Source organism: Canis lupus, chromosome 15 (assembly GCF_003254725.2).
Source record: "Canis lupus dingo isolate Sandy chromosome 15, ASM325472v2, whole genome shotgun sequence".
NCBI classification, from domain to species: Eukaryota; Metazoa; Chordata; class Mammalia; order Carnivora; family Canidae; genus Canis; species Canis lupus.
In genome coordinates this window covers 13,598,120-13,720,015 of record NC_064257.1, presented here as the reverse complement: position 1 = coordinate 13,720,015, position 121,896 = coordinate 13,598,120, and the positions used below count along the sequence as shown (strand labels likewise).

The following is a 121,896-nucleotide window of genomic DNA, read 5'->3' as shown; positions in this document are numbered from 1 at the left end:
TCCATCAGTTCTAACCACAGGACTGAGCTTTCTATCTGGGTGGTGGGGTGGGGGCTGTAGCCTCCACAGACTCTGCACCCCTACTCTAGGCAGATTCCTTTCTCCTTCAGCTGCCCTCAGTATGCTGGACCCCAGCTCATGCTCTGCTCTGTGTCCTTCCTTTGTGACTGTTCCCGAGCTTCTCTGGGTGGCCACCATTTCCTTTTCATTTCTTCTACTCAGGCTAGCCTCCCCTCTGCCTGAAACATGGCTTCTGCCTTGAGAAGGACCTAGCATCCATTTGGTCCCCCCTTCACCCCACCCACTCTTTTGCACCTTCTCCACCTGGCGTGGCCAATTCTGTACTGTAGGACCCGTGTCCTCCTGCCTTCTCGGCCCGTGGGTCCATCTCTTAGCCCCTGCCCTGCATTCTCAAGCTTCTTCTCTTCCAGCATCCTCCCTCCCCCATTAAAAAAAATGCTCTAGTGTCTCCACCTTAAAAGAAAAACACCCTTCGGTTCTCCTTGCCTCTTCCCAGCCATGCTCAGTTGAGCCTTGCCCCTCACTGTCCACATTCTTCCCTCCCCACTCACTCCTCCATCTGCAGTGTTCTGACTCTGGCCCTAGTGTTTTTCCCCTGACATGGCTCTGGCCCAGGTCACCAGGGCACAACCCTACCCTGTTCCCACTTGACCACAGGATCTTTCTCTGAGCCCAGCCCTTTTTCTAAACCTGTTGGGTTTCTCCTCAGCAGGCCTGAGGGTCAGGCAATGTTTGTTGACCACAGACAAGGGAGCCAGCCATTCCCAGGGCAGGGCTGGAGACCACACAAGGAGACAAAGGTACTCAGCAAGCTTGCAGAGTTTTTGGAAGCTGTCTTAGCCCTAAGCACTGCCTAACTACCTGAGCTGCCACAGGGCAGGCCCCACAGGAGGGTGGGGCTGCATGCAACCTGAACCTGATAACTTGATCACTTGCCCTGACCTGCACCTGCCACAGCCTGTGTGTTGTCCCTGCCAGAGAATGGGCCACTAACAGGACTGCTTCGCTAAAGTGGAGTCCTGTTCTACCGGCTGGAGAGGAAGGAGCTTCTGAGGGCACTGACTCGGCCCTTCTTCCTCTCCCTCACCAACTGTGATCCCAACTCTGTTGGCTCACTTCCAGCTTTGGGATGCTTACCATCTCAAAGCTCAAAGGTGCCTGGTTGTATAATGGGCCTAGAAAGGTAAGAGTTCAGTAACAGTGAGCTCCTGTTCTCTTTTCCTATCTCTAGGCTGCATTGCATGTCCAAGAGTTTTTCCCTATTGGATCTGATACCAAGCCTCATATATATTTTTTAAGATTTTATTTTTAAGCAATCTCTACTCAGTGTGGGGTTCGAACTCACAACCCTGAGATCAAGAGTCGCATGCTCCAATGACTGAGCCAGCCAGGTGCCTCCAAGCCTCTTATATTTTTGATGAGCTCCTATGTTTGGCTCAGCACTGTCCTGTAGCTCAGGAGAAACCCAAGGAAAGGTCCACTAAATTGACTGGAGCATCTTCTTTGCACTTGCAAATTAAACCTTAGCCTCAATGTGCACAGAACACTCAGTTGGAATAGGTGTTAAGTGTCTGGGGGAGGAGTAGAGAATACTTAGAGCACCAGTTTTCTGCATTTACATAACAAGTGCTTTGCTTTTACTTCCATTGTATTTCTGAAGGACACCTGGATTCCTGGGGGTCAGGGGGCCAAAGGCAGGAAAGTGCTCTCAGTAAGCATCTGCAGACTTCCCTAGGCTCCCTCTCTAAGCCAGGTGCAACACTGCCCCATCCTCAGCCCTCCCCCATGGGGGTTCTAGCATCTTATTTCCATTTTATTTTGTGCTATTTTCTATTTCTATAAAAAATGGCCTTCCCTGCCTTTTTAGTATTTCTTTATCTCTGCTTTCTTTTGGACTGATTGAACATTTTCTTTCCTTTCATTTTCTACCATGCTTAGAATTTGTCAAAATATATTCCTAAGTGGTAATCTAGAAATTTTAACATATACCCTTTACACCTCAGTTTAAAGTTAAAGTAAAATTAATACTTTATCTCCTCCTGAATAATCAAAGGACCTTTTAACACTTTACTCTTACCCTCCCCTCCACTAATGTTATTACTATCAGTTTATTTGGCAATATCTTTTTTTTTAAAACATTCTGTGAGACACTATTGTTGTTTTATACAGTCCATATTTATCTACTTTTACCCATGTAAGTGTAAACTTCCTCTACTCACTACTGCAACTCAGACTTTTTGTCTGGGATCAACTTTCCTTAGTTTTGAAGTATATTTTCTTGTTTATCTGAAAATATCTTTATTTCCTCTTCATTCTTGAAAGATAATTTCTCTAGGTATTCAAATCTAGGTTGATGGTTATTTTCTCCTATACTTTGTGGAACAGCAGAGATAGAAGGTGGTTACCAATGAAGGAAGGAAATTAGACTAAAGACTTTCTTTTTTTTTAATTTTAAAAGATTTTATTTATTCATGAGAGAGAGAGAGGCAGAGACACAGGCAGAGGGAGATACAGGATCCCCTCAGATAGCCCCATGTGGAACTCAATCCCAGGACCCTGGGATCAGGCTCTGAGTCGAAGGCAGATGCTTAACCACTGAGCCACCTGGCGCCCCTAAAGACTTTCTTTTCTTAAAAAATATATTTTATTTATTTATTCATCACACACACACACACACACACACACACACACACACACAGAGGCAGAGACAGGCAGAGAGAGAAGCAGGTTCCTTGCAGGGAGCCCAGTGTGGGACTCGATCCCAGGACCCCCGGGATCACACTGTGGGTGGAAGGCAGGTACTCAACCACTGAGCCACCCAGGCGTCCCAAGACTTTCTTTTCAACAGCAACAATAAAGCACAGAAGATGGAGAATACTATTTTCAGACTCACTGTGATGTGTTGAGATGTGGATTTCCTCTTCATTTATCCCACTTAGAATTTATTAAAATTCTTGTTCCTAAGGATTGTCTTTCATTAGTTCTGAAAATTCCCACTTATTACTTACTCAAGTGGTTTTTCCTCCGTGCTCTTTCTTCTAATTCTAGAATTCTCCCAGCTGCCTCCAGACTCACCCATGACTTGGGGGCTAACTCTCTTTTCTTTTTCAGGTGTCAGGGTCTTTCAGTTGTGATGTTGTAGAGGAAGGTGGGACTTTGTCCAACCCTCTCATTGAACACATGGACCGATTGAGTACCTAAGAGGAAACTTACTTGCTCAGGATTACACAATAATTCCATGGCAGAGATTGACCTGGAATTCAGCTTCCTAGCCCAAAAGGGTGCCCAGTGCACTCCAAATCAATGATTCTAGGCACCTGATCCTATATTCTCAACCAAAGGCCTTCAGGCCACTCCAGAGGCAGAATCCTGGCTTCTCTTATGGGTAGTGCCCCAATGGAACATGGCAGGCTGCCAGGCCTCCTGATCCTGCCCTGCCCACATTCCATAGCTTTTGAACTGCCTCCCTGGGCTTGTACCTACCTGGGCCTAAACACCAGCCAAGGCAGCTGGGATTACTTGGAAGCACATCTATCTCAGTGGGACAAGCCATTCTGAAGACAAAGCCTAGAGGTTGTCCCACCCATTCTCCTTTCATTGGTTATATCCATCCAAAAACTGTAAGAACATAAAGCTTGGATTTACTGAGCACTCAGTGTGGGAGCTGGGTGTATTATACACTTTATCTCATTTAGAAATAATCTAATGAGATAGATACTATTGTAACCTCTGTTCTACAGATTAGCAACCAGAGAGCTAGAGAGGCTAAGGAACTCTCTTAGGGCTGGATATGTGCCTCAGGCCACTCAGAAACCCTAGATGACAGAACTCCTGGCCAGCTTGTGTGTCTGATGAGGAGGTAGAGGGGCCAGGCATGGCTTAGATGGTGAGTGGCCTGAATGCCAGGGTAAGGGTTTGGCCTTTCCCTGGCTGCCCTAGCCAGGCCCTTGAGGGCAGAAACTATTGGAAGTTTATGTTTGGGAAATACCAAGTGGGGCAGAGTTGAACAGGGCACGAAGGGAGGGATGTAAGAATCCACATACTGGAGACCATTGCCTATGGGGAAACACACCCTTCCACCTGGGTTCCTCCAGAGGTGAACAGAAACCCTGTTTGCCTGAGCTTACACTGCCAACTGGCCTAGCCATCCCCCAGGGGGAGCCAATCAGAGAAAGTGCTGAGTCATCATCCCTAGCGGGAGAGTGTTAAAAAAAGGGGCAACAGGCTCAAAATGGAGTCATTTGTGCTGAGCCAACATCACCAAACTGAGATTTAATGCCTAACTTAAATCAGTTTCAATCTCTCCCAGGAATGGAATCTTAGACAAGTCAATTTGGAATCAACTGGCCAGCACTGATGAGGTAATCTGCCTGAGATATCCCTACTGTCCCCTAAGGAAAGTGACCTTGCCATAAACAACCCACTCTTTGTCCCTATCTTCCTTGTCCTGTCCCCTCCTACTTATACAAGTCTTCCATTTTGTATAGATACTTGGGGATTCTTGCCATCTGCTAGATGGTTAGCAGCCCCATTTGAATCAGTTTTTGCTCAAATAAACTCTTAGAATTTTTCATATGTCTCAAAGTTTATCTTTTAGCAAGAGGGAAGAGAAAAAGAGGGAAGAAGTGAAGGGGAGGGGGAGAGACAAGCAAATAGGTCCTTTTAGAATGTCAGAGTTTCCTCTGCTATGCCAAACACACACCTTTCCCCTGTGGGTTCTAAAGCAATTGAGAAATACCCATACCTTTTTCTCTTGGAACTTAGGAAATGGGGTATTTTTTCCCCTTTTTCCCCCCAACCTTTTTTCTATTCCATCCCTATTACACAATCAAAGACATCTTAGGAGTTCTACTTCTATTTCTAGTACTGATGTCACTAGTTTTATTTTCACCAGACCTACTAGGAGACCCAGATAATTATACTCCTGCAAATCCCCTCAACACTCCCCCACACATTAAGCCTGAGTGATACTTCCTATTCGCCTATGCCATCCTACGATCCATCCCCAATAAACTAGGAGGAGTTCTCGCCCTAGTATTCTCCATCCTAATTCTAGCAATTATCCCCTTACTTCACACATCCAAACAACGTGGAATAATATTCCGACCCCTCAGTCAATGTTTATTCTGATTGCTAACAGCCGATCTACTCACATTAACATGAATCGGAGGGCAACCAGTAGAGCACCCCTTCATCATTATTGGCCAAATCACCTCCATTCTATACTTTACTATCCTCTTAGTCCTACTACCAACTATCAGTATCATCGAAAACAATCTCCTAAAATGAAGAGTCTTTGTAGTATATTTATTACCTTGGTCTTGTAAGCCAAAAATGGAGACTAATTACCCTCCCTAAGACTCAAGGAAGAAGCACCAGCTCCACCATCAGCACCCAAAGCTGAAATTCTTCTTAAACTATTCCCTGATAACAAACCCTCCTCTATTCATATATTGCAACAACTCTACTGTGCTATGTCAGTATGTCCAAAATTTCCTTTATACCCCTCCCCTATGTACATCATACATTACTGTTTTGCCCCATGCATATAAGCATGTACATATTATTATACCTTTACATAAAGACATGTATTGTCTACCACACCTAGCACATATTTCCTATCAGGATATGTTCGACTGCACGTCACTTAGTCCAGTAAGGGCTTAATCACCATGCCTTGAGAAACCATCAATCCTTGCATGAAATATCCCTCTTCTTGCTCGGGCCCATATTCATGTGGGGGTTTCTATACTGAAACTATATCTGGCATCTGGTTCTTACTTCAGGGCCATACTTTCATTCACTCCAATCTTACTAATTCTCTCAAATGGGACATCTCGATGGACTAATGACTAATCAGCCCATGATCACACGTAACTGTGGTGTTATGCATTTGGTATCTTTTATTTTTCGGGGGGGGGGGGGAGCTTGCTATCACTCAACTATGACCGCAACGGCACTAACTCTAATATATATCTGCACTCAGGGAATATGCCCGTCGCGGCCCTGACGCAGTCAGATAACTTGTAGCTGAACTTATTCATTATCATTTATCAACTCTGTGCACAATTCAAGGTGCTATTCAGTCAATGGTTTCAGGAAATACATATTTTATACGCGTATACACGTACACACGTACACGTACACATGTACGCACACACACCCGAGACATTAAATTAATCCAAACCCCCTTACTCCCCATAAACTCATGTCATTTACTATATACTTATCTATGTCCCGCCAAACCCCAAAAACAGGACTAAGTCTACTCAACATCCATAAGCCTCATCTAAATTTTATACATCACAACCCCAGTTAATTCAACAAAACGACTTTATATGCCTATCTCACAGTCTATCTATAGATAGGTTTTCCTTAACTTTACCCCTTCTGTTTATTACACAACCCATACCCACACACTCACTAATATAGCATACAATGCCATAAACATTTGTTAATGTAGCTTAATTAGTAAAGCAAGGCACTGAAAATGCCAAGATGAGTCATAAGACTCCATAAACACAAAGGTTTGGTCCTAGCCTTCCTATTAGTCCTTAGTAAGCTTACACATGCAAGCCTCCGCGCCCCAGTGAGAATGCCCTTAAAATCACTAACGATCTAAAGGAGCTGGTATCAAGCACACTCTTAGGTAGCTCATAACACCTTGCTAAGCCACAGCCTCACGGGATACAGCAGTGATAAAAATTAAGCCATGGACGAAAGTTCGACTAAGGTATCCTAAAAAGGGCTGGTAAATTTCGTGCCAGCCACCGCAGTCATACGATTGACCCAAACTAATAAGCCCACGGCGTAAAGTGTGTTTAAGATAATACAATACTAAAGTTAAAACTTAACTAAGCCGTAAAAAGCTACAGTTACCATAAAATATGCTACGAAAGTGACTTTAAAATTTTCTGTTTACACAATAGCTAAGATCCAAACTGGGATTAAATACCCCACTATGCTTAGCCGTAAACATAAATCATTCTACAACAAAATAATTCGCCAGAGAACTATTAGCAACAGCTTAAAACTCAAAGGACTTGGTGGTGCTTTATATCCCTCTAGAGGAGCCTGTTCTATAATCGATAAACCCCGGTAAACCTCACCATCTCTTGCTAATACAGTGTATATACCGCCATCTTCAGCAAACCCTTAAAAGGAAGAATAGTAAGCACAATCATTTCGCATAAAAAAGTTAGGTCAAGGTGTAACTTATGAGATTGAAAGAAATGGGCTACATTTTCTATTCCAAGGATATCTCACGAAAGTTTTTATGAAACTAAAAACAGAATGAGGATTTAGTAGTTAATTAAGAATAGAGAGCTTAATTGAATAGGGCCATGAAGCACGCACACACCGCCCATCCCCCTCCTCAAGTAAAAACTAAACCCATAATCATATTAGCCATACTAAAACACAAGAGGAGACAAGTTGTAACAAGGTAAGCATAATGGAAGGTGTGCTTGGATTAACCAAAGTGTAGCTTAATTAAAGCATCTGGCTTACACCCAGAAGATTTCATACTCCATGACCACTTTGAACAAAAGCTAGCCCAACTAACCCTAAACCAAAGTACCATAACTTTACAAAATAAAACATTCAGTTAAACCATAAAAGTATAGGAGATAGAAATTATAATTGGAGCTATAGAGATAGTACCGTAAGGGAATGATGAAAGACATTTTAACAGTATTAAACAGCAAAGATTACCCCTTCTACCTTTTGCATAATGAACTAGCCAGAAACAACTTAACAAAGAGAACTTAAGCTAAGCTCCCCGAAACCAGACGAGCTACCCATAAACAATCTAAAAGGATCAACTCATCTATGTAGCAAAATAGTGAGAAGATTTGTGGGTAGAGGTGAAAAGCCTAACGAGCCTGGTGATAGCTGGTTACCCACAAACAGAATTTTAGTTCAACTTTAAATTTACCTAAAAAAAATAAAATTTTAATGTAAATTTAAAATATAGTCTAAGAAGGTACAGCTTCTTAGAATCAGGATACAACCTTTATTAGAGAGTATATACTAATATCACCATAGTTGGCTTAAAAGCAGCCACCAATTGAGAAAGCGTTCCAGCTCAACAAACAATATAACTTAATCCCAACCATACTACATCAACTCCTAATTATACCCCCTGGGTCATTCTATTTAAGTATAGAAGCAATAATGCTAGTATGAGTAACAAGAACCATTTTCTCCCCGCATAAGCTTATATCAGGAACGGATAGACCACTGATAGTTAACAATCTGATAATATCAACCCAAAAATGAAATACTTATCCACCCCATTGTTAACCCAACACAGGTATGCATTCAAGGAAAGATTAAAAGGAGTAAAAGGAACTCGGCAAACACAAACCCCGCCTGTTTACCAAAAACATCACCTCCAGCATTTCTAGTATTGGAGGCACTGCCTGCCCGGTGACACTTGTTTAACGGCCGCGGTATCCTGACCGTGCAAAGGTAGCATAATCATTTGTTCTCTAAATAGGGACTTGTATGAATGGCCACACGAGGGTTTAACTGTCTCTTACTCCCAATCAGTGAAATTGACCTTCCCGTGAAGAGGCGGGAATACCACAATAAGACGAGAAGACCCTATGGAGCTTTAATTAACTAACCCAAACTTATGGATACTAGATACCTACAAGGCATAACATAACACCATTATTATGAGTTAGCAATTTAGGTTGGGGTGACCTCGGAATATAAAAAAACTCCCGAGTGATTAAAATTTAGACCCACAAGTCAAAATACAACATCACTTATTGATCCAATAATTTTTGATCAACGGAACAAGTTACCCTAGGGATAACAGCGCAATCCTATTCAAGAGTCCATATCGACAATAGGGTTTACGACCTCGATGTTGGATCAGGACATCCTAATGGTGCAGCAGCTATTAAGGGTTCGTTTGTTCAACGATTAAAGTCCTACGTGATCTGAGTTCAGACCGGAGTAATCCAGGTCGGTTTCTATCTATTATACAACCTCCCCCAGTACGAAAGGACAAGGGATGTAAGGCCTACCTCACAGAGGCGCCTTAAAACTAATAGATGAAGTCAACTCAATCTAACCAGTTTATCTCCTCATAAGCCCGAGAAAAGGGGCTTTGTTAGGGTGGCAGAGCCCGGTAACTGCGTAAAACTTAAACCTTTACTATCAGAGGTTCAATTCCTCTCCCTAACAAAATGTTCTTTATCAACATTATCTCTCTTATTATCCCAATCCTTCTTGCCGTAGCTTTCCTCACCCTCGTTGAACGAAAAGTCTTAGGCTATATACAACTTCGAAAAGGACCTAATATTGTAGGCCCCTACGGCCTCCTTCAACCAATCGCAGACGCAGTAAAACTCTTCACAAAAGAACCTCTACGACCACTTACATCCTCTATATCAATATTCATTCTAGCCCCCATTCTAGCTCTATCACTAGCCCTAACTATGTGAATTCCCCTCCCAATACCCTACCCACTCATTAATATAAACTTGGGAGTCCTATTCATACTAGCAATATCAAGCCTCGCCGTGTACTCCATCCTCTGATCAGGATGAGCCTCAAACTCCAAATACGCCCTAATCGGAGCCCTTCGAGCAGTAGCTCAAACAATCTCATATGAAGTAACGCTAGCAATTATTCTCCTATCAGTCCTCCTAATAAACGGGTCATTTACACTATCCACGTTAATTATTACCCAAGAACATATATGATTAATCTTTCCGGCCTGACCCCTAGCCATGATATGATTCATCTCTACCCTAGCAGAAACTAATCGAGCCCCCTTCGACTTAACTGAAGGAGAATCCGAACTAGTCTCTGGATTTAACGTAGAGTATGCAGCAGGTCCTTTTGCCCTATTCTTTCTAGCAGAGTACGCAAATATTATTATAATAAACATCCTCACAACAATTCTGTTCTTCGGCGCATTCCACAACCCATTCATACCAGAACTCTACTCTATTAACTTCACTATAAAAACCCTCTTATTAACCATCTGCTTCCTATGAATTCGAGCATCATACCCTCGATTCCGCTACGATCAGTTAATACACTTATTATGAAAAAATTTTCTACCCTTAACTTTAGCCCTATGCATATGACATGTTGCCTTACCCATTATCACCGCAAGTATCCCACCCCAAACATAAGAAATATGTCTGATAAAAGAGTTACTTTGATAGAGTAAATAATAGAGGTTTAAATCCTCTTATTTCTAGAATAATAGGCTTCGAACCTAATCTTAAGAATTCAAAGATCTTCGTGCTACCAAACTTACACTATATTCTACAGTAAGGTCAGCTAAATTAAGCTATCGGGCCCATACCCCGAAAATGTTGGTTTATACCCTTCCCGTACTAATAAAACCCCCTATTCTCATTATCATCATAGCAACTATCATGACAGGAACCATAATCGTCATACTAAGCTCGCACTGATTACTGATCTGAATTGGATTCGAAATAAACATGCTAGCCATCATCCCTATTCTCATAAAAAAGTACAATCCACGAGCCATAGAGGCCTCTACAAAATATTTTCTTACACAAGCTACAGCCTCAATATTACTAATAATAGGAGTCACTATCAACCTCCTTTACTCCGGCCAATGGGTAATCTCAAAAATCTCAAACCCCATCGCATCCATCATGATAACCACTGCCCTAACAATAAAACTAGGCCTATCTCCATTCCACTTCTGAGTTCCCGAAGTAACACAGGGAATTACGCTCATATCAGGAATAATTCTACTAACATGACAAAAAATCGCACCTATATCCATCCTATATCAAATCTCTCCATCAATTAACACTAACCTTCTTATACTAATAGCCCTTACATCCGTTCTAGTAGGAGGCTGAGGCGGACTAAATCAAACTCAACTACGAAAAATCATAGCATACTCCTCCATTGCCCACATAGGCTGAATAGCCGCTATCATTACTTATAACCCTACAATAATAGTTCTAAACTTAACTTTATATATTCTAATAACACTATCTACCTTCATACTATTTATATTAAACTCATCCACCACGACCCTATCTTTATCCCACATATGAAACAAATTTCCCCTAATCACTTCCATAATCTTAATCTTAATACTATCCCTAGGAGGACTACCCCCATTATCTGGCTTCATCCCCAAATGAATAATTATTCAAGAATTAACGAAAAATAACATAATTATTATTCCAACACTAATGGCTATCACCGCTCTACTTAACTTATATTTCTACCTGCGACTCACATATAGCACCGCACTTACCATATTTCCATCCACAAACAACATAAAAATAAAATGACAGTTCGAATACACAAAAAAGGCAACCCTATTACCCCCCTTAATTATTACCTCAACTATACTACTCCCACTAACACCTATATTATCAGTCTTGGACTAGGAGTTTAGGTTAGACCAGACCAAGAGCCTTCAAAGCTCTAAGCAAGTGCTACACACTTAACCCCTGATCAAATCACCTCTAAGGGCTGCAAGAATCTATCTTACATCAATTGAATGCAAATCAAACACTTTAATTAAGCTAAGCCCTCCCTAGATTGGTGAGCTTCTATCTCACGAAATTTTAGTTAACAGCTAAATACCCTAGTAACTGGCTTCAATCTACCTTCTCCCGCCGCGTAGAAAAAAAAGGCGGGAGAAGCCCCGGCGGCGTCTAGGCTGCTTCTTTGAATTTGCAATTCAATATGAAAATTCACCACGGAGCTTGGCAAAAAGAGGACTTAAACCCCTATCTTTAGATTTACAGTCTAATGCTTTTATCAGCCATTTTACCTATGTTCATTAACCGATGATTGTTCTCCACTAATCACAAGGATATTGGTACTTTATACTTACTATTTGGAGCATGAGCCGGTATAGTAGGCACTGCCTTGAGCCTCCTCATCCGAGCCGAACTAGGTCAGCCCGGTACTTTACTAGGTGACGATCAAATTTATAATGTCATCGTAACCGCCCATGCTTTCGTAATAATCTTCTTCATAGTCATGCCCATCATAATTGGGGGCTTTGGAAACTGACTAGTGCCGTTAATAATTGGTGCTCCGGACATGGCATTCCCCCGAATAAATAACATGAGCTTCTGACTCCTTCCTCCATCCTTTCTTCTACTATTAGCATCTTCTATGGTAGAAGCAGGTGCAGGAACAGGATGAACTGTATACCCCCCACTAGGCGGCAACCTAGCCCACACAGGAGCATCAGTAGATCTAACAATATCTTCTTCGTTACATCTAGCCGAGTTTCCTCTATTCTAGGGGCAATCAATTTTATTACTACTCTTATTAATATAAAACCCCCAGCTATGTCTCAGTATCAAACCCCTTTATTTGTATGATCTGTGCTAATCACAGCAGTCCTATTGCTCTTGTCATTACCTGTACTAGCTGCCGGAATTACAATACTTCTAACGGACCGAAACCTGAATACAACATTTTTCGATCCTGCTGGAGGGGGAGACCCCATTCTATACCAGCACTTATTTTGATTTTTTGGGCACCCTGGAGTCTATATTTTAATTTTGCCTGGGTTTGGAATAATTTCTCATATTTTGTTACATATTATTTGGGGGAAAAAGAGCCCTTCGGCTACATAGGAATGGTTTGAGTTTTTTTTTTTTTTTAATTTATGATAGGCACACAGTGAGAGAGAGAGAGAGGCAGAGACACAGGCAGAGGGAGAAGCAGGCTCCATGCACCGGGAGCCTGACGTGGGATTCGATCCTGGGTCTCCAGGATCGCACCCTGGGCCAAAGGCAGGCGCCAAACCACTGCGCCACCCAGGGATCCCCATAGGAATGGTTTGAGCAATGATATCTATTGGGTTCCTAGGCTTTATTGTATGGGCTCACCATATATTTACTGTAGGGATGGATGTAGACACAAGAGCATATTTTACATCCGCTACTATAATTATTGCTATCCCAACAGGAGTTAAAGTATTTAGCTGATTAGCAACACTTCATGGAGGAAATATCAAATGATCTCCCACTATACTATGGGCTCTAGGGTTTATCTTCCTGTTCACAGTAGGTGGATTAACAGGCATTGTCTTAGCTAACTCATCCCTAGACATTGTTCTTCATGATATATATTATGTTGTAGCCCACTTCCACTATGTACTCTCAGTGGGAGCAGTATTTGCTATTATAGGCGGATTTGCTCACTGATTCCCCTTATTTTCAGGGTATACTCTCAACGACACTTGAGCAAAAATTCACTTTACAATTATATTTGTAGGAGTCAATATAACCTTTTTTCCCTGTGTATCTACAAGGGGGTTTCTAAGCTTTACGATTCCTCAGGACCAGATTGTTAGAGCTGTCCTTGGACTCAGGGTCTACTGTACTAATAAGTACAATAAAATGGGATTAGCACATACATGTAACATCCACATGTAAACCCCACCCTCACTTCTGACCACTGTTGCTCCAGCACCCTCCACCCACACAGAGTTGTATCACCACAAGTCACATAGCCATATGTCTTAGCTTGGGTTTCCCCAAAGTGCAGAGCTTGTTGGGAAAGGCTCATTTGCAGGTAGTTGATCCCAGAACATAGGAGGGGCCTGCCTGGGACAAGTGAACAAGGGAGGAGGCAACGCTGCTCCAAGGTGTGCTATTGAACTGGTTACTACTGGAGGCAACCAGCTCAGTCCAGCTAAGGAGACCCTCCGGGGAACTGTGTAGAATGCACCTCACAATCATTTGCCCAGGGCATGGGAGAGGAGAGGATCCACTAGTTCCTGTTCTTCATTGGTCAAAACTTGCCTCAAGGGTGTCAACTCTCAGGCCCTACCAGGTATAGTACCTGTAGCAGCAGAGAAGTCCAAGGGCAGAAAACAAGAGACGTGAAGTAACGTGACGTGCTACAGGCTACACCTGCATGCAGTTGGCTATTGCAGGAATGGTTGGAATAAAAATGTGGGTAGAGAGGATGTAAGATAGGACAAAAATGCTGCCAGAGCAGATGTACCGTAGTCTGTATGCTGGAGAGCATAGAGCATTTTGATGTTCTCAGGATCCTCACCACAACCCTGTTGACCCCTAGACATCATCTGATCCACTGATGTGGGACAGACTGAGCCACTGGGAGCTGAGAGCAGCAGGGTTTCATCTGAGGTCACCTAGTGGGCCACAAGACTAGAAACCAAAATCTGCATTTCCTGGGTCTCCTCACCCAATGTCTTAATTTTCCTGGGCTTATATAGCAGTGATCTTCTCAGGGAATGGGTCACCTGGCAGGCAGGGGAATGCTGGTGTTCTGGACCCAAGCTCCTGGGAATGCAGGGAGAAGTCTGTTTTTGGCAGAACAATGTTAGAATGTGAACTCCTTGTCTGTTTTGTTTACCATTTTATTTCAAGTATCCAACACAACACTGGCTTATGGTAGATACTCAATACATATGTGTTGATAAATGAATGAATGAATTTGAGGACTGATGGGAGAAACATGGTGCCACTCCTGGCTCCTCTCCCCTTTTCTGCAGAATAAGGTAATCTCCACTTTGATGTGTATCTTCATGAGCACTGATGTGTCTTTGTTCACTTACTATCACTTAGGTCTGCTGGGTTTTGTCTGCTCTGTTCCCTTATCTCCCTTTCTTCTTCCATCTGCCAAAACTGTACCCATCCTTCCCAGGGACCCATTTCTTACTAACTTCCATCAGAAGTTACACAGCTCACCATTTTACTTGGCACCTAAGTATCACACCATTCTAGGTAGAAGGGTTAGGATCCGGTGTCCCTAGAAGGTCAGGGATTCTGAGACACATTCTCTCCCATCATGCTATGTCCTTGGTTAGCCATCCTTGTGGCAAAACTCCCCTTGTGGTAATCAGAACACCTTGGAAGGAGAGCCCTATCCTCTTTAGAGTCTCAGCTCAGGACAGAGGCTGCAGAGAAACCAACTTCTGCTTGGCCCAGCTGCTTCATATTCCTTCCTGACCCTCCTGCCTTCCCCATTTATACTCTCCATACCCCCCTCCCCTAAATCCCATGTTTTCAGGAACAATGTACTGTTAATAAACAAAATTCAACTGAGCCAATTTGAAGATCTAATTTGTTTTATTAAATGATTCGTGAATCAGTCAGTGTCCCATCCAGCAAGCAGAGGGGAGCTCAACTGAGCTGCAGGAAAGGAAAGGTTTCTAAGGCAGAGAGAAGGCATAAAAAAATTGTGAGCAAGGAATGCATTGTTTAGGCAAGGTAGCCTTCCTAAGGGGGAAACGGTCTCTGAGGGGGTTGTCTCTAGGAAATCCCAGTTTGACTGATTGAAGGTTACATTTCTGAAGGGGTTGAAAATTACAGTTAGGTTAGGTATTAAATCTTAGTTTACTGACATGGGGCCCTAACTTAAGTGGCTCTATTATAGTCCTGTGGTTTTCTTTTTAACTCAGCCAGTGCTCAGCTCAATACTCAGCCAATGCAGAGTGGGATTGCTCATGGGCAAATATAGCCTAGGTGGAAGGAGCTGGGCAGATCACAAAAGTCAGGGAGTCCCAGATGCCAGGGAAGACAGCCATCTTCCTTGCTTCTCCCCACTAGCTTTGGGCATTGCAGTAGCAATGAAAACCATCTTGACCTGTGTACTGAACCTACACTGGGCACAGAGAATTGCCATGCTCTCAGGGTCCTCACTCCAACTCTGTGTAGATGGCCATGTAACCAGGAGAGACAGATGTGGACAAGCATAGAGGATGGCAATGTGTCGAGAGCATTGGATTTTTCTAAAGCTCCTCAGGTGATTCCAATGTGCAGCCAAGACGGAGAATGACACAACTCTTTTCCCGAATGTAATTTCATCTCGCCTCTCCCTACCAAGAGTTTCATACTCACCACTCCCTCAACTGGCCTGACATCCCTGGGAAATTGAGGTGGGGGTCAGGTTGAGGACGGTGGTAAGTTTTGGTCTCCCTACCAAACAGTAGCAGCTGGGATCCATCCACAAGTGGTCTCAATGGCATCATCCAGAGGGGCAGCAGTAGGGCATTTCCCACATATTTTGCATTGGCCAGGCAACCTTTTCTACCTTCTCCCCACATCCCCTGTGATAGCAGCCAATTACTTCAGCATCCATTATACAGACAGTATTTATTAAATGTCCTTTGTGCTGGTCCTGGGGAAGCAGAGAGGAGCCTGACACAGAGTCTCCCCTGAATGTTTATGAAGTGGGTGGGGGCAGGGCAGTGAGGTGCGTGCACATTGCCAATGTTCTCTCAACCCAGGGTAGTCTGTTCTTTCATTCACATGCCCTATCATGGGCTCACCTGAGTGTTTTGTGTCTTGTCTGTTCTGGCTCAGCCAAGCAAAGTGAGGGGAGAGACCAGCTCAGTCTGCAGGCTTGCAGCAGAATGGAAAGATCTTAGAAGTCAAGCACTCAGCTGCTGCTGGGGAGAAAGTAAAGAAATGGAGAAGAGCTGCAGGTTAGGTTGGCAGTTTTAGAAGACTGGCTGTAGCTGGTGTTTCTGAGGTGGAGGGAGGGTATTGGGGTAGGGAGGGCTACTGGGAAGCATGCGGATACAGGCAGAGTCTCATTGTCTCCAGTTCCTCAATATGTATGCTCCTGGATTGGGGGTTCTCACCAAGTTGTTCTTTACAGCTAGAGTTTTCTTCTAGGCCCTTGGGGGAGAACTAAGACCAGTGGGTGGAAGCTCCAAGGAGGCACGTTTTGGCTTCCGGGAATCATAATGCCTCCATCATAGCTGTAGCTGGTAGGGCCAGGAGTTGGTACTGCCCAGTCTCTGATTCAGGCCACATGGTGACCTGTTGGCTCTAGAAGTGTGGATACCTGCTAGATTTCAGCCAGGGAGTAGAGAACAACGTATGTGATAAAAAGGCCGAGAGTGGGGGATCCCTGGGTGACTCAGCGGTTTAGCACCTGCCCTTGGCCCGGGGCCTGATCCTGGAGTCCCGGAATCGAGTCCCGCATCAGGCTCCCAGCACAGAGCCTGCTTCTTCCTCTGCCTGTGTCTCTGCCTCTCTCTCTCTCTATCATGAATAAATAAATAAAATCTTAAAAAAAAAAAAAAAAGGCCAAGAGTGCTGCACCATGTTTGTGGCAGGACAAGGTATGTAGGACCTCTCTCCATCCTGCTAGTCTTCCCTCTGACTTCCTGTTTTTGATAGCCAACCCAGACTCTGGACCCTTCTACCCCAGGCCAGCTCGGAGCCACCGCACATGCACAGAGGGGGAGATCTTCCTGGGGCACACCTCTGACCATACTTTTTCCTGCTGAAGCCTCCTTCAATAGCTATCTCCGCTAGGCTCCAGCAATGCTATTTCTTCCCCTTCGTTCAGCCTCAGGAATGTTTTTTTCCAGCCACTGTTGCTAGTCTCTGGCTGTCACTTCATACCTTGTTTAATTCCCTGCCTTTCCCTCTGCATGCAAGTCTCTTCATCTGAGACATTTAGCACAGGGGGAGAGACAGCAGACTCTCCAGGCAAGTCTGGGGCCTGGGACAAGCTTGTTCTTCTTCTTCTTAAAGATTTTATTTATTCATTCGTGAGAGACAGAGAGAGGCAGAGACATAGGCGGAGGGAGAAGCAGGCTCCTCCCAGGGAGCCCGATGCAGGACCTGATCCCAGAATCCCGGAATCCCAGGATCATGCCCAGAGCCAAAGACAGATGCTCAACCGCTGAGCCACCCAGGCATCCCCAAGCTTGTTCTTCAACAGAACTCAGGCCTGGGGAATTGAGAGCTGCCATTCCTTACCATGAGATCTTGGACAATTCCCTGCCCCTCTCTGGTCCCAAGTGATTTGCTTCATTCACCTAGGAGTGATTAGATTTGACGCTGTCTCCTCATTGCCCTGAAAGGAACATTCTGTGTTCCTAAGTATCAAGTTTGTACTAAGATCTGGGGGATGGAGTTGACCTTTTTCTGATCTAGGATCTCTCTTCTGGGGCTAGAACCTCCTCCCTGAAGATGCTTCCCAAATAAAGACTTAAAGCACTATGAGCCTGGCCCAAATGCAAGCCCTCCCAGAGGTCTATACTGAAGAGGACAGGGGAAGCTTTCTTGTAAGAAAGCATAAGCAAGCTGAGGCTCAGTTTCATTATGTGGAAAATGGGTTAAAAAGTGAGTAGCTATGACCTCCCTGTTTGGGTTAAACAAGATAGTGGATAGGAAATTCCTAAGACATATCAAGTGCTTGTGTGGAAAGGCAGATATTATTACGCTAATGATTATACGCAGAATTGCCTTTTGTTTTCTCCATCAAAGAACCAAGGAGGCAGACCCATTGCCTGGTTTCTTTGAAGCCCACTATTGGGTTTCTCTTCAGCCGAGTTCTGGGAGGAGTCAGCTAGGCTGTCTCTCTGTTGTCTTGTGACTTTGGGGATGCTGTCTCTACACTTTGGAGCTCAGCCCAGCCTGAGTTGCTGCTGGGTACAGGGTGTGGTTGGAGGTAGGGGCTGGCAGGGTTCCAGGGTCTGCAGTATAAGGGAACCCAGGATGGGAGGAAGCAGGCCAGAGCCTTGGTGGCTGCAACTCCAACCATGGTTTCTACCTTGCTCTCCTTGAGTGTCTCCCATCTGGTCTTGTGGGCTACTGGATTGATCTTGGTCTTAGGCTTCCTCAAGCTCATCCGTCTGCTGTTGCGGAGACAGATGCTGGCCAGGGCTATGGACAGTTTCCCAGGGCCCCCCACCCACTGGCTCTTCGGACATGCCCAGGAGGTATGTGGGGAGAAGGGGTTGAAGAAAGAAAACAGCTTCCTTTCCTGCAGAGAATCTAGCCTAATTCCCCAGGGGCCGTGGAGGGGGTCCCTATGCTTAGGTAGGGGGATGGTGGCCTCAGAACCAGTTTCCATTCAGCTTTCCCAGCAGGTCTCCCCTTCACTCCTGCCTTCTGACCTGGCCCTGAGAGTGGGAGCACATCAAAGTTGGAGCCCAAGTAGACCAACTCGAGACTCCTTCGACTCCTTCTCCGGATCCTTCTCGGGCTCAGAATTCATACAAAGCTTCAGTGATAGTATGGGAGAAAACCCCCAGACAGTCCAGTAGAACATGACTATCTTGTTTAGAGCTTAGGCACCATCCTCTTCGTTCTGTGTGGTGTAAAGTTTTCCATTTTAAGAAAATAAAAGTCAAAGCAGAGATGAGTGCTGTTACCTGAGAGCCCTCCTGGAACATCTAAGTGGTTGGTACCCCCAAAGGCGAGGTTCTCTCTGCCATGACTCTGGGCTGGCTCAAAACCATGGCATCTTCCTGGATTCAGATCCTGGCTTATCCTCTCATTATCTCAGGGTGCTGGGATCACCTTAGCACCTGTTGTCAGGAGCACCTCTAGCTCCCTGCCTCTATGAGATCTAGACAAGAGTTTCCTGAACACAGACCAAGGGGCATCTGCATTGGAATCAACTGGGAGAAGCAGATTCCTTGGCCCCCAGTCCCAGGAGATTCTAATTAACATATTGGAACTAGTGATCTGAATGTATTTGTTTTAGTGAAACATTTTTTTCCTCCAGGTTTATCCATGTTATTTGCATTGGCAGAATTTCTTTTATTAAATAAAAAAAAACTAAACATAGCTACCATCTGTCACCATACAAAGTTATTACAATATTACTGAGTATATTCCCTGTGCTGTAACTTTGCATCCCCATGACGGATTTATTTTGTAACTGGAAGTTTGTACCTCTTAATACCCCTTGCCTCTTTTGCCCATCTCTCCACTCCATTTCCCCTCTGGAAACAATTAGTTTGTTCTCTAGGAGTCAGTTTCTCTTTTTTTGTTGTTGTTGTTTGTTTTATTTTTTAGATTTATATGATGAGGTCATGGTGAAATCATGGTATTTTTCTCTCCCATTTCATTTAGTATAGTATCCTCTAGGTCCATCCATGTTGTCACAAGTGGCAGTATTTCATTCTTTTTTAAGGCTCAGTAAGATTCCACTGTATATATACCACATCTTCTTTATCCATTCATCTATTGATGGACGCTTGGGTTACCTCTATATCTTAGTTATTGTAAATAATGCTGCAATAAACAATGGGGTCATATCTTTTTTTTTTAAAGATTTTATTTATTTATTCATGAGAGACACACAGAGAGAGGCAGAGACACAGGCAGAGGGAGAAGCAGGCTCCATTCAGGGACCCCGATGTGGGACTAGATCCCGGGTCTCCAGAATCACACCCTGGACTGAAGGCAGCACTAAACCACTGAGCCACCCAGGCTGCCCTCATATATCTTTTTGAACTAGTGTCTTCATTTTCCCTGGATAAATATTCAGAAGTGGTATTACTAAATTGTACGGTACTCCTATTTTTCATTTTTTGAGAAAACTCTATACTGTTTTCCATAGTGTCTGTACTAACATACATTCCCACCAACAGTGCATGAGGATTTCCTTTTCTGTATATCCTCACCACGACAAATTATTTCCTCTCTTTTAGTAATAACCATCCTGACAGGTGTGAGATGATTTCTTATTGTGATTTTGATTTGTATTTCCCTGATGATGAGTGATGTTGAGCATATTTTTATGTGCCTGTTGGCTTTCTGTATGTCTTTGGGAAAATGTCTGTTCAGGTCCTCTGCCCATTTGAAAATTGGATTGTTTTCTGTTTGTTTTGTTTTTGTTACTGTAGTTGTTGAGTTGTAGGGGTTCTTTATATAATTAGGATAGGAATCTGCATTTAAAAACCTCTCCAAAAGAAGCTTCGGTGGCTCAGCAGTTGAGGTTGAGCATCTGCCTTCGGCTCAGGGCACCGTGATCCTGGGGTCCCGGGATTGAGTCCTGCATCGGGCTCCCTGCATGGAGCCTGCTTCTCTCTCTGCTTGTGTCTCTGCCTCTCTCTCTCTGTGTATCTCATGAATAAATAAAATCTTAAAAAAAATAAAAACCTCTTCAAGCATTTTGCTGTGCATCTAGTTTTGGAAACCCAGGTATAAACGCCAGAGACTAAGGCATTCCCAAATACTTTTCTCCTTTCACTGTCTAGGGGACTCTCTCTCCTCCATGACTGATGCTGAGAATGAGCTTGACCTCCAGGAGAGGACTGCTCAGGCTTAATCTTGCTCTTACAAATAATCTCCTTCTCAGGATGGCTTAATAACCTAGCTGCATCCTGGAGAAACCCAGGAAAGGAAAAGATGAGTTAGGGAGCTGAATCAGACTCGGGTGGTGCTCTCAAGAAGCCTACTGTCTAGAGGGAAAAACAGACACCAAGGCCTTTCTTGCTCCAGGTTGAGTGAGATGCCTAACCAAGATTTTACAACAGCCACATGTTCTGTATCTCAGTATTTACCTCGTTGGATTGTCATCTTCTGTTTACTTGTTCATCCTGCCCACTAGACCATGACCTCTGGAAGATGGAGATCCATTCTGATTCATCCCTGTACCCTCAGGGTTTAGCACCAAGCCTGGCACAGAGTGGGCATCACTGAATGAACAAACAGAGAGCATTGGGGAGTGGGGAGGGGCTTTGATAGAGGAGGCAGTGATGAAGAAGACAAGTGGAAAGATCAGGTGGGGTTCAGGAGAGGTTTGCTAAGCACGGAAAGGGGTGTGGGAAGGTTGAGGTCTGACCCTATGGGGATGTGAGGGGCATTTAGGGAGACCTTTGATTCCTTACCTTTTACATCCCTCCATTACTACTTGCCTCCACCAAAGCTAGGCTTGCCCTCAGCCCACGAGCTTTCCTAGGACAGGGACCTTGCTCCCCTACCCCATCTCAGAGCTGCCTTCTCTCCTCCCCCAAATACTCCCCCGGCTCCTCACCTTGAGAGTGTATAGAGGGCCTGGAACAGACTGGCTCTGGCTTCTTGGCTCTAACACAAGAATCTGGAGAGACTCATTACCAGGAAGAATAGGCAAAGGTAAGACGGGAGTTTGCTCTTCGGCCTACAAAGGTTTCCTGGGGAACCATGGCAGGCCTGACACCTTTGCCTTCCTCCAGGCTTTGTTACTTCTGCTGGGTCAGATCCACATCCGAGACTGAGAAATGTAGAGATAGGAGTAGGGGTTGTTTTTCAGAACAAAGATGAGGTTCAGAAAAGGCAAGATACTCACTTATGTCCATATATAGTAGTTCAGGAATTGAGTCAAGGCTGGGTGTAAGACTTGTGGCTTTTCATGCAGGACATGATCTGTCTGTACAAAGTAACTGCAAGTTTGATTCCTAGCCTAGTGATGGTGGGAGTAGGAAAAGAAGGTGGGTGGGTCAGAACTGTCCATCAGGATTAACTTCTTTCTTTTCTCTGGTTGCAGTTTACAGGCCCTGGAAGCAACAGCCTTCTCAATTCTCAGATTGTGTCCCTTTGAGGTGGGGTCATATTCTTCCAGGGTCCCCCTTCTCCTACTCTGGGGCCCAGAGAGGACTTTGCACATAGTAGGTGTCCAGCCATGTTGTTGGTGTGAGGTTGGGAGAGGCCCAAGAATCTGGACCGTTGTCAGGAGAGGAGGAGAGAATGCCAGCTCTGAGCTCAGGAAAGGTGATCCCCTGAGACTGCATAGGCCTCTTCCCTGACCCTGCTTACTACTGAGATAGTTCCCTTGATCTTGTGCTGTAGAGTCTGAGGGTCGGGGGCTCTGGCTCATTTATATTCAGTAGACATTGATGGATCTTCACTATGTTTCTGCTCTGCGCTTCCCTTTCCTTGTCAACAATATGGAGATAAACATTTTTACCTTGTTGGGTTAGAAGAGAATCGAAAAAGATAATGTATAGATAGGTACTCTGCAAATTCCTGGAGAGATATCAAGTGTTAAATCCTTGTAGAGGGATTCTTGCTGCAAAACACTGTGAGGTATTTGCTTCCTTCATCCTCTTCCTTCCTCTAAAACTAACCCAGTCTTTGGGAGCCATTATCGGTTTGTCTTTTCTCAAACAACTAGATGATTAAGAACTCTGGGTCTGGACCTCTGCTGAGGACAGAGGATGAAGTAATAAGACTAAAGCTGGCCCTAGAGTGATCTAGTTTGTATGAGAGATGGATAACACAACATGGTGTTCCAGATCCATGGGTGCAGGCAAGGTATGCTAGGGTGAGCCCGGAAAGATCTGAATGTGGCAGTCCATGGAGGGAAGGAAGGATGGAAGGGTGAAGAACACTACCTGTGCAGAGGTACAGAGGCTGGAAAGAGCATCGAGTGTATAGGAACTTAATATGTTCAACAAATATTTGTTTCTCAAGGTCTATTATGTGCCTGTGCTCATTTTTCTATACTTCTGGAGTGGTGAGAGGGAGAACATGATGGAGAGGACGAAGCTGGAAGAAGGTGGGGCAGATCACATAGGACCTTGTAGGCCATGTTGAAAGGCTTTATTCTGAGTGCAACAGGGAACCTTGAAAGGATTCAAGCCAGGGGAGTGATGAGCTCAGAACTGTGTGGTAGAAAGATCACCTTGGTTGGGATGGTGGATAGATTGACAGAGGCCAAATAGGAGGCAAGCAGAGGCCAAATAGGAGTAGGACAGGGCCGAGGAGGCCATCCAAGCAGATGTTAGTAGAGTGAATAGTGAAATGGGGAGGAACAGAAGGTAAGGCAGGCTGTCCTGGTATCATGGGTATGGGAGAGGGGTAAGCCCTTTACCATAGCCAGATGTAAGGGTGTCAATGAGGTCCCCCACATGCACTAGGAATGGGGAGGGGGTAGGAGAGCCCTGGGAGCTTTGTTAAACTGTGGTATCAAAATAGATGGATCAGAACTGAATGTGGGAAAGTCACCAAAAGAGAGAAAAGGACTTGTCGAGCCACAAGACTGGATGGTAACGAGGAGGAATGAATTTCTAGGTCTAAGTGTAAACATGTGGCGATATGAGACCCAAGAAGGCTCAGAGCTGGCAGCACTTGTGTGTCTAGGCACAGGACCGTTGGATTCTGGATTTGAAGGGTTTCCCAGGAACTGCTACATCTGGCTCTCTTAGTTCTGGTTAGTTGATTTTAGGGTTTGATGGATTTGCAGAGGAGAGAGACAGCCTCTGTAGGACATCCCCTCTGGTGCTGCTATAAATAATGAAGAAAGCCCCATTCCATGTTTCTGGCTGGTGTCAGAGTGGATGGCAATTCCATTCTTAGGTATGTGAGGAGGGGTAGAATTGGAAGGAAGACGTACTGTGTTCATGTTTGAAAATGCTGGGTCTGAGGAGCCTGGAGGGTGTCATTCAGAGATGTCCAGAGGATGGCTGTGTCGTGTTTCCGGAGCTCAGGAGAAAGATAAACTGGGACGTGCTGTCAATTTTGGAAATAGTCTCAGGTAGATGGCAAAGGAAGCCATGGGAGTAGGTGAGAGCCTCCAGGGAGAAGGTGCAACCTAAGAAGAAGCCCAAGTCTGAAACTGGGGGAGCCTCAGTCTTTGATTTACAAATAATGGGTATAGAGCTGCTGTATCAAGAGAGGTGGGAAGACATCTAGGACAGAATTCAAGAAAGAGAGGGGGTGGGACACCTGAGTGGCTCAGCGCTTGAGCATCCGCCTTCAGCTCAGGGCATGATCCCCGGGTCCCGGAATCGAGTCCCACGTCGGGCTCCCTGCATGGAGCCTGCTTCTCCCTCTGCCTGTGTCTCTGCCTCTCTCTCTGTGTCTCTCATGAATAAATAAATAAAATTTAAAAATAAATAAATTAATTAATTAAAAAAAAAAGAAAGAGAGGGCACTCGACTGTGTCACAGCAGCTGCAAAGCCTCTGGGCTCACCCCCCCTCCCCAGGAGGGCATTGGTCACAATAGCAAGACCAATTTTGGAGAGTTAGGGGCTGAGGAGGGAGGAAGTGAAACAGTGAGACAATTCTTTTGAGAAGTTATGAAAGGAGAAGGAAATGGGGAGGAGGAGACAAAACCAAGGGAAGTTTTTTGTTGTTGTTGTTTAGTAAGTAAGGGAGACTTGAGCATGTTTTAAATGCAGATGGGAAGGAGCCAATAATGAGGATGGGTCTATGATGTGGGAGAGAAAGGGGCTGATTGATGGGTGAAGTGCCTGAGGGGAGGGGTTGGAATCCAAAGGGACTGGCCTTGGACAGACCCTGGGCACTTCCTCTACTGGAACAGGAAGGAAAGTGGGGAGGCTAGGTCCAGGGCAGGTAGTTCTTCAAGTCTGGCAGTTGACTTTTAGGGACCTCTTATCTGATGGCTTCTGTTTTGTCCGTGAAGTAGAGCAAGGTTAATTTGCTGGGAGCAAGGAGTAGAGGGGTAGAGGGGACAGTTGGGGAAAGAACAGCTTTTGAGAAGCAGACAATGGTCAATGCTATGGGACTTTCTAGAAGGTATTTCTGCTGATCTCTGCTCAAATGTTCCCTAAAAGAGGCCTTCCCCAACCCTCTCAACTCCCTGTCTACAGTAGCAGCCCTGCCCCTTACCTTTCTTTATTTTTCTTCCTAGAGTTATTACTACCTGAAATTGTATTGCTGATGTATTTTGTTATCTGTTTATTTCCTTTCCCCCACCTGGAATGTGAGCTTGGGGAGGGCAGGGCTTTGTCTGGCTCATTACTCTTCCCCCAGGAGCCAGCATCATGTCTGGCACTGAGAGTGGGTACTCCATGCCCACTTGCTGAATGCATGAATGAATCCCTGGGGGATCCAACTCAGGGCAGCAAAACCACTCATATGAGGTGAGGACTAATGTCTGCATCCCCATGGACTTGGGCACTTCTTGGGCCCATGCCCTCCTGCCTTCTTAGGTGTCTGGATGCTTCCCTGTGCTTCCCCCACCCTCAATCTAGTCATTCTTGGGGCTGGAGCTCATCCTCGGTGCTGAAGTCAGAAAGGTGTTGGGGGTATAGCATAGGCTTTGGGATGGAAAGACCTGGACTTGAGAGTTGTGTGACTTTGGGCACGGCCCACCATCACTTCTTAGCCAACATGTGGTGTCTAGGAGAGACATGGTGACCCATGTCAGTCTCACTCAAAGTTCCTCTGCTCCTTCTCTTGATCCAGGGGTCTCTTCTGAGTTATGTTCACACCTGTTCACATGTACATTTGTAGTAGTACACTTGTATCTGAAAGGGAGGATGGAGAATGAAGTTGCCTATTTGTCGCCAGGGTTGGGGGGAGATGACTTGTCTACCCATGGGAGCAGTACACATTAGATCCCCTCCCTCTAGGCTCCCAATGGCTCTCTACTTAACTCCATAGAGTTTGTGTAAACTGAGTCCATTTTTTTATGGTTATTTCAGACATGCTGCCTCATCTCAATTGTTGTTGGTCCTTCTTGGTAGTTGCTCCTAACTGTTTAGCTTTGAATACACAACTTTACTGTCTTTGACACTGGTTGGGGCTGATGCACACGCTGAGTGCAGCCCCGTCTTGTGGGGATGGGCAGTGTCCTCAAGGTGGGGTGAGGGAGGACTGAGACTAGAGCACCCACAGGCACCTAAGGATGTCCATCGGGGAGGAGAGCAGATCTGGGCAATCCCAGTACTTCCCTGGTCTGTGGGAGCCTGGGTGGCCCCAAAAAGCAGATGGACAGTAACAGAGAAGACCACATGCAGTAACCAGGTTTCCAAGGGAATGGAAATGGAGGGGGTAACCCAGCTCAGCTTCCCACGTGACCTGAGACAAGGTTAGGTGAATCCTTTTTCCATGAGTGGAAGAATCTTAGAGCATGTGCAGAGTGAATTCTTTAGCATGGTTTGGGGGCATTTGGGAGTAGGTTGTGGCAGGAGATGCAGGGAGGAGGCAGATGTTGGGGAAAGGTAGACTTGAAGGGGAGGGAAGTACAAGTCAAGGGCTTACCTTGTGCAGGATCCAGTGCTAAGCTCTTCCCACAATATATCAGTGAAGGGCTTTAAATGCCCTGTGACCCCAACTAATAACACAGGGCCTGCATGATTTAATTAATGTCAAAATAATCCTATAAAGTAAGTTATCATCCCCATTTTATAGATGAGGAGAGTAAGATGCAGAGAGCCTAAAGATCTTGCCCAAGTTCACTCATCTAAAAAATAGGGGAAATCAATATTCAAATGTAGACCTTCCAAGGTCCAAAGATTGCAGGCTGTGTTCCTTGGCTTCCTGGGTTCACATCCCAGCTCCCTGATCAGCCATTACTCCTCCTCCTCACAAATTCCAGAGCTCAGACTTTATTCTGAGGCCCATGGGCAGGGGACGGACGAGTTTTAAGCAGATCTCTGAAAGACTCCCTTTGATTAGGGTACATCCCTATAATGGAACACCATGCAATGAAAAGAGTTAAACATTTTGAAGGACAGTTAAATACACTAGTTTGAAAAGAAGGACAAGACACAGTAAATGAAAAAAGCGGGTTTCTGAAAAGTGCTTATTGTATACTCCATTTACAGAAAACACCTCTGGGTGAGTAAATGTGGCTAGAAAACCCCCCAAAGAGCACACACCATCCTCTGGATGGCCTCTCCAGCCTCAGGCCACCGTCCCACCAAGTAGCAGCTCCTGGAAGACACCCCACTTTGTCCTGTGCCAGAGCATTTGTGCTTGCTGTTTGCTCTTCCTGGAAGGCTCTCCTTGCTCTTTGCACTGCCAGCTCCTTGTCATCCTCCAGCTTTCACCTCAAATGTCCTCTCCCACCAGAAGCCAGCCTCCATCTCCCTAAGCAGCTTCCCCTGAAGTCTCTCTCTTGACGCCATGCTTGCTCCCTGCCTAGCACTTCCCGCTCTGTGTGTTCACGTTCCTTCATTGTTTAGTTGCATCGGTCTGCCCCATAGAATAAAGGGTAGGAGCAGGTCTGTCCCATGCCCTGAGATGTCTAGACAGTGCCCCGCACATAGCAGGTCCTCAAAAAATGAGCCCAATAACATAACAGTGTCGGAATTGAGCAGATTTCTGCATTGCACGGCAAGCTGGTGTTCTCTCTCTCTCTCATGAAAACAGTTAACAACAGAGAAAGAAATCTCTCGTGAGAGTAGGATAGATGGAGGGGTTGATGACAGGAACCAGATAGAAGCAGGTTGGTCAGTTTGGGGTTGTTGACCTCACCCAGGTACAGGAAGAGGGTGGCTTGGGCTTAGAGTGGTGGCTCCTGGGCTGGAGAAGGGACTGAGCCCAGAGAAATTAAGACTGTGACTAGCTGGGAGAGGGGTGCAGGGTGAGGCAAGGATGTTCCCAGTGTCTGTCTGGGCAGCCTCTCCTCTTCCTTCCCCAAAGACTTAGGGCCTGGCTGCTGACAGTGGGTTCCTGAGTATCCCAGCCTTCTGTCACTATTTCAGATCCAGCAGACGGGGAGCCTGGACAAGGTGGTGACCTGGGCCCACCAGTACGATTATGCCCACCCACTCTGGCTTGGACCGTTCCTTGGCTTCCTGAACATCTATGAGCCGGACTATGCCAAAGCTGTGTACAGCCGAGGGGGTGAGGACTCCCGGGAGAGGAGGTGGCTTCCTGAGAGCAAAGGGCTCAGGGCTCCAAGTGGGGAGGAGTCCTGGGCTCTGCATCTTAAGTCTGGGCAGCTAAGGTCCCGTTGATCAGTAAGCCTCCTCTGGGTACCTGCTAGTTTCTGCATGACCCGTCTTCTCTTTCTCCTGCAGATCCGAAGGCTGCAGATGTGTATGACTTCTTTCTGCAGTGGATTGGTGAGTGGGCGCCTGCCTTCCCCGCCCTTGATGCTGGGTTACCAGGATCCTTCCCAGTCCCATCCCTCTCTGCCCATGCCCACTGAGTCTGTTTTCTCACATGGGACCGCCTGGCCCCCAAATGCCCCTCCTAAGATTAGCTGCTCAGTGGGGAGACAGGGAAAGAGACAAGAGAACGTCCAGCTGGCTGGGGAAAGTGGGGCTCAGGTACCTTCTCCTTCTGGGCACGTCCTCTTCCTTGGGAAGGCTGAGCAAGGGCTCTGGAAAATATGTGAGTATGAGGAACAGCTTCCTGGAGGAGGTGGCACTGGAGTATGATCCCAGGAGATTTTGTGGGTGGTGTTGGCCAGACAAAAGCCTGAGGAGAGGAGCGGCTGCAAGGCTGGGTGGCTGGAAGGTGGAGCTGGGCTGGGACATGCGGCTGGGCAAGAAGGACTGGGGTGGCACCCCCGGGCTGCCACGGATGGGGCAGGATTGTGTGGACTGATCAGCTTTCCCTCTGTCATCTCTTCCCCAGGGAAAGGCCTCCTGGTCCTCCAGGGGCCCAAGTGGTATCAGCACCGCAAGCTGCTTACACCTGGCTTCCACTATGATGTGCTGAAATCCTACGTGGCTGTGTTCACCAACTCCACGCACGCTATGCTGGTGAGCTCCCAGTACCAGGCTCCTGGAGGCTGTGGCTGCTGGGCCAGCCTCTCTCCAGCTCCAGTTTTCCCTGGGGGAGGGCGATGAGGAGATTCACCAAGTCCCTGAGACCTCATTCTGCCGGCAGTAGCAGTGCCAAGCTGCGTTGTTCCTGACACCTACTGCATACTGGGTGTTGACCAGGTGCTGAGGCTCCGAGTGGCTGGGCAGCCATGGCCCTCATGTCCACTGGGAGAGCCAGGGCCCCTTCTTCAATAGAGGTCAAAGGCCTCTATGAGGCCCAGGTAAGTCTCCTCTTGTAGCAGACTAGATGGATGCCTATATTTGATAATGCTAGAAAGGTCTTTCACATCTGGAAAGTGCCTCCTCCTCATTCTCTGCCTACCACAATTGCCTAAAATAATATCATTAGCAACTCATCTCTGAAAGGGATGCCCAAGGTCAGGGGTCAGGCTCTGAGTCTCAGGGCTGGATATTCCCTAGAAGTTACCCAGGCTAGTCTTTCCCCTTGCAGAAAACTCCTCCCCAGCATCATGGCAGGCCTGATTATACACAGGCTGTGCTGGGGAGATCCCCACCTCTCAGCTTTCCTCTTCCCTTATGTGAGCTGCCTGGCTCAGTGTCTGGTTGTGCTGCTCAGGCCTGCCTCGTGGTGCCACCCTAGCCTGAAGTCCTTACCTCTGCATTCCAGTGGGCTGGAGGCCAGGCAAGGGACTTGGTGCATGGGGGAGAGGACAGGTGTGTGTGGGTCCTTGAGGGAAGAGGCTGGGTGCCCAGCTGACCTCCTGACATTACCCTCCATCTCTGGGCTCCAGGACAAGTGGGAGGAAAAGGCTCGTGAAGATAAGAGCTTTGACATCTTCTGTGACGTGGGCTACATGGCACTGGACTCCCTCATGAAGTGCACCTTTGGCAAAGGAGACAGCAGTCTGGGCCACAGGTCAGGGGCTACTCGGGGGCTGACCACAGTCTCTACCCAGGCCAGCTCAGATGGGAGTCAGCAGGACCCCTGGGGCCCTGGTCTGAGAGGACATGGGGTCCTGCCCTAGGGAGTCCCAGCTTGGGCGGGGGTAGGAAGGCCTTCCCCATGGTGGGGAGACAGATTCTGCCTTTAGCAGGGAAGCTAAAGCGGCAGAGAGAGGAGGGCAGGGAGCCCTGTGGTTGGGCCCAGATGCTGGAGTGCAACGCCCCAGGTTCCACTGGGGGTCAGGGTCTGAAAGCTCCTCCCTGCTCTTCTCCTGTGTAGGGACAGTAGCTACTACTCGGCTGTCCGCGATCTCACTCTGCTGATGCAGCAGCGCATCGAGTCCTTCCAGTACCATAACGACTTCATCTACTGGCTCACCCCACACGGCCGCCGCTTCCTGCGGGCCTGCCAGGCAGCCCACGACCACACAGGTGGGCCTTTCCCACAGAGCCCACCCCACAGGAAGGGTCCAGTCTAGCTCCTTCAGGCCCCTCTGGGTCCCCTGCCATTACAGGATCTCTGTCCCCCTACGGGTAGAGGATGGGTCCCCCTGGCAATGACTCTCTGTGCTCCTGGCCCAGACCAGGTCATCAGGGAACGAAAGGCAGCCCTGCAGGATGAGAAAGAGCAGGAGAAGATCCAGAACCGGAGGCACCTGGACTTCTTGGACATTCTCCTGGGGGCTCGGGTGAGTGAGTGCACAGTTGGCCACCCCCACCGAGAACTTCTCTCAGAGCGGTCTTGAGGCCATTTTTCTGGGACAGGGTTTGCTGGACAGTGGCTGAGGCTGTTAAGCATTTTCCTCCTTTTCCTCCAGCAAATATGGCCTGCTCCTTGTCTTATGAACACATCAGCAAAGGCTCAGAGATGGCAAGGTGCAGGATGTGGCGGCTGTGGCATTGGGGAGAGACATAGTAGCAGGGAGATGGGTCACATGCTAGAGCCCTAAAGACCAATTCTAGACTTCTTTCTTTTTTGTCTGAGAGAGAGAGAGAAGGGTGGAGGGGTGGGGCAGGGAGGGGCAGAGGGAGAGAGAGAATCCTAAGCAGGCTCCAAGCCTAGCATGGAACCAGATGCATGGCTAGATATCACCACCCTGAGATCATGACCTGAGCCGAAATCAAGAGTTGGATGCTTAACTGACTGAACCACCTAAGTGCCCACCAATTCTAGACTTCTAAGACCGAAGAATCTTAGAATCTTGGATGCCATTCATTCATTCATTCATTCATCATTTATTCATTCATCCCTTTATTCATCTACTCTCCAAACTCACTAACCCCTACTCTGGGTTAGTTCCCATGTAGAAGAGGAGAAAGACCTGGCCTTGTCCCCCAGACATTTACAGTCTAGTGCAGGAGATAGGAGGTAGATGTTGACAAAGATCTCTCCTCTGCCAGGTGGCATTCTGAGCAGAATTGACAGTTAGGGCTGGGTAAGGTCACAGATCACTTGGGCAGAGGGATCAGGGAAGGTTTCCTGGAGTAGGAGGCATCCAAGCTCCTGTGCCTGGGAGGATTAGGAATCTGGGAGAAGGTCTCAACCCTCAGTCTGAAAAGGAGCTTTCCTCCCTTCCCTCAGACCTTCACTTGAGAACTGTTATGAGGTCCTGTTGGTACCTATCTCAAATGTCTTGGGCTGTCCCATTATGCCTTCCCTAACCCAGGATGAAAATGGGATCAAGTTGTCAGACGCAGACCTCCGGGCTGAGGTAGACACATTCATGTTTGAAGGCCATGACACCACCACCAGTGGCATTTCCTGGTTTCTCTACTGCATGGCTCTCTACCCCCAGCACCAGCATCGTTGTCGGGAGGAGGTCTGCGAAATCCTTGGGGACCGGGATTCCTTCCAGTGGTGAGTGAGGCTGTGGGTGATCCCAGGCTGTCCTGTGTCTCTGTCCCAGGGATGTGCTGGGCTTATGCTACCCGGGGTCATCTTCAGATGATGCATGGCCATCCTGGAAACCAGGGGAGGATGGTGGCAGTTTCCTGCTCTCACCAGCTGTGGCTTCTGTGGGGGAGCTCTGAGGATACATGCCTGAGCTCATTCTCTCATAGTGGACCCTTTTAAACAGGACTGTTGACAATTCACAGATAGGAATCTGGGAGACCTTCTCCCAGATTCCTATCTGTCCTCCCAGGCACAGCTTGGATGCCTCCTACACCAGGAAACCTTCCCTGATCCCTCTGCCCAAGTGACCGGTGACTTTTTTGTGCACTTACTCCTGTGGGCAGAACCTGACTGCCCTTCTGGATTGCTAGATGGAACAATGGGGCACTGGGAGAAAGAAAGAGAGAGAGAAAGAGAAAGAGAAGGAGAGAGAAACAGAGGAGGGAGTTGGGGATGAATACAGCTGGGATAGCTGGGGAGCTGACCTGCCACCCATCCTCCTCCCTGCCACCCATCCTCCTTCTGCACACCTGCCTTTGGATCGCCATATGCTTGGCCTCCTGTCACATATGTCATCTGTGCTACCTCCCACGTGGAGTTAGGTACACAACACAGCACAGAAAATGCTCAGTCCATGGGAGAGACTTTAGATTCACCTGAGGGAGACTAACCTATAGTTTCAGGATCTGAGATTTGGTGTCTCCACCATCCACTTTTATTGGCAGGTGTTGGAAACCTCCCAGGGTGTCCAGCCACGTGCCAGTGCTTCTGGGGGTACCAGGTGGGGAGAGGAGGAGAAGGAGCCAAGTTGCTGCCCTTTGGATATTTTTATTATTATTTTTTTAAGATTTATTTATTTTTATTTATTTATTTATGATAGACAGAGAGAGAGAGAAAGGCAGAGACACAGGAGGAGGGAGAAGCAGGCTCCATGCCGGGGAGCCTGACGTGGGACCCGATCCCGGGACTCCAGGATCACGCCCTGGGCCAAAGGCAGGCGCTAAACCGCTGAGCCACCCGGGAATCCCTGGATTTTTTTTAGAAAAACAAACTCACATAACCCAAAATCTAGACAAAACCACCAAATGGAGTAAGGCTGAGAGGCCTCACGTTGAGAGCAGAAGAATCAGAAGGGGTGGCGCTTGAGTTGGCTTTCCTAGGAGAGGTGAAACTCAGATAAGCAAAGGAAGAGACAAATAGGCCTTCCCGGTTGGTAACAACACGAACGCCACCTAGAGGCAGAGAGTAAAAATACTTATTCTCACTTCATCTAGAACTTGAAGCAACTTCAAGAACACTTATTCAATACTATAAAAAAGGCACAAAGGGAAAATGAGTAACGGTATGTAATACTTTGTGAATTCTAGTTGAAAAATCTCTTCTCCTAGTTTGTAAAATGCCATTTCATCTCCCCTAAGGTATCTTTGGATGAATATAAGTTCCCTGTTTTAATAAAGTCAAGTATATCTTAAAAAGAAAATTGAGGACTGAGTGGAAAAGCCCTAGGGCTTGGGGCTCTGTAATAAAGTGCTGTGCAATAGTCATGATTGAACCACATTTGGGACTGAGCTTCCTAGTGGCAAAGGGGAAACATAAGTTTTGTTTTTTACCTGAGCTTGTTACTGCATTCAACCAATATATATCAGCCCCTGTTTTTTTCCATCTTGTTCCACATGGGAAACCAGGTGGAACCTAAAGAATTGTCCCTTGTGGGGCTTCTGTGGGGGCCTTAAGAGACTCAGGAGTGGCATTTTCTTGATTGCTGGGTTCACATACAGCTCTAGGGTCCTGTGTCTTCCCTTCCTAGCAGTGAGGATGGAGAGGTGGAGAAAAAAGGAGCCAGAGAAAAAGAAGAACAGGAGGGAAAAAGGAAAATTGGAGCCAGATCCCTTGGGTCAGAGTGGCTACCCCATATCCAATCTGGTCTGTGCACTTGGAACACCTATGTCCGTCTCACCATTGGATGTGCCATGGTGGTTAAGGGGGAAAGATGGAGTTGGACCCTGTCTTCCTGTGGAATTCCCTTGCTTCCCATGCCCAGAAAGGTCTGGTTGTATTGCTGGCAGGGATGATCTGGTGAAGATGACCTACTTGACCATGTGCATCAAGGAAAGCTTCCGCCTCTACCCACCCGTGCCCCAGGTATACCGCCAGCTCAGCAAGCCTGTCAACTTTGTGGATGGCCGATCCCTACCTGCAGGTGAGTTGGAGTGGATCTGAGGGTGGAACTGGAGTCCTTGTGGATGCTTCTCTGACACTCTCTGTGCCTTTGGTGAATCTTTGCACAAGTGGGGAAGAGCTCAGGCTTTGTGGTTGGCCTGGGTCCAAATCCCGGTTCTACAATGTATGGTAGAGTGTAAATCCCTCTACCTCAAGCCTCTATTTCCTCTTGTATAAAATGGGAGCAATAAGAGTATTTACCTGACAGTGTTGTTGTCAGGATGAAAGAGACAATATTTGCCAGGGCTGTCTTATACCACCATGTAGGTTGTGCCCTGAGCAACTTCAGAAGGCACCATTCACATAGACTATGGTGATGTACAGTGCCCAAGCTATACAACTGTATGTGGTAGCTTTGTAAGGAGTGTTAAACTCTATCTGGCGCACAACATGCACCCAATGAATGGTTGATGTTGCTACTGATAGAATGATGTCATGAATAGTAACTTTCCTCCAATTATTTGAAAACAGAAAGTGTAATAGGCCTTGTTTTTCATACCTCCAGTCCTTCTTTTTCTCTCCCCATTCTATAAATGTCTGTGTTAGGTGCTGTGTCCAGTGCTGGGGCTAGAGGGCGTAGATATGATGATGATCGACAGCACTTTGATGTCTTGATGGTGGTCATGAATCCTCCATAACTGGCAGGGGTCAGGCAGGAGCTGGTGCCCAGTTAGAAGGACACTAGGAGATCCTGACACTGTGAAGACGTGGTGTGGCTATCCCAGGACCACCTAACTACCAGGCCTCTGCTCTGTCCACAGGCAGCCTGATCTCTCTGCACATCTATGCCCTCCATAGGAACAGTGCAGTGTGGCCTGACCCTGAGGTACCACACACCTGGACCTGGAGGTCAGATGGGGTGGGAGGTTATGGTGGTCACCCTCCCCAGGACCTGGTAGGTATTTAAGCAAGTCTTGTCCCCTCAGGTCTTTGACCCTCTGCGTTTTTCCTCTGAGAATGTGGCCAGACGCCACCCCTTTGCCTTCATGCCCTTCTCTGCTGGGCCCAGGTAAGGGGAGGACCAACATCCCCAGGCCCCCAGGACTGGGGAGGGAAGAATGGAGGATGTTGTGGGGAAAGCATCATTTTGGGAACTCTGTGATAAGGGAGCCGTCTCTGGGTTTTTGATGATCCTAAGGTAGGGTAAGTTCCAGGGACCCTCTTCTTGCCATTAGCATATTCATGTCCCTGGCAGTTGGTGGGCTGGCTGAGTCATTCCAAGAAAGGTCCCCCAACCGGAATTCCCAATGTGAATCTACTCAGTTGGGGACTCTCACTGTGCTCCCAAGATCTGTTTCCTAAGCCCAAGTCAATCAACCAATCAGCCAATTATTCATCCACAAATAGTTATTGTTTTTTTTTTGGCCACTAAGAGCCCTGAATTTGCTCACTCTGGACACCCCATAACCTGATGCCACCTTGTGCTGCTTACAACAGGAACTGCATTGGGCAGCAGTTTGCCATGAATGAGATGAAGGTGGTCACAGCTCTCTGCTTGCTCCGCTTTGAGTTCGCCCTGGACCCCCTGCAGCTTCCCGTCAAGATGCCCCAGCTGATCCTGCGCTCCAAGAATGGCATCCACCTCCACCTGAAGTCGCTACGTCTGGGCTCTGGGAAGTAGCTCTGCTGAGAGCAGGGTCCCAGGCAGCCTAGACTGTAGCTCTCCCTGGACCCTACCCTCCTCAGGCTGGACTGTAGAATAGCTGTGGCTCTCTGTCTTGGGAGGCTTGTAGTTTAGAAGGGAAGCAAGCACCCACATAAACAATCTCCCGGAGGGCAGTGCCATGCAGGCATATGTGTCCAGAAATGCTTAGTATATATGTATTCTAGAGCTTATTCATTCATTCAGCAAACATATGGTGAACACCTACTTGTTTCTGGAATCTTCCTTTATCTCCTATAATTGGCAATATTTCTAGAATATAGCAGAAACTTATATGCCAGTTGTGGTGACACAATGAATACAATGGAAGCTGTGTCTTGGGCTTCATGATTATGATCAGTCTCTCATGTACTCCCTATGAAAGAGGGATGGCTTTTGGGCTTTCCCCTTCACTGAGATATATGTCTCTGCTTGACTGTGTTTGTGCATGTGTGTAATATAACAGACATAAGGACAAATTGGGTAAACAAAATGGTACAGGGGCACCTGGGTGGCTCCCTTGGCTAAGCCTTTGGCTCAGGTCCTGATCCCAGGGCCCTGGGATGGAGCCCTGTATCAGGCTCCCTGCTCAGTGGGGAGCCTGCTTCTCCCTCTCCCTCTGCTGCTCCCCCTGCTTGTTCTCTCTCTCTGTCAAATAAATAAAACATTTAAATAAACAAACAAAAATATACAGGACAATGAATTTCTAAAGTAAATTTCCAGGTAACCACCAGTGAAATCAAGGAATTTGGAATATGTTTTTTCAGGTGAATCTTCTACCCCTCCTGAGACAGGTCTCTGTAGCTCTCCTACTGCCGTCAGCATCCATGCCACAGACACTCAGTGATCTGAGTGCTCAGGCTTTTGTTGAGGAAGGTGGCAGAGTGGCATTCAAGGGGGGTTTCCTGGAAGAGATAGTGCTTGAATCAAACCTTGAGGTCTAAAGGTGCCGAGAATGACTTTAGGGGAGGGCTTTGGGCTGGGGCCACATGACAGATTAGAGATTCTTCACTGTAGTCCCTGCAGCATGGCTGATGACTGGGGTCACATGTACCTCTAGAGTTCAAGATCTAAGGCCACTAGTGGGTTCTAATCCAGGAATTAGACAACAGTGGAAGGGAGGACACTGGAGACTAAGGGGAAGGATCAGAGAGAGGAATTCTAGCTCTGGGACTTGGGGATATCTCTGTTGCCCTGGGGATGTACCATCTGGAGACACATCCTTCCTGCTACTCATGCTTTCCCTCTTAGAAGAAGGCCACAGCCTTGGAAGGTTGGCTATGGGCCACCTGCTCACTCCTGCAAAGCCCCGTCAGGACCCAGACCTTCTTGCCCACCTGAGGCTGGGTTACAGAGACCTCAGCCAGGGTGTCACCCATGCCACCAACTTCCCTCTCTGTCCTGCCCCTGGACAGATCTTTCTCCATGCCAGCAGAGGAATGTGGCAGTAGTTATCACCTGCGAGCAGAACCCAGAGGTCATAACCAACTGTGGCCAATGGGTGGTACTCAAGTCTAAGACTTACCTACTTTCGTTACCTCTGGATTATCAGGAGGCTTATGAGGCAGGATTTACCCTACTTCAATGTCAGAGGAAGGAAACTGCCAAGATGCTCATCAGAAAACAGCTTGGGAAAAAAAAAAAAAAGAAAACAGCTTGAACTAAAGCCTTCTGACTTTGGCCTCTTTTGACCAAGACTTCACAGGCATATTAACTGTCTCTCTGAAAGCTCGTGTTGGTTGGAAGTGGAGCTGAGAACACCAGAACCTGACAGAAGAGGCAGGCTCCACGTGGGAGGGGAGGACCAAGGCTACAGACTAGTGGGCACCAAAGATGAATTCCACTTAATCCTTCCAGCCCTCCAAACACACCCCATTGCCTCCTAGGACCCCAGGCATTTTTGTGCACCTGTATGGGTAGAGTGTAGAGGGTGTGAGGGGGTACACACAGGTGTGGCTATGCAAATATGTGTCTTAGGGGTTGTGCATATGAATGTGAACTCACCCCAGGATTTTTTCCTTTGCCTCAAGCTAGCAGGGTCACTTCTTGGTCAGATTCTTTACCTTCAACATAATCCTGTGGTTAGAGCACGTGTCCATGGCTGGCCACCCAGAATTCCAAGTTCCTATTGTCTTGAACTCTCTGAGTCTGGCTAACCTCTGCCCTTCTGTACCACCAGATGCCAGGGAATCTGTCCAACTTCATGCCTACCACTTTCCCAGCTTACTTTTTTGCCCCAATCCCTAGTCAAACAGTAAGCATCCACCCTGCCCTTTCTTAAAGCAGGGCTGAACTAGCCCAGTGACCCAGGAAGCCATGGGACTGAAAGGGAGGTCCTGGATGCAAGCACCAGCTGGGGGAGAAGCCCCTTCAGGGAGGCAGAATGTGGCATTACACCACAGGCAAAAGGCTGCAGGTAGGGAGGTCTGTCTATGATATCCAGGGTCTGGGCTAGGTAGGAATGGCAGCGAGTAGGACAGAAGGAAGATCTGTATTTAGAACCCACAGAATAGTGGCTGGATTGAGAGGGGCTGATGGAGGAGGGCAACGAAGGCCTGGGAACAGGGCCCAGGGCCAGGAGGACTAGCACCCAGGCAGTCACATAATGGGGCAGGGTTGAAGAAGCCCCTTCCTACTCAAGGTGGCTGGCCAGAGATTCAAAGGACTGCCAAGGGGCTTTCCTGTGGAGAGGTGCCACCAGTAGTTTGCTGATTGGAGTCTGACATTCTTTTCCACTGGCCAATCCATTTGCCTGCATGGGCTCCTCCTAGTGTGTCCTGGAAAGCCCACTCCATGGCCTGAGGCAATGGGACACATCTGGCCTTCCTGGGGTCCCGGCATCACAGAGCAGATACTACCTCCCTTCTTTGTCTCCTTTGTCTTTGCTTCCTTTCTCTCTCTTCTCTTCCATTTATCTACCTCAAAGGGAAAACACACACTCCATATAACATTAAAACTTTATTTGTGGGAGGAGGAAAGAAGAGGGTATGTGAATATCAAATGGGTACACAGGTAACACACAGGAGAAAGCTAGAAGCAAGGACCAATAGGAGTCACAAAAGGACTAAGCAGGCTGAATTTTGGCTCCCCAAGGAGCCAACCTTCCAGGTCTGTGGGCTTCTAATAGGGAAAGCATGAATAGCAGGAGGGATATGTCTCGAAGCTGAAGTATGTCTGTTCTCTCTAAGCGTACCTGTCTAATCACAAAACTCCTTATGGAAGACAAGGGGATCTGAAGACAGAAGCAAAAAGACATTGAAAGATGCTGTTGCATTTGAAAAGAGGAGGCTCCAGGAGCTAAAGATTGGAAAGAATGCAGCTTGATGCTGGACAAGGCAGAAAGGGATTCTCCCTTAGGGCCTAGAGTTAGTGGGACCAGGCCAATATCTTGGCTGTGGTCCAACAAAATCCATTTTAGACTTTGAGCTCCAGAATGTAAGAGAACAAGTTTGTGTTGTTCTAAGTCACTGAGACTGGAGTAAGTTGGCATAGCAGACAGAGGAAAATAATATAGGGACACCAAATAGGTGCAAAAGGGGAAAGACATGCAGAGGACAGGCAGGTTGGGGGAACAGACAGCATCAAGTGGGCAGTCAGAGGGACAGCTGGGTGGGAGATTGTAATAAGCAAATAAGAAGGAATCTTGGAAAAGGGTGAGACAGAAGCACAGACAGTTTGATGCACAGGAGCAGGAGAGCAGGAGAGCAGGAAGGCTGGCAGGTGGGCAGACAGGAAGCAGGAAGTGAGCAGAAACCAGCAGACAGGAGAGACTGACAGGAAGACAGAATGGCAGGCAGGAGGCCCTCGGGGTTCATCCTTGTCCCCACAAGGGTTAGAGGAGCTTCCTGAGATGCAGGTGGATCCCATTCTTGGACATCAACACAATTCTTGGAGTGGGGACAGGGATCCTGAAGGGATCTGGTGCCAGCTCAAAGCGGAGCAGGGTCAGGGCCACCGCCACCTTCATCTCGTTCATGGCAAAGTGCTTCCCGATGCAGTTCCTGGGTCAGGGAGGGAAAAGGAAATGAGGAGTGGCCTCGAAGTCCCTGCCAGGAACAGTCCCTTCAGGGCCAGCCTGCATGGGCCCAGCCCTGATTGCCTTCCCTGGACACATGCACATCTCTACCCCAAGCCTTGCTTTGTTAACACTCTCCCCTTGACCTCTGACAAAAGCCTACACTCCTCCGGAATCAGCTCCTCCTCTTACCTCTGCTCTCAGCAGGCCTGAAACCCTGTTACAGGAGGGTCAAAACTTTGAGCCTCAGAGCCAAGTCAAGTGATCACTATAACAGTTAATCATTAGGTTCTTTGCTCTCTGCACCAGCCATTTCTGGTTTCACAATGTGGAGGCCAGGCCAGGGCACCAGAGGGGGTGGGCTGGGCCACATTTCAGGTTCTAACCATATCCAGGAGGTACACAGGGCCCCAGATCCTCATAGAAATGACAAGATGGAGTTGGGTAAGGAAGTCAGGATGCCAACAGGGAAGCTCCCTGCAGGGGCAGAGCCTTAGGGATGCTCAAGCTGCTGTGCTATCTGCCTTCCAGTTTGGATCCAGACGCCTACCTCTTCCTCAGTCCCTCATTCAACCAGCTGCTGTTGCCTTCCAATTCTACAGCAGAAGTGTCCCTGCCTATCATTCCTCAGCTGCCGCCTCACCTGGACTTTTCTGTCTCCTACCTCTGGTCCCTCTCCTGATGCCCCACCCTCCTACACTCAGAGCCTCCCATGTCCTCCATCACAGGGAAACATCTCCATATGGCTCAGCTGGCATCAAAGCCCTCTCTGGGTTGTTGGCACACTCACCTGTCACCTATCTACCTCTGTCTCCCAGCTCAGCAACTGCTGAGGAGATCCCAGAGAATGCCCTCCCTCCACCTCTGCCTGCCAAATGCCCAAGGCTAAGGGCAATGCCAGTCTGCCCTCAGCCTCACACCCACCCCCTATTGGCTGTGCCACTTCATTCCTGTATCCTGAATCACAAACTATTTTACTCAAGGACACGTCACTTTCCAGTATAGGACAGTGCCAGAAACATGGAACTTCCTACTGTGGGGTCAATTAGTAAATGAGTGAGGGCAAGAAAGAATGAATGGATAATATCTCTTTTGAGTAGAGGCATTTATTTCTTGACTGAGAACTCCTGGAGGCCAGGGCAGTTTCCCATCTCATAGCATAGGCTTGGCACAGAGTCGGGCTTAATAAGCAATCTTATAATGATGTTTATTGAACAACAACAACAAGAAGCCCGGAAAGGAATAAACAAAAGCCGCCACTAGTTCTGAGCTAGGAATTGAGCTGTCTACTTTTCTCCTGTCTCTACTGGCAGGCACATGACTTGCACTGATGTCTAGCAGGAAGGAGTCAATCCCAGGGAGAATCCAAATCCTGGAGCCAGTGTCTGGAAGAAGAGTTTGCCTAAAGCCTATTCTGTAAGAGTGGATTCACTATTTGAAGAACTCACAGATTGATGTATTCAGAAAAAAAGTTGTTTCTAGTAACTACATACAAGGTTCATTGCAGTTACCATTTATAGGACACTCAGCAGCACGGGAGGATTTCACAGTAGCCGCTCTGGTGAATAGTCATTCAATTGAAACACATCAAGTGTGCTTTATATTTTATACATCAGGGAGACTTCTCAAGTTTTTCGTGTATAGAATAGTGGGTTTTTCTCTCAAAAGCAGTTGATTGTCCTCAATTTTATGCTTCTTGCCAACGTACAGTATGTAGACTCTGGGACTATGATAGGTAAATCCCATTTATGTAAAGAATTTTGCCAACTGGAAAATTTGTCATGGTTATGAGAATACTAATGAGCAGTAAACATTTTGTTGTATCAGATTGCAAAAATAGAGAAGAAAGGCATTGGTGTGGGACTTTGCTCAAACCATTCTTATACACGACTGGAGTGCTTACAAGATTCCATAGGAAATCCAAACACAAGCAAACATCACTGATATCATGAATGACAGATCAGTGAATAAGGTACAAAAGGCAATGAACTGGACTGACAATATGGGAAGAAAGAAAACATCTTTTGGCATTACTGGTATTAAGAAGAGCAAACATCTAAAATACTGAAATTCTGAGAAGTCATCCTCCTAAATTGAGGAAAATACTAGAATACACTGAACTTTGGAGCACCATGACACTGACTTATGGTTGACCATTGGGGAGAGCAATGGGTCAAAGTTTCCATGGCAGGTTGTGATTGCCACCTTCCTTTTGAACACAGAGACACACACCTCTTTCTCAGCACATAATCACACAAGGCTAGTAACTGCAGACACCACAGATGGACACAGGACAATGCAAACATCAGATATGCATCCAGTGACACTCACCCACCCAAGGAAAATTGCCTCACCTTGATCCTCCTGAGAAGGGCAGGAAAGCATGGCTGTGTCGAGAGACACCTGGTGCAAACCGGGAAGGGTCAAACACCTGCAGAAAAGCCCCAGGGTCAGGGTAGGTGTGGTCTATCTCCTCCTTCCTCCCAACCTCAGGACACACCCAGAAATGAAACAGGAGGAGGGATTGGTTTGTAGAGATCCTCCCATTCCCTTCCCAAGGCCATCGTACCTCTGGGTTTGGCCACACATTTGGGTTGTGGTGAAGGGCATAAAAGGAGAGCAAGACTAAGAATCCTGTGGAGCAGAAGAGAAAAGAATGGTCATCCCTGCCTGCGGGGCCAGGTGCTTGCCCACACCACTTGGCAGCTGCTATGAGAGTTGCTTCTCATCACTCTGAGGGGAATGATAGTGTAGCAGGAGAGGTGGGGCAGACATGGCACAGCACATGTGCCCAGATTAGTAGATACCCAGACCAGGGTGAGAAGCAGAAAGAACTGGAGGCATACGTTAGAGAGCAGCTCAAGGGACAACTCACATTTACCAGGTATCACCCATGAGCTCTTGGGGAATATGCATTGACTAATCCATCTCACAACAACCCTCCAAGGAAGGCCCAATAAATGTCCATTGTTCACGTGAGCACCTAAGCCTCAGAGAGGCTGAGCAACTTGCCTATGACCACCCAGCTGGGATGTGGCAGGGCTGGGATTCAGAGCAGAGGTGAGCTAAAAGGTAGACTAGACCATGGCAGGGACTTCAGATGTGGTCACCAGCTGCTCTCTCCATCAACCTGGGGGCTCTCCAGAGACTGCACCATCTGAGCCATGACAGAAAATTCTCTAATCTCTCTCATTAGCCTAGACACTATAAGGAAAGACCACATCTCCCCTTGCCCATTCTGATTGTCTCTGAGCACTCATATCTCAGGGAATTAGAATATTAGAGCAAACTGAAAGCTACACTGAGAGGCCCTCATGTCTTTATTTATTGAGCTTTAGCTGGATTTAAGCTCTGTGCAAAGCGCATTATATACCTCACCCAAACAACAAAGTAAATATTGATTTACTTGAGGGGGAAAAGAGTCTTATTTTTTAAAAAGATTTTATTTATTTATTCATGAGAGACATGAGAGAGAGAGAGAGAGAGAGAGTTAGGCAGAAAGAGAAGCAAGTTCCATGCAGGTAGCCTAACGTGGGACTCGATCCCTGGATTCCAGGATCATGACCTGGGCTGAAGGTGGCGCTAAACTGCTGAGCCACCCGGGTTGCCCAGAAATGAGTCTTAAAGACATTCAAAAACCACCCCAGGACATGTGGATTTCAGATCTCCCATGCGTCCCCCAGGAGTGCTTGTGGAGTGAGAGTGGTGAAGGCCATACCTTTGGGCAAAGAGCGTCCATCAGAGAAGGTGATGGGCTTGCTGAGCTCTCTGCCAACATTTGGAACTGGTGGATAGAGTCGCAATGCCTCCTTGATGCACATGGTGGTGTAGGGCATCTGGTCCAGGTGCTCCCTAAAACAAAGCTCTCTTGAAAGGCGGGCAAGGCCCTGCCAACCAGGTTATCCTCTAGTTGAGGGGGGCAGGACCCTCACAAAGCCCTCCCATCTCATGAGACTCACCAGGTGATGGAGGCACCATCCCCCAGAAGGCTCTGGATCTCCTCCCGGCACCTCTGCTGATGCTCGGGATGTGTGGCCAGAGCATAGAGGATCCAGGAGATGCCACTGGCTGTGGTGTCATGCCCCTCAAACATGAATGTGTCCACTTCTGCACGGAGGTCCTTGTCAGACAAGCCCCTCCCATTCTCCACCTAGGAAGGAAGACCCAGAGAGAGGGCAGAGTTTGAGTTTGCACCCTTGCTCCCCACCTGTGGGCAAATGCTCAGACCTCCCCTGCCACGCTCACTTTGGCAAAGAGGAGGATGTCCAGGAAGTCCAAGTGCCTCTTGTTCCTGATCTTCTCCAGCTCTCCCTTGTCCTGTAGCTGAGCCTTCCTCAGCTTGATCACTCGGTCTGCCCAAACAGTGTTCCCAGGCGGAGTTGAGAGCTCTGAGTGCCCAGGCATATAGCCAGCCACATAGCCCACCTGCCCCCTGTGCCCCAGTCAGGGTGCCAGGGGGGTCAAAAGGAGTGTAGCAATGCCAGTGTGCATGCCAGGGTGAGAGCCCTAGCACCAGGTATTTGCATGTCAGTGCTCCCCTCAACAGCACAGCCCAAGGAGGCTCTGCTTGTATGTGGCTGGCAGGGGAGCTCATTCAACCTTCACCCATGTTGTGATGCATGTAGCTTCCTGCATTTTACCTGGCACCCTAACAGGTGCACCAGGTGGGGATCCAGAGTGGGTTTGTCCCAGGTTCTGGAGGGGCACTGAGGGGAAAGCCTCTGCCTGAGGCATCAGGGCCCATGCCTTTGGGATGTGCCTGATGAAGGAGGAGAGAAGATCAGAGGGCAGAGTCCAACCTGTGTGTTGATGGGCAAGCTGGCAGGCCTTGTGGTTCCTGCGGCCTTCAGAGGTCAGCCCGTAGAAGATGTCTTTCTGGTAGAAAACGTTCCTCATCCGGGAAAACACCAGGTAGTTCAGATCTCGAATGGCCTGAATGTAGGCCTGGGAGTTCCTGAAGGGGGATGAGGCAGAAGAGTCGAGGTGGAGGGAGGCATCTGAACTGGAGTGGAGTGGGGCTGTGGGTGGAGGTTTCCTCAGTCATTGGTGCAGGTGATCCTAGGCATCTGATATTTCTGTCTTATGCCCCAGAGACCCTCAGCCATTTATGAGGGACTTGGGCAGCCAGGCTTCTCCCTGAGGCAGGGGTCAGAGTCTGTGCCTAATGCAGGTTTGGTAGGGCTGAAATTGACTGTGTCAGACTGGAGCTCTCTGCAGAATGTGGCTCTTTGGGTTGGTAAACATCCCAGCTACTGGAACTGCCTCCAGATGAGTCCACATCAGTTGGTAGGAAATAGGACGCTGCCGCTATGCATTTCACTAACCTGTCTGCCTGGTGGTTGCCCTGGTAGCTGAAGGCACACTTCATAATGGTGTCCAAGGTCATCAAGGAGACATGGTCAAAGATCTCCAGATGTGAGTTCTGACTGAGGAGTTCCTCCCACTTGTCCTGTGTAGAGGGGACACATTGATCCTTCTCTACTCCTCTGGAAGGCCCATGCTGACAAGGCTAGGCTCTCTCTCTGCTGCTCCACATATTCTGATGACATGTCCTCACTTTCTAAAGCAGTTGTGTTTCATCGATTTAGAACCATAGAGCTGAATATTTGTTTTTTTTAAATAATAAATTTATTTTTTATTGGTGTTCAACTTGCCAACATATAGAATAACACCCAGCGTTCATCCCGTCAAGTACCCCCCTCAGTGCCCGTCACTCAGTCACCCCCACCCCCCGCCCTCCTCCCCTTCCACCACCCCTAGTTTGTTTCCCAGAGTTAGGAGTCTTTATGTTCTGTCTCCCTCTCTGATATTTCCCACCCATTTCCTTTCCCTTCCCTTCTATTCCCTTTCACTATTATTTATATTCCCCAAATGAATGAGAACATATAATGTTTGTTCATAGAGCTGAATATTTGTGATATGTCGAGTATTTTCTCAGAAACTGTTGTTATTTTATTAAGAATGATCTCTTGAGGCTGACTTAGGGATACGTTATGGCTATAACCACCTTTTAGTAGACTGGAAACGTCATTACTCAGGAGATAAAGGGGGAATCTTTTCTGCCCTGGGACTGACCTACACAGAGCAATAGATGAAGTCCCAGTTTAGGGAACAAGTGTCAAGGCAAGATAAAGGTCAAGGGGCCAATTTTAGGAGGTCCTGAGAAAGGAGTATTTGGGACGTCAATCCTCTTGTTCAGCAAATGTCAGCTGAGTACAGTGAGTGAGCAATAGGGTCAAGCTCAGAGATGATGTACTGGCAGGACTCAGCTCTGGGGTTTGAGACCTGGTTTGCATTTCTCTCCATGGAGTGGCTAAGATCCATGCAGACTTCTTCAGTCCCACCCCAGAGCCCACCTGAGTGACATCTGGGACGTCCCCAATGTCCCCACTGCCACTGAAGCTGCTACTACCCAGGCCAGCCAGGGGCAGCTTGTCCTATTCTCCAAGGGTATTGACTACTCTTCCCGTCCAAGCCAAAGACATGCAAGTGGGAGGAGAATGGACCCTGTCTCCACCATGTTTCTCTCTCCTGTGGGCAGGGAGCAAAGAGTGGATGAAAGTGGGTGCCAGGGTGCTTTCCTGTCCCATCCGCCCTCCGGGGGCTCTGTCTCATTGCAGGGTGTAATGAGTGATTCCAGGGGCCACGCTAATGCATTTATGAAGGATACAGCTGTCTGAGAATGGACTTTGTGAACTGTGCTGTGGGTGTGAGTGTGCAGGTGAGGTAGGGTTCGACTTACCAGCATCACTTGGACAGAGTCAGCCATGAGTCTCACGTAGGGTTTCAGGATGTCATAGTGGAAGGCCGGGGTCAGCATCCGCCGGTGCTGGAACCATGTCTCTCCATTCAGCAGGAGCAAACCATACCCTGGACCACAGTGTGTTTGGGGGGTGGGTGGGAAGGGACCTTCCCCGAGTTATCCAGGGACAATATGGGGGAACCCAGAGTGTCAGAAGAAGGGCATCCTTGGCAAAGCAGGAAAGGCCAGTGCATGTTAAGAAGGGGACTTCCCAAAGCCTGAGGCCAGGAAGTGGTTATGACAGCTGTGACATGGAGGTTGAAACAGAGCAGGGATGGGTCGTACAAGGACGTTAGTGAAAAATCAGGCTGAGTTCGAGGTGAGGGCTGAGAAGCAGTGTGGGAGAGCCTGAGGTACAGAGGGCTCCACTACCTTTCGGTGGGGGTGAGGGTTTTATAAGAAGGAGAGAAGGGGGCTCAATTCAGAGTTGAGTGGAGTCACTGTGGTGCTGGTCTCTTCCTGTTAGTCTGGGCCAAATGGACAGTTGCTGGCAAACCTAAGCAGACGGTGGACCATAGTCCTAGTTAAACATACTTACCTATCCAGGGAGCCATGAGTTTGTAAGAGCCATCAGATTTTGGGTCTGAAAGTAAGAAGGACATGACAGCAAACTGGTGGTGACCAAGGAATTCAGCTGGTCCCAAAGGCAGCTGCGGTCTAGATCTTTGGCCCCCATCCCTTGCTGAAGCTTGTCAGCTGGCATTTTGTGTCAAGCCACTTCCCACTTGCCTCTGAACCGGTACTCTTTTTCTTTCCTGATAGTGAATGTTGGTTCAAGAAGGCAGACTCAGTGTCCCACAGCAGAGCCCCACTGGACCAGGTAGGTGGATTGGACAGAAACAAAGGCGTTCTTTTAGTGTCAAAGAAAAGACAGAATTTCTGAGTTCTTTTCTGTAAGTTGTTGAGTCTCAGGCATCCCATTACCCAGCACAGGCAATAGTTAGAAGTGCCAAATCCAAGCTCTCTTGTATGAGAAACTGTCTTTCAGTTCTGCAATCATCTCAGTTTGGTTAAGAAAGGAAGGAAAGAAGGCTGGCAGGCAGGAAGGAAGGAAGAAGAAAATTACAGAAAAGAAAGGAACAGAATACAACAGGAAAGATTAGAAAAGAGAAAAGAAGCCAGGGAAAAAAGAAAGGAAAGGAAAGGAAAAGAAAAAAGCAGCCCAACACAGCTCTTTCAGCATTCAGTTAAAGAATTATCTGGCTTTCATCTGGCATGTGGGATGGGGTGTGGGGGGGAATGGTTAATAGAGGGTCAGGTATTGAGGGCTGAGCCTCTCATGTTTTCTGCAATTTCACAGACCCCTGGGCATGTGTCCAAGAGGGAAGAGCTGCTTCAACAGGTATGAGGGTGTCCTCTCACCAGATCGCCCCAGGATCAGTTTCATGTAGTCAGGGTCATAGATCACGATCTCTGCCTCTGTGCCCCATATCCAGCGAGAAAATGCACATGGGAAGTCCTGTATCCATTTCAGTAGCAGCTGCAGCTCATCTCCTTTTTGCAACTGTCACCAAAAGAAAGATAAATCAATAGAACCTTCTGGTTCCAGGACTAGTGCCAGGGGAAAGGGCAGGATGTGCATAGGGGTAGAGTTCTTGATCTACCAGAAGAACTAAGTATTCAGAACTGTTTCTTATGACATTGCCTCTATACAGACTTTCTGGGCTGTCCAAGGTTTGTCCAGAGGTCAGATTCTGTCCCATTGTTGAGTAGAATTAGCAGCCTTCACAATCAACTGCCTTCAGAAACTTATCAGGGATTGACTCCATGGTGTACAAAACTTCAGGAAGTCATTAGTGCAACATTTGCATAAAAAATTTATGACAACTTTTATCACTTGGTAAGAAGTTTTGCCATATAATTTTACTTATTTGGAGCATAAAATGGATTACATTTTAAAATTTAAATTTATATATTTTATTTTTCTAACTGACAGATTTAAGAGGCCCTGACAGTAGAGGATACTAATGCTCTGATGGAGGGAAGCCCAAGTCTCGGCGGAAGATTTGGGAACTCCAGATTGGACATTAGAAGCCCTTTCTCATGCTTTGTTCATCCATCAAATCATCATTTACCAAGATGTCCTTGGGTTCCTTGAGTCAGTTGACTACAACTCCCCAGTTGACTCCTACTACTTGTTGAATCCATAAACCATTGGTGAGCCCCTCTATAGGTGGGCTTCTCCTTGCCCTGGGCACCCCTCCCACACAGCTAGTGCTGGCACCAAACAGATGTTGGGTAGGTAGTTGCTGCCTTCCCCAACCTGCCCAGCCCTCCCTCTCCCCAGTCCAGCCCCTACCTACCTCCCGCTTGTGCCCGAAGAGCCAGTGGGAAGGAGGGGACGGGAACTGCTGGACAGCTTTGAGCAGCCACTGCCTGCGCTGGTAGAGCTGTGCTGCCTTGAGCAGCAGCAGAGCCAGGCCTAGCAGGGAGGCCAGCTGCAGGAGCCCAGACACAGTGTCCAGGGGTCTGGTGAGGCTCAGTACAGAGACACTCATGGTTCAGTGGCTGCTGGGTCACTGACTCTCCCTGAGTGTTGCTGAAATCCTCTGACCACCTGGCCTAGTCCATGAGGGGAGGATGGCCCTGCCCACCCGGAGGGGGAGCGAAGCACGAGGGCAGAGCTTAGACTGGGATTCCAGAGTTCATTAACTGAGAGGATCCACCTTAGCAATCCATAGGAAGGAAACCTTCTGAACAGACAGTGATAATTTAAAACCATGGCACATTCCCCTTTGCCCTTCTCCCTGTTATTCATCAATTATTTCAGGAGCACCTACTTTGTGCCTGGGGGTGAGCTACGAGCCAGGCCACAGTGGCCAGCAAAACAGACATGAACCGTGACTGCAAAAAATTTACAGCCTAGTTTACCAAATGTCCAGGAGGTGTGCTTGGGTTAATGGTTATCCCATTTCTGAGAAAAGAACACTTATGAGGAGCTAACGTGATGTGGCCAGAGGAAAGTCGCCTTTGAGAGGGTCAAATGAGATTAGAATCAGGGGGCCTCCATGCTGTCTGCCCCAGCTGCCTCTGCACTGTTCCCCACACTTGTCCCAGTCACTTGTGTCCTGGGCTGACTGTGCTGGCAGGCAGAGCACTGGCCTCACACTCAGGAGGCCCAGCCTCAGGGCTCGCTCAGGACATCTGAAGCCAGGCAATCACACTCTCTGTGCCTCAGATTCTCCTTCTGTAACGGGGGTAAACATTCCTTTGCCAAGTTCCTCCCAGGAATGCTCATTCATTCAGTCACTGATGCACTCAGCAAATGCTTCCTGAGCTCACGCTCTGGGAGGTCAAGGCAGAAAACTAAGGCAGAAAACTAAGGCAGTACAGGGAAACTTGCTAAGGCCTGTACTGAAAGAGTGAATAGTGGGCTGGGCCCATCCAGGGAAGGAGAAAACTACAAACAAGAATGGGACCCTGGGATCCCGGGGTGGCGCAGCGCTTTGGCGCCGGCCTTTGGCCCAGGGCGCGATCCTGGAAGACCCGGGATCGAATCCCACGTCGGGCTCCCGGTGCATGGAGCCTGCTTCTCCCTCTGCCTGTGTCTCTGCCTCTCTCTCTCTCTCTCTCTGTGACTATCATAAATAAATAAAAATTTATAAAAAAAAAAGTTTAAAAAAATAATAAAAAAAAAAAAAAAAAAAAAAGAATGGGACCCTGAAGGGTGAGTAAGAGTTCACCAGATAGAGAGTCCCCAGGAGATGGGTGGGGGCTACAGCTCATGGAGATCCTGTGAATATGCATCTGAGGAGGACAATTTAAGAGTCTGAGCTTAGGAAAAAAAAAAAAAAGAATAAGAGTCTGAGCTTAAGTCTGAGTAAGTTGTGCTGGCATGGTCAACATTGATCCACCAGTCAATATCTTTCCCATTTATCTGGTATCCAGACAGACCAACCAAGGAGCCTTTGAAGGTTGTAACAGAGCGACCTGTGTCCTTATGCTTCTAAAGAATGGGTCACAGGGCTGTGCCTGGTGGTGATGCCCAGTGAAGTCTTACTGATTGACGAATAAACAGAGGAAAATAGGATCACATTGGACCCATTGGTCACAGTCTCAAAGAGACTAGATTCAGTTTGAGTTGCCACATTTTATTTTTTTCACACTACAATAGTTAATTTTATTTGTTCAAGGCTCATATTGCAAGCATTAAACCAAGCATGGGCTTTGATTCTGTGAGCGCAGATTCACATATTTAGGAAGATAAAAGCAAACCGTGATCCACGTATATGGATGAAAAACTAAAGGCTCACAGTTAATCACATCATGGTTTTAAATTTCTACAGCCTAGAAGCTCACAGATCTTTTAGGTCTTTCTGGATGTCCCACAAGGTATCTGCACTTTTCTTGAGCTGGACAACCTCATCTTCCTTCAGCTTCTGATTGATCACACTGGTTAAGCCCCGAGTGTTCAGGATACACGGAAGACTCAGGAAGACGTCGTTCTCAATACCATAAATGCCCTTCACCACTGTTGACACTGGATGAATCCTGGAGAGATTTTTCAAATGGATTCAATGAGATCAGCCACACTTAATCCAATACCCCAGTTGGTATATCCTTTTAGCTTGATGACTTCATAGAGTTGCCACATTTTAAAGGGAAAAGAGTATTTTTATTCCTGGATGCTTCTTGGTTCCATTAACAGGCCACAAGAAGGCAGAGGAGTGGGCACGGTCAGTCCCGAAAGTGGAAGCTTGAAGAGATGACTCCTGCAGGTAGAGAACACCAGGCATACCTGTTTCTGGGACTGATAACATTGCGTTGGATGCTGATGCAATGCATCACATCGTGTTGACTTTTACACCTCTATAAGAAGTGCACATCCCAGGCAACAGCTTCTGATTCTTAAATATTTGGTTGCTTTTCCCATTCAAGTGAAGGCACAGAACTACCCTGTTTGTTTTGGACGGACACATTGTGTAGCACAACTCTCTACTTGGAATGAGATATAAGTGATTCCGAGAAAGTGAGGTTCCTGACCGAGTACCCTGCATGGTATCGCCTCAAAAATGTCTCCTCAAGATTTGCAAGGGAGCACTCATATCTACTGTACAATTTATTAACCTTAATTGCTAGACAAGAAAACTAAGGCCCAGGGAGTTAGCTGAAGTTCCCAAGGTCACAAAGAATGTAAATGCCACAGGTAGGACCAGGACCTCAAGTTTCTACTTCAGTTTTCCTCATGCCTGACTATCACTTATTGTGTAGAATGGTTACTTGTGTTGACATGGTGATGCCCATGCTTTCATATATTGTCTACCTACATTTTTAAAGCGCCTTATCTTAGAGCACACACCATCCTCTGGATTGCCTCTCCAGCATCTTCTCAGGCCACCGTCCCACCAAGTGGCAGCTCCTGGATGCTCCACACTTTGTCCTGCCCCAGGATTTGACTTGCTGTTTGCTCTACCCGTAAGGCTCTCCCTTGCTCTTTGCACTGCCAGCTCCTTGTCAGCCTCCATCTTTCACCTCAAATGTCCTCTCCCACCAGAAGGCATCCTCCATCTCCCTCTCTAATCAGCCTCCCCTGAAGTCTCTCTCCTGACGCCATGCTTGCTTCCTGCCTAGAACTTCCTGCTCTGTGTGTTCATGTTCCTTCATTGTTTAGTTGCATCTGTCTGCCCCATAGAATAAAGGGTAGGAGCAGGTCTGTCTCATGCCCTGAGACATCTGGACCATGTCCTCCTCATAGTAGGTCCTCAAAACTGAGTTCAACGACATAACAGGGGCCCAACTGAGCAGATTTCTACATTGCACGGCAAGCTGGTGCTTCTCTCTCTCTCTCTCTCTCTCTGTCTCAGGACAACAGCTTTACAGCATAGAAAGACATCTGTGAGAGCAGGATAGATGGAGGGTTGATGACAGGAACCTGTAGAAGCAGGTTATCGAGCTCACGTAGGTGCAGGAAGAGGGTGGCTTGGGCTTAGAGTGGTAGCTCTGGGACTGGAGAGGGGACTAAGACCATGACTGTCTAAGGGGGGCTGGAAGAGGACAGGAGGACTTCCCAAGGATCTGCCTGGGTAGCCCCTTCTCTCTCGGGACCAGGGACTTAGGGCCTGGCTGGTACAGTGGGCTCTGGAGGGGCCTGGTATTCTCTCACATTTCTGAGGCAGTAGACAGGGAATCTGGACAAAGTTGTGTCCTGGGCCGCCAGTTCTCTTATGCCACCCACTCTGGTTTGGACTGTTCCTCGGCTTCCTGTACATCTGTGAGCCTGACTTCTCTAAATTTTGGTATAGCTGAGGGTGTCAGCATTCCAGGAGAGGGTAGGGCTTCCTGAGAGAAAGAGCTCAGGCACCATGTGGGAAGGAGTACTGGGGCCTGCATCTCGAGCTTGGGGAGCTGAGGTCCATGCATGTTCCTTTTATCTGCCAGCCTCCTCTGGGAACCTCCCAGGCTGTGCATGACCTGATCATCTTTCCTCTACAAATACCATGACCCCAAGTGTGTTTAATTTCTTCCTCCCGAGGATTGCAGAGTGGGCACCAACCTTCCTTGCCCGACACTTCCCAGACCATTGGTGCTGCCTGAACATGACCCTTCCCTGCCCTTTTCTTTCCTGCTGTGTCCTCACTCAGTCAGGCATCCCATCAACTTGGAATGAACACTGCCTCGTCCCCTACTCCCCTTTCTTACTTAAGCTGCTCAGTAAGAACACAGGGAGAACATAAGAAAGCTACTGGGTGGTCAGAAATTGGAGCTCAGATACATTGTACTTCTGGGTCTGTCGGGTTGTTCCTTTCTTTTTTTTTTTCTTTTTCCTGTCCCTGGGGAAGCTTCTTTTCTAATGGTTTTCTTTTTCTGGTAGAACTCTGACTAAGGTAAATTTTGGTGCCAGGAATGGTTCTACGAGAAACAGAATCCTAATGATTTCTCTGAATTGACTCTGGATTTCTTGAATTGGTGCTTCAAGAGGATTAGTTGGAAAGACACTGATGACTCCAACTGCCAAAGGTAAAGAGGACACTCGTCGCTCAGAGTCTGATGTTGCAATATACAGGACATCACAGTGATACTGGTAATCAGAGACTTGTTAAAGGGAAGGTTCTGGTCAGTATATATTTGATGGCTTGAAACATTTTAGTCAAACTAAGGAGCATAAGAAGAGTGACTGGATATTCATGTTGTACTGGAGAGAGTGGGGAAAGGAAAGAGTAATGTGGAGGATTAAAATTCTCAGACCGAGGGCCACTTGGTGCCCGAGCATCTGGCTTCGGCCCAGGGCATGATCCCAGAGTCCAAGATCCTGTCCCACATTGGGTTCCCTGCATAGAACCTGGTTCTCCCTCTGCCTATGTCCCTGCCTGTCTTTTTGTGAGTCGCTCATGAATAAATAAAATCTTAAAAAAAAAAGCAATTCTCTGAATTAGAAGATAACTGATCCAAGCTTCTATGTCTGCATTGAAGATCATCCTGACATGTAGCCACAGGCTTTAGGTAGGGCTCAGATTTATGAAACAAAGCCCGGAGATCAGCCTGCATGTGTATGAAGTAAAAGGAAAGTGAATTCCATAAGTTACAGCCTGTCATCCTTTACAATGAGAACACTGAAAAATGGGAGACTGACCATTGGAATAGGGACGTATGGGAATATGCCCATGGAGCCGGTGCCATCAAAACCCTCTATGCTACCGAGTCTTTTTAGCCAGTTGGGGATGGTATATCCATTATAGTTCTGCATTCCAGAACCAGATAAATAACCTCAGAGTAGGTTTGGGTATACAGCGGCAGCGAGGTGGCAATAACTTAAAGGGTTGAAGGAAGGCTCTCCAGGATGCTGTATATGCTTTAAATCAATGTACAATATATGGTGCTGTTTCTTCCATAGACAGGTTTCACTCATCGAGGATTCAGGGAAGGAAATTGGAACAGCACCACTCATGATTATGCCTAGCGATCGGATTAGCAACACTTGAGGGAATTTTCACTCCAACCATATGCTCCATGGCCCTAGTGGTCTTACTTTCAAAGGCAGAAGTGCTTCCACCAGGAGACACAAGAATGACTACATGAATACACTTGCTGGCCACATTGGGCTCCTCATGGGTCTGATTTCAGGAGTTACTATGCTAGACTGATCCTGATTACCAACGGGGAAATTGGCAGTTTCCTAGGCAACAAAGGCAAGAAAAACAAGAGTTACTTGGAGTGGAGGAAGTACATAGAGCATCTTTTAGAACTACCATGTCCTGTCATTAAAGGGGAAAATGTCACAGGGCAGTTGAGGTTAGATTGGGAATGACCCAGAACCTTCAAGAGTGAAGGTTTGGGTCATTGTACAAGGCAAAAAAACAAAAACAAAAACAAAAAACAAAACAAAATCAAAACTGGCTGAGGTGCTTTCAGAGGGCAAATAAACTCTGAAATGGTTAATGGAATAAGGGTGTTTAATGCTAACGGTGGCTATGTCACAGGTTATAGAATAAGGAGTGTAGTGGTTTCTAGCATTTTCCCCTTATTTGTTACGAGTATGATTATGCATGTGTAGGTATGTGGGTCAGATTTTTCCTTCCTTGTCTTATAACCTGCATGTCAAATGTAACACAAATACTAACAGTTAACTTTGCATCATAGCATTTATGTTACAGCTTTTTGGGGAGAAGAGAGAAGACTCTCCAAAAACTTGGGCTTTGTTGTTGGGGAAAAGGGACTACACAGTTTCAATCATAGGGAGCTGAGTTGGTAGAAGCATGACTTTATTTTACTTAGTTAGGGACGAAGTATGATGTAAGGGAATGTGTGAATGCCAAGTGGACCAAAGGTGGACTGACATGTCTAGCTTTATGGGTGCACTTAGATTGGCTGGCATACCTCTGTTCAATTAAACAAAAGTCTAGTTGTTGCACTAAAAATTTGACAGGTATCGTTAACATCTGACTCAGTTGAATTGAAGAAAAGTGTATTTCCATGATAAATGAGGAGGCTTAGTCCCCTCATTGAATAGCCTTGAGAGTAGATTCTGAGAAGATGGAAAATGCAAGAGAAGAGATTATGCCTTAGGGCATCTACGTGCCTTTGTTGCGACCCAGTGAGACTCATTTTAGATATCTGATCTCCTAAAACACAAGATTATCAATTTGTGCTCTTTGAAGGAGCTAAGTTTGTGTAATATGGTAAAGCAGCAAGAGAAAACATTATAGGGACAGACAAGCAGGCAACAAGAAACAATGACAGGGAGAGGGCACACAGCCTGAGGGGCAGGTAGCTAATGCCAATTTACGTGGACAATCAGAGCGACAGCTCGGCGGAGTATGATAACGGACTAACAGAAGGAATCTTGGAAAAGGGTGAGATAGAGAAGTGCAGACAATCTCATGTGCAAGAGCAGGAGAGCAGGAAGGCTGGCAGGTGGGCAGAGGGGAAGCAGGAAGTGAGCAGAAACCAGCAGACAGGAGAGACTGACAGGAAGACAGAATGGCAGGCAGGAGGCCCTCAGGGCTCATCCTTGTTCCCACAAGGGTTAGAGGAGCTTCCTGAGATGCAGGTGGATCCCATTCTTGGACATCAACACAATTCTTGGGGTTGGAACAGGGATCCTGAAGGGATCTGGTGCCAGCTCAAAGCGGAGCAGGGTCAGGGCCACCGCCACCTTCAACTCGTTCATGGCAAAGTGCTGCCCGATGCAGTTCCTGGGTCAGGGAGGGAAAAGGAAGTGAGGAGTGGCCTCAAAGCCCCTGCCAGGAACAGTCCGTTCAGGACCAGCCTGCATGGGCCCAGCCCTGATCCCCTTCCCTGGACACATGCACATCTCTACCCCAAGCCTTGCTTTGTTAACACTCTCCCCTTGACCTCTGACAAAAGCCTACTCTCTTCCAGGATCAGCTCCTCCTCTTACCTCTGCTCTCAGCAGGCCTGAAACCCTGTTACAGGAGGGTCAACACTTTGAGCCTCAGAGCCAAGTCAAGTGATCACTACAACAGTTAATCATTAGGTTCTTTGCTCTCTGCACCAGCCATATCTGGTTTCACAATGTGGAGCCAGGCCAGACACCAGAGGGGGTGGGCTGGGCCACACTTCAGGTCCTAACCATATCCCATGAGCACACAGGGATCCAGATCCTCACAGAAATGACAGGATGGAGTTGGGTAAGGAAGTCAACAGGGAAGCTTCCTGTAGGGGCAGAGCCTTAGGGATGCTCAAGCTGCTGTGCCATTTGCCTTCCAGTTTGGGTCCAGACTCTTACCTTCCCATTGGCCCCTCAGTCAACCACTTCTACTCCAAAAGTGAATCGTTCAGCTACCGCCTCACCTGGACTTTTCTGTCTCCACCTCTTATCCCTCTCCTGATGCCCCACCCTCCCATGCTCTTAGCCTCCCACGTCTTCCATCACAGGTAGGCATGTTCACAAGGTTCAGCCTGGCATCAAAGCCCTCTCAGGGTTGTTCACACAGTCACCTGTCACTTGTCCAGCTGTCTCCCAGCTCAGCTCCTGCTGAGGAGATCCAGGAGAATGCTCTCCCTCCACTTCTGTCTGCTGTATTCTCAAGTCTAAGATAAGGCCAGTATGTCCTCATGAACACCCCCCCCACACACATCCACCCCTGTGTGCTATGCCTCTTCACTCGTGGACCCTGAATCACACGGTATTTTACTCAAGGACATGTCATTATCCAGACCAGGAGAGTGCCAGAAGAGGAACTTGCTACTGTGCGGTCAATTAGTAAATGAGTGAGGGAAAGAAAGAATCAATAGATGATGACTTTTTTGAGTAGAGTCATTCATTTTTTGACTGAGCATTCCCTGAGGCAAGGGCAGTATCACATCTCATAGCATAGGCTTGGCACAGAGTCAGGCTTAATGATTAGTCTTAGATATTGAATGATGTTTACTGAATTGAATAGGAAAGCAGAAAGGAATAAACAAAATCTCCATTAGTTCTAAGCTAGGATATGAGGTGTCTACCCCTCTCCTGAGACTCTCTACCCATCTTTTGGACTCAAAGTGTAAAATTCAGGTATGTAGAGCCCAGATCATATGCAATGATTTCACGACTTAGAAAACTGTCAAGTGTTCATTATCATTTCTATGTAGTCCAAAATTCTGTTGAATACATGCAAAAATACTGTAGTCACAAGTTGAATACTTCTGAGGCCCTTAAGAGATTGCAGGATATTTTCCTCTGTAGGCTTAAATATTTCAGACATGCAGGCAACTGAGGATGGAAACACACGCACCTAGGCAATGGTGCAGTATAGGGGTTGAGTGGGGAGAAGGTCTGGTTTCAGAATGTGTGCAAAAGAAATCTTTTGATACCATCCTGACGTCTAATTGACAACAGTTAAAAACTACACGTGAGAATGTCCAATACTGTAAAGTCATCCTCATAAAGTGAAGAAATCACAAGAATGCCTCGAGCCATTGAACAGCCACTGACACTGAATTGTGGCTGGAGACTGAGTGAGACCAATGTGTCAAAGTTTCCATAGCATGCAGTGATTACCAACTTTCTTTCATACACAGAGACACACACCTCTTTCCCAGCACATCAACATGTCAGGGCATATCTGCAACACCCATGGAAATGTAGGAAGTCTCAAACATTAGGAATGTCCCTAGTAAACAACCCTCTCCTCCCATCCCAGTACAAGTGCCTCACCTTGATCCTCCTGAGAAGGGCAGGAAAGCATGGCTGTGTCGAGAGGCATCTGGTGCAAAGCGGGAAGGGTCAAACACCTGTATAGCAACCCCAGTATCAGGATACGTGGGGCCAGCTCCTTCTTCCTCTCAACCTCAGGACACACCCAGAAATGGAACAGGAGGAAGGATTGGTGTGCAGAGATTCCCCCATCCCATCCTCCCAAGGCCATTGTACCTCTGGGTTTGGCCACACATTCGGGTTGTGGTGAAGGGCATAAAAGGAGAGCAAGACTAAGAATCCTGTGGGGCAGAAGAGAGAAGAATGGTTATACCTGCCTGCGGGGCCAGGTGCTTGCTCACACAGCTTGGCAGCTACTATGAGAGTTGCTTCTCATCACTCTCAGGGGAATGATAGTGTAGCAGGAGAGGTGGGGCAGACATGGCACAGCACATGTGCCCAGATTAGTAGATATCCAGACCAGGGTGAGAAGCAGAAAGAACTGGAGGCTTATGTTAGAGAGCAGCTCAAGGGACAACTCACATTTACCAAGTACCATCCATGAGCTCTAGGGGAATATGCATTGACTAATCCATCTCACAACAACCCTCCAAGGAAGGCCCAATGCTCATTGTTCACATGAGCACCTAAGCCTCAGAGAGGCTGAGCAACTTGCCTATGACCACCCAGCTGGGATGTGGCAGGGCTGGGATTCAGAGCAGAGGTGAGCTAAAAGGTAGACTAGACCATGGCAGGGACTTCAGATGTGGTCACCAGCTGCTCTCTCCATCAACCTGAGGGCTCCCTGGGAATGGGCCATCTGAAGAATGAGAGTGGATTTCCTGATATGTTTAATGCACTCAACTCCGTAAGAGTGGAGGAAGAACTCTCCTTGCCCCAGTTCTTTCCCTCTCTGGCACTCAAATCATGAGAATTAGAATTGTATGCTATTTCTGAAGCCCCTTCCTGAAGCCAACATCTCCTGGTAGAGAAGGTGCAATGTACTGAGTCATCATTATTTTTATACAAAATGTTTCTGTATTTACATGAGAGAGTAGAGAGAGCATGACCAGGGGAATGTCAGAAGTAAAAGCTGACTCCGCATTCAGCAGGGAGTCCCATCCCAGGATCCCAGGATCATGACCTAAGCCAAGACATACACACAACATCTGAGCCACTCAGGGCCCCTGAGTCATTATTTTAACTGCCAGGTATATAGATTTTGCAGTTGTCATCAAGGAGTTATCCTATTACTACATCAAATCTGTATGATATCCAAAAGGGGTATCAATGAAGACAGAAATCCTTCAGGAGTTGTGTTCCTGGAGTCAGGAATAGGATATATACAGCTTAAACTCACAAAATATCAGTGCCATCAATGGGAGGAATATAGTGTCATAAAATGATGGAACTCTCGGGGCTTGAATGTTTGTCGTGAAGAAGGATAGAAAGTTAGGATTTTAACCTTTGACATCTAAGAATCAGGACACATTTTTCATGTTATTTCGAGAATGAACAGATAGAGAATATTCTCTCTAGGTATGAAGGGGAACTTTCACTTATTTTATTTTTTTAGTTCTTTCTCATTGGAGTTCGATTTGCCAACATATAGTATGACACCCAGTGCTCCTCCTGTCAAGTGCTCTCCTCAGTACCCTTCACCCAGTCACCCCATCCCCCTGTCCACCTCCCCTTCCTCTACCCCTTGTTTCGTTCCCAGAGTTACGAATCTCTTATGTTTTGTCTCCCTCTCTAATTCTTCACTCTTGTTTTCCTTCCATCTTCTATAATCCCTTTCACTATTCATATATAACTTTGAATGTGGCCCAACGCTGTGTCAAGTATTCTACAACCTCATCCCAACTATAACCTTGTTCCCACTTACTGCGGAAAATAAAGGGGCCACAGAGCTTCAGAACTGACCCAGGACATGTGGATTTCAGACATCCCATGAGTCCCCCAGGAGTGCTTATGGAGTGAGAGTTATGAGGCCATACCTTTGGGCAAGGAGCGTCCATCAGGGAAGGTGATGGGCTTGCTGAGCTCTCTGCCAACACCTGGAACTGGTGGATAGAGTCGCAGTGCCTCCTTGATGCACATGGTGGTGTAGGGCATCTGGTCCAGGTGCTCCCTAAACCAAGCTATCTTGAAGGGCAGGTAAGGCCCTGGCACCCAGTGTATTCCCTAGTCGAGGGGGCAGGGCCCTTTATCTCATGAGCACTCACCATGTGATGGAAGCACCATCCCCCAGAAGGCTCTGGATCTCCTCCCGGCACCTCTGCTGATGCTCGGGGTGTGTGGCCAGAGCATAGAGGATCCAGGAGATGCCACTCGCTGTGGTGTCATGCCCCTCAAACATGAATGTGTCCACTTCTGCACGCAGGTCCTTGTCAGACAAGCCCCTCCCATTCTCCATCTGGGAAGACCCAGAGAGAGGGCAGACTTTGAGATGGCACCCTTGTTCTGCTCCTGTGGGCAAATGCTCAGACTTCCCCTGCCATACTCACTTTGGCAAAGAGGAGGATGTCCAGGAAGTCCAAGTGCCTCTTGTTCCTGATCTTCTCCAGCTCTCCCTCGTCCTGTAGCTGAGCCTTCCTCAGCTTGATCACTCGGTCTGCCCAAACAGTGTTCCCAGGTGGAGTTGAGAGCTCTGGGTGCCCAGACATAGCCAGCCATAAAGCTCACCTGCCCCTGGGGCCCCAGTTACAGTGTCACCAGAGTCAGGAGGAGTTTGGCAATGGGTGTGCATGCCAGGGTGAGAGCTCTAGCACCAGGTATTTGCATGTAAGCCCTCCCCTCAGCAGCACAGCCCAAGAAGGCTCTGCTTGAATGTGGCTGGCAGGGGCGCTCGTTCAACCTTCACCCATGTTGTGATGCAATTGCTTCCTGCATTGCATCTGGCACCCTAACAGGTACACTAGGTGGGAATCCAGAATGGGTTTGTCCCAGGTTCTGGAGGGGCAGTGAGGGGCAGGCCTCTGCCTGAGGCGTCAGGGCCCATCCCTTTGCTTGATGAAGGAGGAGAGGTGCCCAGAGGGCAGAGTCCAACCTGTGTGTTCATGGGCAAGCTGGCAGGCCTTGTGGTTCCTGCGGCCTTCAGAGGTCAGCCCGTAGAAGATGTCTTTCTGGTAGAAAACATTCCTCACCCGGGCAAACACCAGGTTGTTCAGATCTCGAATGGCCTGAATGTAGGCCTGGGAGTTCCTGAAGGGAGATGAGGCAGAAGAGTCGAGGTGGAGGGAGGCATCTGAACTGGAGTGGAGTGGGGCTGTGGGTGGAGGTTTCCTCAGTCATTGGTGCAGGTGATCCTAGGCATCTGATATTTCTGTCTTATGCCCCAGAGACCCTCAGCCATTTATGAGGGACTTGGGCAGCCAGACTTCTCCCTAAAGCAGGGGTCAGGGTCTGTGCCTAATGCAGGTTTGGCGTGGGCTGAATTTGACTGTGTCAGACCGGGGCTCTCTGCAGAATGTGGCTCTTTGGGTTGGTAAACATCCCAACTATTGGAACCGCCTCCAGATGAGTCCACACCAGTTGGTAGGAAATAGGACCCTGCCGCTATGCATTTCACTGACCTGTCTGCCTGGTGGTTGCCCTGGTAGCTGAAGGCACACTTCATAATGGTGTCCAAGGTCATCAAGGAGACGTGTTCAAAGATCTCTAGATGTGAGTTCTGGGTGACGAGTTCCTCCCACTTGTCCTGTGTAGAGGGGACACATTGATCCTTCTTTACTCCTCTGGAAGGCCTATGCTGATGAGGCTAGGCTCTCTCTCTGCTGCTCCACATATTCTGATGACATGTCCTCACTTTCTAAAACAGCTGTGTTTCATCGATTTCGAACCATAGAGCCGAATATTTGTGATATGTCGAGTATTTTCTCAGAAACTGTTGTTATTTTATTAAGAATGATCTCTTGAGGCTGACTTCAGTATAAGTTATGGCAATAACCACTTTTTAGCAGACTGTAGACATTGTCTCTCAGGAGATAAAGGGGGAATCTTTTCTGCCCTAGGAATGACCTACACAGAAAAATGGATAAGGTCCAAATTTAGGGAACAAGTGTCGAGGCAAGAGAAAGGTTAAGGGGCCAGTACAGGGGTTCCTAAGAGGGGAGTATCAAGGATGACAATTCCTCTTGTTCAGGAAAAGTCAGCTGAGTACAGTGAATGAGCAATAGGGTCATGCTCAGAGGTGATGTTCTGGCAGGACCCAGCCCTGGGGGTTGAGACCTGATCTGCATTTCCCTCCAGGGAGTAGCTAAAATCCATGTAGAATCCATCAGTCCAGGGTACGCCTCGGCGGCTCAGTGGTTGAGCAACTGCCTTCAGCTCAGGTCGTGATCCTGGGATCCAGGATCGAATCCCACATCGTGCTCCCTGTCATGAGCCTACTTCTCCCTCTGCCTATGCCTCGGCCTCTCTCTCTCAGTCTGTGTGTCTCAAGAATAAATAAATAAATCTTAAAAAAATAAGCCTTCAATCTCACCCAGGAGACCACCTGAGTGACATCCTGGGATGTCCCTGCTGCCACTGAAGCTGCTACTGCCCAGGCCAGCCAGGGGCGGCTTGTCCTATCCTCTGGGGGTACTGAATACTCTTCCTATCCAAGCCAAAGACATGCAAGTGGGAGGAGAAGGGACCCTGCCTCCACCGTGTTTCTCTCTCCTGTGGGCAGGGAGCAAAGAGTGGATGAAAGTGGGTGCCAGGGTGCTTTCCTGTCCCATCCGCCCTCCGGGGGCTCTGTCTCATTGCAGGGTGTAATGAGTGATTCCAGGGGCCACGCTAATGCATTTATGAAGGATACAGCTGTCTGAGAATGGACTTTGTGAACTGTGCTGTGGGTGTGAGTGTGCAGGTGAGGTAGTGTTCGACTGACTTACCAGCATCACTTGGACAGAGTCAGCCATGAGTCTCACGTAGGGCTTCAGGATGTCATAGTGGAAGGCTGGGGTCAGCATCCGCCGGTGCTGGAACCATATCTCTCCATTCAGCAGGAGCAAACCATACCCTGGACCACAGTGTGTTTGGGGGTGGGTGGGAAGGGACCTTGCCCGAGTTATCCAGGGATAATTTGGGAGGAACCCAGGGTGTCAGAAGAAGGGCATCTTTTGCAAAGCAGGAAGGGCCAGTGCATGTTAAGAAGGGGACTTCCCAAAGCCTGAGGCCAGGAAGTGGTTATGACAGCTGTGACATGGAGGTTGAACAGAGCAGGGAGATGGATCGTACAAGGTCTTCAGTCAGAAGTCCGGCTGATTTTCTCTCAGCCTGGGAGAAGCTGAGCTACAGAGGGCTCCAGCACCATTTGGAGGGGGTGAGGGTTTTATAAGGAGAGAATGGGGCTCAATTCAGAGTTGAGTGGAGTCACTGTGGTGCTGGTGTCCCCTTGTTAGTCTGGGCCAAATGGATAGTGGGTGGCAATTCTACGCACACGGTGGACCATTGTCCTGGCTAAACGCACTTACCTATCCAGGGAGCCATGAGTCTGTAGGAGCCATCAGATTTTGGGTCTGAAAATTAAGAAGGACATGACAGCAAACTGGTGGTGACCAAGGAATTCAGGCTGGCCCCAAAGGCAGCTGTGGTCTAGATCTTTGGCCTCCATTCCTTGTTGATGATTGTCAGCTGGCAGCTTGTGTCAAGCCACTTCCCTCTTGCCTCTCAACCTGGACTCTATTTCTCTCCTGATAGTCATTTTGGGCACACGATGGAAGACTAAGTGTCCCATAGCAAAGCCACGTGGAGCAGAAATTTGAATCTGTGAGAAAGTTATCTTCTGTCCTCGGTGCAAATAGAATGGTAGTATTATGGTGATTTTTTTAAAATGATGGTTCAGTTCCTATATCCCAGCTGAGGCAATGGCTCGGGTGTGCGGGTCCACCCCAGGCATCATGGATAGGAATTTTCCTTCAGTCTAGGATCACACCACTGTGGTGAATAAAGATAGAGGCATAGGAGAGAAAACGGTAAGAAGGAATAAGGGGAAAAAGCAAAAGAAAGAACGACAGAAAGAAATGAGAGAGAAAGAATATGGTAATTCTTTTTTCTAATAAAATAATTTTGGGGGGAGGAGCAAGATGGCGGAAGAGTAGGGTCTCCAAATCACCTGTCTCCACCAAATTACCTAGAAAACCTTCAAATTATCCTGAAAATCTATCAATTCGGCCTGAGATTTAAAGAGAGACCAGCTGGAATGCTACAGTGAGAAGAGTTCGCGCATCTATCAAGGTAGGAAGACGGGGAAAAAGAAATAAAGGAACAAAGGCCTCCAAGGGGGAGGGGCCCCGCGAGGAGCCGGGCTGAGGCCGGGGCGAGTGTCCCCAGGACAGGAGAGCCCCGTCCCGGAGAAGCAGGAGCTGCACCAACCTTCCCGGGCAGAAAGGGGCTCCAGGGAGTGGGAGCAGGACCCAGGAGGGCGAGGATGCCCTCGGGTTCCCTGGGACAGTAACAGCACCTGCGCCCCGGGGAGAGGGCGCCGAGCTCCCTAAGGGCTGCAGCGCGCACGGCGGGACCCGGAGCAGCTCGGAGGGCTCGGGGGCGGCTCCGCGGAGGGGGCTGCGGGGCGGAACAGCTCGGGGGTCTCGGGGGCGGCTCCGCGTAGGGGGCTGCGCGGACCCGGGGGCAGCTCGGAGGGGCTCGGGCAGAGGAAGAGGCTCCGTGCAGAGGGGGCTGCGCGGTTCCAGGAGCAGCTCGGGGGGCTCGGGGGCGGCTCCGCGGAGGGGGTTGCGCGGCCCGGGAGCGCGAATCCAACAGCGCAGGCTCCAGAGCACAGGGCGCCGGGACACAGCCCAGGATCCGGCCTCCCCCCGGGCAGGCAGAGGCCGGGAGGGCCCAGGACAGCAAGGACGCTCCTGCCCCAGCTGAGCAGATCAGCGGCCCCGCCCCGGAGCCTCCAGGCCCTGCAGACGGAGAGCTCCGGAGTTCCTGCGGGGGCTGAATCCAGGTTTCCAGAGCTGGCCCCGCCACTGGGGCTGTTCCTCCTGCGGCCTCACGGGGTAAACAACCCCCACTGAGCCCTGCACCAGGCAGGGGCACAGCAGCTCCCCCAACTGCTAACACCTGAAAATCAGCACAACAGGCCCCTCCCCCAGAACACCAGCTAGACTGACAACTTCCAGGAGAAGCCAAGGGACTTAAAGTACACAGAATCAGAAGATACTCCCCCGTGGTTCTTCTTCTTCTTTTTTTTTTTTTTGCTTTTTGATTTGTTTCCTTCTTCCACCCCCTTTTTTTCCTCCTTTCTTTTCTTTCTCTTTTTCTTCTTTTTTTTTCTTCCTTTTATCTCTTTCTCTTTTCTTTCCTTCTTTCTCTCCTCTCTTTTTCTCTTTTTCCCAATACAACTTGCTTTTGGCCACTCTGCACTGAGCAAAATGACTAGAAGGAAAACCTCACCTCAAAAGAAAGAATCAGAAACAGTCCTCTCTCCCACAGAGCTACAAAATCTGGATTACAATTCAATGTCAGAAAGCCAATTCAGAAGCACTATTATACAGCTACTGGTGGCTCTAGAAAAAAGTATAAAGGACTCAAGAGACTTCATGACTGCAGAATTTAGAGCTAATCAGGCAGAAATTAAAAATCAATTGAATGAGATGCAATCCAAACTAGAAGTCCTAACGAAGAGGGTTAACGAGGTGGAAGAACGAGTGAGTGACATAGAAGACAAGTTGATAGCAAAGAGGGAAACTGAGGAAAAAAGAGACAAACAATTAAAAGACCATGAAGATAGATTAAGGGAAATAAACGACAGCCTGAGAAAGAAAAACCTACGTTTAATTGGGGTTCCCGAGGGCGCCGAAAGGGACAGAGGGCCAGAATATGTATTTGAACAAATTCTAGCTGAAAACTTTCCTAATCTGGGAAGGGAAACAGGCATTCAGATCCAGGAAATAGAGAGATCCCCCCCTAAAATCAATAAAACCCGTTCAACACCTCGACATTTAATAGTGAAGCTTGCAAATTCCAAAGATAAAGAGAAGATCCTTAAAGCAGCAAGAGACAAGAAATCCCTGACTTTTATGGGGAGGAGTATTAGGGTAACAGCAGACCTCTCCACAGAGACCTGGCAGGCCAGAAAGGGCTGGCAGGATATATTCAGGGTCCTAAATGAGAAGAACATGCAACCAAGAATACTTTATCCAGCAAGGCTCTCATTCAAAATGGAAGGAGAGATAAAGAGCTTCCAAGACAGGCAGGAACTGAAAGAATATGTGACCTCCAAACCAGCTCTGCAAGAAATTTTAAGGGGGACTCTTAAAATTCCCCTTTAAGAAGAAGTTCAGTGGAACAGTCCACAAAAACAAGGACTGAATAGATATCATGATGACACTAAACTCATATCTCTCAATAGTAACTCTGAATGTGAACGGGCTTAATGACCCCATCAAAAGGCGCAGGGTTTCAGACTGGATAAAAAAGCAGGACCCATCTATTTGCTATCTACAAGAGACTCATTTTAGACAGAAGGACACCTACAGCCTGAAAATAAAAGGTTGGAGAACCATTTACCATTCGAATGGTCCTCAAAAGAAAGCAGAGGTAGCCATCCTTATATCAGATAAACTAAAATTTACCCCAAAGACTGTAGTGAGAGATGAAGAGGGACACTATATCATACTTAAAGAATCTATTCAACAAGAGGACTTAACAATCCTCAATATATATGCCCCGAATGTGGGAGCTGACAAATATATAAATCAATTATTAACCAAAGTGAAGAAATACTTAGATAATAATACACTTATACTTGGTGACTTCAATCTAGCTCTTTCTATACACGATAGGTCTTCTAAGCACAACATCTCCAAAGAAACGAGAGCTTTAAATGATACACTGGACCAGATGGATTTCACAGATATCTACAGAACTTTACATCCAAACTCAACTGAATACACATTCTTCTCAAGCGCACATGGAACTTTCTCCAGAATAGACCACATATTGGGTCACAAATCGGGTCTGAACCGATACCAAAAGATTGGGATTGTCCCCTGCATATTCTCAGACCATAATGCCTTGAAATTAGAACTAAATCACAACAAGAAGTTTGGAAGGACCTCAAACACGTGGAGGTTAAGGACCATCCTGCTAAAAGATAAAAGGGTCAACCAGGAAATTAAGGAAGAATTAAAAAGATTCATGGAAACTAATGAGAATGAAGATACAACCGTTCAAAATCTTTGGGATGCAGCAAAAGCAGTCCTAAGGGGGAAATACATCGCAATACAAGCATCCATTCAAAAACTGGAAAGAACTCAAATACAAAAGCTAACCTTACACATAAAGGAGCTAGAGAAAAAACAGCAAATAGATTCTACACCCAGGAGAAGAAGGGAGTTAATAAAGATTCGAGCAGAACTCAACGAAATCGAGACCAGAAGAACTGTGGAACAGATCAACAGAACCAGGAGTTGGTTCTTTGAAAGAATTAATAAGATAGATAAACCATTAGCCAGCCTTATTAAAAAGAAGAGAGAGAAGACTCAAATTAATAAAATCATGAATGAGAAAGGAGAGATCACTACCAACACCAAGGAAATACAAACGATTTTAAAAAATATTATGAACAGCTATGCACCAATAAATTAGGCAATCTAGAAGAAATGGACGCATTCCTGGAAAGCCACAAACTACCAAAACTGGAACAGGAAGAAATAGAAAACCTGAACAGGCCAATAACCAGGGAGAAAATTGAAGCAGTCATCAAAAACCTCCCAAGACACAAGAGTCCAGGGCCAGATGGCTTCCCAGGGGAATTTTATCAAACGTTTAAAGAAGAAACCATACCTATTCTCCTAAAGCTGTTTGGAAAATAGAAAGAGATGGAGTACTTCCAAATTCGTTCTATGAGGCCAGCATCACCTTAATTCCAAAACCAGACAAAGACCCCACCAAAAAGGAGAATTACAGACCAATATCCCTGATGAACATGGATGCAAAAATTCTCAACAAGATACTGGCCAATAGGATCCAACAGTACATTAAGAAAATTATTCACCATGACCAAGTAGGATTTATCCCTGGGACACAAGGCTGGTTCAACACCCGTAAAACAATCAATGTGATTCATCATTCAACAAGAGAAAAACCAAGAACCATATGATCCTATCATTGGATGCAGAGAAAGCATTTGACAAAATACAGCATCCATTCCTGATCAAAACTCTTCAGAGTGTAGGGATAGAGGGAACATTCCTCGACATTTTAAAAGCCATCTACGAAAAGCCCACAGCAAATATCATTCTCAATGGGGAAGCACTGGGAGCCTTTCCCCTAAGATCAGGAACAAGACAGGGATGTCCACTCTCACCACTGCTGTTCAACATAGTACTGGAAGTCCTAGCCTCAGCAATCAGACAACAAAAAGACATTAAAGGCATTCAAATTGGCAAAGAAGAAGTCAATCTCTCCCTCTTCGCCGATGACATGATACTATACATAGAAAACCCAAAAGCCTCCACCCCAAGATTGTTAGAACTCATACAGCAATTCGGTAGCGTGCCAGGATACAAAATCAATGCCCAGAAATCAGTGGCATTTCTATACACTAACAATGAGACTGAAGAAAGGGAAATTAAGGAGTCAATCCCATTTACAATTGCACCCAAAAGCATAAGATACCTAGGAATAAACCTAACCAAAGATGTAAAGGATCTATACCCTCAAAACTATAGAACACTTCTGAAAGAAATTGAGGAAGACACAAAGAGATGGAAAAATATTCCATGCTCATGGATTGGCAGAATTAATATTGTGAAAATGTCAATGTTACCCAGGGCAATATACACGTTTAATGCAATCCCTATCAAAATACCATGGACTTTCTTCAGAGAGTTAGAACAAATTATTTTAAGATTTGTGTGGAATCAGAAAAGACTGCGAATAGCCAGGGGAATTTTAAAAAAGAAAACCATATCTGGGGGCATCACAATGCCAGATTTCAGGTTGTACTACAAAGCTGTGGTCATCAAGACAGTGTGGTACTGGCACAGAAACAGACACATAGATCAGTGGAACAGAATAGAGAATCCAGAAGTGGACCCTGAACTTATGGTCAACTAATATTCGATAAAGGAGGAAAGACTATCCATTGGAAGAAAGACAGTCTCTTCAATAAATGGTGCTGGGAAAATTGGACATCCACATGCAGAAGAATGAAACTAGACCACTCTCTTTCACCATACACAAAGATAAACTCAAAATGGATGAAAGATCTAAATGTGAGACAAGATTCCATCAAAATCCTAGAGAAGAACACAGGCAACACCCTTTTTGAACTCGGCCATAGTAACTTCTTGCAAGATACATCCACGAAGGCAAAAGAAACAAAAGCAAAAATGAACTATTGGGACTTCATCAAGATAAGAAGCTTTTGCACAGCAAAGGATACAGTCAACAAAACTCAAAGACAACCTACAGAATGGGAGAAGATATTTGCAAATGACATATCAGATAAAGGGCTAGTTTCCAAGATGTATAAAGAACTTATTAAACTCAACACCAAAGAAACAAACAATCCAATCATGAAATGGGCAAAAGACATGAACAGAAATCTCACAGAGGAAGACATAGACATGGCCAACATGCATATGAGAAAATGCTCTGCATCACTTGCCATCAGGGAAATACAAATCAAAACCACAATGAGATCCCACCTCACACCAGTGAGAATGGGGAAAATTAACAAGGCAGGAAACCACAAATGTTGGAGAGGATGTGGAGAAAAGGGAACCCTCATACACTGTTGGTGGGAATGTGAACTGGTGCAGCCACTCTGGAAAACTGTGTGGAGGTTCCTCAAACAGTTAAAAATATACCTGCCCTACGACCCAGCAATTGCACTGTTGGGGATTTACCCCAAAGATACAAATGCAATGAAACGCCGGGACACCTGCACCCCGATGTTTCTAGCAGCAATGGCCACGATAGCCAAACTGTGGAAGGAGCCTCGGTGTCCAACGAAAGATGAATGGATAAAGAAGATGTGGTTTATGTATACAATGGAATATTACTCAGCTATTAGAAATGACAAATACCCACCATTTGCTTCGACGTGGATGGAACTGGAGGGTTTATGCTGAGTGAAGTAAGTCAGTCGGAGAAGTACAAACATTATATGTTCTCATTCATTTGGGGAATATAAATAATAGTGAAAGGGAATAGAAGGGAAGGGAGAAGAAATGTGTGGGAAATATCAGAAAGGGAGACAGAACGTAAAGACTGCTAACTCTGGGAAACGAACTAGGGGTGGTAGAAGGGGAGGAGGGCGGGGGGTGGGAGTGAATGGGTGACGGGCACTGGGGGTTATTCTGTATGTTAGTAAATTGAACACCAATAAAAAATAAATTAAAAAAAATAAATAAAATAATTTTTATTGGTGTTCAACTTACCAACATACAGAATAACACCCAGTGCTCATCCCGTCAAGTGTAATTCTCACAGATGTTTGAGCATTCCAATTGACTATTTGGCCCGCCGCTGGCTCTTAGGCTGGAAGGATCACAGGTAGAGGTTCAAATATTGATGGACTGAGGCAGCGGTCCCTCCTGGACTGTCACAGTGCACCAGGAATGCATCTAAGAGGGAAAGGCCACTCCAACTGAAGAGAAGTTTAGCTCTCACCTGATCGCCCCAGGATCATCCTCATGTAGTCTGGGTCATAGACTACGAGGCTAACTCTGCTTCCCCATAGCCAACGAGGACTGGCACAAGGGTATTTCTCTGTCCTTTTCTTCAGCTCTTGCAGCTCCCGACCCTTTTGGAACTGTACCAAAGGAGAGACAAATCAACAAAACCTTACTTTCTCATTATGTCCACTGCTTGGAGTGGTGGTAGAGGGCAGGATGGCCCTATGGAAATAGTTCTGGATATTGGCAGTGATTAGGAGTTTGGAACTGTCTGATGAGCTAGCTCTGATCAGGATCCAGATTCATGGAACTTATGTTCTAGTGGGAGTGGAGGTGGGGGACATCCTTGGTCCATACACTGAGTAGTGTCCTCCAGTTACTTGAGGAGGCTACTCTGAGCTCTCAGGTCATTTCCATCACTGGGACCACCCTTCTCCTTGGATGCAGTGCAGGGACTCCCTAGTGGGAGCCTATATATAAAGAGTTATTTATTTATTACTGAGCAAACAGAGAGAGAGGCAGAGACACAGGCAGAGAGAGACAGTCCCTACAGGCAGCCTGATGCGGGCCTGAATCCCAGGACCCGGGGATCACGACTTGAGTCAAAGGTAGACTCTCAACCACTGAGCCAAGCAGGTGCCCCTAGTGGGAGCCTCTTATGTCAAAGTTATGTTACCTCATCCTCCAGGATCCTCTCAAGATTGTTTAGCAGAGGCTTCCGGGGGATCCTGTTTCAGCAGAGTTGCCTGCCTTCTGTCTGATTGCTTACTCTTCAAGCTTCCAGAAACTCCTGCTCCTGGGGAGTGTCAATAGTTCCTCTGGGGTCCCGATGGAGCTAAACAGTGCTCTGCTTGGCTCTTCCTCTTTCTGGGTCATTCTGACCCCCACTGATCTGACGGCCCTCAAGAAAACCTCTTGGGACTTCCATCTCTGCCTGAACGGGGCTGGCCAGGGCCCGGTGAGACTCTGGTAGACAATGTGCTCATGGTAGCCCTGTAGGCAAATACTCCGTGTACACTGGACTTTATTCAGGCTGTGGCCACTCATGCAGGCAATGCTCCATTATAACTGTTCTCACATGGATCCTTCTGGGTGTGTTGCCACCCTAAAAATGTCCCCATGAGAAACCAGGAGAAACAGTGGACAGAAATAAAGGGGTGGCACAGGCACTCCATCGTCAGGGGCTGTAGGCTGTGCTGTAGGCTGTGCTATAGGCTGTGCCTGAGGCGGAAGGGATGACCCGGGGTCAGAAAGGACTGTTGGGTCATGGATTTTGCACACTGTGAAGGAAGTGCTCCTCTTTCATAATTCTGACCGATTTCAGCCCTAGTTACTGCAGCAAGTTTGCTAACCTACGAACATGTTTGTCCTTCATGAGCATTACTATGACCTTCAAGTTTTATAAATTAGAGTGTAACTGTGCCAGGCAACATTCAGAGATTAGTAAATCTCCCATGAGGCTATACTCCTCATCATGATCCCCATTTTGCAGATGAGGAAACAGAGGCACAGAGCAAGTTCATTTGAAGTAAGTGGCAGAGCTGGGATAGAATCTAAGTACCTTGGCTCTGAGCCCACATGCTTCCCTGTCCCACTTATCACTTGTCACCTGGTCTGAAAGATTAGCTTTAACCTACTACATGTGGCAATCTACTCCTGGCTTAGCCAATAACAGAGGTACTGAGTAAAGAAAGTCTCAGATTTGCAAGAGCAAGAAAATTTGGCTGCACTCTGTGTTCAGCTGGCCGAAGCGGAGTAACATGAGTTACCTAAATGAACTTGTCTGCTTACTGACTCTCCATACCATCCACTGAATGGGAACAGCAGTGGAGGAAATTTTAGTGGTTGTTCAATTGAATCCTAGCTCAGAATTGTGACAAAAGGTCACAATTTCTCAAAATGGACAAAGACTCTGGAAATCATTCAAGCAACAGTTTTTGGGAAGAAAGTGGCCTTTGGCTGTCTCCCTGTGGCTGACATGAAGTTTCTGTCTTTGGCTTCACTTTTTTTGTAATTGTTTGGCCTCCTCCTCTGCAACACCTCTGGCTACTTCATTCCAACACACCACTAGACAGCCTCCCTCCTCACGTGCTCTCCCCCCTTGTTGGTGCCCCCTCTGCGGGACCGGTTTTGACAAAGGTAGAGAGTAGGCACTGTCTCCAATGCAGCCTCTAGCTGCTTATTCCTCTTCACAGCACAGCCTGTTCAGGAATCTCTTAGGGATCAGCCCTGTGGTTGTCACTGTGGTACTGGAAGAGGGTGTCATCTGCAGCCCAAGGAGTTCACAGTACCAGGGTTTGGGGTAGGAACTGGGAGGGAAACCGTTTCGGTTACTGGTGCAACTCACTGTCAGTACTCTTTCCCTGCCCCAACCTGGAAACTTCCTCTCATGTGTTCCAACAACTTGTTGGGGTTTTAGCCTTGAAGTCACTAGTATGGAACATCCCATAATCTCGGGCATAGCAAATCAGTTGGTCCCTGCACCTGACTGACATCACCCCCCCATCCAGTAGGTGAGCCTATTTTCCTGTGACCTGACACCTGATTATTGTCTATGTTCTCCCTTGGCCATGACCGCAGTGCTGTATATTCCCAGGCCAGCCATGACCAGGACGAGAGGATGGGATTCAGTGGCTAGGGCAGGGAAGCATCAGGAAGTGTGTCTGGGAGAAGAGCTGGGGCTGCTCAGCCTGGAGGGGGAAGACTCAGGAAGGAACAACTACTCTTCTCAAGGCTCAGGGCTACACCACAGCCTGCACATCTCCCTAAACAAGGAGGATCAGACAGACTTGATGGCACCAGCACAGGCTACCTTAAATTTGAGGAGCTCCTGGAATTGGGGTGAGGAGCCAAGAACTGGCAGATAAGCTGGATGTTCCCCTGAACCCTGTGCAGGTCTCCCACAAAGACTCTGCGGGATGGATCTACTGACTGGGATGAAGCTCCAAAAGCCCCATCCCGCCCTGCCCTCCCTCTCCCAGTCCAGCCCCTTCCTACCTCTTGCCTGTGCCCGAAGAACCAGTGGGAAGGAGGGGACGGGAACTGCTGAATAGCTTTGAGCAGCCACTGCCTGTGCCAGTAGAACTGTGCTGCCTTGAGCAGCAACAGAGCCAGGCCTAGCAGGGAGGCGACTTGCAGGAACCCAGACACAGTGTCCAGGGGTCTGGTGAGGCTCAGTAGAGAGACACTCATGGTTCAGGGGCCAGTGGTTTGCTGACTCTCCCTGACTGTTGCTGAAATCCTCTGAGCACCTGGCCTAGTCCATGAGGGGAGGATGGCCCTGCCCACCTGGAGGGGGAGCAAAGGGTGAGGGCAGAGCTTAGACTGGGATTCCAGAGTTCATTGAGTCCATCTTAGGATCCATCTTAGGAATCATTAAGAAGAAAGCTTTCTCAGCAGACAGTGATAATGCCCAGGTACTTTCCTACTTGCCCTTCTCCTCGTTATTCATCAATATTTCAGGGGCACCTATTTTGTGCCTGGCAGTGAGCTACGTGCCTGACCACAGTGGCCAGCAAAACAGACATGAACCGTGACTGCAAAAAATTTACAGCCTAGTTTACCAAATGTTCAGGGGGTGTGCTTGGGTTAATGATTATCCCATTTCTGAGAAAAGAACACTAACAGGGAGCTAAAGTGATGTGGCCAGAGGAAAATCGCCTTTGAAGGGCCAACTGATATTAGAATCAGGGGGCCTCCATACTGTCTGCCCCAGCCTCCTCTGCACTGTTCCCCACACTTGTCCCAGTCCACCATTCACTTGTGTCCTGGGCTGACTGTGCCGGCAGGCAGAGCACTGGCCTCACACTCAGGAGGCCCAGCCTCAGGGCTCGCTCAGGACATATGAAGCCAGGCAATCACACTCTCTGTGCCTCAGATTCTCCTTCTATAAGGAGGGTAAAGTGTCCTTTGCCAAGGAATTCCTGGGAATTCCTCCCAGGAATGCTCATTCAGTCAGTCACTGATGCACTCAACAAATGTTTCCTGAGCTCACAGCTTGGGAGGTAAAGCAAAAAACTAAGGCAGTACAGGAAAACTTGGTAAGGCCTGTTCTGAAACCATGAATAGTGGACTGGGCCCATCCAGGGAAGGAGAAAACTACAAACAAGAATAGGACCCTGAAGGGTGAGTAGGAGTTCACCAGGTGAAGAGTTCTTGGGAGATGGGTGGGGGCTACAGCTCATGGAGATCATGTGAATATGCATCTAAGGAGGACAATTTTTTTTTGAGGAGAACAATTTAATTTCTCAGCCTTACTTTGTTCCTGATTTTCTCCCTCCAAACCCACTCCAAGCTCATAATTCAAAATGGAGACCAAGATGTTTTCATGAGGAGTTCTTTGGAAGGCAGCATTTGAGGGGCCTCCCTCTTCTGCTCTGTTTCTCACTATCTACCTTATTATTCCTATGCCCTCCTCCTGTGGCTGACCTTGCAACAGGAGATGCATTACACAACCTGTGTGGTCAGATTTCTTTCCTTTTTTCCCCTTAATCCTTGGCTCTTCTCCAAACCCCAGGACACGTAACCACTTTACCCATGCCTCTCAACTTTCCTGAGTTCCGTGGATACTTTCCCACCCTCTCTGGCCTCAGACCAGAGACTCTGGATCCTCTTTCCCGTACATGGCCCAGCACCAGCTCTGCATGTAACACATGTGGGGGGGGGCAGTTGTGGAGAGAGGTTGGACGTGGGATCCCCTCGGTTACAATTCTGAGTGTCACTCCATGTTTTCCTCCATGAGTCCTTGGTTTCCTCTATAGAACTGAGTAAATAATGCTGGTCATAACTGGTATTTAGTGAGCAGTTATCATATTCTATACAGTGAGCAAGGAACTCCCTATGTTTTCTCCTACACCAACACTAAGAACAGATTTTTTAAAAAATCTTAATTCTCAAGGTAGTGAGGCTCCCCTCTTTGGGAAGGGAGTAGGTTCAGGGTGTTCCAGGTCTTTTATGATGTGGAGATTTGAATTCCAGCCATGGGTCTGACATAAAATGGACAGCTCTGGCACCAGGTGTGTCCACAGCTTGAGCACAGATGGAGTGAGGGCAAGGATCTGATATAGACCTGGGACACAGGAGGGGAGATTATTTGCTTTCTTTTTTTGTGTGTGTGTGTGTGTGTGTGTGTGTGTGTGTGTGTGTTTTATTTTATTTTATTTTTTTTTAATTTATTTTTTATTGGTGTTCAATTTACTAACATACAGAATAACCCCCAGTGCCCGTCACCCGTTCACTCCCACCCCCCGCCCTCCTCCCCTTCTACCACCCCTAGTTCGTTTCCCAGAGTTAGCAGTCTTTACGTTCTGTCTCCCTTTCTGATATTTCCCACACATTTCTTCTCCCTTCCCTTATATTCCCTTTCACTATTATTTGCTTTCTGTGAGGGCTTCTTGAACAGCGGTGGGTGCAATATCACCTCCTCCAAACCAGAGAGTGGGGTGACATCACTATTCCCCTCCTCCCCACCTCAACTCCCCACCCCCCATCCCACCAACGTGGTCAGACTTCAGAGAGAAATACCGGGCCTCCAATGGAGGCAGAGGCGCTTGCGCCCAACACTGCCTCCTGGACCTTGAAGGGTCGTGTTACCTAGGGCAGCTGACTGTGAGCCTGCACAGTGGGCCTCTCCCTCAGAAGACCAACATAGGCCCCCTGCATGTGACATGTCTACTGACCATAGAGGGCTCCAAAGTATCAACTTCAGTTCTGGTGTAAATAGGATCAGGTTTTCTTTCTTTTCTTTTTCTTTCATCTTTTTTGTTGTTGTTGTTGTTTCCTTTGGAATTGGGATTACAGTGTTTTGTTTGTTTTCATTCTTTCTCCTTTCTCTTTTTTTGTGGATCAGGCTTTTTGCCGTTTCTTTTTTCCAGGATTATTTTAAGAAACAAATCAAAGCACATCTAGTTAATGTACAAATACTCCCCACTGCAAACAAGGTGGCACTCTGCAGAGGACTGACCTGTGGGAAAGAGGAGCCAAAATGTAACAGCAGAGTGCACGTAGCATACAGCAGAAACACTTCCTGAAGTGTGAACAGTGTATGACACCTTCTTAATATAGCATTCATAGGAAGATAAAACATGCCGAATTGGAATTCTCCCCCAAAGGAAAGGTCAAGAAGAAATCACAACCAGGGATTTTCTCAAAACAGTTATAAGCAATATAACTGAAGAAGAATTTAGAGCAACAGTCATGAAAATACTATCTGGGCTTGAAAGAAGCATAGAAGACACCAGGGAAACCCTTGCTGCAGAGATAGAGGACCTAAATACTAGTCAGGATGAAATCTAAAAATACTATAACTGATATGCAAAACTGACTGGATGTAATCAAAATGAGGGTGAAAGAAGCAGAGGAACAAATGGGCAATATAGAAGATAAATTATGGAAAAGAATGAAGCTGGAGAGAAGAGAGCAAATTATTAGATCATGAAGGTAGACTTATGGAACTAGCGATTTTTTAAAATAATAAATTTATTTTTTATTGGTGTTCAATTTGCCAACATACAGAATAACACCCAGTGCTCATCCCGTCAAGTGCCCCCCTCAGTGCCCGTTACCCATTTACCCCCACCCCCCGCCCTCCTCCCCTTCCACCACCCCTAGTTCATTTCCCAGAGTTAGGAGTCTTCCATGTTCTGTCTCCCTTTCTAATACTTCCTACCCATTTCTTCTCCCTTCCCTTCTATTCCCTTTCACTATTTTTTATATTCCCCAAATGAATGAGAACATATAATGTTTGTCATTCTCCTTTTTACTTATTTCACTCAGCATAATACCCTCCAGTTCCATCCACGTTGAAGCAAATGGTGGGTATTTGTCATTTCTAATGGCTGAGGAATATTCCATTGTATACATAAACCACATCTTCTTTATCCATTCATCTTTCGATGGACACCGAGGCTCCTTCCACAGTTTGGCTATCGTGGCCATTGCTGCTAGAAACATCGGCTGCAGGTGTCCCGGGGTTTCATTGCATCTGTATCTTTGGGGTAAATCCCCAGCAGTGCAATTGCTGGGTCGTAGGGCAGGTCTATTTTTAACTCTTTGAGGAACCTCCACACAGTTTTCCAGAGTGGCTGCACCAGTTCACATTCCCAGCAACAGTGTAAGAGGGTTCCCCTTTCTCCGCATCCTCTCCAACATTTGTGGTTTCCTGCCTTGTTAATTTGCCCCATTCTCACTGGTGTGAGGTGGGATCTCATTGTGGTTTTGATTTGTATTTCCCTGATGATGGCAAGTGATGCAGAGCATTTTCTCATGTGCTTGTTGGCCATGTCTATGTCTTCCTCTGTGAGATATCTCTTCATGTCTTTTGCCCACTTCATGATTGGATTGTTTGTTTCTTTGCTGTTGAGTTTAATAAATTCTTTATAGATCTTGAATACTAGCCCTTTATCTGATACGTCATTTGCAAATATCTTCTCCCATTCTGTAGGTTGTCTTTTAGTTTTGTTGACTGTATCCTTTGCTGTGCAAAAGCTTCCTATCTTGATGAAATCCCAATATTTCATTTTTGCTTTTGTTTCTTTTGCCTTCGTGGATGTATCTTGCAAGAAGTTACTGTGGCCGAGTTCCAAAAGAAAGGGTGTTGCCTGTGTTCTCCTCTAGGATTTTGATGGAATCTTGTGGCACATTCAGATCTTTCATCCATTTTGAGTTTATCTTTGTGTATGGTGAAAGAGAGTGGTCTAGTTTCATTCTTCTGCATGTGGATGTCCAATTTTCCCAGCACCATTTATTGAAGAGACTTTCTTCCAATGGATAGTCTTTCCTCCTTTATCGAATATTAGTTGACCATTAAGTTCAGGGTCCACTTCTGGATTCTCTATTCTGTTCCACTGATCTATGTGTCTGTTTTTGTGCCAGTACCACACTGTCTTGATGACCACAGCTTTGTAGTACAACCTGAAATCTGGCATTGTGATGCCCCCAGATATGGTTTTCTTTTTTAAAATTCCCCTGGCTATTCGCGGTCTTTTCTGATTCCACACAAATCTTAAAATAATTTGTTCTAACTCTCTGAAGAAAGTTCATGGTATTTTGATAGGGATTGCATTAAACGTGTATATTGCCCTGGGTAACATTGACATTTTCACAATATTAATTCTGCCAATCCATGAGCATGGAATATTTTTCCATCTCTTTGTGTCTTCCTCAATTTCTTTCAGAAGTGTTCTATAGTTTTGAGGGTATAGATCCTTTACATCTTTGGTTAGGTTTATTCCTAGGTATCTTATGCTTTTGGGTGCAATTGTAAATGTGATTGACTCCTTAATTTCTCTTTCTTCAGTCTCATTGTTAGTGTATAGAAATGCCACTGACTTCTGGGCATTGATCTTGTATCCTGCCACGCTACTGAATTGCTGTATGAGTTCTAGCAATCTTGGGGTGGAGACTTTTGGGTTTTCTATGTAGAGTATCATGTCATCGGCGAAGAGGGAGAGTTTGACTTCTTCTTTGCCAATTTGAATGCCTTTAATGTCTTTTTGTTGTCTGATTGCTGAGGCTAGGACTTCCAGTACTATGTTGAATAGCAGTGGTGAGAGTGGACATCCCTGTCTTGTTCCTGATTTTAGGGGAAAGGCTCCTAGTGCTTCCCCATTGAGAATGATATTTGCTGTGGGCTTTTCGTTCATGGGTTTTAAGATGTTGAGGAACGTTCCCTCTATCCTTACACTCTGAAGAGTTTTGATCAGGAACGGATGCTGTATTTTGTCAAATGCTTTCTCTGCATCTTTTGAAAGGATCATATGGTTCTTGGTTTTTCTCTTGTTGAATGATGAATCACATTGATTGCTTTACGAGTGTTGAACCAGCCTTGTGTCCCGGGAATAAATCCTACTTGGTCATGGTGAATAATTTTCTTAATGTATTGTTGGATCATATTGGCTAGTATCTTGTTGAGAATTTTTGCATCCATGTTCATCAGGGATATTGGTGTATAATTCTCGATTTTGGTGGGGTCTTTGTCTGGTTTTGGAATTAAGGTGATGCTGGCCTCATAGAACGAATTTGGAAGTACTCCATCTCTTTCTATCTTTCCAAACAGCCCTAGTAGAATAGGTATGGTTTCTTCTTTAAACACTTGATAGAATTCACCTGGGAAGCCATCGGGCCCTGGACTTTTTTGTGTCTTTGAGGTTTTTGATGACTGCTTCAATTTCCTCCCTGGTTATTGGCCTGTTCAGTTTTTCTATTACTTCCTGTTCCAGTTTTGGTAGTGTGTGGCTTTCCAGAAATACGTCCATTTCTTCTAGATCGCCTAATTTATTGGCGTATAGCTGTTCATAATATTTTTTAAAATCGTTTGTATTTCCTTGGTGTTGGTAGTGATCTCTCCATTCTCATTCATGATTTTATTAATTTGAGTCTCCTCTCTCTTCTTTTCAATAAAGCTGGCTATGCTTTATCTATCTTATTAATTCTTTCAAAGAACCAACTCCTGGTTTTGTTGATCTGTTCCACAGTTCTTGTTGTCTCGATTTCGTTGAGTTCTGCTCGAATCTTTATTAAGTCTCTTCTTCTGCTGGGTGTAGGATCTATTTGCTGTTTTTCTCTAGCTCCTTTAGGTCTAAGGTTAGCTTTTGTATTTGAGTTCTTTCCAGTTTTTGAATGGATGCTTGTATTGCGGTGTACTTCCCCCTCAAGACTGCTTTTGCTGCATCGCAAAGATTTTGAACGGTTGTATCTTCATTCTCATTAGTTTCCATGAATCTTTTTAATTCTTCCTTAATTTACTCGTTGACTCTTTCATCTTTTAGCAGGATGGTCCTTAACCTCCACGTGTTTGAAGTTCTTCCAAACTTCTTGTTGTGATTTAGTTCTAATTTCAAGGCATTATGGTCTGAGAATACGCAGGGGACGATCTCAATCTTTTGGTATCGGTTGAGACCTGATTTGTGACCCAATATGTGGTCTATTCTGGAGAAAGTTCCATGTGCACTTGAGAAGAATGTGTATTCAGTTGAGTTTGGATGTAAAGTTCTTTTTTTTATTTTTATTTATTTTTTTTTTTTTAATTTTTTTTAAATTTTATTTATTTATGATAGTCACATAGAGAGAGAGAGAGAGAGGCAGAGACATAGGCAGAGGGAGAAGCAGGCTCCATGCACCGGGAGCCTGACGTGGGATTCGATCCGGGGTCTCCAGGATCGCGCCCTGGGCCAAAGGCAGGCGCCAAACCGCTGCGCCACCCAGGGATCCCTGGATGTAAAGTTCTATAGATATCTGTGAAATCCATCTGGTCCAGTGTATCATTTAAAGCTCTCGCTTCTTTGGAGATGTTGTGCTTAGAAGACCTATCGAGTGTAGAAAGAGCTACATTGAAGTCACCAAGTATAAGTGTATTATTATCTAAGTATTTCTTCACTTTGGTTATTAATTGATTTAAATATCTGGCAGCTCCCACATTCGGGGCATATATATTGAGGATTGTTAAGTCCTCTTGTTGGATAGATCCTTTAAGTATGATATAGTGTCCCTCTTCATCTCTCACTACAGTCTTCGGGTAAATTTTAGTTTATCTGATATAAGGATGGCTACCCCTGCTTTCTTTTGAGGACCATTCGAATGGTAAATGGTTCTCCAACCTTTTATTTTCAGGCTGTAGGTGTCCTTCTGTCTAAAATGAGTCTCTTGTAGACAGCAAATAGATGGGTCCTGCTTTTTTATCCAGTCTGAAACCCTGCGCCTTTTGATGGGGTCATTAAGCCCGTTCACATTCAGAGTTACTATTGAGAGATATGAGTTTAGTGTCATCATGATATCTATTCAGTCCTTGTTTTTGTGGACTGTTCCACTGAACTTCTTCTTAAAGGGGAATTTTAAGAGTCCCCCTTAAAATTTCTTGCAGAGCTGGTTTGGAGGTCACATATTCTTTCAGTTCCTGCCTGTCTTGGAAGCTCTTTATCTCTCCTTCCATTTTGAATGAGAGCCTTGCTGGATAAAGTATTCTTGGTTGCATGTTCTTCTCACTTAGGACCCTGAATATATCCTGCCAGCCCTTTCTGGCCTGCCAGGTCTCTGTGGAGAGGTCTGCTGTTACCCTAATACTCCTCCCCATAAAAGTCAGGGATTTCTTGTCTCTTGCTGCTTTAAGGATCTTCTCTTTATCTTTGGAATTTGCAAGCTTCACTATTAAATGTCAAGGTGTTGAACGGGTTTTATTGATTTTGGGGGGGGGGGATCTCTCTCTTTCCTGGATCCGAATGCCTTTTTCCCTTCCCAGATTAGGAAAGTTTTCAGCTATGATTTATTCAAATACATATTCTGGCCCTCTGTCCCTTTCGGCGCCCTCGGGAACCCCAATTAAACGTAGGTTTTTCTTCCTCAGGCTGTCATTTATTTCCCTTAATCTATCCTCATGGTCTTTTAATTGTTTGTCTCTTTTTTCCTCAGTTTCCCTCTTTGCCATCAACTTGTATTCTCTGTCACTCGTTCTTCCACCTCGTTAACTCTCGTTGTTAGGACTTCTAGTTTGGATTGCGTCTCATTCAATTGATTTTTAATTTCTGCCTGATTAGATCTAAATTCTGCAGTCATGAAGTCGCTTGAGTCGTTTATGCTTTTTTCTAGAGCCACCAGTAGCTTTATAATAATGCTTCTGAATTGGCTTTCTGACATTGAATTGTAATCCAAATTTTGTAACTCTGTGGGAGTTACAGAAATCAAAAATAAAAAACAAAAACAAAAACAAAACACGGGGGGGGGTATCTTCTGATTCTGTATACATTAAGTCCCTTGACTTCCCCTGGAACTTCTCCGTCTAGGTGGTCTTCTGGGAGAGGGGCCTGTTGTGCTCATTTTCAGGTGTTAGCACTTGGGGGAGCTTCTCTGCCCCCTGCCTGGTGCAGGGCTCAGTGGGGGCTGTTTACCCCGTGCGGGCCCAGGAGGAACAACCACAGTGGCGGCGGCCAGCTCTGGAGCCCTGTGTTCAGCCCCCGCAGTAACTCCGGAGCTCTCTGTCTGCAGGGCCTGGATGCCCTGGGGGCGGCGCTGCTGATCTGCTCAGCTTGGGCAGGAGCGTCCTTGCTGTCCTGGGCCTTTCTGGCCTCTGCCTGTCCCGGGGGTGGCCGGATCCTGGGCTGTGTCCCCGGCGCCCTGTGCTCCCGGGCCTGTGCTGTTGGATTCGCGCTCACGGCTGCGCAGCGCCCCCTCCGCAGAGCCGCCGCCCGAGCCCTTCCGAGCTGCTCCGGGTCCAGCCGTATGTGCGCTGCAGCCCTTTAGGGAGCTCGGCGCACTCTCCCCGGGGCGCAGGTGTCTGTTAGTGTCCCAGGGAGCCTGAGGGCATCCTCGCCCTCCTGGGGTCCTGCTCTAACTCCCTGTGAGCCCCCTTCTGTCCGGGAAGTTTCATGAAGCTCCTGCTTCTCCGGGTCGGGGCTTTGCTGTTCTGGGGGCACTCACCCCGGCCTTAGCCCGGCCCCTCGCGGCGTCCCTCCCCCTTGGATGCCTTTTGTTTCTTTTTTTCTTTTTTCCCCCTGTCTTCCTACCTTGATAGAAGCGTGAACTCTTCTCACTAGCATTCTAGCTGTTCTCTCTTTAAATCTCAGGCCGAATTCGTAGATTTTCAGGATGATTTGAAGGTTATCTAGGTAATTTGGTGGGGACAGGTGACTTGGGGACCCTACTCTTCCGCCATCTTCTCTCGAAAGTCCTCAGCGATTTCATAAAGCACAATAATATTCTTATCATAGGAGTCACAGAAGAGAAGAGCAGGAAAAGGGGGCAGAGGATAATTTGAACAGCTCACAGCTGAGAACTTCCTAATCTGGGGAAGGAAACAGGTATTCAAGTCCAAGAAGCATAGGGAACTACCTTCAAAATCAACAAAAACAGGTCAACACCAACACATATCACAGTGAAACTTAGAAAATACAAAATAAAGAGGCAATTCTGAAATCGGCTAGGGACAAAGGGTACTTAACCTCTAGGGGAAGACCACATAAGGTTAGCAGCAGATCTATCCACAGAAATTTGGCAGGCCAGAAGAGAATAGTATGATATATTTAACATGCCAAAGGGGGAGAGTAAGTAGCCAGGAATATTTTATCCCGCAAGGCTGTTATTCAGAATAGAACGAGAGATAAAGAGTTTACAAGCCAAGCCACAACAAAAGGAGTTCATGGACTATACCACCCCCACAAGAAACATTAAGGGGGACCATTGGAGGAGCAAAGAGAGACCAAAACCAAAAAAAAAGCGGAAAGGAAATTGGCGATCTACAGGAACAGTGACTTTACAAGCAATATAATGGCACTAAATTAAAACTTACCAATAATTACTCTGAATGTAAATGGACTAAATGCTCCAGTCAAAAGATGAAGGATACCAGAATAGATAAAAAAGGAGACAAGATCCATGGATATGCTGCTTACAAGAGACTCATTTTAGACTCAAAGACACCTCCAGATCAAAAGTGAGGGAATGGAAAACCATTTACCATGCTAATGGACATCAAAAAGAAGCAGGAGTAGCCATACTTATATCAGACAAACTAGATTTTAAACCAAAGAGGTTTAATAAGAGATGAAGAAGGGCACTGTATCATAATAAAGGCGTCTATCCAACAAAAAATCCGATACTTGTGAATATTTATGTCCCCCACTTGGGAGCAGCCAAATATATACATCAATTAACCACAAACTAAAGAAACTCAAGGATAATGATACAATAAAAGTAGGAGACTTTAACACCCCACTCACAGAAACGGACAGGTCATCTAAACACCGTCGACAAGGAATCAATGGCTTTGAATGACATACTGGGCCAGTTATCATCAGACCTTTTCATCCTAAAGCAGCAGAATGCAGATTATTTTTGAGTGAGCATGGAACATTCTCCAGAACAGATTACACAGTTGGTCACAAAACAGGCCTCAACCTGTACAAAAGGAGTGAGATCTTGATGGGATGAGCACTGGGTGTTATTCTTTATGTTGGCGAATTGAACACCAATAGAAAATAAATCTATGAAAACCAAATAAAACAAAACAAAAGGAGTGAGATGTTACCATGCATATTTTCCAGCCACTAGTTTCCAATGCTATGAAACTTGAAGTCAAGCACAAGAAAAATTCGGGACTATAGATTTAAGGGCAAGGAGTTTATTACAATGTATTTCTATTGAAACAGAAGGATGCAGTATACTGTTCACAAAATCAGAAAATATGTAAGAACTGTACATGGTGAGCTTTGGTTATTTTTCCCTTATGCCATAGAAAAAATGTATAAAAATTATCAAAAAGCTAATGTGCAGGGATATAGCCTTATTTGTCTGTAAAGATGGAGCTCAGTATCATAACTGCTCCTTGGAGCTTTGGAATATTTTACCCTGTATTCTTTTTGAATTCCTCCCGTAGTCAAGATACATACATGGAATTGAAGTCTTTATGTAACAGTTCTTTCCTTTTGCCAGCAGGTCAGTTGTAATAAATCTAGGATGTGATGAAAAAGAAGGAAAACATTTGGAGGGACCACAGATACATGGAGGTTAAAGAACATCCTACATAACAATGAATGGATTAACCACAAAATTAAAGAAGAAAAAATATGCATGGAAGCAAATGAAAATGAAAACAACGACAGTCCAAAACTTGGGGATGCAGCGAAGGTGGTCATAAGAGGGGAAGTATATAGCAATCCAGGCCTTCCTTAAGAAACAAAAAGTATCTCAAATACACAATTAACCTTATACCCAAAGGAGTTGCAGAATAAACAGCAAATAAAGCCCAAAACCAGCAGAAGAAGGGAAATGATACAGATTAAAGCAGAAAAAAAATGATACAGAAATATTAAAAAAAAAAAAACACAGTGGAACAGATCAATGAAACTGGGAGCTGGTTCTTTTAAAGAATTAACAAAACTGATGAACTGCTACCCAGACCTAATAAACAGAAAAGAGAAAGGACCTGGATAAATAAAATCACAAATGAAAGAAGAGGGATCCTAACCAATACCACAGGAATACACTTATCAGGGAAGATTATGAGCAACTGTATGCCAGCAGTTTGGACAATGTGGAAGAAATGGATAAATGCCTAGAAGCATACTAACACATATACATATAAACTACCACAACCAAAACAGGAAGAAACAGATTATTTGAACAGACCCATAACCAGTGAAGAAATTGAACCAGTAATCAAAAATCTTCCAATAAAGAAGAGCTTGGGATGGAGAGAGCTTCCCAGGGCAATTCTACCAACATGTAAAGAAGAGGAAACACCTATTCTTCTGAAACTGTTCCAACTGAGCATATTTCTACATTGCACAGCAAGCTGGTGTTCTCTCTCTCTCTCTCTCTCTCTCTCTCAGGAAAACAGCTTTATAGGATAGAAGATAGACATCTCTCTGTGAGGGCAGGATAGATGGAGGGTTGATGACAGGAACCTGTGGAAGCAGGTTATCGAGCTCACGTAGGTGCAGGAAGAAGGTGGCTTGGGCTTAGAGTGGTAGCTCTGGGACTGGACAGGAGACTAAGACCATGACTGTCTAAGGGGGGGCTGGAAGAGGACAGGAGGACTTTCCAAGGATCTGCCTGGGTAGCCCCTTCTCTCTCGGGACCAGGGACTTAGGGCCTGGCTGGTACAGTGGGCTCCGGAGGGGCCTGGCATTCACTCACATTTCTGAGGCAGTAGACAGGGAGCCTGGACAAAGTTGGGTCCTGGGCCACCAGTTCCATTATGCCACCCACTCTGGTTTGGACTGTTCCTCGGCTTCCTAAACATCTGTGAGCCTGACTTGTCTAAATTTTGGTACAGCTGAGGGTGTCAACATTCCCAGGAGAGGGTAGGGCTTCAGAGAGCAAGGAGCTCAGGCACCATGTGGGAAGGAGTCCTGGGGCCTGCAACTCGAGCTTGGGGAGCTGAGGTCCATGCATGTCCTATCTATCCGCCAGCCTCTTCTGGGAACCTCCCAGGCTGTGCATGACCTGATCATCTTTCCTGTACAAATCCCATGACCCCAAGTGTGTTTAATTTCTTCCTCCCGTGGATTGCTGAGTGGGCACTGACTTACCTTGCCCGACACTTCCCAGGCAATTGGTGCTGCCAGCCCCTGACCTCACTCAGTCAGGCATCCCATCAACTGTACTGCCTGGTCCCCTTGTCCCCTTTCTTACTTAAGCTGCTCAGTGAGACCACAGAGAGAACATAAAAAATCTACTGGGTGGTCAGAATTGGAGCTCAAATACATTCTATTTCTGGGTTTGTCCCGTTGTTCTTTTTTTTTTTTTTTTCTTTTTTCTGACCCTGGGGAAGCTTCTTTTCTAATTGTTTTCTTTTTCTGGTCGAACTCTGACTAAGATAAATTTTGATACCAATAATGGTTCTAAGAGAGGCACAATGTTAATGAGTTCCCTGAATTGACTCTGGGTTTCTTGAATCGGTGGTTCAAGAGGATTAGTTGGAAAGACACTGATGCGTCTAACTGCCAAGTTAAAGAGGACACAGGTAGCCTAGGACACCTAGGACAGTAAGCCTGATGTTGTAATACACAGGACATCACCAGTGATACTGGTAATCAGAGACTTGTTAAAGGGAAAGTTCTGGTCAGTATGTATTTGATGCCTTAAAATATTTTAGTCAAACTAAGGAGCGTAAGAAGAGTGACTGGATATCCATGTTGTACTGGGGAGAGTGGGAAAAAGAAAGAGTAATGTGGAGGATTAAAATTCTCAGACCGAGGGTCACATGGGTGGCTCAGTGGGTGAGCATCTGCCTTGAGCTCAGAGCGTGACCTTCGAGTCCCAGGATCCAGTCACCCATCGGGCTCCCTGCATGGAGCCTGGTTCTCCCCTGTCTATGTCTCTGCCTCTCTCTTTGTGAGTCTTTCATGAATAAATAAAAATAATCTGAAAAAACTCCCAAGTCTCTGACCAAAGAAAGAAATCACTGATTCAAGCTTTTATGTCTGCATTGAAGATCATCCTGACATATAGCCACAGGCTTTAGGTAGGGCTCAGATTTATGAAACAAAACCCAGGGATCATCCTGCCCATGTATGAACTAAAAGGAAAGTGAATTCCATAAGTTACAGCCTGTCATCCTTTACAATGAGAACACTGAGAAATGGGAGCCTCACCATTGGAATAGGGACATATGGGAAGATCCCCATGGAGCCAGTGCCATCAAACCTCTCTATGCTACCGAGTCTTTGTAGTCAGTTGGGGATGGTATATCCATTACAGTTATGCATTCCAGATCCAGAGAAATAACCTCAGAGTAGGTTTGGGTATACAGCAGCAGCGAGGTGGCAATAACTTACAGGGTTGAAGGAAGGCTCTCCAGGATGCTGTATATGCTTTAAATCAATGTACAATATATGGTGCTTTTCGTCCATAACCAGGGCTCACCCATCCAGGATTCAGGGATGGAAATGGGAATGGCACCACTCATGATTACCTCTATCAATCTGATTACAAAAATTTGGGGGAATTTTTACTGCAAACTTATGCTCCGTTGTACTAGTGGTCTTACTTCCAAAGGCAGTAAGTGCTTCCACGAGAAGACACAAGAATGACTACATGAATAAACTTGCTGGCCACATTGGGCTCCTCATGGGTCTGAATCAGGAGGAATGACTGCACTAGACTGATCATGATTACCGATGGGGAAAGTGGCAGTTTCTAGGCAACAAAGGCAAGAAAAACAAAAGAGTTACTTGGAGTGAAGAAAGTACTACAGCATCTCTTAGACCTACCATGCCCTGTCATTAAAGGGGAAAATGCCACAGGCCAGTTGAGGAAAGGTTGGTAATGACCCAGAACATTCAAGAGTGAAGGTTTGGGTCATTGTACAAGGCAAAAAACCTCCAAAACTGGCTGAGGTGCTTTTAGAGGGAAAATAAACTCTGAAATGGGTAATGGAATAAGGGTGTTTTCAATGCTAATGATGGCTATGTCACAGGTTAGAGAAATAAGGAGTGTAATGGTTTCTCGCATTTTCCCCTTATTTGTTATGAGTATGATTATGCATGTGTACATATGTGCATCAGGTTTTTCCTTCCTTTTCTTATAACTTGCACATGTAAAAAGTGTTACAAGTAAAACGTAACATGTAAAACTAGTAGTTACGTTTGTGTCATAGCATTTAGGTTACAGCATTTGGGGGAGAAGAGAGAAGACCCTACAAAAAATTGTCCTTTGTTGTTGGGGAAAAGGGACTACACAGTTTCAATCATAGGGAGCTGAGTTGGTAGAAGCATGACTTTATTTTACTTAGTTAGGGACGAAGTATGGTGTAAGGGAATGTGTGAATGCCAAGTGGACCAAACGTGGACTGACATGTCTTGGTTTCCGGGTGCACTTGGATTGGCTGGAGTACCCTTGTTTAATTAAACAAGTCTAGATATTACGCTAAAAATTTGATAGTTATGGTTAACATCTGACTCAGTTGAAGTGAAGAAAAGTGTATTTCCATGATAAATGAGGATGCTTAGTCCCCTCATTGATAGCCCTAAGAGTGGATTCTGAGAAGGCAGAAAATGCAAGAGAAGACATTATCCCTTAGAGCATCTACATGCCTTCATTGCTACCCAGTGAGACTCATTTTGGATTTCTGATCTCCTAAAACACAAGATTACCCATTTGTGCTCTTTGAAGGAACTAAGTTTGTGTAACTTGGTAAAGCAGCAAGAGAAAACATTACAGGAACAGACAAGTAGGCAGCAAGGAACCATGACAGGTAAACAACAGACAGCGTGAAGGACAGGCAAGAAATCACAATTTGCATCAACAGTCAGAGTGACACCTCGGTAGGAGATTGGTAACAGACAAACAAGAAGGAATCTTGGAAAAGGGTGAGACACAGAAGCACAATCTCAAGTGCAAGAACAGGAGAGCAGGAGAGCAGGAAGGCTGGCAGGTGGGCAGAGGGGAAGTAGGAAGTGAGCAGAAGCCAGCAGACAGGAGAGACTGACAGGAAGACAGAAAGGGAGGCAGGAGGCCCTCGGGACTCATCCTTGTCCCCACAAGGGTTAGAGGAGCTTCCTGAGATGCAGGTGGATCCCATTCTTGGACATCAATACAATTCTTGGAGTTGGAACAGGGATCTTGAAGGGATCTGGAGCCAGCTCAAAGCGGAGCAGGGTCAGGGCCACCGCCACCTTCAACTCGTTCATGGCAAAGTGCTTCCCGATGCAGTTCCTGGGTCAGGGAGGGAAAAGGAAGTGAGGAGTGGCCTCAAAGCCCCTGCCAGGAACAGTCCCTTCAGAGCCAGCCTGCATGGGCCCAGCCCTGATCCCCTTCCCTGGACACATGCACATCTCTACCCCAAGCCTTGCTTTGTTAACACTCTCCCCTTGACCTCTGACAAAAACCTACACTCTTTCAGAATTAGCTCCTCCTCTTACCTCTGCTCTCAGCAGGCCTTAAATCCTGTTACAGGAGGGTCAACACTTTGAGCCTCAGAGCAAAATCAAGTGATCACTACAACAGTTAATCACTAGGTTCTTTGCTCTCTACACCAGCCATTTCTAGTTTCACAATGTGGAGCCAGACCAGGGCACCAGAGGGGGTGGGCTGGGCCACACTTCAGGTCCTAACCATATCCCATGAGCACACAGGGATCCAGATCCTCATAGAAATGACAAGATGGAGTTGGGTAAGGAAGTCAGGATGACCAACAGGGAAGCTTCCTGCAGGGGCAGAGCCCTACGGATGCTCAAGCTGCTGCACCATCTGCCTCCCAGTTTGGGTCCAGATTCCTACCTTTCCCTCGGACCCTCATTCAACCAGCTGCTGTCATCTCTAATTCTATTGCAGAAGTGTCCCTGCCTATCATCCCTCAGCTGCCACTTCACCTGGACTTCTCTGTCTCCTCCCTCTGGTCCCTCTCCTGATGCCCCACCCTCCCATACTCAGAACCTCCCACGTCTTCCATCACAGGTAAGCATGTCCACATGGCTCATCCTAGCAGCAAAGCCCTCTCTGGGTTGTTTGCACACTCACCTGTCACCTGTCCAGCTGGTATACCAGTTCACTTACTGCTGAGATTATCCCAGATAATGCCCTTCCTCCACCTCTGTCTTCCAAATGCCCAAGGCTAAGGGCAATGACAGTCTGCCCTCAGCCCCCCCTACGACCCTCCCCACTGGCTGTGCCTCTTCAGTCCTGGACCCTGAATCACATGGTATTTTACTCAAGGACACCTCACTTTCCGATACAGGAGTACTGTGCCAGAAACACGGAACTTAGTACTGTGGGGTCAATTAGTAAATGAGTGAGGGAAAGAAAGAATGAATGGATGATGTGTCTTTTGAGTAGAGGCATCCATTTCTTGACTGCAGATTCCCTGAGGCAAGGACAGTGTCCCATCTCATAGCATAGCCTTGGCACAGAGTCAGGCTTAATAATTAGTCTTAGACATTGCATGAGGTTTATTGAATTGAATAGGAAAGCAGAAAGGAATAAACAAAAGTCCCCATTAGTTCTGAGCTAGGAATTGAGCTGTCTACCCCTGTCCTGTCTCTACTGGCAGCCACATGACTTGCACCAATGTCTACCAGGAAGGAATCAATCCCAGGGAGTTACCAAATCCTGGAGCCAGTATCTGGAGAATAGTTTGCTTAAATCCCATTCTAGAGAGTGGATTCACTTAGTTCGAAGGATTGAAGATTTTTGTATTTGCTTAAATGCATTTTACGAATAACTACTTAAAAAGTTTACAGAAGTTGCTATTTGTAGGACAATTTCAGCAGCCCAGGAGGATTTCACTCAGGAGAATAGTCATGCACCTGAACAGCCATTTCAAGTGTGCTTTCTATTTCATATGCCATTAACTTTCAAATGCCACCTCTCATGTACATATACAAAACCGTGGATTTTCTCTCAAAAGCCATTTAATGTCCTCATTTTATATACTTGTTCTTTGGATGATTGGACTCAAAGTGTAATATTCAGGTATGTAGAGCCCAGATCATACGTAATGATTTCACAACTGAGAAAACTTGAAGCGTTCATGATCATTTCCATGCAGTCCAAAATTCTTTTGAATAGATGCAAAAATACTAGAGTCACAAGTTGAATACTTCTGAGGCCCTTAAGAGATCGCAGGAAATTTTCCTCTGTAGGCTTAAATATTTCAGACGTGCAGGCAGCTGAGGTGGAAACACATGTCCCTAGGCATCGGTGCAGTGTGAGGGTTGAGTGGGGAGAGGGGCTGGTTTAAGAAAGTGTGCAAAAGAAATCTTTTGATACCATCCTGACGTCTAATTGACAACAGTTAAAAACTACACGTGAGAATGTCCAATACTGTAAAGTCATCCTCATAAAGTGAAGAAATCACAAGAATGCCTCGAGCCATTGAACAGCCACTGACACTGAATTGTGGCTGGAGACTGAGTGAGACCAATGTGTCAAAGTTTCCATAGCATGCAGTGATTACCAACTTTCTTTCATACACAGAGACACACACCTCTTTCCCAGCACATCAACATGTCAGGGCATATCTGCAACACCCATGGAAATGTAGGAAGTCTCAAACATTAGGAATGTCCCTAGTAAACAACCCTCTCCTCCCATCCCAGTACAAGTGCCTCACCTTGATCCTCCTGAGAAGGGCAGGAAAGCATGGCTGTGTCGAGAGGCATCTGGTGCAAAGCGGGAAGGGTCGAACACCTGCAGAGGAACCCCAGGGCCAGGATAGGTGTGGTCTAGCTTCTCCTTCCTCTCAACCTCAGGACACACCCAGAAATGGAATAGGAGGAGGGATTGACGTGCAGAGATTCCCCCATTCCGTCCTCCCAAGGCCATCATACCTCTGGGTTTGGCCACACATTCGGGTTGTGGTGAAGAGCATAAAAGGAGAGCGAGACTAAGAATCCTGTGGAGCAAAAGAGAGAAGAATGGTCATACCTGCTTGCGGGGCCAGGTGCTTGCCCACACCGCTTGGCAGCTGCTATGAGAGTCACTTCTCATCACTCTGAGGGGAATGATAGTGTAGCAGGAGAGGTGGGGCAGACATGGCACACACAGCATGTGTGCCCAGATTAGTAGATACCCAGACCAGGGTGAGAAGCAGAAAGATCTGGAGGCTTATGTTAGAGAGCAGCTCAAGGGACAACTCACATTTACCAAGTACCATCCAATAGCCCTTGGGGAATATGCATTGACTAATCCATCTCACAACAAGCCTCCAAGGAAGGCCCAATGCCCATTGTTCACATGAGCACCTAAGCCTCAGAGAGGCTGAGCAACTTGCCTATGACCACCCAGCTTGGATGTGGCAGGGTTGGGATTCAGAGCAGAGGTGAGATAAAAAGTAGACTAGACCATGGCAGGGACCTCAGATGTGGTCACCAGCTGCTCTCTCCATCAATCTGAGGGCTCCCTGGGAATGGGCCATCTGAAGAATGACAGTGGGTTTCCTGATATGCTTGATGCACTCAACCCCATAAGGGTGGAAGAAGAACTCTCCCTGCCCCAGTGCTCTCCCTCTCTAGTGATCAAATCTTGGGAGTTAGAATTGTATGCTATTTCTGAAGCCCCTTCCTGAAGCCAACATCTCTTGTAGAGAAGGTGCAATGTACTGAGTCATCACTATTTTTATACAAAATGTTTCTGCATTTATTTGAGAGAGTGAGAGAGTGCATGACCATGGGTGTGTCAGAGGGAAAAGCAGACTCCTCACTGAGCAGGGAGCCCCATCCCAGGATCTCAGGATCATGACCTAAGCCAAGACATATACACCAATGCTGAGCCACTTAGGGCCCCTGAGTCATTATTTTAACTGGCATGTATATAGTTTTTTGCATTTGTAATCAAGTAGTTGTCCTATAATTACATCAAATCTGGATGATATCCAAAAGGGGTATCAATGAAGACAGAAATCCTTCAGGAGTTGTGTTGCTGGAGTCAGGAATAGGATATATATATAGCTTAAACACACAAAATGTCAGTGCCATCGATGAGAATAATATAGCATCATAAAATGATGGAATCCTTGGAGATTGAATGTTTGTTGTGGATGAGGATAGAAACTTGGGATTCGATTCCTTCTATGTCTAAGAATTGAGACACACTTTTCATGTTATGTGCAGAAAAAAAACAGAGCATATTCTCTCTCGGTACAAAGGGGAACTCCCATTTATTTTATTTTTTAGTACTTTTTTCATTGAAGTTCGATTTGCCAACATAAAGTATGACACTCAGTGCTCCTCCTGTCAAGTGCCCTCCTCAGTGCCCTTCACCCAGTCACCCCTTCCAGCTGCCCACCTCCCCTTCCACTACCCCTTGTTTGTTTCCCAGTTATGAGTCTCTCATATTTTCTCTCCCTTTCTAATTCTTCCCTCCCATTTTCCTTCCATTCCTCTATAATCTCTTTCACTATTTCTTATATAACTTTGAATGTGGCCTGATTCTGTGACAAGCATCCTATAACCCCATCCCAACTACAACCTCGTTCCCACTTACTATGGAAAAAAATGGGGCCACAGAACTTCAGAGCTGCCCCAGGACATGTGGATTTCAGACCTCCCACTGAGTGCTAACAGAGTGAGCGTAGTGAAGGCCATACCTTTGGGCAAGGAGCGTCCATCAGGGAAGGTGATGGGCTTGCTGAGCTCTCTGCCAACACCTGGAACTGGTGGATAGAGTCGCAATGCCTCCTTGATGCACATGGTGGTGTAGGGCATCTGGTCCAGGTGCTCCCTAAAGAAAGCTGCCTTGAAGTGCGGGATAGGCCTTGGCAACCAGGGTGTCCTCTAGTTGAGGATGGAGGGCCCTCCTCTCTCATGAGCTCTCACCAGGTGATGGAGGCACCATCTCCCAGAAGGCTCTGGATCTCCTCCCGGCATCTCTGCTGATGCTCGGGGTGTGTGGCCAGAGCATAGAGGATCCAGGAGATGCCACTCGCTGTGGTGTCATGCCCCTCAAACATGAACGTGTCCACTTCTGCACGGAGGTCCTTGTCAGACAAGCCCTTCCCATTCTCCATCTGGTAAGACCCAGAGACAGGGGAGACTTTGAGTTTGCACCCTTGCTCCCCACCTGTGGGCAAATGCTCAGGCCTCCCCAGCCACACTCACTTTGGCAAAGAGGAGGATGTCCAGGAAGTCCAAGTGCCTCTTGTTCCTGACCTTCTCCAGCTCTCCCTCGTCCTGTAGCTGAGCCTTCCTCAGCTTGATCACTCGGTCTGCCCAGTGTTCCCAGGTGGAGTTGAGAGCTCTGAGTGCCCAGGCATATAGCCAGCCACATAGCCCACCTGCCCTCTGTGCCCCATTCATGGTGCGAGGGGGTTCAGGAGGAGTTTGGCAATGGGTGTGTATGCCAGAGTGAGAGCTCTAGCATCAGGTATTTTCATGTCAGCCCTCCCTTCAACAGCACAGCCCAAAGAGACTCTGCCTGTATGTGGCTGGCCGGGGTCTCATTCAACCTTCACCCATGTTGTAATGCATGTAACTTCTTGCAAACACTGGGTGCCCTAATAGGTGCACCGGGGGAAAATCCAAGTGGGTTTGTCCCAGTTTCTGGAGGGGCACTGAGGGGCAGGCCTCTGCCTGAGGGGTCAGAGCCCATCCTTTTGGGTAGTACCTAATGAAGGAGGGGAGGTTCCCAGAGGGCAGAGTCCAACCTGTGTGTTGATGGGCAATCTGGCGGGCCTTGTGGTTCCTGCGGCCTTCAGAGGTCAGCCCGTAGAAGATGTCTTTCTGGTAGAAAACATTCCTCACCCGGGCAAACACCAGGTTGTTCATATCTCGAATGGCCTGAATGTAGGCCTGGGAGTTCCTGAAGGGGGATGAGGCAGAAGAGTCGAGGTGGAGGGAGGCATCTGAACTGGAGTGGAGTGGGGCTGTGGGTGGAGGTTTCCTCAGGAATTGGTGCAGGTGACCCTAAGCATCTGACATTTCTGTCTTATGCTCCAGAGACCAAGGCATTTATGAGGGACTTGGGCAGCCAGGCTTCTCCCTGATGCAGGGATCAGGGTTAGTGCCTAATGCAGGTTTGGTAGGGCTGAATTTGACTGTGTCAGACTGGGACTCTCTGCAGAATGTGGCTCTTTGGGTTGCTCGAACTGCCTCCCGATGAGTCCACACCAGTTGGTAGGAAATAGGACCCTGCCGCTATGCATTTCACTGACCTGTCTGCCTGGTGGTTGCCCTGGTAGCTGAAGGCACACTTCATAATGGTGTCCAAGGTCATCAAGGAGACGTGTTCAAAGATCTCTAGATGTGAGTTCTGGGTGAGGAGTTCCTCCCACTTGTCCTGTGTAGAGGGGACACATTGATCCTTCTTTACTCCTCTGGAAGGCCTATGCTGATGAGGCTAGGCTCTCTCTCTGCTGCTCCACATATTCTGATGACATGTCCTCACTTTCTAAAACAGCTGTGTTTCATCGATTTCGAACCATAGAGCCGAATATTTGTGATATGTTGAGTATTTTCTCAGAAACTGTTGTTATTTTATTAAGAATGATCTTGAGACTGACTTTAGCATAAGGTATGGCAAAAATCATCTTTTAGCCAACTGGAAACATTGTTGCTCAGGAGATAAAGGGGGAATCTTTTCTGACCTGGGACTGACCTACATAGAGAAATATAAGGTCTCTATTTAGGGAACAAGTGTCCTGGCCAAAAAAATATTAAGGTGCCAGTACTCGGGTTCCTAAGAAAGGAGTATTTGGGATGTCAATTCCTCTTGTTCAGCAAATGTCAGCTGAGTACAGTGAGTGAGCAATAGGGTCATGCTCAGGGGTGGTGTTCTGGTGGACCCAACCCTGGGGGTTGAGACCTGGTCTCCATTTCTCTCCACGGAGTGGCTAAGATCCATGCAGAAGCCTTCAATCCCACCACAGAACCCACTGAGTGACATCCTGGGATGTCCCTGCTGCCACTGAAGCTGCTATTTCCCAGGATAGGCAGGGGAAGCTTGTCCTATTGTCCATAGATATTGACTACTCTTCCTTTCCAGCCAAAGCCATGCAAGTGTGAGGAGAGGAAACCCTGTATCCACCTTGTTTCTTTCTCCTGTGGGCAGTGAACAAAGAGTGGATGAAAGTGGGTACCTGGGTGTTTTCCTGTGCCTTCTGCCTTCCAGGAGCTGTGTCTCATTGCAGGGTGTAAGTGTTTGATTCCAGAGGCCATGCTAATGGATTTCTGAAGAACACAGCTGTCTGAGAATGGACTTTGTGAACTGTGCTCTGGGTGTGAGTGTGCAGGTGAGGTAGGGTTCTACTTACCAGCATCACTTGGACAGAGTCAGCCATGAGTCTCACGTAAGGCTTCAGGATGTCATAGTGGAAGGCTGGGGTCAGCATCCGCCGGTGCTGGAACCATGTCTCTCCATGCAGCAGGAGCAAACCATACCCTGGACCACAGTGTGTTAGGGGGGTGGGTGGGAAGGGGCCTTCCTTGAGTTATCCAGGGACAATTTGGGAGGAACCCAGGGTGTGAAAAGAAGGGCATCCTTGGCAAAACAGGAATGGCCAGTGCATGTCAAGAAGGGGACTTCCCAAAGCCTGTGGCCAGGAAGTGGTTATGACAACTGTGAGATGGAGGTTGAAACAGAGCAGGGGATGGGTTTTACAAGGATTTCAGTAAAAAGTCAGGCTGAGTTCATTGGTGAGTCCTGAGAAGTAATGTGGGAGAAGCTGAGCTACAAGAGGGCTCCACCACCATTTAGATAGGGTGAGGGTTTTATCAGAAAACGAGTGGGGGCAGGGCAAGATGTCGGTGGAGTAGAATCCCCGAGTCACCTGTCCCCACCAACCTACCTAGATAACCTTCAAATCATTCTGAAATCTATGAATTCGACATGAGATTTAAAGAGAGAATAGATGGAATGCTACAGAGAGAAGAGTTCGTGCTTCTAACACGTACAATTAATTTTTAGGCTCTCTGTACTGATGAAAATGACTAGAAAGAAGAACTCACCAGAAAAGAAAGAATCAGTAACAGTACTCTGCCACAGAGTTACAGAATTTGAATTACAATTCAATATCAGAAAGCCAATTGAGAAGCACTATTATAAAGCTACTGGTGGCTCTGGAAAAAAACATAAAGGATTCAGGGGACTTCGTGACTGCAGAATTTAATTCTAATGAGGCTGAAATTAAAAATCAATTAAGTGAGATGCAATCCAAACTGGAGGTCCTAAGGGGAAGGTTACTGAGGTAGAAGAATGAGTGAATGACATAGAAGACAAGTGGATGGCAAGGAAAGAAGCTGAAGAAAAAAGAGAAAAACAATTAAAAGACCCTGAGGAAAGTTAAGGGAAAATAAATGACAGCCTCAGAAGGAAAAGTCTATGTTTAATTGGGGTTCCAGAGGGCACCGAAATGGACAGAGGATCTGAAAGTGTATTTGAACAAATCATAGATGAAAACTTCCCTAACTTGGGGAGGGAAATAGGCATTCAGATCCAGGAGATAGAGAGGTCCTCCCCTAAAATCAATAAAAACCATTCAACACCCCAACATTTAATAGTGAATCTTGCAAATTCCAAAGATAAAGACAAAATCCTTAGGCAGCAAGAGTCAAGAGATCCGTAACTTATATAGAGAGAATTATTAGATTAACAGCACACCTCTTCACAGAGGCCTGGCAGGCCAGAAAGGACTGGCAGGATATATTCAGGGTCCTAAATGAGAAGAACATACAGCCAAGAATACTTTATCCAGCAAGGCTCTCATTCAGAAGCCAGAAAGGACTGGCAGGATATATTCAGGGTCCTAAATGAGAAGAACATACAGCCAAGAATACTTTATCCAGCAAGGCTCTCATTCAGAATAGAAGGAGAGATAAAGAGCTTCCAAGATAGGCAGAAACTGAAAGAATATGTGACCACCAAGCCAGTCTTGCAAGAAATATTAAGGGGGACCCTGTAAAAGAAAGAGGAAGCTCAAAGAAACAATCTACAAAACAGGGACTGACTAGGTATTATGATGAGACTAAATTCATATGTTTCAGTAATAACTCTACATGTGAATGGGTTAAATGATCCCATCATAAGGCGCAGGGTTTCAACTGGATAAAAAAGTAAGACCCATCTATTTGCTGTCTACAACAGACTCATTTTAGACCTAAGGACACCCACAGCCTGAAAACGAAAGATTGGAGGGAGAACCATTTATCATTCAAATGATCCTCAAAAGAAAGCAGGGGTAGCAATCCTTATATGAGATAAATTAAAGTTTATCACAAAGACTGTAGTAAGAGATGAAGAGGGACACTATATCATACTTAAAGGGTTTATCCAACAAGAGGACCTAACAATCATGACTATTTATACCCTTAATGTGGGAGCTGCCAAGTACATCAATCAATTAATAACCAAAGTTAAAACATACTTAGATAATAATACACTAATACTGGGAGGCTTTCTGCAAATGACAGATTTCTAAGCACAACATCTCCAAAGAAACAAGAGCTTTAAATGATACACTGGACCAGATGGATTTCACAGATATGTATGTATGTATGTATTTATTTATTTATTTATTTATTTATTTATTTATTTATTTTTTCCGATGCACAAGAGGGTTTATTTACAAGCTCGAGCTTGGGTCCAAGTGTACCCAACACAGCGGAGCAGGGACTTGGACCCCGAGGTGGGTTTCAGCTTAGTTTTAAGGGCTGGTCTAGGGGACCTCTAGAAGGGGTGGAGCAATTCCTCAAGTTCTGTTTACATTTTGATATGGGGCTTTCAAGGGTGTTGAGCTCTGTTCTTATTCTAATAGGGGCTTCCTGCCCTTGGCTTGGGCTCTGTTTTTATTCTAGTATGGGGCTTTCTAGGATGTTAAGCTGCAAGCTGTTTTCTTCCTGTAACTGAAGTAAGGTAAAGTTCAGCTCTTATTCACAGGGGCCTGGGATGGCTGTACTTGTGCTAACGCTGAACTTAAAGTGGAATGGCCTTAATTTTCTCAGCCTCCACATGCCCCCCTCTCAGAGGAACCCAAGGAAGGACCCAATCATGGGTCCAGGTTGCTCTCAGGGTGAGCCAGGGGGAATGATTAAACCAGGATTCTAACCAACCTTTTTTGCTGTTCTCGCTCCCATTTACATTCCAGCAAAGAAGCAACATCCTGCTTTAAAGCAGCACATACCCCCCTCCTTTGTTGTAAGAAGACTAAGTCTAATCCCCGTTTATTTTGAAGGACAACCTCACACTAGGGAGTCTTGGAGGTGGGAAATAAGTGAGAACGGCGCAGTCTTAGCTTTAGGGGATTGTCCTTGTCTGGTTGGCTTTCTAAGGTAACACGGGGAGTGGCACTAGTACTCGGGGGCAGATTGGAAATTACATTGTGCATATAGGCCCCAGAGCTCAGGACAGGCAGAGAGGATGAACAGAACATTAAAGGAGACCTTAACTAAATTAGCCCTGGAGACTGGCGGGGACTGGGTGACTCTCTTCCCCTTCGCCATATATAGGGTGAGGAACTCCCCATATAAGATGGGACTGACTCCCTAGAGATCATGTTCAGTCTTCCTCCACCTATTATCCCCAATATAAAACCCGAGGTGTTTGCTGAATTTGATGGTCACCAACTTCTTTTTTCCCTCCAAATATTACAATGAACCCATGAGCAGGTGTGGCCTAAGCTGAAGGCCCTCTATGAGACTGGGCCACCCCTGGACCCCCATCGATATCGGCCAGGTGACTGGGTGTACGTCGGTGATACCAACACCAGACACTTCACCTTCCTTGGAAGGACCTTACATCGTGATCCTGACCACTCCCACCACTCTCAAGGTCGATGGGATTACTCCCTGGGTCCACTAGACCCATGTCTGGCCAGCTGACCCACACGCCGTTCTCAAGGACTTTGTTCCAGAATTTCACATATATTTACAGAACTTTACATCCAAACGCAACTGAATACGCATTCTTCTCAAGTGCACATGGAACTTTCTCCAGAATAGACCATATACTGGGTTACAAATCAGGTCTCAACCGATACCAAAAGATTGGGACTGTCCCTTGCATATATTCAGGCCATAATGCTTTGAAACTTGAACTCAAATCACAAGAAGAAATTTGGAAGAAACTCAACATGTGGGGTTAAAGAGCATCCTGATACAAGATGAAAGGGTCAACCAGGAAATTAGAGAATTAAAAAGATTCATGGAAAATAATGAGAATGAAGATACAACCATTCAAAATCTTTGGGATAGAGTAAAAGCAGTCCCAAGAGGGAAATACATCAGAGTATCAGAATCCCTCCAAAAATTGGAAAAAACTCAAATACACAAGCTAACCTTGCATCTAAAGGAACTGGAGAAAGAATAGCAAATAGAACCTAAGCCAAGCAGCAGAAGAGAGTTAATAAGGATTGGAGCAGAACTCAATGAAATGGAGACCAGAAGAACTGCAGAACAGATCAACAAAACCAGGAGTTGGTTCTTTGAAAGAATTAAGAAGAGAGAGAAACCATCAGCCAGCCTTATTAAAAACAAAGAGAAAAGACTCAAATGAATAAAATCACAAATAAAAAAGGGGGAATCACCAGCAATACCAAGGAAATACAAACGATTTTAAAAACACATTATCAGCAGCTATACGCCAATAAATTAGGCAATCTAGAAGAAATGGACCCATTTCTGTAAAATCACAAACTACCAAAACTGGAACAGGAAGAAATAGAAAACCTGAACAGGCCGATAACCAGGGAGGAAATTGAAGCAGTCCTCAAAAACCTCCCAAGACACAAAAGTCCAGGGACAGATGGCTTCCCTGTGGAATTCTATAAAAAGTTTAAAGAAGAAACCATACCTATTCTACTAAAGCTGTTCCGAAAGACAGAAAGGGATGGAATACTTCCAAACTCATTCTATGAGGCCAGCATCACCTTAATTCCAAAACCAGACCAAGACCCCACCAAAAAGGAGAACTATACGCCAATATTCCTGATGAACACGGATGCCAAAATTCTCAAGAGGACACTAGCCAATAGGATCCAACAATACATTAAGAAGATTATTCATCATGACCAAGTGGGATTTATCCCTGGGATGCAAGGCTGGTTCAACACTTGTAAAGCAATCAATGTGAGAGATCATATCAACAAGAGAAAAAACAAGAACCATATGATCCTCTCAATAGATGCAGAGAAAGCATTTGACAAAATACAGCATCCATTCCTGATCAAAACTCTTCAGACTGTAGGGATAGAGGGAACATTCCTCAGCATCTTAAGCCATCTACGAAAAGCCCACAGCAAATATCATTCTCAATGGGGAAACACTGGAAGCCTTTCACCTAAGATCAGGAACAAGACAGGGATGTCCACTCTCACCACTGCTATTCAACATAGTACTAGAAGTCCTAGCCTCAGCAATCAGGCAACACAAAGAAATAAAAGGCATTCAAATTGGCAAAGAAGAAGTAAAACTCTCCCTCTTCGCAGACGACATGATGCTGTACATAGAAAACCCAAAAGACTCCACCCCAAGATTGCTAGAACTCATACAGCAATTCGGCAGTGTGGCAGGATACAAAATAAATGCCCATAAATCTGTGGCATTTCTATACACTAACAATGAGACTGAAGAAAGAGAAAGTAAGGAGGCAATCCCATTTACAATTGCACCCAAAAGCATAAGAAACCTAGGAATAAACCTAACCAAAGAGGTAAAGGATCTATACCCTAAAAACTACAGAACACTTCCGAAAGAGATTGAGGAAACCACAAAGAGATGGAAAAATATTCCATGCTCACGGATTGGAAGAATTAATATTGTGAAAATGTCAATGCTACCTAGGGCCCTTTACACATTTAATGCAATCCCTATCAAAATACCATGGGCTTTCTTCACAGAGTTGGAACAAATTATCTTAAGATTTGTGTGGAATCAGAAAAGACCTTGAATAGCCAGGGGAATATTAAAAAAGAAAACCAGAGCCGGGGGCATCACAATGCCAGATGTCAGGTTGTGCTACAAAGCTGTGGTCATCAAGATGGTGTGGTACTGGCACAAAAACAGACACATAGATCAATGGAATAGAATAGAGAATCCAGAAGTTGGCTCTTAACTCTATGGCCAACTATATTTTACAAAGCAGGAAAGACTATCCACTGGAAAAAGACAGTCTCTTCAATAAATGATGCTGGGCACATTGGTCAGCCACATATAGAAGAATGAAACTAGACCACTCTCTTACACCAGACACAAAGATAAACTCAAAATGGATGAAAGATCTAAATGTGAGATAAGAATCCATCAGAATCCTAGAAGAGAACACAGGCAACACCCTTTTTGAACTTGGCCACAGCAACTTCTTGCAAGTTACATCCACGAAGGCAAGGGAAACAGAAGCAAAAATGAACTATTGGGACTTCATCAAGAGAAGAAGCTTCTGCACAGCAAAGGATACAGTAAACAAAACTAAAAGACAACCTACAGAATGGGAGAAGATATTTGCAAGATATCAGATAAAGGGCTAGTATCCAAGATCTATAAAGAACTTATTAAACTCAACAGTAAAGAAACAAACAATCCAATCATGAAATGAGCAAAAGACATGAACAGAAATCTCACAGAGGAAGACATAGAGATCGCCAACAGCACATGAGAAAATGCTCCACATCACTTGCCATCAGGGAAATACAAATCAAAACCACAATGAGATCCCACCTCACGCCAGTAAGAATGGGGAATATTAACAAGATAGGAAACAACAAATGTTGGAGAGGATGTGGAGAAAGGGGAACACTCTTGAATTGTTGGTGGGAATGTGAACTGGTGCAGCCACTCTGTAAAACCAAATCTGCACTGCAGATTTACCCCAAAGATACAGATGCAGTGAAACGGCAGGACACCTGCACCCCGATGTCTCTAGCAGCAATGTCCACAATAGCCAAACTGTGGAGGGAGCCTCGGTGTCCATCATAGATGAATGGATAGAGAAGTTGTGGTATATGTACACAATGGAATATTACTCAGCCATTAGAAACGACACCCCCCATTTGCTTCGATGTGGATGGAACTGGAGGGTATTATGCTGAGTGAAGTAAGTCAATCAGAGAACGACAAACATTATATGATCTCATTCATTTGGGGAATTTAAAAATTAGTGAAAGGGAATAAAGGGGAAAGGAGAGAAAATGAATGGGAAATGTCAGTGAGGGAGACAGAACATGAGAGACTCCTAACTCTGGGAAATGAACAAGGGGTGGTTGATAGGGAGGTGGGCAGAGGGATGGGGTGACTGGGTAACGGGCACTGAGGGGGGCACTTGATGGGATAAGCACTGGGTGTTATGCTATATGTAGGCAAATCTAACTCCAATAAAAGATATACAAAAAAAAAAAAAGAAGAAGAAAATGGGGCTTAATTCAGAGTTGAGTGTAGTCACTGTGGTGCTGGTCTCCTCTTGTTATTCTGGGCCAAATGGATGGTTGGTGGCAAACCTAAGCAGAAGGTGGACCACAGTCCTAGTTTAAGGCACTTACCTATCCAGGGAGTGATGAATGTGTAGGAACCACCAGCTTTTGGGTCTGAAAGGAGGAAAGGCATGACAGCAAACTGGAGGTGACCAACAAAGTCAGTCTGTCCCCAGGAGACAGCCATTGTTTACACCTTTACCCTCCAACCCTTGTCGATAATCCTCAGCTGGCAGTTTGTGTCAAGCCATCTCCCACTTCTCTCCTAACTCAGACTCTTTTTCTTTCCTGATAATCAGTTTGGACTCAGGATGGCAGACTCAGTGTCCCACAGAAGAGCACTATGGAGTATGAAGTTGTATGAAATTTAGCTTTTTTCTTCACTGCCAATAAAAAAACAGAAGCTAATTGTTTTTTTTACTGGTGGCTCAGCCTTCCCATGACCCAGTTCAGGCAATGGGGGTCCGGAGGTGTTTACCCAAGCCATCATGGTTAGGAAATTGTCTTCAGTTCTAGGAATAACTGAATAACAATACTGTGCTAGGAAGATAGAAACATAGGAGATGTGTCCATTTACTGAAAATACAATGGATAAATACTTATTGATTTATTTCGTGTATACCTAGGCAATAAATAAATTCCTGTTTAGAAAAAGGAGAAAGAAACAGAGGAGAAAAGAAGGAAAGAAGGAAGGATGGAAGGAAGTGGAAAGAAATGAAGAGAAAAGTAGAGGACTGAGAAAGAAATCAGAGAGATGAGAAATAGGTAATTATTCACAGATGTTTAAGCATTCCAATTGAGTAACTGCATTTGGTCCTCTGCTTGCTTAGGCTGGGAGGATGATACCTCGAGGGTCAAATATTGATGGCTTTGCCAGCAGTCTCCGCTGGAATGTCACAGTGCCCCTAGGAATGTAACCAAGAGGGAAGGGCTACTCCAACAGAGGAGAAGTTTAACTCTCACCTGATCGCCCCAGGATCATCTTCATGTAGTCTGGGTCATAGACTACGAGGCTAACTCTGCTTCCCCATAGCCAACGAGGACAGGCACAAGGGTATTTCTCTGTCCATTTCTGAAACACTTGCAGCTCCTGACCCGTTTGGAACTGTACCAAAGGAAAGACAAACCAATACAACCTTGGTTCCTCGTTAGGTCCCTAGCTTGGAGTGGTGATGGAAGGCAGGATGGCCCTATGGCGATAGTTCTGCATATTGGCAGTGATTAGGAGTTTGGAACTGTTTGATGAGCTAGCTCTGATAAGGATCCAGATTCACGGAACTTATGTTCTAGTGGGAGCGGAGGTGGGGGACATCCTTGGCCCATACACTGAGTACTGTCCTCCAGTCACTTGAGGAGGTTACTCTGTGCTCCCAGGTCATTTCCATCACTGGGACCACCCTTCTCCTTGGATGCAGTGCAGGGACTCCCCTAGTGGGAGCCTTTATATAAAGAGTCATTTATTTATTCCTGAGAAAACAGAGAGAGAGGCAGAGACACAGGCAGAGAAAAACAGTCCCTATAGGCAGCCTGATGCGGGCCTGAATCCCAGGACCTGGGGATCACAACCTGAGCCGAATGCAGATTCTCAACCACTGAGCCAAGCAGGTGCCCCTAGTGGGAGCCTCTTATGTCAAAGTTATGTTACCTCATCCTCCAGGATCTCCTCAAGACTATTTTTTCCATGTTTGTTTTTAATCCCTGTCCATTCTTTTTTTTATAATATATTTTGCTCTTATGTTTGATGGGCTGATATTCATCCTTTGGTAATTTTTAAAATTTTTTTATTATTTTTTATTTTTTTATTTTTTATTTAATAAATTTATTTTTTATTGGTGTTCAATTCGTAAACATATAGAATAACATCCGGTGCTAATCCCATCAAGTGCCCACCTCAGTGCCCGCCACCTAGTCACCACCACCGCCTGCCCACCTCCCCTTATACCACCCCTAGTTCATTTTCCACAGTTAGGAGTCTTTCATGTTCTGTCTCCCTTTCTGATATTTCCCACTTATTTTTCTCCTTTCTCAAGACTGTTTAGTAGAAGTCTCTGAGGGATCCTGTTTCAGCAGAGTTGCCTGCCTTCTTTCTGATTGCTTACTCTTCAAGCTTCCAGAAACTCCTGCTTCTGGGGAGTGTCAATAGCTCCTCTGGGGTCCCGATGGAGCTAAACGGTGCTCTGATTGGCTCTTCCTCTTTCTGGGTCACCCTGACCCCCACTGATCTGACGGCCCTCCAGAACCTCTTGGGACTTCCATCTCTGCCTGAACGGGGCTGGTCAGGGCCCGGTGAGACTCTGGTAGACAAGTGTCCCCATGGTAACCCTGTAGGCAAATACCCGGTGTCCACTGGACTTTATACAGGCTGTGGCCACTCATGCAGGCAATGCTCCATTATAGCTGCTCCCACCTGGCTCCTTCAGGAAGTAGAGCCACCAAAAATGCCCCAAAGAGAAACCAGGAGAGACAGTGGACAGAAATAAAGGGGAAGCGCAGGCACTCCATTGTCAGGGGCTATGGGCTGTCCTGGCCTGGGGTCTGCCTGAGGCAGAAGGGACGACCCAGGGTCAGAAAGGACTGTTGGGTCCTGGATTTCGTACACTGTGAAAGCAGTGCTCCTCTTTCATAATTCTGACCGATTTCAGCCCTAGTTACTGCAGCAAGTTTGCTAACTTATGAACATGTTTGTCCTTCATGAGCATTACTATGACCTTCAAGTTTTATAAATTACAGTGTAACTGTGATCTTTATCTGTGCCAGGCAACATTCAGAGATTAGTAAAACTCCCATGAGGCTATACTCCTCATCATGATCCCCATTTTGCAGATGATGAAACAGGCACAGAGCAAGTCCATTTGAAGTAAGTGGCAGAGCTGGATAGAATCTAGATACCTTGGTTCTGAGCCCACATGCTTCCATGTCCCACTTATCACTTGTCATCTGGCCTGAAAGATTAGCTTTAACCTAATACATGTGGCAATCTACTCCTGGCTTAGCCAATAACAGAGGTACAGAAAGTCTCAGATTTGCTAGAGCAGGTAAATTTCGCTGCACTCTGTGTTCAGCTGGCTGAAGCTGAGTAACATGAGTTACCTAAGTGAACTTGTCTGCTTGCTGACTCCATACCATCCATTGAATGGGAACGGCAGTGGAGGAAATTTTAGTGGTTGTTCAATTGAATCCTAGCTCAGAGTTGTGACAAAAGTTCACAATTTCTCAAATGGACAAAGACTCTGGAAATCATTCAAGCAACAGTTTTTGGGAAGAAAGTGGCTTTTGGCTGTCTCCCAGTGGCTGACATGAAGTTTCTGTCTTTGGCTTCACTTTTTTGTAATTGCTTAGCCGCCGCCTCTGCAAAACCTCCTGCTACTTCATTCCACACACCACTAGACAGCCTCTCCTCACGTGCCCTTCCCCGTTGCTGGTGCCCCCTCTACGGGACCAGTACTGACAGAGCTGGAAGGTAGGTACTGTCTCCATGCAACCACTAGCTGCTCCTTCCTCTTCACTGCATCGCCTGGTCAGGCATCCTTTGGGGATCAGCTCTGTGGTGGTCATTGTGGTGCTGGAAGGGGGGTGGCATCCTCAGCCCAAGGAGTTCACAGTACCAGGGTTTGGGAAAGAACTGGGATGGAAACTGATTCTGTTAATGGTGCAACTCACTGTCAAAACTCTTTCCCTGCCTCAATCTGGCACCCTCCTCTCATGTGTGCCATCTGCTTGTTGAAGTTTTAGCCCTGAAGTCACCATCTGGAACTTCTCATATTCTTGGGGAAACCTAACCAGTTGGTCCCTGCACCTGACAGACATCACCCCCCGTCTGGCAGGTAAGCCTATTTTCCTGTGACTTCACACCTGATTCCTGTTTACTCTCTCCCTTGCCCATGATTGTACTGCTGTGTGTGTTCCCAGACCGGCCAGGGCCAGGTCGAGAGGATGGGATAGAATGGCTGGGGTAGGGAAGCATCAGGAAGTGTGTCTGAGAGAAGAGCTCAGGCTGCTCAGCCTGGAGGGGGAAGACTCAGAAAGGAATAGCCACTGTCCTCAAGGCTCAGGGCTGCACCACATCCTGCAAATCTCCCTAAGGAAGGAGGGTCAGACTGGCTTGATGGCTCCAGCACAGGCTACTTTTAAGTTGGGGAGTTCCGGGACTGGGGTGAGGAGCCAAGAACTGGCAGGTAAGCTGGGTTTTCCCGAATCCCATGTCCTGGTCACACAAGAAGCCTCTGTGGGATAGATTTACTGAATGGGATGATGCTCCCAGAACTCCAGCCTGCCTTGCCCTCCCCTCTACCCAGTCCAGCCCATTCCTACCTCCTGCTTGTGCCCGAAGAACCAGTGGGAAGGAGGGGACGGGAACTGCTGGACAGCTTTCAGCAGCCACTGCCTGTGCTGGTAGAGTTGTGCTGCCTTGAGCAGCAGCAGAGCCAGGCCTAGCAGGGAGGCCAGCTGCAGGAGCCCAGACACAGTGTCCAGGGGTCTGGTGAGGCTCAGTACAGAGACACTCATGGTTCAGGGGCTGCTGGGTCACTGACTCTCCCTGAGTGTTGCTGAAATCCCCTGAGCACCTGGCCTAGCCAATCAGGGGAGGATGGCCCTGCCCACCTGGAGGGGGAGCAAAGCACGAGGGCAGAGCTTAGACTGGGATTCCAGAGTTCATTAACTGAGAGGATCCACCTTAGCAATCCATAGGAAGGAAACCTTCTGAACAGACAGTGATAATGCCCAGGCACATTCCCCTTTGCCCTTCTCCCCATTATTCATCAATTATTTCAGGAGCACCTACTTTGTGCCCCACAGAGTGCTACGTGCCAGGCCACAGTGGCCAGCAAAACAGACATGAACCGTGACTGCAAAAAATTTACAGCCTAGTTTACCAAATGTTCAGGAGGTGTGCTTGGGTTGATGATTATCCCATTTCTGAGAATAGAACACTTATGGGGAGCTAATGTGATGTGGCCAGAGGAAAATTGCCTTTGAGAGGGCCAACTAAGATTAGAATCAGGGGGCTTCCATACACTCTGCCTCAGCTGCCTCTGCACTGTTCCCCACACTTGTCCAGTCCATCATTCACTTGTGTCCTGGGCTGACTGTGCTTGCAGGCAGAGCACTGGCCTCACACTCAGGAGGCCCAGCCTCAGGGCTCACTCAGGACATCTGAAGCCAGGCAATCACACTCTCTGTGCCTCAGATTCTCCTTCTATAAGGGGGGTAAAGTTTCCTTTGCCAAGTTCCTCCCAGGAATGCTCATTCATTCAGTCACTGATGCACTCAGCAAATGCTTCCTGAGCTCACGCTCTGGGAGGTCAAGGCAGAAAACTAAGGCAGTACAGGGAAACTTGCTAAGGCCTGTACTGAAAGAGTGAATAGTGGGCTGGAACAGGAGAGGGGACTAAGACCATGACAGTCTAAGGGGGGCTGGAAGAGGACAGGAGGACTTTCCGAGGATCTGCCTGGGTAGCCCCTTCTCTCCCACCCCCAGGGACATAGGGCCTGGCTGGTACAGTGGGCTCCGGAGGGGCCTGGCATTCACTCACATTTCTGAGGCAGTAGACAGGGAGCCTGGACAAAGTTGGGTCCTGGGCCGCCAGTTCCCTTATGCCCACCCTCTCTGGTTTGGACCCTTCCTCGGCTTCCTAAACATCTGTGAGCCTGACCTCTCTAAAGTTTGGTATAGCTGAGGGTGTCAGCATTCCAGGAGAGGGTAGGGCTTCCTGAGAGCAAAGAGCTCAGGCACCATGTGGGAAGGAGTACTGGGGCTTGCGTCGAGCTTGGGGAGCTGAGGTCCATGCATGTTCTATTTATCCGCAAGCCTCCTCTGGGAACTTCCCAGGCTGTGCATGACCTGATCATCTTTCCTGTACAAATCCCATGACCCCAAGTGTGTTTAATTTCTTCCTCCCATGGATTGCAGAGTGGGCACTGACCTTCCTTGCCCAACACTTTCCAGACCATTGGTGCTGCCTGAACATGACCCTTCCCTGCCCTTTCCTACTCTGCTGTGACCTCCGTCAGTCAGGCATCCCATCAACTTGGAATGGGCAATTCCTGGTCCCCTAGTCCCCTTTCTTACTTCAGCTTCTCAGTAAGAACACAGGGAGAACATAAGAAAGCTACTGGGTGGTCAGAAATTGGAGCTCAGATACATTGCACTTCTGGGTCTCTCAGGTTGTTCCTTTCTTTTTTTTTTTTTTTTTTCTTGACCCCAGGGAAGCTTCTTTTCTAATAGTTTTCTTTTTCTGGTAGAACTCTGACTAAGATAAATATTGGTACCAGGAATGGTTCTATGAGAAACAGAATACTAATGATTTACCTGAATTGACTCTGGATTTCTTGAATTGGTGCTTCAAGAGGATTAGTTGGAAAGACACTGATGACTCCAACTCCCAAAGGTAAAGAGGACAATGGTAGCCCAGGGCCTGATGCTGCAATACACAGGACATCACCAGTGATACTGGTAACCAGAGACTTGTTAAAGGGAAGGTTCTGGTCAGTATGTATTTGATGCCTTAAAGCATTTTAGCCAAACTAAGGAGCATAAGAAGGTTGACTGGATATCCATGTTGTACTGGAGAGAGTGGGAAAAGGAAAGAGTAATGTGGAGGATTAAAATTCTCTGACCAAAAAAGAAATAACTGACCCAAGGGACGACTAGGTGGCTCAGTGGTGGAATCTACTTTCGGTTCAGGTCGTGATCCTAGTTCAGGTATGGCGTCCCACATCAAGCTCCCTGTGAGAAGCTTTCCTCTCCCTCTGCCTATGTCTCTGCCTCTTTCTGTAAGTATCTCTCATGAATAAATGAATAAAATCTTTAAAAAGGACAATAAGTGACCTGAGCATCAACGTCTGCATTGAAGATCATCCTGACATGTAGCCACAGGCTTTAGGTAGGGCTCAGATTTATTAAACGAAACCCAGGATTACCCTGCCTGTGTATGTACTATCAGGAAAGTGAATTCTATAAGGTACAGCCTGTCATCCTTTACAATGAGGACACTGAAAAATGGGAGCCTGACCATTGGAATAGGGACATATGGGAAGATCCCCATGGAGCCAGTGCCATCAAACCTCTCTATGCTACCAAGTCTTTGTAGTCAGTTGGGGATGGTATATCCATTACAGTTATGCATTCCAGATCCAGAGAAATAACCTCAGAGTAGGTTTGGGTATACAGCAGCAGCGAGGTGGCAATAACTTACAGGGTTGAAGGAAGGCTCTCCAGGATGCTGTATATGCTTTAAATCAATGTACAATATATGGTGCTGTTTCTTCCATAGCCAGGACTCACCCATCCAGGATTCAGGGATGGAAATGGGAATGGCAACACTCATGATTATCCCTAGTGATCAGATTAGCATAACTTGAGGGAATTTTCACTGCAACCTTATGGTCCTTAGTGCTACTGGTCTTACTTTCAAAGGCAGAAGTGCTTCCATCAGGAGACACAAGAATGACTACAGGAATATAATTGCAGGCTGCACTGGGCTACTCATGGGTATGATTCAGCAGGAGTTACTATACTAGACTGATCATGATTACCAACGGGGAAATTGGCAGTTTCCTAGGAAACAAATGCAAGAAAAACAAGAGTTACTTGCAGTGTAGGAAGTACATAGAGCATCTCTTAGAACTACAATGCCGCATCATTTAAAAAAAAATTTTTTTATTATTAATTTATTTTTTATTTTTTATAAATTTATTTTTTATTGGTGTTCAATTTGCCAATATATATAATAACACCCAGTGCTCATTCCATCAAGTGCCCCTCTCAGTGCCCATCACCCAGTCCCCCCAGCCCCTGCCCACCTCCCTTTCTACCACCCCTACTTCATTTCCCAGAGTTAGGAGTCTCTCATATTCTGTCTCCCTTTCTGATATTTCCCACTCATTTTTTCTCATTTCCCTTTATTCCCTTTCACTATTTTTTATATTCCCCAAATGAATGAGACGATATAATGTTTGTCCTTCTCCGATTGACTTACTTCACTCAGCATAATACCCTCCAGTTCCATCCACATCGAAGCAAATGGTGGATATTTGTCGTTTCTAATGGCTGAGTAAATTCCATTGTATACATAGACCACATCTTCTTTATCCATTCATCTTTTGATGGACACCAAGGCTCTTTCCAAGTTTGTTATTGTGGCCATTGCTGCTATAAACATCAGGGTGCAGGTGTCCCGGCGTTTCACTGCACATGCCGTGTCATTTAGAGAATAATGCCACAGGCCAGATGAGGAAAGATTGGTAATGACCCAGAACCTTCAAGAGTAAAGGTTTGGGTCATGGCACAACACAAAGAACAAAACAAAACAAAAACAAAAACAAACCAAAACTGGCTGAGGTGCTTTCAGAGGGCAAAGAAACTCTGAAATGGATAATGAAGACGTGTGTTATAAATGTTAATGATGGCTATGTCACAAGCTAGAGAAATAAGGAGTGTAATGCTTTTTAGCATTTTCCTTTTACTTGATACGAGTATGATTATGCATGTGTAGGTATGTGGGTCAGATTTTTCCTTCCTTCCTTATAAACCTGCACGTCAAATGTAACACATAATACTAATAGTGAACTGTGTGCCATAGCATTTAGGTTACAGCATTTTGGGGAGAAGAGAGAAAACCTTCCAAAAACTTAGGCTTTGTTTTTAGGGAAAAGGGACTACACAGTTTCAATCATACGGAGCTGATGGTGGAAGCATGACTTTATTTTACTTAGTTAGAGACGAAGTATGGTGTAAGGGAATGTGTGAATGCCAAGTGGACAAAAGGGGGACTGACATGTCTAGCTTTACAGGTGCACATGGATTGGCTGGAGTACCCTTGTTTAATTAAACAAAAGTCTAGATGTTGCACTAAAAATTTGACAGGTATGGTTAACACCTGACTCAGTTGAACTGAAGAAAAGGATATTTCCATGAGAAATGAGGAGGTCTAGTCCCCTCATTGAATAGCCTTAAGAGTAGATTCTGAGAAGGTGGAAAATGCAAGAGAAGAGATTATGCCTTAGAGCATCTACATGCCTTCGTTGCGACACAGTGAGACTCATTTCAGATTCCTGATCTCCTAAAACACAAGATTATCAATTTGTGCTCTTTGAAGGAACTAAGTCTGTGTAATATGGTAAAGCAGCAAGAGAAAACATTATAAGGACAGAGAAGCAGGCAACAAGAAACAACGACAGGGAGACGGCACACAGCCTGAAAAACAAGAGCCATTGTGATTTATGTGGACAGTCAGAGTGACAGCTCATTAGGAGAAAGGCAACAGACAAACAAGAAGGAATCTTGGAAAAGGGTGAGACAGTGAAGCACAGACAGTCTCATGTGCAAGAGCAGGAGAGCAGGAAGACTGGCAGGTGGGCAGACAGGAAGCAGGAAGTGAGCAGAAGCCAGCAGACAGGAGAGACTGACAGGAAGACAGAAAGGCAGGCAGGAGGCCCTGGGGGCTCATCCTTTTCCACACAAGGGTTAGAGGAGCTTCCTGAGATGCAGGTGGATCCCATTCTTGGACATCAAAACAATTCTTGGAGTGGGGACAGGGATCCTGAAGGGATCTGGTGCCAGCTCAAAGCGGAGCAGGGTCAGGGCCACCGCCACCTTCATCTCCTTCAGGGCAAAGTGCTGCCCGATGCAGTTCCTGGGTCAGGGAGGGAAAAGGAAACGAGAGAGGCCTCAAAGCCCCTGCCAGGAGCAGTCCCTTCAGGGCCAGCCTGCATGGGCCCAGCCCTGATCCCTTTCCCTCAGGACACATGCACATCTCTACCCCAAGCCTTGCTTTGTTAACACTCTCCCCTTGACCTCCGACAAAAGTCTACACTCCTCAGGATTAGCTCCTCCTCTTACCTCTGCTCTCAGCAAGCCTGAAATCCTGTTACAGGAGGGTCAACACTTTGAGCCTCAGAGCCAAGTCAAGTGATCACTACAACAGTTAATCATTAGGTTCTTTGCTCTCTGCACCAGCCATTTCTGGTTTCACAATGTGGAGTCCAGGCCAGGGCACCAGAGGGGTTGGGCTGGGCCACATTTCAGGTCCTAACCGTATTTTGGGGGGCACCAGGGCCCCAGAACCTCATAGAAATGACAAGATGGAGTTGGGTAAGGAAGAGTCAAGAGGCCAACAGGGAAGCTTCCTGCAGGGGCAGAGCTATAGGGATGCTCCAGCTGCTGTGCCATCTGCCTTCCAGTTTGGGTCCAGACTCCTACCTTCCCCTCGGCCCCTCATTCAACTAGCTGCCATCCCATTCCAATTCTATAGCAGAAGTGTCCCTGCCTATCATCCCTCATTGCCACTTCACCTGGACTTTTATGTCTCTTGCCTCTGGTCCCTCTCCTGATTCACCGCCCTCCCATACTCAGAACCTCCCACGTCTTCCACCACAGGTAAGCATGTACACATGGCTCAGCCTGGCATCAAAGCCCTCTCTGGGTTGTTGGCACACTCACCTGCACCTATCCAGCTATGTCTCCCAGCCCAGCAACTGCTGAGGAGATCCAAGATCATGCCCTGCCTCCACCTCTGTCTCCAAATGACCAAGGCTAAGGGCAATGCCAGTTTGCCCTCAGCCCCCACACACAACCCACCCACCATTGGCTGTGCCTTTTCATTCCTGGACCCTGAATCACATGGTATTTTATTTATTTTTTTTTTAATTTTTTTATTTATTTATGATAGGCACACAGTGAGAGAGAGAGAGGCAGAGACACAGGCAGAGGGAGAAACAGGCTCCATGCACCGGGAGCCCGACGTGGGATTCGATCCCGGGTCTCCAGGATCGCGCCCTGGGCCAAAGGCAGGCGCCAAACCGCTGCGCCACCCAGGGATCCCTCACATGGTATTTTAATCAAGGACATGTCACTTACAAGTACAGGTCAGTGCCAGAAACATGGAACTTCCTACTGTGGGGTCAATTAGTAAAGGATTTAAGGCAAGAAAGAATGAATGCCTGATGTCTCCTTTGAGTAGACGCATGCAGTTCTTGATTCAGAACTCCCTGAAACAAGGGAAGTTTCCCATCTCATAGCATAGGCTTGGCATGGAGTCCGGCTTAATAATTAGTCTTAGATATTGAATGAGGTTTATTGAATTGAATAGGAAAGCAGAAAGGAATAAACAGAAGTCTCCATTAGTTCTAAGCTAGGAATTGAGCTGTCTACCCCTCTCCTGTCTCTTGTGGCAGCCACATGACTTGCACCAATGTCTACCAGGAAGGAATCAATCCCAGGAGGAAACAAATCCTGGAGCCAATATCTGGAGAATAATTTGCTTAAAGCCTATTCTGCGAGAGTGCATTCACTTCGTTTAGAAGGATTGAAGATTCATATATTTGCTAAAATGAATTTTTCTAATAACTACTTAAAAAGTTTACAGAAGTTACTATATATGATTTATAGGACAATTTCAGCAGCCCAGGAGGATTTCACTCAGGAGAATAGTCATGCAGCTGAACAGCCATTTCAAGTGTGCTTTCTATTTTACATGCCAGGAAACTTTCAAATGCCACTTCTCATGTACATATACAAAACCGTGGATTTTCTCTCAAAGGCCACTTAATGTCCTCATTTATATACTTCCTCATTGGAGGATTGGACTCCAAGTGTAATATTCAGGTATGTAGATCATATGTAATGATTTGACAATGGAGAAAACTGTCAAGTGTTCACGATTATTTCCATACAGTCCAAAATTCTTTTGAATAGATGCAAAAATACTAGAGTCACAAGTTGAAGTATTCACAAGTTGAATACTTTTGAAGCCCTTAAGAGATCGCAGGATATTTTCCTTTGTAGGCTTAAATATTTCAGACGTGCAGGCAGCTGAGGATGGAAACATGCACCAGGCAATGGTGCAGTGTGGGGGTTGAGTGGGGAGAGGGGCTGGTTTGAGAATGTGTGCAAAAGAAACCTTTTTATTCCATCCTGACGTGACATTGACAACACCTGAAAACTACATGTGACAATGTCAAATTCTGTAAACTGATCCTCATAAAGTGAAGAAATCTCAAGGATCCCTGAGCCATTGAATCATCACTGATGCTGAATTGTGGCTGGAAACTGAATGAACAATGAATCAAAGTTTCCATAGCCTGCAGTGATTACCAAATTTCTTTAGTGCATAGAGACACACACCTCTTTCCCAGCACACCAACATGTCAGGGCATATCTGCAACACCCATGGAAATGTAGGAAGTGACAAACATCAGGAATATCCCTAGTAAACAGCCCCTCCTCCCATCGCAGTACAAGTGCCTCACCTTGATCCCCCTGAGAAGGGCAGGAAAGCATGGCTGTGTCGAGAGGCATCTGGTGCAAAGCGGGAAGGGTCGAACACCTGCAGAGGAACCCCAGGGCCAGGATAGGTGTGGTCTAGCTCCTCCTTCCTCTCAACCTCAGAACACACCCAGAAATGAAACTGGAGGAAGCATTGGCATGCAGAGATTCCCCCATACCATCCTCCCAAGGCCATCATACCTCTGGGTTTGGCCAGACATTCGAGTTGTGGTGAAGGGCATAAAAGGAGAGCAAGACTAAGAATCCTGTGGGGCAGAAGAGAGAAGAATGGTCATACCTGCCTGCAGGGCCAGGTGCTTGCCCACACAGCTTGGCAGCTACTATGAGAGCCACTTCTCATCACTCTGAGGGGAATGATAGTGTAGCAGGAGAGGTGGGGCAGACATGGCACAGCACATGTGCCCAGATTAGTAGATACCCAGACCAGGGTGAGAAGCAGAAAGAACTGGAGGCTTATGTTAGAGAGCAGCTCAAGGGACAACTCACATTTACCAAGTACCATCCAATAGCCCTTGGGGAATATGCATTGACTAATCCATCTCACAACAACCCTCCAAGGGAGGCCCAATGCCCATTGTTCACATGAGCACCTAAGCCTCAGAGAGGCTGAGCAACTTGCCTATGACCACCCAGCTGGGATGTGGCAGGGCTGGGATTCAGAGCAGAGGTGAGCTAAAAGGTAGACTAGACCATGGCAGGGACCTCAGATGTGGTCACCAGCTGCTCTCTCCATCAATCTGAGGGCTCCCTGGGAATGGGCCATCTGAAGAATGACAGTGGGTTTCCTGATATGCTTGATGTACTCAACCCCATAAGGGTGGAAGAAGAACTCTCCCTGCCCCAGTGCTCTCCCTCTCTAGTGATCAAATCTTGGGAGTTAGAATTGTATGCTATTTCTGAAGCCCCTTCCTGAAGCCAACATCTCCTTGTAGAGAAGGTGCAATGTACTGAGTCATCATTATTTTTATATAAAATGTTTCTGTATTTACTTGAGAGAGTGAGAGAGATCCTGACCAGGGGAGTGTCAGAGGGAAAAGCAGACTCCCCACTGAGCAGGGAGTCCCATCCCAGGATCCCAGGATCATGACCTAAGCCAAGACATGCACACCAATGCTGAGCCACTTAGGGCCCCTGAGTCATTATTTTAACTGGCAGGTATATAGTTTTTTGTATTTGTCATCAAGGAGTTATCCTATCATTACATCAAATCTGGATGATATCAAAAGGGGTATCAATAAAGACAGAAATCCTTCAGGAGTTGTGTTGTTGGAGTCAGGAATAGGATATACATAGCTTAAACTCACAAAATGTCAGTGCCATCGATGGGAATAATATAGCGTCTAAAATGTTGTAACCCTCGGGGTTTGAATGTCGTGGATGAGGATAGAAACTTAGGATTCGGGGGGGGGGGCAGCAAGATGGCGGAAGAGTAGGGACCCCAAGTCACTTGTCCCCACCAGATTACCTAGATAACTTTCAAATCATCCTGAAAACCTACAATTTCCGCCTGAGATTTAAAGAGAGAACAGCTGGAATGCTACAGTGAGAAGAGTTTGCGCTTCTATCAAGGTAGGAAAACGGAAAAAAAAAAAAAAGAAGAAGAAGAAGAAATAAAAAGCATCCAAGGGGGTGGGGCCCTGCGAGGAGTGCGGCTAAGGCCACGTGGCGAGTGCCCCCAGGACAGGAAAGCCCCGCCCTGGAGAAGCAGGAGTTCGCAGGGAGTTGGAACAGGATCCAGGAGGGGCGAGGATGCCCTCAGGCTCCCAGGGCCACTAACACAGGACCTGGGCCCCGGGGGAGAGCGCGCCACACCCCGCGGCCGAGCTCCCTAAAGGGCTGCAGGCTGTGCAGGGCTGGGCTGGGAGCAGCTCGGAGGTGGCTCTGTGCGGAGGGAGCTGTGTGGCTCCGGGAGCCAGATTCCAGCAGTGCAGGCCCCGGATCCCAGGGTGCCGGGGGACACAGCTCAAGACCCAGCACTCCCGCCGGGACAGGCAGAGGCCAGGAGGGCCCAGGACAGCAAGGACGCTCCTGCCACCGGGTGGTCCCAAGCTGTGCAGGTCAGCTGCCCCACCCCGGGAGCATCCAGGCCCCTGGGGCCTGAGAGCTGCTTTGGTAGTTACTGTAAGAGCTGACTCCAGGGCTGGAGAGTTGGCCGCAGCCACTGTTGCTGTTCCTTCTGGGGCCTCACAGGATAAACAACCCCCACTGAGCCTTACAGTGGCCTCACCTGATAAACAGCTCCCACTGAGCCATGCAACAGGCAGGGGGCTGAGCAGCTCCCCCAAGTGCTCATACCTGAGAATGAACACAGCAGGCCCCTCCCCCAGAAGACCTGCTAGAAGTACAGGACAGGGGAAAAGCAAGTTATTTACCAAGCAGCACTGGAAAGTTCCAGGGGAAGACGAGGGATTTACAGTATACAATCAGACTATACTCCCCTTTGTTTTTTTGTTTTCTGTTAGCTTCCCCCAACTCCATTTTTTTTCTTTTCCCTTTTTCTTCTTTTTTTTTCTTTTCTTTTTTCTCTTCTCTCTTTTTCTCCTTTTCCCAATGCAACTTGTTTTTGGCCACTCTGCACTGAGCAAAATGACTAGAAGGTAAAACTCCCCTCAAAAGAAAGAATCAGGGAGGAGGGGCAAGATGGCGGAAGAGTAGGGTCTCCAAATCACCTGTCTCCACCAAATTACCTAGAAAACCTTCAAATTATTCTGAAAATCTATGAATTCGGCCTGAGAATTAAAGAGAGAACACCTGGAATGCTACAGTGAGAAGAGTTTGCGCTTCTATCAAGGTAGGAAGACGGGAAAAAAGAAATAAAGAAACAAAGGCATCCAAGGGGGAGGGGCCCCGCGAGGAGCCGGGCTGAGGCTGGGGCCAGTGTCCCCAGGACAGGAGAGCCCCGTCCCGGAGGAGCAGGAGCCGCACCGACCTTCCCGGGCGGAAAGGGGCTCGCAGGGAGTTGGAGCAGGACCCAGAAGGGCGAGGATGCCCTCGGGTTCCCTGGGACAGTAACAGAGCAACTGCGCACCAGGAGAGTGCGCCGAGCTCCCTAAGGGCTGCAGCGCGCACGGCGGGACCCGGCGGGACCCAGAGCAGCTCGGAGGGGCTCGGGCGGCGGCTCCGCGGAGGGGGCTGCGCGGCCCCGGGACCAGCTCGGAGGGGCTCGGGCAGAGGAAGAGGCTCCGTGCGGAGGGGGCTGCGTGGTTCCAGGAGCAGCTCGGGGGGCGCTCAGGCGGCGGCTCCGCAGAGGGGGTTGCGCGGCGGGGGAGCGCGAATCCAACAGCGCAGGCCCCGGAGCACAGGGCGCCGGGACACAACCCAAGATCCAGCCTCCCCCGAGACAGGCAGAGGCCGGGAGGGCCCAGGACAGCAAGGACGCTCCTGCCCCGAGCTGAGCAGATCAGCGGCCCCGCCCCAGAGCCTCCAGGCCCTGCAGACGACCTCCGGAGTTCCTGCCGGAGCTGAATCCAGGGCTCCAGAGCTGGCCCCGCCACTAGGGCTGTTGCTCCTGGGGCCTCACGGGGTAAACAACCCCCCACTGAGCCCTGCACCAGGCAGGGGCACAGCAGCTCCCCCAACTGCTAACACCTGAAAATCAGCACAACAGGCCCCTCCCCCAGAACACCAGCTAGACGGACAACTTCCAGGAGAAGCCAAGGGACTTAATACACAGAATCAGAAGATACTCTCCCCCGTGGTTCTTTTTTTGTTTGTTTCTTTTGTTTTGTTTTGCTTTTTGATTTGTTTCCTTCCCCCACCCCCCTTTTTCTTTCTTTCCTTTTCTTTCTCTTTTTCTTTTTTTTTCGTTTTTTTTCTTCCTTTTTTTCTCTTTCTCTTTTCTTTCCTTCTTTCTCTCCTCTCTTTTTCTCCTTTTCCCAATACAACTTGCTTTTGGCCACTCTGCACTGAGCAAAATGACTAGAAGGAAAACCTCACCTCAAAAGAAAGAATCAGAAACAGTCCTCTCTCCCACAGAGCTACAAAATCTGGATTACAATTCAATGTCAGAAAGCCAATTCAGAAGCACTATTATACAGCTACTGGTGGCTCTAGAAAAAAGCATAAAGGACTCAAGAGATTTCATGACTGCAGAATTTAGAGCTAATGAGGCAGAAATTAAAAATCAATTGAATGAGATGCAATCCAAACTAGAAGTCCTAACGACGAGGGTTAACGAGGTGGAAGAACGAGTGAGTGACATAGAAGACAAGTTGATAGCAAAGAGGGAAACTGAGGAAAAAAGAGACAAACAATTAAAAGACCATGAAGATAGATTAAGGGAAATAAACGACAGCCTGAGGAAGAAAAACTTACGTTTAATTGGTGTTCCCGAGGGCACCAAAAGGGACAGAGGGCCAGAATATGTATTTGAACAAATTCTATCTGAAAACTTTCCTAATCTGGGAAGGGAAACAGGCATTCAGATCCAGGAAATAGAGAGATCCCCCTCTAAAATCAATAAAAACTGTTCAACACCTCGACATTTAATAGTGAAGCTTGCAAATTCCAAAGATAAAGAGAAGATCCTTAAAGCAGCAAGAGACAAGAAATCCCTGACTTTTATGGGGAGGAGTATTAGGGTAACAGCAGACCTCTCCACAGAGACCTGGCAGGCCAGAAAGGGCTGGCAGGATATATTCAGGGTCCTAAATGAGAAGAACATGCAACCAAGAATACTTTATCCAGCAAGGCTCTCATTCAAAATGGAAGGAGAGATAAAGAGCTTCCAAGACAGGCAGGAACTGAAAGAATATGTGACCTCCAAACCAGCTCTGCAAGAAATTTTAAGGGGGACTCTTGAATTCCCCTTTAAGAAGAAGTTCAGTGGAACAGTCCACAAAAACAAGGCCTGAATAGATATCATGGTGACACTAAACTCATATCTCTCAATAGTAACTCTGAATGTGAATGGGCTTAATGACCCCATCAAAAGGCGCAGGGTTTCAGACTGGATAAAAAAGCAGGACCCATGTATTTGCTGTCTACAAGAGACTCATTTTAGACAGAAGGACACCTACAGCCTGAAAATAAAAGGTTGGAGAACCATTTACCATTCGAATGGTCCTCAAAAGAAAGCAGGGGTAGCCATCCTTATATAAGATAAACTAAAATTTACCCCGAAGACTGTAGTGAGAGATGAAGAGGGACACTATATCATACTTAAAGGATCTATCCAACAAGAGGACTTAACAATCCTCAATATATATGACCCGAATGTGGGAGCTGCCAAATATATAAATCAATTATTAACCAAAGTGAAGAAATACTTAGATAATAATACACTTATACTTGGTGACTTCAATGTAGCTCTTTCTACACTCGATAGGTCTTCTAAGCACAACATCTCCAAAGAAATGAGAGCTTTAAA

At 46.6% G+C, this 121,896-nt stretch overlaps 4 protein-coding genes across 11 annotated transcripts; 1 reads left to right on the top strand and 3 right to left on the bottom strand.

The window, feature by feature from the left end:
- The first annotated feature begins 18,488 nt into the window (after window positions 1-18,488).
- On the top strand, window positions 18,489-36,592 carry LOC112642530 (cytochrome P450 4B1). 2 transcript variants are annotated; one of them, XM_035699054.2, is made up of 12 exons: window positions 18,489-18,724; window positions 28,176-28,317; window positions 28,494-28,538; window positions 29,056-29,183; window positions 29,999-30,123; window positions 30,430-30,581; window positions 30,732-30,838; window positions 31,817-32,007; window positions 34,110-34,243; window positions 35,025-35,112; window positions 35,190-35,272; window positions 35,701-35,864. In XM_035699054.2, exons 1-12 carry the CDS (start codon window positions 18,545-18,547, stop codon window positions 35,727-35,729), a joined length of 1,404 nt encoding a protein of 467 aa, XP_035554947.1. In that variant the 5' UTR covers window positions 18,489-18,544; the 3' UTR covers window positions 35,730-35,864. The 2 variants fall into 2 exon arrangements, with proteins under 2 accessions (XP_035554947.1, XP_025275976.1); XM_025420191.3 differs by having other exon boundaries at window positions 18,491-18,724; window positions 35,025-35,089; window positions 35,701-36,592.
- A 12-nt stretch (window positions 36,593-36,604) lies between these two features.
- LOC112642532 (cytochrome P450 4A11-like) lies at window positions 36,605-49,373 on the bottom strand. 3 transcript variants are annotated; one of them, XR_003125304.3, is made up of 13 exons: window positions 49,026-49,373; window positions 48,085-48,226; window positions 47,261-47,305; window positions 46,663-46,790; window positions 45,245-45,369; window positions 44,720-44,874; window positions 44,166-44,272; window positions 43,880-44,070; window positions 43,639-43,772; window positions 42,490-42,554; window positions 42,275-42,351; window positions 37,431-37,532; window positions 36,605-36,810 (listed from the first exon to the last, which is right to left on the bottom strand). XR_003125304.3 is itself a non-coding variant. In XM_025420193.3 (12 exons), the coding sequence occupies exons 1-12, from the start codon at window positions 49,218-49,220 to the stop codon at window positions 39,738-39,740; spliced, it is 1,533 nt and encodes a 510-aa protein (XP_025275978.3). In that variant the 5' UTR covers window positions 49,221-49,371; the 3' UTR covers window positions 38,851-39,737. The 3 variants fall into 3 exon arrangements, 1 of the variants encoding a protein (XP_025275978.3); XM_025420193.3 differs by lacking the exons at window positions 36,605-36,810; window positions 37,431-37,532 and adding an exon at window positions 38,851-39,906 and having other exon boundaries at window positions 49,026-49,371; XR_003125306.3 differs by lacking the exons at window positions 36,605-36,810; window positions 37,431-37,532; window positions 42,490-42,554 and adding an exon at window positions 39,834-39,906 and having other exon boundaries at window positions 49,026-49,372.
- A 1,419-nt stretch (window positions 49,374-50,792) lies between these two features.
- On the bottom strand, window positions 50,793-74,193 carry LOC112642533 (cytochrome P450 4A11-like). 5 transcript variants are annotated; one of them, XM_035699052.2, is made up of 13 exons: window positions 73,921-74,193; window positions 70,919-71,060; window positions 63,763-63,807; window positions 63,181-63,308; window positions 61,876-62,000; window positions 61,350-61,504; window positions 60,808-60,914; window positions 60,526-60,716; window positions 60,298-60,431; window positions 58,538-58,602; window positions 58,322-58,398; window positions 57,121-57,213; window positions 55,405-56,354 (listed from the first exon to the last, which is right to left on the bottom strand). In XM_035699052.2, the coding sequence occupies exons 1-13, from the start codon at window positions 74,113-74,115 to the stop codon at window positions 56,186-56,188; spliced, it is 1,626 nt and encodes a 541-aa protein (XP_035554945.2). In that variant the 5' UTR covers window positions 74,116-74,193; the 3' UTR covers window positions 55,405-56,185. The 5 variants fall into 5 exon arrangements, with proteins under 5 accessions (XP_025275980.3, XP_025275981.3, XP_035554945.2 ...); XM_035699053.2 differs by lacking the exon at window positions 73,921-74,193 and adding an exon at window positions 71,600-71,792; XM_025420195.3 differs by lacking the exons at window positions 55,405-56,354; window positions 57,121-57,213 and adding an exon at window positions 50,793-51,434.
- A 14,919-nt stretch (window positions 74,194-89,112) lies between these two features.
- On the bottom strand, window positions 89,113-108,798 carry LOC112642531 (cytochrome P450 4A6). The gene is made up of 12 exons (XM_025420192.3): window positions 108,554-108,798; window positions 105,206-105,347; window positions 104,312-104,356; window positions 97,100-97,227; window positions 96,002-96,126; window positions 95,495-95,649; window positions 94,950-95,056; window positions 94,668-94,858; window positions 94,439-94,572; window positions 92,682-92,746; window positions 92,465-92,541; window positions 89,113-90,069 (listed from the first exon to the last, which is right to left on the bottom strand). Exons 1-12 carry the CDS (start codon window positions 108,746-108,748, stop codon window positions 89,901-89,903), a joined length of 1,533 nt encoding a protein of 510 aa, XP_025275977.3. The 5' UTR covers window positions 108,749-108,798; the 3' UTR covers window positions 89,113-89,900.
- Between the last annotated feature and the right edge of the window lie 13,098 nt (window positions 108,799-121,896).

Bases quoted from the DNA above. Each gene is read 5' to 3' on its own strand.
- LOC112642530 (XM_025420191.3), top strand. From the start codon at position 18,545: ATGGTTTCTACCTTGCTCTCCTTGAGTGTCTCCCATCTGGTCTTGTGG. The intron at 30,582-30,731 runs GTGGGCCTTTCC...CTCCTGGCCCAG, and splicing joins GGCAGCCCACGACCACACAG to ACCAGGTCATCAGGGAACGA. The intron at 30,839-31,816 runs GTGAGTGAGTGC...TCCCTAACCCAG, and splicing joins ACATTCTCCTGGGGGCTCGG to GATGAAAATGGGATCAAGTT.
- LOC112642532 (XM_025420193.3), bottom strand. From the start codon at position 49,220: ATGAGTGTCTCTGTACTGAGCCTCACCAGACCCCTGGACACTGTGTCT. The intron at 44,875-45,244 runs GTTAGTGAAATG...ATCCCCCTTCAG, and splicing joins GGCAACCACCAGGCAGACAG to GAACTCCCAGGCCTACATTC. The intron at 43,773-43,879 runs GTGAGTCTCATG...GCTTTGTTTTAG, and splicing joins GATGGTGCCTCCATCACCTG to GGAGCACCTGGACCAGATGC.
- LOC112642533 (XM_035699052.2), bottom strand. From the start codon at position 74,115: ATGAGTGTCTCTCTACTGAGCCTCACCAGACCCCTGGACACTGTGTCT. The intron at 71,061-73,920 runs GTAGGAAGGGGC...CCTTTGGTACAG, and splicing joins TCTTCGGGCACAGGCAAGAG to TTCCAAAAGGGTCGGGAGCT. The intron at 63,808-70,918 runs GTGAGAGCTAAA...CTTAATTTTCAG, and splicing joins GATGATCCTGGGGCGATCAG to ACCCAAAATCTGATGGCTCC.
- LOC112642531 (XM_025420192.3), bottom strand. From the start codon at position 108,748: ATGAGTGTCTCTGTACTGAGCCTCACCAGACCCCTGGACACTGTGTCT. The intron at 104,357-105,205 runs GTGAGAGTTAAA...TCCTCCTTTCAG, and splicing joins GATGATCCTGGGGCGATCAG to ACCCAAAAGCTGGTGGTTCC. The intron at 92,542-92,681 runs GTATGATGGCCT...GTTCCTCTGCAG, and splicing joins ATGTGTGGCCAAACCCAGAG to GTGTTCGACCCTTCCCGCTT.